Raw genomic sequence first — 144179 nt, 5'->3', positions numbered from 1 at the left:
TTGACATCAAATCTATATGTTTAAATGAGTTGGACCCAAGGTACCTAAAACCCAAATATGACAATGATCAGATGAGTAGTTCCTGAGTTATTGATTTTTGACCATTTTCGCTTTTTTTTCTACCTCATTAGCATATCTATGGGACTAAAAAGTTCATTTTAACAACGGCACATCTACATCATATATGGCATCACTACACCAAAAATCAGCTCAATACGTGCAGCGGTTTTTGAGTTTTTGCGTTGGACGGACAGACATCCATACATACATACATACATACATACATACATACATACAGACAGACATCTCACATACAGACTTTTTTCAACCATATAACCTCCCAATTGCCATATATGTATGGCAAATGGGAGGTAATAATACCAGGGACAACTTACCCTGCTGTAGAGAACCGTCTTGCCAGCATCACAAAGTCCTACCAGTAAAACACTTCTACGTGTATTCTTCCTGCCACTGATGAACTTCAAAATTACTGTAATCAAACGGAAATATTGGTAAAAATCATCTTTGTCTGAAGTTTCATCCCCTGGACAACCATACTGCAGGGGTCATGATCAAAGTATCATTACATATGTGAAAAACATCCGCTTGTTTCGTCACAGAACAATATTAATATATTATAATGCACAACGGTGTTAATTTCCAATTAATTCAACGATTTCAAACCATAATTATTTTTTCTGGTCGAATTTAGAGGGTTTTTACTAGTTCTGTAGATGAAACGATCGGAAATAGCAGGGTATCTTGGCAATGGCACAACGTCTACGCTATCGTTTAGCTGCAATAATTGTACAGTTGCAGCCCGCGCCAGGCCTCGGGTAAGCCTAATTCCGAACGTAATAACGTCAGTTGCAGCGGCGTCATGGATTGACTGTACCTTTGTCATTACTGTTGAAGTACACCTGTTATTGCTATAAGCATCGCAGACTTCATGAAATGTTGTTTCTCAGTGTACTGGTCTCACCGTTATATTCAGTTACGTATAATCTGTTGTTTGCATGTGAACTTATTGGCCTGTTTACAACCTCCTGTGCACACTAATTGTGACCGTAATTTACACAGACATAAACATTCGATCCCGCCCGTGAATGTCAAAGGTGAACGGGATTAACTTGATCCCGGTGCCGTGCCGAATTTATCCCTTGCCGATTTCGTCCCCGCACATGCGTAGACTATCCAACATGGTTTCTCTTCATGAAACGGCCCCAGACATGTAGCCTGAATCTAAAACCCGGGATCTAAAGCCACTTTCTTCTATCATATGTCAGCCGTTTCGACTTTTGTTGAGAAGCATTCTTATCATAGCCTGTCAAATCGTATACTTGTACCGAAATTCCTGCTGATGAAACAGTGTTGTCGATAATGGGGTGCAAACTGGCAAGATCGTGTATGCATCCGAGATTGTACGAAAGAAATTTTAGCGTGAACTTGGATTTTGAGTCGAGGGTCGGGGTCGAAATCGGCAACTGCAGAACTGAAATCGGCAGCTATAGCAGTTCTATGTTCCAAGTAAATTACACCGATTGATGCACTTCCCCAAACTTATAATACATTTTCACATAATTGAGACACTCAAAAGTGACCAACGGGTAGATTATACGAAATAAAGTTTAGCGTGAACTTTAATTTTGCGTCGAGGGTCGAAATCGGCAACAGAACCGAAATCGGCAGCTACAGCTGCCGATCTTATCCAAGTGAAGCACTGTTGGATAGTCAGCGCATGCGCGGGGGACGAAATTGGCAAGGATTAAATCGGCACTGCACCGGGTATCAAGTCCTGGTTGTCACCATCCATCTATTATCAATTGCTACAACAATTCTCTCCAAAAACAACAGTGGCTTGAACCTCTGTGGCCACCTGCAAAATTCTTGGCACAGCCAACAGGCTACAATTATTGTGGCTGATAAAATTTCCTGCTGTAAAGGACACGAGAAGACCCTGTCCAAGCAAACAAGGATGACAGGCTGTGGAAATAGGAGGCATAAGCTGGCGAGTCGTGGGGGTTGGGGTGACACTGACAGACGGAGGCAAGACCAGAGTTAGGGATTTTAGGTCACGTGACAATTGTGTTGAACGTACGCGTTCGATGCAGGTATAGTCCGAACTTTCGCGTTAATTCTTAAATAGACCAAATAATCAGAGAAAATGAAACTGTAGTGTTGAAGATTATTATTTTAACTTCATTTTGGGAAATTTTCACTTTTGTACTACGATAAATGGCAAAGCAGCACGACTACAAACTCACGCGTACCGGCGATTTTGGCGTCCATTATGAGCGTTGTGCCGTGACCTCGAATGTCCCGCAAAGGAGATCGAACATATACCTCTTTGATAGGCTCTCCGCATGACTTATTCTGATCGCATCACTATTTTTTTGGATTGGTACGAAAGTAGAGATCATGGGCTTCATTTTGAGGGGGCAAACGTTAAAATCGGCCGAGAAAAAACTCAATCTGTGATCAAACTTTGTGTTTCGTTTGTGTTTTTTTGAAAGAAAATCTTGATTTCCTTAAACGTTCGGCCCCAAAATTAATTTTATGATAAATATTAATTGTAATTCTGCAATAATTACGAGTCTGACGATGCGAAAAAGATGCTTAAGGCCCTTTTTAGCGAGTATGGTTTCACCCCAACTTTACATCCGGGCACTCCCAGGAATCACATACAAGTAATCGGCGCTTCGCCGCATAGTGTTCTGTGTCAGGTCTAAGCTGAGTTCCGACGTTCATGATTTTGCAGCTAGATTTGTCTGATTTCTTATCTAACGAAAGGAACTAGAGAAATATACTTTACCCTTTCAAACGTTATCTTGTTCGAAGTAGTTTGACTTCCGGGTGATATTTTTCGATAGACACTTAGTGAGAAGTTGTCAAGCCAGCACTGCACTGCAGTGTAGGCATACGAACGAGCACCACACTTTGCCGATACTATACTGAAATTTTAGTTTCTATCTTTAGTTCCCGAGAAGGGGACTATTTTGGTTCTCTCTGGAGAACAAGGCCATAGATTATTAATTTGTTCTTTCCTCATTGATGGTGTCCCGGACTTTGAAAAAGTTGTATTTATACTGGTTTGTATTTCGGACCGCTGACTTCGACATGTTCAAGGGTCTATGTTATTTCCGGGGCAGCTTAACTTTGCATCCAGTTTAATGCAGTTGTTCATTCTATAAATGCGTGTTGCTGTTTTACGGCATTGACAAAGGGTTGAGAACGAAGTTTTTTTGACTTTTTGGAAAAGTTCTTTGTTTTAACTTAAAATCGACATTAATCAGACATATTTCATAATCATTTAATAAAAGTTGTAATCACACAAAAAATTTTTAAAAAAATTCGAAGTTCAAATTAAAAAAAATCTAAAAAAATATTTTGTTAAATTTAAATCAAGTTCTAAAATGTCACAGGTATCATTTGATTGATAACAGGTATTGTTGTTTATTTGTTTACCTTGTAAATATAAATCTAAACTTTTTTCACATATGCAAAGTAAATATGATGGAATATGATTATCATATTTCTGTAGATGTTCACGATACATAATGCATACAGCGATCAATGTCACAGGTATCATTTGATTTTTTACAGGTATTGTTTTTTGTTTACCTTGTAAACAGCATTATAAATAACCTTTTTCACTTATAAAAATTAAAAACCATTGAACATTTCGTCAGCAGCAATATCCACAAAAAATTTCATCAATTTTCAATAAGAAATGCTTGAGTTATTGCAAAAAGCACAAGAAATTGCAATTCTAGTTTCCTTAAACAATGTTCAAAATGGGGTCACCTGGTGGTTATGATAACTACAGGTGTCTACCATGGCATAATTTCTAAACAGGAGAAAGTTTTTTTCAAATTCAACAGGACATATCTCTGCATGTACTGAACCGATTTTCATCAAACAAAATGCAATCAATTGGTCTTGAAGAGAGCTTTCTTTTGATATATAATTTATTATTATTGTAGCTGTCTATCAATTTCATGTTAAATCCCTACTAGAGTAAAAAATAGCGGACACGGAAATCATTTAACATTTGTCACAAGCGACAGATGGAGTCATTAGGATAAGGGATGTGGAAAGGGTAAAAAGCCGAAGACTCTAAAGGAACCTGTTAAAACTTCGTAACCACAAACGTTTGTGTCCAGTTGCCTTGACGCGGACCCAGATGGAGTACACTGATGGACGAATCCCAGCTCCACTAGTTTGTAATGAAAGGTACAAAAAGTTCTCTTTGAAGTTTTTGTAAAATGCATTTCACTAGTGTTTTAGTTAGTCAACTGGTGCTTTTAGCGTTTGTGTTCGTTTATCTTCAGTTTTCCCCGTTCTTTCAAATTCATGAAAGGAAACAGACTGTCCGTTACTGCAAGTCTATCTGCGAAATAGAATAACATCGTGCGATGCACATAAAGTGAAATGAACGGGCATACAGCCATGTGTTCACCTCTGTTTGACTGCGGTCGACCATATGCTTCAGATTGACCTGTGTTATATTGACTCAAAACATTATCCTGGAACTCTTTACTTACGGATAGTTAAAATGACAACAACTACGGCGACTCCTACTCCTAGAATCAGTGGATCTTGTGTAGCAAGCTCCTCTTTTATCAAATTTACGTACTGGTCGAGCCCGTCTGCTCTCCTTGTCGCCATGTTTGACACCGGAAGTATTTAGACGGCAGCCCGCCCTCTTGAGCGCTTTGGTAATTATTCTTTTGTTATGCCAAGAGATCATACCCCAACATGCTTGCGAAGTTGCGTTCGCATTTTTTTTATATACATCAACGCATATCGGATAAAACCGTAAAATGACAAATATTACATTTTTGTCTTTTATAACATGATAATATAACTGAAATATAATTCGATATACCGAAATACATAAAGCAGTCTAAAACAAGAACTAAAAGTTGCAGCTGTAAGTAACTTAATTTTTTGTAGAAGCAACACAAGACTTCTCTTCAAGAAATGATGTGTAAACGCTTGAAGAATATGAATTTGCTCGTCGAAAGGTATTATTTTGATAAGTTATACCAAAATTGTTAAATACACAGTGAAGCAACCGGATGATTGTTCTTCATATGCAATACTTTAAGGGAGTCAAGTTTTCATTTTTGGCAAATAAATCAAAAGTCAAAATGTCTGCCAATGGGTAGCACAACTTCAATTCAGATCACTTGATCTGTTGAAAAGGTATAAAACTATCTTTCCAGTAAAAGTTTGTATAGATGAGGTGATATTTAGAAATATCCAAAAGATGGAATACGTGAACAAATAAGAGTAAAGTTGATGAACAATAAATTCAAACTCCACAGGACACAGAGTGAGTGTATAATACTATTCACCCCTTTCACATTTTTGGTACGGCCCAAACCCATTGTTTTCAATGATGAGTGTGGACCTATTCATTAACAATTAGGGGAAAAGGTAAAATAACATGGAATAAAACTACTCATGAGAATATGCTATAGTTTAAATATTGTTTTTTATTAAATTTCCATCCCATTTTCTAGGACTAAAATTATTACATTAGAGAAACAAAATCTAGAGATAGTAAGTACATAAAACCTTAAACATGAGTTGCCAGAAATTCAAAAATATAAAAGTTGGGAACACCATTTTCGGCAAGAGGACTTTTTGAAAGTCTTATACGGTTGGTGGATCAAAAAAACATGACATGTGACGTTACATCCATGAGTTCTAAAATGCACATCTGTACAAAGACTTGACATTTTAATGCCTTCAAAAGAATAATAGAGATTTTGATTGTCATGTTTAATTAAACTGTGTATTTTACACATCTCCTGGTAAAACCCTATTCTATCTTTAGTAACTCTGCAAAAATATACAAACAGATAAACTATACAAAACTATTAGCATTAGAGTAAATATGGACAAGCAAATACAAATGAGTAAATACAAAAAAGAATGTAATGACAAAATCAACCAAGGAAGACATCTCATTTGATTCAAACTGGTAAATATGGTACACCGCTATAAGAGATAAATGACAAGGTACAGGTGGGTACAAGAATTCAAATGCTTTATAGCTTTCTTGGAACATCCCTGTTTTTCCAATCAGGTCTGATGACCATCCACCAGCGTGTCATTCTTGTCTGACTTAATGACTTGAAGGCAAGATTTGAAGGCAGCATCAACTTCTGACATGTCCTGTGTTTTCATCATAGAAGAATCAGAGAAAATCAATGCTATGCGGGACAATTCACTGGTACTTCATTCAAATCCAAAGCATTGTCCGTCAAAGATGCCAATCTTGTATGATAGTTGATAACTGAATCAAAGGGCTACATTATTCCACTCAGACTACAAAATAAAGGTCGAAATTTTGTTTTAATACTACAGAAACATATTGCAGGCTGCCATCTAGACATGCTTTGAACAGCTGTTTGAACGGTGAGCTGCAATAATATCTGTAGTATACATAACTGTTAGTTGGTCCTTTGGCACAGCTGAAGAATGTTGGACTGCAAATGGTTAAACACTTTCATTCCATTCCTAAATCCTTAGATAAACTTTGTATTGTAATACAGCTCACACGGAATGCAGTCACTCAGCAACTAAGGAATGCTCCTTTCAAAAGGTGACTGTGCATGATTCAAGGACCAGCTTTCTTCAAAACATTGAATGAACTGTAGGAAGCATAGCATGCTAATCAACTGGAAAATACATACATCAGTTTGTCATAAAGAAAATTCTCTTTCATTGAGAAGAAAATAGACATCTTATATTTACACATTTCACATTTGTAAAGTAGTGAATTCTCATATCCTTAAGACTTCTCTTCTTTCATCTCTGTGTAATCTCTTGTAATCTATTAAAATATTCTAAATTTGTTTAATTTTTGCAAGTATTTGGGTCAAACTACCTTGCCTCACACAAAATAAATGTTCATCTCTCGCTCTAGAAAGTTAAAATACAACATCTTGAATGTTATTCTGGTCAATGGTACATCTCATTAAAAATGAAAGCTATTTACAAACCATTTCTCATAATGCTTCCTGAAACATACAGAAAACTTTTGGACATTATTATAAACGTTCTTTCTTGAAAAATATAATCACGGCAAAATGCACAATGAATTCTCTTAAGCCTGCAACTGGTCATACTTGCATGACCCCTCTGTGACCTGTAACATCCTGGCATTTTCGTTGGCATGTAGTAAGTTTCATTTAAAATTCTACAACATTCAACTTTATCATCCATTTTTGTTGACTGTTGACTCTACATTGTTACTTTAACCCTTTCGCTATAATGGTTTTGTCCAATTCTATTGTTTACTACTACAAAGTAGGACCTCTACACAGGAAAATGGGGTGGGTAGGTTAACTAATCTTATGACAAAAATAGCAAATTGAGGAGTAATGTTGAATTCATATGACAACACGCTAATTAAAATCCATCATATAAATTTTTTATGTAGCAAAGTCAGTATATCGCGATCATTGTAATTTCATTGTACCAATGAATTTTCATTGTATTTAAAATTGCGATATCTCTAATGATTGATGAAAAATAATCACATTTACTAATGCTCTCCTATATTCTGAAGCAAATGTTTGGCTGCTTTTTCTCTTTTTTCGATATAAAATCTTTCTTTCTTGTCAAGCTGTTGATTTAATTTCTCATCAAGCCAGCTGTCTGGTTTTCCCGGTGAGTGAACGGCATGTTTGTATTCAATGAGTTCATCTACTAATGCTTGTTCCTCCTCTGAGATCTCTGGAAGTTCAAATGCCTGGAGAGAGAAATCATTGAAAAACGACGATAAATAAAGATTTGTGTGATAACACAAATCTAGTCTAAATCCAGAGAGCTAGGTCCCTTTGCAGGACGTAGCTGTCCCTAAGCCACTTACACAATACTGACATACACATCTTGGTAATGCTTTATCTATTTACCCATCTTTCTATTACACACAACACTTGACATCACCAAGCCTTGTTTCAGGCCCCTTGTCCAGGTTCATACATTCTGGGCCATCCAGACTTTTTTTCGGCACTGCGCTTTTTGGTAGTAAGGTTATTATTGCTAGTTTAATTCCCTATGATTGTTCATTTGCTTTGCTCCTTTTTCTGTTGCATATTAAATATTCTCTTGACTCTACATCCTGCATAGCAGCACCCTAAGTACTTTAACAAACAGATAAAATACCGTCAAGGACACTATGTGCTCACATTCAGTTTGAATTGGTCCATTCGAGAAATATTTAAACCAGGAAAAACAAGAATGACAAAAGCAAATAAGGTCTCCAACTTAGGTACTGGAGGTCATCTTTAGGAACATGCATATCAACTTCTATAGCAATGGGAGAAGCAGATCCTAAATACATAAGCAAATGTCAACAACAAAAAACAGAGAAGGCTTGATAAAAAGAAAAGGTGGGAGTGGGCAAAAAATGCACAAGGGATCTGGTAAAAAAGTAATGCTACATCATTGATCTTCTAAACCCTACCCCCTCCTGCATATCAATGTTCCACCCCTTGGTATTACATAAGACCAAATGACAGGAAGTACATTTACAACCTTGGAGATTTTTAATTAATGCCATGAGTGTTATCATTCTAATGTAAACATCACTTAAGTTAGTTACAGATTGTGAAATGCCTTCCACTGTGGGTGATGATTACAACATCTGGAATTATCCTGGATCCAAATTTCTCATCAGTTTTTGTATTCTTACATAGAAAAGTTGCAAAAATTGGTCCAAAATGAAAAAAATCACCTCAGCTTTGTTTTCTGGATCAAATTTTCCCACAGATTGGTATCAAATATGACAAAATTATGTTCACAGCCTTCAAAATTTTTAAATTGTCTCACAACATATCCTGGGTTAGTATAGGTCATTTAAGGTCACAAACTGAGAAAAGTATACCTAAATATACAAATTTTGGGGTTTCCCAACACTTTGAGCAGAAAATTTATCTAATAACATCTTTCGGGACTTTATACCAAATTACAAAGCTATCAAACAAGGGACTTTATACCAAATTACAAAGCTATCAAACAAGTAATGTTGAGATAAGTTTTCTTCACCAAAAATGACAATATTGTCTTAAAAATACAATTTTTATATTTCAGGACAATTTCCACATATCTAACTATTGTCATCTCTGTACGTCTGTGTACGAAATATGAAAGCTGTCTGTCCAGGGGTTTTAAAAAGGAAACACTGTCTAAGATTTTTTGAAAAAAATGACAAAATTTCACAAAAATAGTAATTTTCCCAATTTGTCATAATTTCAACAAATTAGAAGAGTAACACCCTTGCAAAGAGACAACCCAAATTTGAGAGCGATTGGGCCGGCGGTTTCAGAGAAGAAGAATTTTTACTGAAAATGAGAAAAATCACCAACAAATTCAGCAAAAATACAAAATTAAGGATATCTTCACAATATTCATAAAACTGTATAAGGTTAACCTAAGGTACTCGCACACAAATTTTCAAAGCAATCAAAAAAGCGGTTCTTGAGTTATTAATTCGTAACCATTTTCACATTTTGTAAGCTCATTTGCATAATTTTGGCAATGCAGACTTCATTTGAACAAAATCCCATCTATAGCCCAGGATGCATCCACACACCAAATACCAAGCTGAAACGTGCAGCGGTTTGCGTGTTTTTGATGTTGACGGACATACTGTACATACATACATACATACATACATACATACATACATACATACATACATACATACACACATACATACAGACGCCATCGACTTCAGCCTATATGATAAACTCACATTGGTAAAACCAAACGTGAGCTAAAAACGGAAGAGGTGGGAGTGTGAGGGGGTGGGAGCTCAGGCTTAGTATGGCTGAGGGGCAAGTCAGTTTGGTAAGCCGTGGAATCAGCATCAAGGCAAATCCAACATTTTCTGACCTATTCCAGTTGGTCCTCTAACCTAGTGTAAAAGCGTTAATTTATCTGTATTATTTTAACTACTTTGCTGACAGATGAAATCTGCTATGTGAAACCTGGTGAAAATGTTAAGATTCTATTTTCTTACTTGAAAAAACCTGTAAATTTAGATCTAAGTGACAATCCCTCAAGCAACAAAATTGTGAAATTAAACCCCATGAAAATTAGTGATTTTAGTTGTATTTTGGTCAGCCCTTGCAATCTATTCCTGTTGGTCCAGTAGAATGGTATTTACTTCAATTGAAATATCAACCACTGTTCAGGGGCGCGTTCGATTCACACGATCATGATTATGATATATGTGACATCATTTTCGAAATTGAGGTAGTAAACAAAACTGGATGATCAAGTTTCAGCTGACATGGCTGCCCTCAATGTTGACGCATTTCTGCAGTGTGGCGGCGTAAATGGCCATGCCTATAAGTTTATAGGTAAACATTTCCATGAAATCTTCCTCATGTGGAATAGTTTATTGTACCTTCTGCATTCACTTCTGCATTCGCTCCTATACTTAGTGGTGCGCCTGACCACATGGGGCAAATAAACAAACATTTTTTTCAAATTTTGTTGTAAATCAAGGTATTTTATTTTGAACATTACAGACGCGATTAAACCAACAATTTGTGAGTAAATCCACTCAAAAATATTGCTTTAAAATTTCTGAAACTTTAAAATTACCGCCTGTTTGTGTTTTCAGCACCAACACTGAGCTGTGTTGTCCGCCATCTTGTAATCACACCAATCACGCCCTTGGGCATGATTGCTGTGATTGTCAATCATGATTGTTATTGGGCGTATTCGAACGCATGATCACAGTCATGATTGGCCAATCACGATCATGATTGTATCAATCAAACACGCCAGATCTCCTGAAATTCTGATATTGAAAATTAATGCACTGATCTCAGAAAGCTTGGATCTTGGTGCTTTTGAACTCAAAATTCTGCCTCTGCACACTTCCAAGTACAAATATGTTATAGTAAAATGATTGTTTTAGGTCATTAGCAGTTGGGTAAACATAGAGTGAAAAAGTGGTGAGATGAAGAACTGACCACATGGGGCAAGATTTAGTGATGGAGAATGGTATGATCATTTGAGGAAAGATGAATTGGTAAGCAAATGATTTGGTGACTGAGGAGCAAAGATAAAGAGATAGACAGTACAGAGGGGGTGATAAGAGGGGAGGGAGGGAGAGTGAAGTGTTGATAAGAAATGAATGAGGTTGGAATGAGGTATGGAGGATCAATGGAATTCAATACAGGGATGGGTGGGACATTTAAGTCCATCAGGATGCTTAGTAAAATAATTTTTGTAGGATGCACTACGAGACTTCACTTGTTGAGTGATAGATTGTCACTGGATTATGTATGGGTGTGTGCTTTTTGTGAAAATTATTTCTACTCTTTAATAGACACCACTTCCTGATCAGATTAAGTTTCAGATTCTGTTGGAAGTAGATGTTGCAGGTTGAAGAACTCACCTCTCTGAGAGCCTTGGCTTTGGCAATTCTCTCAGTCTCCCCAACTTTGACGGCAAATGTATACCTAGCATTGGGTACAGCACTGCTTGGTGGTCTTGCTGAGTGTGGAATGATACCTGTGGTGAGTGACAAAATGAAATTGCTGACTTTGTAAGGAATACATCATGCCTTTAAAGGCAGGGGGAGCCTATAAATACCCCCTATCTCCCTGGGTACTCATAATCCAACATGAGTGGCACATGATAACACATCGTCAACGAATGCTCCTGAAAATCTGGAGCTTTCAACAACCATGGCGGAAATTAAAGCATTGTTCAAACATATATTACGTTTTGTGAATACTTGTGGCATCACCTTGTTGGCGAAATTCTTTCATTTTGTCCATTTTAAGTTGATTCTTGATGCCAAAACTGCTTCGATGCTGTGTTCGAAGCGTCCAACAAACAATAGATGAAAGCATTCAAACAGCTGCCAATCACGAGGGGACGCGCAAAGGTGCAAAACGATCAAACATTGTTGTGTTGTGTCAACAATGAATAAACGATTCTTACAACTGAGCAAAATACTTGACCAACGGTTACTGAACACGAGTCTCAGATGAGTTCAGACACAAACGGACTATTTCATGGTTTCAAGCAGATTGCCTCTCCCTGTTTGTTTGTTGATCTGTGTACCTCTAGGCCTATGAATGGGTGATGTGTATGTTGACCTGCAGTACGATATTTTACGATAGATCTCTTTTGGAAGTATGTTGTCGCCTAGCCCTGCGTACGATGCCGTGTGTTCCCGGCGTTATACGGCCTCCCACCACAGCTCTGCTGATTGCCATGGACAAAACCGGCAACATGCGGATCCAATTCGGACGGAACACGAAAAACTACTTTTCGAACTGTTTTCGGCCGAAATCAACTCGATTCCGATCTATGCAGCCAACCCAAATCACTCAACCGCTCACAGACTGCGGAAAAATGCTCTCGTGACGTCCAAAACCGTTGTTTGCTGGCGATGCACGGTCAATGGCCCATGCAGTGGACGGCCATTGGATACGTTCACGCCACGATTATACAGGTGCCCATGAGCTGCATTATTTTCTGTCGGGTCGGGGCGATGAAACTAAATCGCGATTGCTTCATCTCTGTAAGATGACATAGATTATAGCATCAAATGTTGACCGTTCAGACTGAAACATGATAAAAGGTTTGAAGATCGCCGTGATGTCGTTCTTCTCTATACGTTTTTCTGAGCTTGTTTTTTACTAAATTGCTCTAATATTATCTGACGTTTTTTTGAAATCTTAATCAACTTTTCTTTCCCAACCAGGACACAACATTACCTTTTTACTTTCATAGTAACTTAGGATTCATTTAATTCGCAGATTAATAGACTCTTATGGTCTTCCTCGATTGTCTGTGACTGATTTTGTTATCCCGATACCGATATTGCGTTCAGGTGTCTTGAAACTTACGTCATTCACTGAAATATTTTTCGGACAAACTCAAGAAATTTGACAACTACTAACGAATATTCGGCAAAATTTACAGAGACTAGCAATAATAATTATGGTCATTTTACCGTCTTTAGCTAAGCGGACTCGCTTGGCGGAAGCAGTATTAACGTTGTGAGTTCACATTTTTACCCTACCGTGTGAGTGTAGTATTCGAACGGGTGAGATCATAATCTTACGCTGTTCCGAGTGGCCTGGAGATTTTTTATAATATACAATAAATTGACCTTATCAAAATTACTGTTTAACAGTGCTTGGATATTGATATTTTTCTACTCTTTTACTTTTGATTTGAAGGCTTTTGATTCTCCATTGGCGGCAGCACATGTACGGTTACAACCGTCATGTGATGACCGGAGTGTGCTTGTAAAGTTGTCGGCAAGTTGTCAGGAAGTTGTATTTAGAGGCTGTAGTTCGGGACTTTCAAGATGAACAACACATTATACATTTCCTACATCTTTGAAACGGGGATTACGGTAATCTTTCATGTGATGAACTTTTTTTGAACATCTTTGCAATGTTTTCCCACGATGAGTGTGAGCTGATTCTTTGTTTGTAAAAATCGTCAGAAATGGTCCAGTGACCGTGTTAAAATAGACACAGATGTAAAACCATTGCGAGGAAAATAGTAAGAAATTCACATAGCAATATTTGCTGTCGTATTTCTCAGCAGTTGGGTAAACATAGAGTCAATGCTTCTATCATAATGATCTTGATCGCATCTGTTTGGCGAGAAGACAGCAGGTAATTATAATCTCGCAAAATTATTGATATCATGTCTTTGTATAGAAAATTTTCGATCGGAGGCAGCTCAAATCAACAGCCATGGTATATATTGGGAATAGTGTGCTCACTGGACACCGAACTACCTGCTATCAACAGAACGTTATGTACCATCGGCGGTAACACATTGGTCGTAATCTTGTCTAATTCTGCCCCGCCTTTTGTACCGTCAAGAAATTTCAAATCTAGATTTTATTTCCCGGACATATAATACAGCGACCTTGCACACTAATGATCATTCCACTGTTTCTGTTGGGATTTGTTGGTTTTTTAATTTGTTCCGTTGCCCCAGTAAGATTTTTTCAATACGATACACAGTTTGAATTTTTTTCAAGATAAATTTAGTATATTCCCAGTTTGTGGGGTAAAGTTGTCTGGAGTGAAAGTTTGAGTTAACGCTGATAGAGTAGACGTCGAGCCCGGCACAGTTGACTGAGATCCGGTCGGTTTGGGGTCATTTAGTCCAGAAAGTAACCTGCAGAGTTCTGTATGATCACCGTTTGGCATTTGGGTGATTTTTTTTGGTCAAAGTAATTCAGTAACAATATACGCCAGATTCCTTGTGTTGTTTTTGTCACTGTCATACGCGTATACGGACGGTTTTCGATTAAAAACGGTAAAAATATCCAGTGCTCGTAAATGCGTGCAAAATTTATACAGTGACAGTTTACGCAGCAGTCGTAAATACCACGTAACAACTGTAAACACCGCATCAACAGTCAATACGAAAATTTTGTGCTGAATCGAGGGAGATAACAATTGCGGTAGGAAAGGTCAGTCCACCATATGTCAAAGTTGTTGATCGGAAAAATCTTCACTGTTCACAAACTACATGAGTGGCTTTTATAGTTGTACACGTAGTTCCAAGGGCTTTCCACAGTCCCTGTTACGAGCTATGTTCAAAGTGCGTCAAGCTATGAATACTTTCATGTATGGAGTTACAGACATCGGTGAAGTACCGGCTACATTTTGTTCAAAACCCCTGTCTGTTTGTTCCTCGTATTGTTTTTTGTGTCCCTAACGTCGACTGGCTCTATGTACGTACAAACATAGCAGTCAGGATTAAGATTTCCTGGATAAATAGATACACTCATCGTTTATTCTGCCTCTGACGCAAAGATACACACTGTTTTACATGTGCCACTCCTAGGCCCTGGGATCGATTTCCATACCTTTAATTGTAAGGCATATCCCGTACATGATATTTCACAAGATTAAGTATCTTATAACAATATCATATGAAATAAAACAAAATGTAATATCTACATTCTACTAAAAATCTAGAGATGGCAGTCACATTAAAATGTATTAATTTGTGATTAATCTATAATGTATCTGTATCTTACATGTAACTTTGATTCGAATTCTTCTTGAGAACACACAGACATATACAAACCAACTAGTCTCTTATTCTCTTTCCAGTATGTAATTATTCATAAGTTGTGAGATAAATTTAATAATTTCGCTAAAAAAAGCCTGACTTGTGCTGATAGGCAGATTTAGTGTCAAAGGTAAAGGGTCATTACCTCTAAATATGGCAACTCTTCCATATTTGGGTTTGACAGCACAGAAAGGTTCAAACTGCTCATTTCCTTCGCCGAGTTTCTCGTACAGGCGGATGATTCTCAATTTTGTTGAAGTACACCGTTTCTCCGTAATTGTTGGTCTTCCAGTCTGGATTCATGTACATCAAGAATGTGTATTCATACTGAAATAACAATAAGAACAATGACGAGAATGAATAAAATCTACTTGTATAAGACATTCTACATTACCTTTGTTTAATACCTGTCCTTTCACGTGACACATAACCATTAGATTTGTGATTAGGTCAAGAATAAGAAATCATTTGTTTCCGATCCTTGATATTTATCAAAAGTGAAACGCTGTGTTATTTTCCTTTCTTTCCTAAAAAAAAAATTGGTATGATATAACATAGGGTCTATGGATATAACCACAGCAGTTATTTTATACAGATTTCAAAATAGTTTCTCGTCCTTTTAAGCATTATATGAGTGTAAAGGTAAGTCAGATTACCACATAATTCATTGAGTCTAAGGTAGAACGCGCCTCGGGGACAGATAGTCGGACTCTCAAATTTCTACAGTTCTTTTCTGATCTACCACTTGTGAGGGCTCGTTGTAAAGCTCTTGGAGAAAGAAAATTTATACTGGCTTAGTTTTTTTTAAAATCCAAAATTTGATTTTCCCCTCATAGAGCTAACACAAGAATGGTGGCCATAATTTTGAATTTTAAATATCGCAAAATGTTGGGTAATTCGTTTCGCTAGTTTCAAACTTTGCCCAATGACCCCCGATTTTTATTATATTACCATGCCCTGCTGCATGCCCGTCGCATTTTGATTGGTCGAGCTGAACCACGTGACTGACCACATATACACAGTAATGGTTTGTTTACATGCCCGTGAATATGAATAATAAGATACACAACTCAAAGTATCGTAACTTTACAGCTTAAACGTAAATCATAATCAATCACAAAATAAAATGGAGCACTTGTAGGTAAAGTTGAGATACTTTTTTCTGAAACATCTCCGGATTTGCCAATTTTTTACAGCGCGCGTGACAGTGCGTCACATGTTGCTCAGTTTCTGGGGCCCAGTTGTCGTTCACTCCTGAAATTTTCGGAAATTTTGACGGTTTTCTTGGGCTCGAGGAAAGCCAAATTAACGGGCTAGGCAAGCCTCGCCTGTTAATTTTTGGCTTTCCCTTCACCCTTGCCGACAAATCAACGTTAATGGTCAGCACGTCGCCCGTTATTTCTATATTGTTTATTTGGTAAGAGAATGGTTGAAAGTTTCATTCAGGAAAGTTTGAGCAAACGTTTCTAGTCTTTCACTTTCGAGGCGCACACTGCCTTAACCCTTTGAGCGCGAAAGTCAATTTTTGTCACATTTACAAAATATATCCCAGTCAAATTTTTTCCGATTTTTGCCAAAATTTTATATAAAAAACTGTAGCCAATGAAATGTTGTGTCCACTTTGTTCAAAATTATCGAAAAAATTGCAGAAAAATTCATAAAAAATGGTAAAATGTTGCACTAAAATTTTGGTGCGAAAAATTACGGCACTCTAAAGATTAATATTTCTAATATTATGCTGTGAATAGTTTAAGATATTAGGATTAGGATTTTCTTGGACACTCTGCATTAACAATGAGCAGAAACAACAGTTTATGCTCTTTTGATTGTCCTAGTTTGTGTAATTTTAGGAGAAATTATCTTTCATCACACTCAGCTTGCTTGGTGCAATTGCCTGTTAGTTCATTTTTTGCAAAGTTTAAAATACTAAACCTAGTTTGAAAGTCTATGCACTATAAAAGCAGTTTCCATAAGTTACATTTTCCTGCAAAAATATTTTTCATTCATACACTGTAAATTGTACTCTAATTGTTAAATTTTTTACCTAAACAATTCATGATGTTCAGCTACTTTAACACATGTACCATATTGAAACTATGTTGAACTTTGAAGTGAACTGTAATGTACATATACCATCCATGAAGACTAGCATATAACTAGGTGTATTACTGGACAATTATTCTATGCATGTGTTTTTGTTTGTATCATGATCACATTATATAGTCTTACAGGTATACTGTTACCTGTTCCAATTTTGCCACAGTAACCATAGAAAGAGAAAATCTAACAAATCCCAGATTTTAAGTGGGTGGCTGCTTTTTAAAAACAGCGCCCTCACATGGGCATTTTGAATACCAAGGAACGTCCCTTTGACCATATATGGGCATATTGAGATTACAGGTGACTGTATACCTTTATATCCCGTGAACACTGCAGTAGCATTGCACGCAGACATATTCATTTTCATTGTGCCACTTACTTCAAAAGCCCCGCAGTCTTCATGGATGCGAGTGTGATCGCCGGCTCTGATAACGTTCAACGACACATCATACGGATACCATCCTTCTTTGCCCCCGCTGACGTGCTTGGCGACTTGAAACACAACGTCCCAGACATTACTCTTCACAAATGAATCACACTGTAAAGAGTGACACAATGATGTACAAAATCATATCGAACACAGATGTCAATTGTTTTGATAATTGCACCTGACAATGATAGATAAACAGCAATGTGAGCCTAGACCATATTGTTAAAAATATTTCACTTACTGTAGCCCTGAGCAGGATTCCCGGGATTGAAAATTCCATTATGAAATCAAGAGATATGTAAATTGTAACCAAGCAACTCGGTTATTTCCTAAGGCATATTATCAATTAATATCTAAACCTGTCTTTGTATTGAATACATTTTTGGTGAAAAAGGTAAATTTCCATATAATCACAGAGATAATAGGGTAAGATGTGGGCAACCAATCGGATTAAAATCAGATGTAGAGATGTGCTTGATCACTGAACTTTACTGCTGTCCTTGCCTCTCTACTGGTGACAATGAACGAAAGATGAATACAAAAGATAAAATATGGACAGAAAATTAGTCATAAACATTTGATTTTTTAATCAAATTGGTTGACAATATTATATCCATACTCCTTGAAGCTCAGGTGTTCCAGAGATGTCCCACTCTGAGAAGTTTCCTAATGAAAAAATATCTATATTGATTGACAACTTGAAGTTTGGTAAAAATTTAATAGCATTAGATCTATCCCATAATTCCTCGCAATACATGTACCCTATAGACACTATTACATTATAGCTTTGTCAATATAAGTGAAATTTTGTGACATCATACCCTAAGATTATTGCTGATAAATATGTGTCCCATGCCCCAGATGTTTTCTATATCTACAAATTCACTGGTGTTGCCAAAACTATATTGAATAATAGCAACAATTTACCCCCTCCTAGTCCATCAAGGATTCAATTAAACATATATTTTGCTTTTGTCCCCTGTGGACAGGAAGGGATTCATTATCACAAGTCATGGATGTCACGTACTGGAAAACCTTTAATCCATGCAACGTTGTCATTGTCTTCTTGGGCCCCTGTGTCTGCATCACCAAAGAAGAAATTGTCCTCCACTGATGACAGGTATGCATGGAGGACGTCTAGCTGCTCCTTGGTGAAAAGGTCATCATATATTGCAACAATCCTGTAATCAGAGTCACAAGCAGAAATCTCAAGTCAAAGTCTGTATGGCTGACATTGTGTACTGGTGTCAGATTACTAAAACTTCCTGCTCTGAAACCAAAGTGCAGTTTCTACACACTTTCCCTTTTATATGACATCATTCCATTTTTCTCTCAATTCCTCTCAGTTACACCATACCATTATACAAGCTGTATTGGTGATGGCAAGGTTAGTCTACCAGCTGGATACAGTGTCCTTGGCAATGGTATGTCCACCACACACTGACTAAATCATAGAAATCACTGTAGAAATTGAAATATTTTTACTGCTATTTGAACGATGCTTTCATTACTTCTCAAAGGTCTGTGCTTAAATAAAAAGTACTGCCATTGGTTATTCTGATTTTCATCATTTCAAACATTCTACCTACATTCCATTGGCATCATAAAATTTTCGCTTGACATGCTCATCTAGGTTGTATTTCGGTATTTTTCCAGGAACGTTGGAAAGCTGTTCTTGGTGACACGTTCCAGTTTCTGTTTCTCTTCCAAGGCATTCTAAGGTAAAGAGAGACAAGATAACAGATGTTAAAAAGTTGAGGGGAACATCAAAGGTTCAATGAAATGGTTACATAACAGTGGAGCTGCTGATATTTTCAGTATTCTTTTGTTTCTCTATTGCTTTGTTTGGATTGTAGATATCAACAAAATTCTGTCAATGATGGTGACAACTAGCTTCTCTGTCGCAAATTGTGACTTTTTTAGTTCAATTTCAAGCTTTTTTCCCCAAAATTATTGCAGCCCTGTCATTGATGTAGAACACACCTAACAAAGCGCTGTCTTTCCATTTATCAATAATTTGCATAAACTGTAACATTCCATACATAATCTTTTGACTGAAAAATAAAGCAGCAGAAAAGTTGCTGTGAAATCATTAATATTTAACCAACTTTGGAAAAAAACTATTGTTGACTGAAACTCATAATTACAGGTTATTAGTACTTTTGTTTGAAATTTGAGGAATTCCAATAGCGTTTATTGTCAGTGTCAACATAAAGCTTTTCACATTAAAATGACATTGTAAAGATAACAATATTATCAGTGTTGAAAGTGAATTTGAGTATTGTATTCCAACTGAATTCTATTTCCATACTGTGATAAAATGCTGATTACTTAGCACTTTGTTATCGTATCCTGATTTGATGTGTCTAAACAATCTGTCGAAACATATGGTTTTTCTGTTGAAACTGTTGCTACAGAATGGTTTCATTTGAAAATGGCAAACAGTTCTCAACAGTCTTTTCTCAAAGGTATTTATGCTGGACAATAATCTACACACTTGCTGACAATTTTTCGGGTAAATGTGTCTTTCTGAAAAAATGCTGCTGCATTTTATTTCAGAATTTAATTATTTTAGTATTTGAAATATTTTGAATATCATTTTTGAAAAAAATTTCAATGAAGAGAATAACTACTGGCATCTGAAATAGTAGGTTCAGATGGCAACAAACAGAATGATAATATTTGTAAATATTTAAGGACGACAGAGTATGAACAATCATGGGGCTTTTCAGATTTCATTATTATAATCATGTTAATCAGCAGTCACACAATATGTAATAAGTTACAACAAAGCTGTCAGGAAAATGTATTATACTGTATTACTATTACTATTAGCAAAACTGAAGGACAACTGGTTCAAGCTGAGCAATTTTAAAATTTACAGCTTTCCTAGGGAGTCATCATTGCATACTTTTTGTAAAAGACCTCCATGCTAGCCTGATTGTGTTTGCTGATTTCTTGAGTGTCTTCAACAAATATATGCAATCTTAAAAAGTATACCATACCATAGCTATAACTGTTGATAATATTTTCACTTTTTCATTAAAAACACAAATAAACTTTCCTTGTTTCCCCTATAGCATGTTGACACATAAAGAGGCGGCCTTGTTACCAGAAAGGGTTGTGAGCAATTTGCAATGTTAAATGTTCAGAAATTAATTCTAGTCCTGAAGGAGATGTATTTCACAAACAATACAAAAATACTAAAAAGTTTCAGCCAATGGAATTTTCTCCAACATTTTACTGTTCTGTCTTTATTGCAAAAGCCATTTTCATTCACCTTGTGGAAAAGCTTCAATGCATCTTCATATCTGCCTTTCAAATGAGTTGCCTTGATGGTGATGATGTACCCTGCCTTGACGTAGTTCATTGATGGTGGATGATAAAGATGGGAGAGACCACCTTTCCAGAAAACAATGCGGCCATGTCTTGGATGCGCTGTCATGACGATAGAGTGAGTCCCATTCCTGTTGGGAGCGTACAGGGACAAATGTCCATAGTCATTTTTCTTGATACGTCTTGTAAGAAAAAGTAAGATTTGATAATCGTCTGGGTCTCTTGTTCAAGGGTTATTGAATCAAAGCGTCTTTGGAGATAGCACGTCACTGAGTATGGATACAGTTCACCAGACTTATAAGTGACATGAGAAATTGATTTGCGTAAAAATTTTCCAGACATGAGTGTTTTCAAAAAATTCAGGTGATAAATCGCTCTTCCATGGAATGTTATTCTCCTCTTGGGCAAATTTAATGTCATCTTGGAAATCCCAAGATGTGAATAAATAGCCTTTGATGATCAAATTCTTCAATGATTCTTCGGGTAGGACATCATCCAAGATGGCTGCCTGGTGACCATCCTCTGATTGGTAGATTTGAGTCAGGTGTTCTGTGACATCATCATTTGTCTCCTTGGCACTAACTGCACTGTAATTTATGAGAAGGAATAGAACCAGGAGAAAAACACCTAGACCTCCAAAATCATCAGCCATGATCACCAATTTCTTCCATCTTCTGGCAATCTATAACAAATACAGAAAAAATGTATGAATGGTTTTTTGTCATATATGGTCAAAGTAATTCAATTCTTTGTTTTGTTTCCACTCAAAATTCCCTTTTTGACGTTTGACACCAGAATTTCAATTTTATATTTTGATAGTCATGCCAGCGGCTAACTGACTACGCATAAGCAGGTTCAATATACTATGCAAGTGACCTGATTTCTTTTTAAAGGCGGAGCATCCCTCTAAAAGGGCGCGAATCTATGGTGGCGTTCATTGTGTAAGAGGACACCAAACAGGCAACACGCGGGCGCACACTCCAGAAAATGCAACTTTTTTAGTTTTTTCGGGCGGCAAAAACGCAGACAAACTGCCTAGTGGTCAACGCGAAGCTGCTGCCGATCGAACTCTGTGGTTATATTTAAATTCTAACGCGACTGGAAGACAATTTTTTTAGGAAATTCGAGTGTTTGAACCAACCATCAATCAAACGCTTGTACAAACTCTGGTTGCAGGATTAGCAAAAGGTGCCAAAAGGTTGAGATCAGTTTGTGCAATTAGTGTTATAGAAATCAAACATCATCCAGGCTAAGTGTTTGACTGGGAGGAGAACTCCACTTATGCGAAAACCTGGGATAACAAATTGCGGCTTTAACTCTGCATTAATCAGACAGAGCGTGTGTGAACTGTGCAAATCAGTGGGTGACCAAGTAAACTGGGTGTTTGAATTTATTGTTTACGCAATGCACAGTGGTCCTGCTAATGTATATAGCAAGTACCATGGTAACAATTAATTCTATTTGAATCTTTCTTATTGCTAATCATGAATATTGACCATGTACATGTCAACTGTGCATCTTTAGATGAAAATGAAATTCCAAATCTTAACCTCTGGTGCGACACCAATGGCTGAGCCCTATAATAACAATAAACCACCTCAGCAATGGAGATACCACTCGATTTTGACCAGTTCACTCCATATGCACTCGCTATCTCTTAAGCTCATATGATGTGAACTCAGTCTTAATCTTGTGGTACACTGTTGCTGAGTGTGCTTATTTGCTTAAAATTAATATCGCAAGCTAATGTAGCATACATTTAGAGGTGAGATGCACACGCTCATTTTCAATCTAAACACTCTCCAAAAAGGGAGTAACCATGGGAATAATCATCCTGTGTGAAGGTCATGCACAGATGTTTAACAGAAAAGTTCATGTATCTTTTGGGCCGTCGATAATAAAAGCTGACGCAAAAGAAACGTAATTCCTTTGTTTTACTTGAAACCCCCTCCCTCCCCCTTCAAAACGAAAGTTATGCGAAAATCAATTTCGTATTATGATGCCGTTTCTGACAAACCCACACGCACCTCTCCGATCCGCATGCACATGAAAAAAAACCGGAAGAACATTTTAATGTATTTCGTATGTAGGAAAATGTTTTCACATACACGTTGAAAAAGTATACAAGTTTTTATTTCACATCCATGTCTTTTCGTTGTCTTTTCTGTCTCCGTATTTTGTGATCATTCTGTTCTCGGTGAACGTGAAGGTAGTTTTGCGTTCTCGCTGCAAAGTTGCACTTCTAAAGCAATAGAAAATCCTTATGCAATTTTGATGCACACAAAACGAAATGAGCTTTTACCCCCTCCCCCCCTAAACGAAAGAATTACGTTTGTCGTGCGTCAGCTTTTATTATCGACGGCCCCTTAACTCACAAAGATAAACTACCTCTTATGAAATTTCTGTCTTGTACTTTAGTTCTCCCGCCTGCAGCAGCCTCATCAATTGTTTGTTGAAGGTTGCATCTTTGAGTTTTGTAATTTTTGCCTTACCGCACTCCCTGAGTTTGTTGTTGAGCAATAAAGTAAAGGTATTAAGCTAATATTGACTGTGATCATTGTGTTCAGTACTCTTCAGCATGTTGAGTTTATCATGCTTTTGTTAAACAATTCCATGAATGGAGGGAACCCAATTAAATGCCTAAGATTGAGTGCTACATTCACGATAAGCATGATAAGGCTAAATTATCCAGTTCCGATCATCGCTTCTAGCTGGTCAAAGTGGACTTTATACTGGACGTACATGTCTGCTCAATTCAATACTACTGGATGGTCTGGTATTTCAGTTAGTGTTTTCCCGGCCAACACGGTAACTTCATTGTGCAGAGACCATGTGTCCCGCGGGAGAGGTACTTCTGATATTTTTAACAGGTTGTGCTGCCCAAGTCGAAAACATCTACCCAAGTAAATTCCAAAAATATTACTCATTATAATATGCTTAGCTGGAATCTGGCAATCTGATTGGCTGGAGCCAGGGTTTATATTCTCAACAAGAAGACCTGCCCGCTGCGTAACATTTTTAAGCTCATGCAAATTTCGAACTCCAGCTTGAGAGCTAAACGTGCCAAAATGTCAAACAAGTGTATGGCTTGAGATTGATTTTGATAGTTGAATTTTAGTGTGGTGCAGCTCGATGAACCCACAAATGAAGAGTTTGTATAAGCAGCGACGGTGATGTAACAACAATATAATTTTTTACAAATATTTTTGAGTGGTTTTTCAAGTAAAATTCAAGTTCGATGTGTAATGGCAATATTGATATGTTGTGTTACCGCATTGTATGGAATGAACTGTGCACACATTCACGTTCTAAAACGTTCTTTTTTTTAAAGTTTGTGTTGAGAGGCTGGGCGCCTAAACGCTCGTTCCAACTTCGGTCTTAACAACATTGTTCACTTGTATTTAACTTAAGCAAATTATAATGAGGTTATAAATGGTGTACTTGGGTATTTGGTTGCGAATATAAGACCTCTGGGGTGAAAATTAACATATTTGGGTGAAATAATCACCTCGCTTCGCTTGGTTATTATTTCCCACCAAACATGCTAATTTTCACCCCACAGGTCTTATATTCACAACCAAATACCCTTGCTTTCCATTTATAACCCCTAATTGTGTTAGGGATTTGCTCAACAAATTTGGGGAATTTTCACCTTTATTCTGTGGCACGTGAAGGTTCTCCCTGGCTTTAGCCAAAGCAAATATTGACATGGTTTCAGGGTTTCTCTCGACTGCGCGATTGCGCAAATTGCGCATTTCGAGTCATTGTCTGCCCTGAAAAAGTCACTGACTGCGCGAAAATCGCGCACAGAACACAGCGAGCAAAGACTTCCACATATACTGACATATGAGGGTGACCAAAGCACAGAGTACAGCGAACTGTGTGTATCAATGATGGAAGTTGGGAAAATTCGAGCTTTAGCATTGTGTATAGGCACGTGTAATGCAACACCATCGTTTGATCGGCGCATGGGGATCGGTGCATATTTTCAAGGATTTAAGCCCCAAAGTTCGGACCGAATCGTATCTGAGGGAACATATATGTCAAATTCTGAGTCGGGGAAACTTGTAGGTGACAATTAGACAGAAGATAGACAGCGGCCGAGCACATCAAATGCTGACAAATATCATCATGTTGATGTTTACCCTATGCATATGTGCTGCATACGACAAATACGACACAACTGAACTGGGTGACGATCGCAATGATATTGAAGAAGCGTTTGCTATAGGAAGGCAAAATTCACATCAAAAGTGACTGCCCCTTTAAATGTGAAGTCTGCCCCCCAATTTTGATGAATGGGGCAGAAAGTGCCCCTTTCAATGAACATGCAGAGAAAACAATGTGGTTTTAAGACACTGTCACTAATTGGTTAACTCCTTATATGAGATTTTTGCCCAAGAGAAAATATCCAAACAAAGTGGCTCTACTACTAGTATTTATCATGACAGGTTGACCATGGCCACATGAGCTAGTAGTGCATAACAGACGAACAGCGAGGCTTCTTGTGGTTTGGAATTAAAAAAAAAACCAGTCAGGCTGTAACTGCAGATAACTGATAAATTTGGTGAGGGTGAAAGATATTTTCTTTCAGCCAAATTTTGTAGTATTTCCAGAAATTTTCTGTGGGTCCATAGCTGTGGTGGTTACGACGGAATTCATGCCTTTTAAGGGGTGGTTTTGACTTTTACGAGTTTCAGCCCCGCCACCATTAAAAGTTGTAAAACTCAAAACCAGCCCGTAAAAGGCAGGAATCCCGTCTGTAACCACCACAGCTATGGACCCATAGCTTGGCTTGGCAACAACAACATAGTCGTAAATTTTGGTAGGCAAATGCTTGTGTTTTACCCTATAACGTTTTGCAAATATTGACACAATGACTTTTGACCTGGGTCAAAGGTCACAAAGGTCTAAATTGGGGTCATAAAATAACGAGATTTCGGGTCTAAAATGGGCCCTGGGTTTTTTTACGTTCGACCGCACACCCCTACCACTTCTCTGAGCAAATCTTTGTTTTGTATCTGTATGCACATACTAGGTTCTACTGTCTATGGTTTGAATGGGATTTTACCAAGTAGCTTTTCAAAATGAAGAAAAAATATATTTGGACTCAGTAAATTTGTTGTTGTTATTATTATTATTATTATTGTTGTTGTTGTTGTTGTTGAGAGTATTTGCAGAAAAGAACAAAGTATGCGCTGCAAAATTCATCTTACTTTGTTCTTTTCTGCAAATACTATCAACAACAACAACAATAACAACAACAACAAATTTACTGAGTCCAAATATATTTTTATTTTTCTTCATTTTTTAAATATTTAATCATCATCATCATGATCACCATCATCATCATCGGAGACTGAGGCCCCTATGGTCCCAGTTTGGGGTTTGAGCTATACCTCAAAGCATGGGACATTTGCTTTGTTATCGACCCATGCTTTGAATAGGTTTTTTCCGAACGAAAAATCGACCTATATTTAGGGATTGTTTTCGTGAAAAAGTGGCCCATTCGGGCGACACACACACCCGTATACCTTTCTATTGGAGTACCTCAAGGCCATTTGTGTACGATGTATTGTGTGCGCTAGGTACTTGATGTGATGGATGGCAACTTTAAGTTTTAACGAGCCAGACATGAATAAACAGATATAAAAGTGAGTTAGAGGGTGTATACGAAACTTTCAAACGAACAAGACATGAATTAACAAGTATATAGACAACATTGATAGGCACCAAAAACATAATGAGTTTGATCAGCAACTTAATGCCGGTGCAAATCGCAGCTCCCATCCTGCCTTGAACCACAGGTTATCGTAATGTGCTTGGATAGTCGTTCGAGGCGGGCGGCGCAGGTCGCCGTTTACTTGGAAAAATAGACGGCGACCTGCGGCCGCCCGCCTCGAACGACTATCCAAGCAACATTACGATAACTGTGTCTTGAACCACGGTCCCGGACGTACCTTCCGTGCTTGATTGAACCACGGTTCCTCGACCGTGATTGAACTTACAAGTAAGGTGCATGGATTATTGTACTCACCGAGCGAGAGAGTTGTCCCTGGTCTAACGCTATGTTACAAGCGGACATTTGCCTTAAAATACCCATGGCCTTAGCTGTGCCTGCTATCGGAAGAACAGTGGACAAAAAAGGCGCATTAATTGGAATTGAAATAGCCGAAAAATGCAAATAACAAGGGACCGGTCGAAGTTGTGTCGCGTCTAGCGTCTGCAATCACCAATTGACCCTGTTGACCTCCTACCAGGTTCTCTCATCCGGGTACTTGATACAAGTTTCTGAACTTTCCCGGTTGGCTTACGCTTGCTGACGTAAGCGAGCTACATGTAAAAGCTTATCCGGGTCATTTTAGGACCGCTTTCAACAACGGTATGTCGCAACAGTCAGATCTCAGGCTGTTTGTTTGGGTGCAAAGCCTAGTCAAAACCAGTTTGAACATTTTGAGTTACGTATAGAAAATTCTACAAATGGCAAGATGAGCTTTTTGGAAAACGTTGAAAATGTATAAGCTTATGTACTAAATATAAGCTTACTAGTGCATAACCCAGTAACTTTCTGGGAAACTTGCCAAGCGAGTAAGTGACGCTTGTAGAATGCCTTGAAAGGAAAGAAGAAAAGAAGGAAGGGAAAAATAAACAAAGCATGAGGAAAACCAACCTAACAAACACAAAATATAACAAGTAAATAAATAAATAAATAAATAGATAGACATAAATTAATTAATTAATAAATAAATAAAATTGGGGCCCAATACAAATCTTCTTCGCATTCTATAATTCACACCATAGCAAAAGCAAAGTTTCGAAATTAAGGCTATATACATTCGGATTACAAGCAACATTTCAGAGAGGGAATTGTATGGAGTTACCGTAAGGAAAGGAAGGTTACGATATCTCATTTACTGGGCATTATTACAATGCCTCAGTTGTAATGTTTTTATGTACGATGCATTTTCAATGAAATCATGCATGTCAATATATAATCAATATTTGTTTATTTTCTCGAGAGACGAATTACCTTGGTCGCTAATTGATTTTGTTAAATCGCGGGTAAATATCCGATATATATATCGGAGATTTCACCACCTACGGGTCTTGTGAAACCGTACCCGACTTTCAAGGATTGACTCTAACCTCGATTGGCCTACTAGACGATACAAAATTTTGTCAAATCGCGGATAAATATCCGATATATATCGGAGATTTGACCACTTTACAGGTCTTGTCAAATCCGACTCCCAAGAACTGACTCTAACTTCGACACTAGACGATACTAGATTTTGTCCAATAGCGGGTAAATATCCGATATATATCAGAGATTTTACCACCTTATATTACTGGTATTGTCAAACCCGACTTCCAAGGACTGGCTCTAACTTCGATACTAGACTATACTATAGATTGTGTCAAATCGCGGGTACATATCCGATATATATCGGAGATTTCAGCACTTTACAGTTCAGGTCAAACCCGACTTCCAAGAACTGACTCTAACTTCGATACTAGACGATACTAGATTTTGTCAAATCGCGGGTAAATATCAGATATATATCGGAGATTCCACCACTTTACAGGTCTTGTCAAACCCGACTTCCAAGAACTGACTCTAACTTCGATTAGACGATACTAGATTTTGTCAAATCGCGGGTAAATATCCGATATATATCGGAGATTTCAGCACTTTACAGTACAGTCAAACCCGACTTGCAAGGACTGACTCTAACTTCGATACCAGACGATACTAGATTTTATCAAATCGCGGGTAAATTTCCGATATATATCGAAGATTTCAGCACTTTACAGGTCTTGTCAAACCCGACTTCAAAGGACTGACTCTAACTTCGATACCAGACGATACTAGATTTTGTCAAATCGCGGGTAAATATCCGACATATATCGGAGATTTCACCACCTTATAGATCTATCCAAGCCAATCTAACTTCGATGTTGTATAGTCTAGTAGCCGTAAATATCGGATTCATATAAAAGTGCAATGTCGCGGTGTCCTCACAAGGTCAAGACGATGGCGACGACTCTGAACTCGGTACAGGAAGGAGAGTTTTTATAACGTACACTAACGCCTTGCTCAAATCTATGTACTAAACGACTCTACGCAAATGTCAAAATTAAGGAAGTTATTTTAAAGAAATGACAGTACTTTGACTTTTGTAGACCAAACATCCTTAACTGTAGGTGCCAGTATAGCTAAAATGAATAATTAAGGAAAAGCAATTATGCTGTTCTATATTGCAAATTATCGAACAATTAATCTCTAGGGCTCAGATCAGTTATACAAGAAAATATGTTAGTATAACTAAAATAAGTAATCATGCAAATAATCCTTATAACTATGGAAGTCACAGCCACAAACCATTGTTAAGTTTTCTATGCTTCATAAATTCAAGAGTCTACATCTGTTTATATATACTTTTTGTAAACATTAACGTTGTACGGGATTTTATCATTAACATTTCTTTTCTTTTTTTTTCAAAATTTAAATAGGGATTGATGATGCACCAGCTGGTTTTTACTCTGATAAAGAAGAATATGTCAACAATTTGCATCCCGATGAGCAGATTGTGTCAGGCAGGCCCTAAATGTTGTTTTTTCATCCGTAACGCTTATATTTAAAAAAAATATAGAATTCTTGTGAAGATGGTTGAGTGGAACAATTATTTCTGTTCAAGGTATTGCATTCAATAGACCCTTGTAAGATAAGTTTGCTTTGTTTTGAAGTTTACCCTTCTGTCTCTTTGTCTGATATCTCAAGAACAGCTGATAAATTTAAAATGAAAGTTGGTACACAGTTGCACACGGGAAATTGCTAGAACTGAAAAGTAGATATAACTGGTTTTATTGGTGATGATTTGCATAATTTGTGATTTTTTGAGTATGTTTACACTTCATTTCACATCGCCACATAGCTTGAAATACCATGTACTCACTGATAAATTCATTCTCAAACAATCGCTGTCAGTGTTGGCTGTTTTTCTGTATTTTTGTTTTGTGTTACAAATGGTAGGTTCTTGTTCTGCTTTCGTCAGCTTGGTATAATCTTCAGAATTAATCTTATCAACATAGCTGAGAATTTTTACAGTCAGCATTGTTGATTGAATGCAAGTTTGGACTGGAATTCATTTGTTAATAATAACAACGGCTCTACACATATAGAGAGTATGTTGCAAAGCCGAATATTTGTATTCTTGCATACTGTGTTGAGTAGGACATGAAACCATGGTTGACACACACACAAAAAAAATACTGAAAAAATTGTCAGAAATGCCAAAGTTACAGCTATAAATGTCCCTTAACACAACAGTAGAAAACTTTGTTCTTCATAAATCTTTATATTTAATATGTATGTATACTCTCATTTATAATAATTTTTATTCTTATGCAGAATGTACTTGGCCCTTGAGGAAAAGCTGTGCGCAAGAACAAACTGGAAATGGTAAAAGCTTGGTTTTGAAAATTTTAATCACATGGTTTTAATGAGAAAATATTTTGAACACAACTAGTAGATTAAGGGATGAGCACAGCCAGTGGTCTTATGTCCTGGACCAACAATTTTTTGCCCACGATTCGATCTCACTTGTTTTTATGTCAGTGGTCAGATGTACCAGTGGACTATGGATAAAATAATGAAACAATGATTGGGAATGAAAGCGGGACCACCTGAAAAAGTTGCAGGATTACTGGATTAATTTTGTTACTTGGCCTTTGACTATCAGAATCAAAATGGATTTGCTCACCCCAGAGATTTAATGTCTATTGTATTGCGTTTGTGAATGGTTTAATCACAATTTTATTTGTGTTTTGGACATTTGTATGGAATGTCATCATAAACTATGATAATAATCGTAAATTGGAGTTAGGTCATTGCTTTTTATGATGTGTTTAGGAATTTAAATCCCTAGATTAACTTTGCATTGTGATACGGCTCATATTTACTACGTTCAGACAGGAAAAAATTTGAAACGTTCCTGTGACACTGTCTGTGATTTGCAAACACAGGGATTAATAGTTTGAGTCCACTTGTGTCCACAAGCGCAAAATTAAGTCTTTGTTTTGGTGTTTAAGCCGTCTTAATGCGCCCTCTCGAATTCAAAAGATATGACAAAGCATACCGAATTATGTAACAAGATGCATGGCTGGCATGAACAATGTGGTACCATGGAGGTACCTCCATGGTTGTACTGTCGCTCCGCCTATTGCTGTCAACAACTTATTTGTTTCAGTGTCTTCATCTTGTGGTGGCACTGATCAACTATGTGGTTAAACCCTTTTGTAGAGCACTTTTGGCAATTTTTTTTTTGTAAACGAGGCTGTCTCTACAGGTTCCGTTCAGCATTCTTTGTATACTTTCGTCCGCCCAGACTGAGGTAAGCAGACTGATCTCACCATCAGATCAATTATCGCCACGAGATGTAGTGCTCTGTTCATTCGGTAGCCATTACGAAAGGAATTGAATTGAAATGTTGGTTGTTGTTTGATATATGTTACAAATACCTGTCGAGTGAGGGCGTTTAAGACGGCTCTGAAGTGGCTCAGTCTGTCTACACAGCGAGTTGCCAATAGAGTTTTATTTATTTATTTATTTATTAAACCTTGTTTAACGAGGGTAGCCTGGTAAGCTTCGATAAATATGCTTATCTTCCCCAGGGCCCTCAGATGAACCTACAAACTTATACAAAGCAGAACAACATGAAACATGACTAACAAAGCTAGAACAATACAATGCACAGAAACAAGTGGCCAGGAGTCACCACCTGCACACAGGAGAACAAAAAATGCACAATCACACTAGATAACAAAAACAAATTTGACAAGAAAACTAAAACTCACAAACACAAAAAATACCGCAATTATACGGTGTCGCTCAAATTTGATCAGAATTGGTATATCAGTATGGGTACCAAAGATCAACAATAAATGTTGTTTCTATCTGTTCAGTGGAGGAAAATTCTATGTTGATGTTGTGACAATGATTTCTGCACAGTACAACCAGAAAAACAAGAAATATTTAAACCAGAAAAACAGGAATGACAAAAGTAATTAAGGTCTGAAACTTTAGGTACTGGAGGTCAACTTTAGCAACATGCATAGCAGAAGCAAGCCCCTCTTAGTTTGAGTATAGACGGTCTTCGCCCCCTCTACTGTCTATGGTTTCATCAGGTCTGTTAATATGTAACAGTTCATAAACAATGACAGGAAATGATTCAAGATCAGTGGAGTTGGCCTGTTTCTTACTGGCCTGCACATTTGCAGGATTTCACTTTTTCTTACCTCATTTGCACATTTTTGACACTGATGTGTTCATTTGAACAAATTCACATCTCAACCCCTACATCTACCTGTACACCAAATACTGAGACGGTAGCTTTGGCGGTATGGGAGCCTTTGTGTGTGACGGACATACATCCGCACATACCCACAAATATACAGACATGCAAATCAGATGCAAATGAACTGATTCAGCTTATACGATAACCTCACATTGGTACACCAAATGTGAGCTAAAAATTATACCAATAAGCTTTCAGGTAAGCAGTTTCAAAACTGCTCAATGAGTTACTAGATCTTATATTTAAATCAACATTCCACTGATTGGCATGGCACTATTTACAGTAAACCCTTTTTCGATAAAAATCCTTATTTGTTGCAGGAACCACTAACAATTTTTGCATCTTGGATCTTGTAACTCTTTTATATCAATTTCGGTAAAAAGACTTGTCAAATATTGCTGTGCAAGATTATTTAAACATTTAAAAACCATACAAACATTCTTATAAATTATTCTATCTGGTAATGGCATTATATGCATCGTTTTAAATAAATGCTCGGTCGAAGCATTATACCTTGCATCACACATCACTCTGATAGCACGTTTCTGAATCTTATGCAACCCTTTCATAAACGGTGATGCTCCCCATAAATGACAACAGTAATCAAAGTGTGGTAAAATATAGCTATTATAAAAAAGTTTTCTAGTTAATCCCTACACTGGGTCAGGTCTGGTCAGCTAAACCATCTCAAATTTGAAACGTTTCAGAACCACTTGGTAGCGTCCACACGTAACTTTTTAAGACAGTGTTGGACCAGTGCCGTTTCAGAGGCGTTTTAATGGCCTGTGTATGAACGGTACTATTGAACCACCTTTTCAACAGGTAAGCCATTGTTTGCACACGGAATGCAGTCACTCAGCAACTAAGGAATGCTCCTTTCAAAAGGTGACTGTGCATGATTCAAGGACCAGCTTTCTTCAAAACATTGAATGAACTGTAGGAAGCATAGTATGCTAATCAACAGGAAAATACATACATCAGTTTGTCATAAAGAAAACTTTCTTTCATTGAGAAGAAAATAGACATCTTATATTTACACATTTCACATTTGTAAAGCATGAATTCTCACATTCTCTTCTTTCATCTCTGTGAAATCTCTTGTAATCTATTAAAATATTCTGAGTTTAATTTTTACAAGTATTTGGACCAAACTACCTTGCCTCACATAAAAATAAATGTTCATCTCTCGCTCTAGAAAGTTAAAATACAACATCTTGAATGTTATTCTGGTCAACAGTACAGCTCATTAAAATGAAAGCTATTTACTAACATTTCTTGTAGTGCTTCCTGAAACATACAGAAAATTTTTGGACATTATTATAAACGTTCTTTCTTTAAAAATATAATCACGGCAAAATGTACGATGTATTCTCTGAAGCTTGTAACTGGTCATACTTGCATGACCCCTCTGTGACCTGTAACATCCTGGCATTTTCACTTTAATCCTTTCACTATAATGGTTTTGTCCAATTCTATTGTTTACTACTACAAAGTAGGACCTCTACACACAAAAATGGGGTGGATAGATTAACTAATCTTATGACAAAAATAGCAAATTGAGGAGTAATGTTGAATTCATATGACAACATGCTAATTAAAATCCATCATATGAATTTTTTATAGCAAAGTCAGTATATTGCAATCATTGTAATTTCATTGTACCAATGAATTTTCATTGTATTTAAAATCGCGATATCTCTAATGATTGATGAAAAAAATCACATTTACTAATGCTCTCCTATATTCTGAAGCAAATGTTTGGCGGCTTTTTCTCTTTGTTCAATATAAAATCTTTCTTTCTTGTCAAGCTGCTGGTTTAATTTCTCATCAAGCCAGCTGTCCGGTTTTCCTGGTGAGTGAACGGCATGTTTGTATTCAATGAGTTCATCTACTAATGCTTGTTCCTCCTCTGAGATCTCTGGAAGTTCAAATGCCTGGAGAAAGAAAGAAATTGAAAAACGACGATAAATAAAGATTTGTGTGATAACACAAATCTAGTCTAAGTCCAGAGAGCTAGGTCCCTTTGCAGGACGTAGCTGTCCCTAAGCCACTTACACAATACTGACATAGACATCTTGGTAATGCTTTATCTATTTACCCATCTTTCTATTGCACACAACACTTGACATCACCAAGCCTTGTTTCAGGCCCCTTGTCCAGGTTCATACATTCTGGGCCATCCAGACTCTTTTTCGGCATTGCGCTTTTGTAGTAAGGTTATTATTGCTAGTTTAATTCCCTATGATTTGTTCATTTGCTTTGCTCCTTTTTCTGTTGCATATTAAATATTCTCTTGACTCTACATCCTGCATAGCAGCAAGTACTTTAACAAACAGATAAAAATACCGTCAAGGACACTATGTGCTCACATTCAGTTTGAATTGGTCCATTCGAGAAATATTTAAACCAGGAAAAACAAGAATGACAAAAGCAAATAAGGTCTCCAACTTAGGTACTGGAGGTCATCTTTAGGAACATGCATATCAATTTCTATAGCAATGGGAGAAGCAGATCCTAAATACACAAGCAAATGTCAACAACAAAAAACAGAGAAGGCTTGATAAAAAGAAAAGGTGGGAGTTGGCAAAAAATGCACAAGGGATCTGGTAAAAAAGTAATGCTACATCATTGATCTTCTAAACCCTACCCCCTCCTGCATATCAAATGTTCCACCCCTTGGTATTACATAAGACCAAATGACAGGAAGTACATTTACAACCTTGGAGATTTTTAATTAATGCCATGAGTGTTATCATTCTAATGTAAACATCACTTAAGTTAGTTACAGATTGTGAAATGCCTTCCACTGTGGGTGATGATTACAACATCTGGAATTATCCTGGATCCAAATTTCTCATCAGTTTTTGTATCTCTTACATAGAAAGTTGCAAAAATTGGTCCAAATGAAAAAAATCACCTCAGCTTTGTTTTCTGGATCAAATTTTCTACAGATTGGTATCAAATATGACAAAATTATGTTCACAGCCTTCAAAATTTTTAAATTGTCTCACAACATATCCTGGGTTAGTATAGGTCATTTAAGGTCACAAACTGAGAAAAGTACCTAAAATATACAAATTTTGGGGTTTCCCAACACTTTGAGCAGAAAATTTATCTAATAACATCTTTCGGGACTTTATACAAATTACAAAGCTATCAAACAAGGGACTTTATACCAAATTACAAAGCTATCAAACAAGTAATGTTGAGATAAGTTTTCTTCACCAAAAATGACAATATTGTCTTAAAAATACAATTTTTTATATTTCAGGACAATTTCCACATATCTAACTATTGTCATCTCTGTACGTTTGTGTACGAAATATGAAAGCTGTCTGTCCAGGGGTTTTAAAAAGGAAACACTGTCTAAGATTTTTGACCAAAAATGACAAAATTGCACAAAAATAGTAATTTTCCCAATTTTGTCATAATTTCAACAAATTAGAAGAATAACACCCTTGCAAAGAGACAACCCAAATTTGAGAGCGATTGGGCGGCGGTTTCAGAAAAGAAGAATTTTTACTGAAAATGAGAAAAATCACCAAAAAATTCAGCAAAAATACAAAATTAAGGATATCTTCACAATATTCATAAAACTGTATGAGATTAAGCTAAGGTACTTGCACACAAATTTTCAAAGCAATCAAAAAAGCGGTTCTTGAGTTATTAATTCTTAACCATTTTCACATTTTGTAAGCTCATTTGCATAATTTTGGCAATGCAGACTTCATTTGAACAAAATCCCATCTATAGCCCAGGATGCATCCACACATCAAATACCAAGCTGAAACGTGCAGCGGTTTGCGTGTTTTTGATGTTGACGGACATACTGTACGTACATACATACATACATACATACATACATACATACATACATACATACATACACACATACATACAGACGCCATCGACTTCAGCCTATACGATAAACTCACATTGGTAAAACCAAATGTGAGCTAAAAACGGAAGAGGTGAAAGTGTGAGGGGGAGGGAGCTCAGGCTATGGCTGAGGGGCAAGTCAGTTTGGTAAGCCGTGGGATCAGCATAAAGGCCAATCCAAAAATTCTCTGACCTATTCCAGTTGGTCCTCTAACCTAGTGTAAAAGCGTTAATTTATCTGTATTATTTTAACTACTTTGCTGACAGATGAAATCTGCTATGTGAAACCTGGTGAAAATGTTAAGATTCTATTTTCTTACTTGAAAAAACCTGTAAATTTAGATCTAAGTGACAATCCCTCAAGCAACAAAATTGTGAAATTAAACCCATGAAAATTAGTGTTAGTTGTAAATTGGTCAGTCCTTGCAATCTATTGCTGTTGGTCTAGTAGAATGGTATTTACTTCAATTGAAATATCAACCACTGTTCAGGGGCGCGTTCCATTCACACGATCATGATTGTGATATATGTGACATCATTTTCAAATTGAGGTAGTAACAAAACTGGATGATCAAGTTTCAGCTGACATGGCTGCCCTCAATGTTGACGCATTTCTGCAGTGTGGCTGCGTAAATGGCGTGGCTATAAGTTTATAGGTAAACGTTTCCATGAAATCTTCCTCATGTGGAATAGTTTATTGTACCTTCTGCATTCACTTCTGCATTCGCTCCTGTACTCGGTGGTGTGCCTGACCACATGGGCAAATAAACAAACATTTTTTTCAAATTTTGTTGTAAATCAAGGTATTTTATTTTGAATATAACAGATGCGATTAAACCAGCATCTTGTGAGTAACACTAAAAAATATTGCTTTAAGTGTTGACATTTCTGAAACTTCAAAATTACCGCCTGTTTGTGTTTTCAGCATCAACAGCTGTGTTGTCCGCCATCTTGTATTCACACCAATCACGTTCTTGGGCATGATTGCTGTGATTGTCAATCATGATTGTTATTGGGCGTATTTGAACGCATGATCACTGTGCAGTCATGATTGGCCAATCACGATCATGATCGTATTAATCGAACGCGCCCCAGATCTCCTGAAATTCTGCTATTGAAAATTAATGCACTGATTTCAGAAAGCTTGGATCTTGGTGCTTTTGAACACAAAATTCTGCCTCTACACACTTCCAGTACAAATATGTTATAGTAAAAAGATTACTTTAGGGCATTAGCAGTTGACATAGAGTGAAAAACGTGGTGATCGAGATGAAGAACTAACCACTTGGGGCGAGATTTAGTGATGGAGAATGGTATGATCATTTGAGGATAAGATGAATTGGTTAGCAAATGATTTGGTGACTGAGGAACAAAGACAAAGAGATAGACAGTACAGAGGGGGTGATAAGAGGGGAGGAAGAGAGAGTGAAGTGTTGATAAGAAATGAATAAAAGGTTAGAATGAGGTATGAAGGATCCATGGAATTCAATACAGGGATGGATGGGACATTTCCATCAGGATGTTCAGTAAAATAATTTTTGTAGGAATCTCAGATGCACTACGAGACTTCACTTGTTGAGTATGGGTGTGTGCTTTTTTATGAAAATTATTTCTACTCTTCAATAGACACCACTTCCTGATCGGATTAAGTTTCAGATTCTGTTGGAAGTACATGTTGCAGGTTGAAGAACTCACCTCTCTGAGAGCCTTGGCTTTGGCAATTCTTTCAGTCTCCCCAACTTTGACGGCAAATGTATACCTAGCATTGGGTACAGCACTGCTTGGTGGTCTTGCTGAGTGTGGAATGATACCTGTGGTGAGTGACAAAATGAAATTGCTGACTTTCTATGGAATACATCATGCCTTTAATTGTAAGGCATATCCCATACATGATATATCATAAGATTAAGTATCTTATAACAATATCATATGAAATAAAACAAAATGTAATATCTACATTCTACTAAAAATCTAGAGACTGCAGTGACATTAAAATGTATTAATTTGTGATTAATTTATAATGTATCTGTATCTTACATGTACCTTTGATTCATAATTCTTCTTGAGAACACACAGGCATATACAAACCAAATAGTCTCTTGTTCTCTTTCCAGTATGTAATTATTCAAATGTTGTGAGATAAATTTAATAATTTCGATAAAAAAAGCCTGACTTGTGCTGATATGCAGATTTAGTGTCAAAGGTAAAGGGTCATTACCTCTAAATATGGCAACTCTTCCATATTTGGGTTTGACAGCACAGAAAGGTTCAAACTGCTCATTTCCTTCGCCGAGTTTCTCATACAGTGGATGATTCTCAATTTTGTTGAAGTACACCGTTTCTCCGTAATTGTTGGTCTTCCAGTCTGGATTCATGTACATCAAGAATGTGTATTCATACTGAAATAACAATAAGAACAATGACGAGAATGAATAAAATCTACTTGTATAAGACATTCTACACTACCTTTGTTTAATACCTGTCCTTTCTCGTGAAACATAACCATTAGATTTGTGATTAGGTCAAGAATAAGAAATCATTTGTTTCCGATCCTTGAAATTTATCAAAAGTGAAACACTGATGAGATATTTTCCTTTCTTTCCTTAAAAAAACTGGTATGATATAACCACAACAGTTGTTTTATACAGATTGCAAAATACTTTCTCGTCCTTTACAGCATTATATGAGTGTAAAGGTAAGTCAAATTACCACATAATTCATTGAGTCTAAGGTAGAACACGCCTCGGGGACAGATATAGTCGGACACACAAATTTCTACAGTTCTTTTCTGATCTACCACTCGTGGGGGCTTGTTAGAAAGCTCTTGGGGAAAGAAAAACTGGCTTAGTTTTTTTAAAATCCAAAATTTGATTTTCCCCCCATAGAGTTAACACAGGAATTGCGGCCATTTTGAATTTTAAATATCGCAAAATGTTGGGTAATTCTTTTCGCTAGTTTCAAACTTTGCCCAATGACCCCCGATTTTTATTATATTACCATGCCCTGCCCGTCGCATTTTGATTGGTCGAGCTGAACAACGTGACTGACCACAAATACACAGTAATGGTTTGTTTACATGCCCGTGAATATGAATAATAAGATACACAACTCAAAGTATCGTAACTTTACAGCTTAAACGTAAATCATAATCAATCACAAAATAAAATGGAGCACTTGTAGGTCAAGTTGAGATTAATAGAATCTCACACCCCCAAGGACCTGGGATCAGATTTCTCACACGAGTTGGGGATATTTTGTCTCACACGAGCCGCAGGCGAGTGTGAGACAAAATATCCCCAACGAGTGTGAGAAATCTGATCCCAGGTCCTTGGTGTGTGAGATTCTTTTTCTCACATGACCACAAAATGCGCTAAATTCATATTGGACAGGTACAATATTATCAAAAATTGTGACAACTCTGTCGTCTGGCCACTGTACTTTGACCTGCTTACTTTGTAGTTCTAGTCCGTGTGTTACTCGTCGTGCCATTGGATAACATTTTGCGCGTGGAACAAAACAGACTACTTGTCATCCAATCAGAGGTCGTGTAATATTTACTGCAGAGTGTGGGACGGTTTCTGAGAGTGTGGGATCGATTTATCCCACACTCTCGATCCCGCACTCCCAGTAGCCAGGAATGTGAGAAACTTTTTTCTGAAACATCTCCGGATTTGCCAATTTTTTACAGCGGGTGTGACAGTGCGTCGCATATTGCTCAGTTTCTGGGGCCCAGTTGTTGTTCGCTCCTGAAATTTTCGGAAATTTTGACGGTTTTCTTGGGTTCGCTGTTAATATAATGGAAATAACAGACTCCGCCCTGACCATTAACGTTTATTTGTGGGCGTGGGCTCGAGGAAAGCCAAATTAACGGGCGAGGCTTTTAATTTTTGGCTTTCCCCTCGCCCTTGCCCACAAATCAACATTAATGGTCAGCGCATCGCCCGTTATTTCTATATTGTTTATTTGGTAAGAGAATGGTTGAAAGTTTCATTCAGGAAAGTTTGAGCAAATGTTTCTAGTCTTTCACTTTCGAGGCGCACACTGCCTTAACCCTTTGAGCGCGAAAGTCAATTTTTGTCACCTTTACAAAATATACCCCAGTCAAATTTTTTCCGATTTTTGCCAAAATTTTGATAAAAAACTGTAGCCAATGAAATGTGGTGTCCATTTTGTTCAAAATTATTGAAAAAATTACAGAAAAATTCATAAAAAATGGTAAAATGTTGCACTAAAATTTTGGTGGGAAAAATTACGGCACTCAAAGGCTTAATATTTCTAATATGATGCTGTGAATAGTTTAAGATATTAGGATTAGGATTTTCTTGGACACTCTGCATTAACAATGAGCAGAAACAATAGTTTAAGCTCTTTTGATTGTCCTAGTTTGTATAATTTTAGGAGAAATTATCTTTCATCACACTCAAGCTTGCTTGGTCCGTGCCTGTTAGTTCATTTTTTGCAAAGTTTAAAATACTAAACCTAGTTTTAAAGTCTATGCACTATAAAAGCAGTTTTCATAAGTTACATTTTCCTACAAAAATATTTTTTCATTCACACACTGTAAATTGTACTGTAATTGTTAACTTTTTTATTCTAAACAATTCATGATGTTCAGCTACTTTAACACATGTACGAAATTGAAACTATGTTGAACTTTGAAGTGAACTGTAATGTACATATACCATCCATGAAGACGAGCATATAACTTAGTGTATTTCTGGACAATTATTCTATGCATATGTTTTTGTTTGTATCATGATCACATTACATAGTCTCACAGGTATACTGTCACCTGTTCCAATTTTGCCACAGTTAGGGACCGGACACAAATTACAGGGGGGGGGCGGTGTTTGTTGGGGGTGGGTCGCCATTTTTCACGCAAGCATTTTTGAAGGGTCATAAAATTTTGTGCAAGCCTATGGGGGAGGGTCACCTTTTTTATGCATCAAAGCTGAAATTGCATATGCACGTATTAAAGAATATGGAATACTGAAAAAAGAAAAAATACCTCCTGGCACTTTCATTTTCTGTCATTTCCATTTTCAGCACGCCCTTCGGGCGCAAGTTTTAGGGTATAATAAACAATGTATTGATGATCCAAGCAGCCACATTGATTTAAGTTGTCATGATTTCTACTCATCCAACTCCTCTATTGTACATATACACTGTCCCCTATAATGATGCTTTCAATAAAAATTTGGGAGATCACTTATTAGATATCATTCTCCCATTGACAATACATTAGGTATGGATCGGTGTCACATGTTCATGAAGCTGTATGTACATTTTTCATTTTTTTAGGACATTGACAGAATACAAACTGTTCAGAATAGTGCAAAATGTCATCAATAACAACTGGAAGCTTCAGGTCGAACAACTTTTGAATAACAATTTAGGATCAGATAACCTATGAGTTATTTGTAGTTTCCTCATAGCCTACAATGTACCCTATAATGAATCAACATTCGGTGAAATTCCAAAATCAAATTTCTTGCACAACCATTGACTTGAAACCACTCTAGTCTAATCATGAACATTAATACTAATAATTAGGTGTACATAAATGCACAGATTTACCTAGCTTTGTATTGGAAAAAAAATATTCATAGTTTCATCATAGGATGCCATGCATTGTGAATGGACATTTCAGTGAAATTCCAAAATCAAATTTCTTGCACAGCCATGGACTTGAAACCACTGTAGTCTAGTCATGAACATTAATACTAATAATTGGCAGTACATAAATGCACAAATTTAGCTAGTTTTGTATTGGAAAAAAAATATTCATAGTTTCATCATAGGCTGCCATGCATAGTGAATGGACATTTCAGTGAAATTCCAAAATCAAATTTCTTGCACAACCATTGACTTGAAACCACTGTAGTCTAATCATGAACATTAATACTAATAATTAGGTGTACATAAATGCACAGATTTAGCTAGTTTTGTATTGGGAAAAAAATATTCATAGTTTCATCATAGGCTGCCATGCATTGTGATGGACATTTTAGTGAAATTCCAAAATCAAATTTTTTTTGCATAACCATTGACTTGAAACCACTGTAGTCTAGTCATGAACATTAATACTAATAATTAGGTGTACATAAATGCACAGATTTAGCTAGTTTTGTATTGGGAAAAAAATATTCATAGTTTCATCATAGGCTGCCATGCATAGTGAATGGACATTTCAGTGAAATTCCAAAATCAAATTTTTTTTGCATAACCATTGACTTGAAACCAGTGTAGTCTAATCATGAACATTAATACTAATAATTAGTGTACATAAATGCACAGATTTAGCTAGTTTTGTATTGGAAAAAAAATATTCATAGTTTCATCATAGGCTGCCATGCATAGTGAATGGACATTTCAGTGAAATTCCAAAATCAAATTTCTTGCACAACCATTGACTTGAAACCACTCTAGTCTAATCATGAACATTAATACTAATAATTAGGTGTACATAAATGCACAGATTAACCTAGTTTTGTATTGGAAAAAAATATTCATAGTTTCATCATAGGCTGCCATGCAGAGTGAATGGACATTTCAGTGAAATTCCAAAATCAAATTTCTTGCACAACCATTGACTTGAAACCACTCTAGTCTAATCATGAACATTAATACTAATAATTAGGTGTACATAAATGCACAGATTTACCTAGTTTTGTATTGGGAAAAAAATATTCATAGTTTCATCATAGGCTGCCATGCATTGTGAATGGACATTTCAGTGAAATTCCAAAATCAAATTTCTTGCACAACCATAGACTTGAAACCACTCTAGTCTAGTCATGAACATTAATACTAATAATTAGGTGTACATAAATGCACAGATTTACCTAGTTTTGTATTGGAAAAAAATATTCATAGTTTCATCATAGGCTGCCATGCATTGTGAATGGACATTTCAGTGAAATTCCAAAATCAAATTTCTTGCACAACCATTGACTTGAAACCACTGTAGTCTAGTCATGAACATTAATACTAATAATTAGGTGTACATAAATGCACAGATTTACCTAGTTTTGTATTGGAAAAAAATATTCATAGTTTCATCATAGGCTGCCATGCATAGTGAATCAACATTATTGATGAAATCAAAAAATTACATTTTTTGTACATGCATGCACTTTTTACCTGCCACTTCAAGCAAAGTACATTTACATGAATTATCACACACATATGATTTGATATTTGTTGGACAAAGCGTTATATCGGCCGCATTTTGCCTTCCTTTTGGGAGGGGACTTCAAAAGTATAGCAAGTCAGAAGGAGGTCTTGAACACATTGCGGGTTTGTTGGGGGGAGGGGAGGGTCACTTATTTTCATGCACGGATAAGGGGGAGGGTCACTAATTTTTGTGCATGAACTTTTGAAGGGTCACTATTTTTGATGCAGCGGTGTTTCGAAAAACAACGGCCCACCCCCTGTAATTTATGTCCAGTCCCTTACCATGGAAAGAGAAAATCTAACAAATCCCAGATTTTAAGTGGGTGTCTGCTTTTCAAAAACAGCGCCCTCACATGGGTATTTTGAATACCAAGGAACGCCCCTTTGACCATATATGGGCATATTTAGATTACAGGTGACTGTATACCTTTAAGTCCCATGAACACTGCAGTAGCATTGCATGCAGACATATTCATTTTCATTGCGTCACTTACTTCAAAAGCCCCGCAGTCTTCATGGATGCGAGTGTGATCGCCGGCTCTGATAACGTTCAACGACACATCATACGGATACCATCCTTCTTTGCCCCCGCTGACGTGCTTGGCGACTTGAAACACAACGTCCCAGACATTACTCTTCACAAATGAATCACACTGTAAAGAGTGACACAATGATGTACAAAATCATATCGAAAACAAATCTCAATTGTTTTGATAATTGCACCTGACAATGACAGATAAACAGCAATGTGAGCCTAGAACATACTGTTAAAAATATTTCACTTAGCCCTGTGCAGGATTCCCTGGATTGAAAATTCCATGAAGAAATCAAGAGATATGACAGTGTAAATTGTAACCAAGCAACTCGGTTATTTCCTAAGGCATATTATCAATTAATATCTAAACCTGTCTTTGTATTGAATACATTTTTGGTGATATTTCAAATAACCATATGAAAAAGGTTAATTTCCATATAACCACAGAGATAATAGGGTCAGATGTGGGCAACCAATCGGATTTAAATCAGATGTAGAGATGTGCTTGATCACTGAACTTTACTGCTGTCCTCACCTCTCTACCCTACTGGTGACAATGAACAAAAGATGAATACAAAAGATAAAATATGGACAGAAAATTAGTCATAAACATTTGATTTTTTAATCAAATTGGTTGACAATATTATATCCATACTCCTTGAAGCTCAGGTGTTCCTGAGATGTCCCATCCTGAGAAGTTTCCTAATGAAAAAATATCTATATTGATTGACAACTTGAAGTTTGGTAAAAATTTAATAGCATTAGATCAATCCAATAATTCCTTGCAATACATGTACCCTATAGACACTATTATACTATAGCTTTGTCAATACAAGTTAAATTTTGTGACGTCATACCCTAAGATTATTGCTGATAATGTGTCCCATTATCCAGTGTTGTGGCCCCAGATGTTTTCTACATCTACAAATTCACTGGTGTTGCCAAAACTATATAATAATAGCAACAATTTACCCCCTCCTAGTCCATCAAGGATTCAAATAAAAAATAAATTTTGCTTTTGTCCCCCGTGGACAGGAAGGGATTCATTATCACAAGTCATGGATGTCACGTACTGGAAAACCTTTAATCCATGCAACGTTGTCACTGTCTTCTTGGGCCCCTGTGTCTGCATCACCAAAGAAGAAATTGTCCTCCACTGATGACAGGTACGCATGGAGGGCATCAAGCTGCTCCTTGGTGAATAAATCATCATATATTGCAACAACCCTGCAATCAGAGTCACAAGCAGATATCTCAAGTCAAAGTCCGTATGGTAGACATTGTGTGCTGGTGGCAGATTACTAAAACTTCCTGCTCTGAAACCAATTAGTGCAGTTTCTACACACTTTCCCGTTTACATGATATCTTTCAATTTTTCTCTCAATGCCTCACTGTTACACCATACCGTTATACAAGCTGTTTTGGTGATGGCAAGGTTAGTCTACCAGCTGGATACAGTATCCTTGGCAATGGTATGTCCACCACACACTGACCAATTTTTACTGCTATTTGAACGATGCTTTCATTATTTCTCAAAGGTCTGTGCTTGAATGGAAGTACTGCCATTGGTTATTCTGATTTTCATCATTTCTAATATTCTACCTACATTCCATTGGCATCATAAAATTTTCGCTTGACATGCTCATCCATGTTGTATTTGGGTATTTTTCCAGGAACGTTCGGAAAGCTGTTCTTGGTGACGCGTTCCAGTTTCTGTTTCTCTTCCAAGGCATTCTAAGGAAAAAGAGACACGTTAACAGATGTTAAAAAGTTGAGGGAAACATCAAAGGTTCAATGAAATGGTTACATAACAGTGGAGCTGCTGATATTTTCAGTACTGTTTTGTTTCTCTATTGCTTTGTTTGGATTGTAGATATCAACAAAATTCTGTCAATGATGGTGACAACTAGCTACTCTGTCGCAAATTGTGACTTTTTTAGTTCAATTTCAAGCTTTTTTCCAAAAATTATTGCAGCCCTGTCATTGATGTAGAACACACCTAACAAAGTGGTCAGTCTTTCCATTTATCAATAATTTGCATAAACTGTCACATTCCAAACATAATTTTTTGACTGAAAAATAAAGCAGCTGAAAGGTTGCTGTGAAATCATTAATAGTTAACCAACTTTGGAAAAAAAACTCTTGTTGACTGAATCTCATAATTACAGGTTATTGGTACTTTTTGTTTGAAATTTGAGGAATTCCAATAGCCAAAAGCTTTTCACATTAAAATGACATTGTAAAGATAACAATGTTATCAGTGTTGAAAGTGAATTTGAGTATTGTATCCAACTGAATCCTCTATTTCCACATTGTGATAACTATGCTGATCATTTAGCACTTTGTCATCTTATTCTGATTTGATATGTCTAAACAATCTGTCAAAACATATGGTTTTTGTGTTGAAACTGTTCCTACAGGATGGTTTCATTGGTAAATGGCAAAAAGTTCTCAATGTCTTTTCTCAAAGGTATTTATGCTGGACAATAATCTACACACTTGCTGACAATTTTTCGGGTAAATGTGTCTTTCTGAAAAAATGCTGCTGCATTTTATTTCAGAATTTAATTATTTTAGTATTTGAAATATTTTGAATATCATTTTTGAAAAAAATTTCAATGAAGAGAATAACTACTGGCATCTGAAATAGTAGGTTCAGATGGCAACAAACAGAATGATAATATTTGTAAAATATGTTGTCAAGGACGACAGAGTATGAACAAACTGACCTTAAATTATCAGATCATGGGGCTTTTCAGATTTCATTATTATAATAATGTTAATCAGCAGTCACACAATATGTAATGAGTTACAACAAAGCTGTCAGGAAAATATTGTTATACCGTATTACTATTAGCAAAACTGAAGGAAAATTGGGTCAAGCTGAGCCATTTTAAAATTTACAGCTTTCCTAGGGAGTCATCATTGCATACTTTTTGTAGAAGACCCTCCATGCTAGCCTGATTGTGTTTGCTGATTTCTTTAGTATCTTCAACAAATATATGCAATCTTAAAAAGTATACCATACAATAGCTGTAACTGTTGATAATGTTTTTCACTATTTTCATTTAAAAACACAAGTAAACTTTCCTTTTTGCCTTATAGCATGTTGACACATAAAGAGGCGGCCTTGTTACCAGAAAGGGTTGTGAGCAATTTGCAATATTAGGGAGCGTTCAGTTATTATGGCCGGGGATGGGCCGGCAAATTCTTCCTGTGCATCAATCAAAATAAGTGAACCCCCCTACCCATTGCACCAAAAAATTGATGACCCCCCTTTTAAGATGACAAAAATTTCATGACCCCCCCCACATTGCTTGAGTAAAGCTGCACACACATACACCTTGGAGGGATAGAATCAAAAAAAAGATTCTCAGATATTTTCAAATGACCTTCCTTACAAACTCACAAAGTGTTAATGTTCAAATTCCCCTTCTGACTTGCTATAATTTTGAAATTATCCCTTAAAGGGATTAGACAGAAATTACACGTAGATCGCAATATTTTTGCGGAAGCGTGTGTGTAAAAAATTTTGATATTTGAATTTAATTGATGATCAGCTGTTGATAATGTTGATTCACTATACATGATAGTGTATGAGAAAACTATTTAATACTTTTTTAATACAAAACTATATCTATGCATTTATAGATGTTTGATATTTGACATAAATGTACTTACAACTGGTATGTGAACAAAAAATTTGACTTTAAAATTTCACCAAAAATGTTCATCCTATATAGGAGTCTATGATAAAATTGTGAACAATTTTTTTTCGAATGAAAAACTTGCTATATATACATGAACATATACAGACGTTGAATAATTAACATTATTGTACTTGATTAGAATATGATGGTTAAAGGTGCATATTATGTGTACAAGAAATCTGATTTTGAAATATCACTGAAAGTGTTCATCCACTATACATGGGAGTCTATGAGGAGACTATAAATAATTTTTTTCCAATACAAAATAGGTAAATCTGTGTATTTATGTACTCCCGATTATTAACATCAATGAACTTGATTAGACTAGGGTGGTAACAAATGGATGTGTTTGCCAAAATTGGCTTTTGGAATTTCACCAAAATGTAGATTCACTGTACATGGGAGTCTATGAGGAAACTATGAACAATTTTTTTCCAATACAAAAATAGGTAAATCTGTGTACTTATGTACTCCTGATTATTAATATGAATGTATTTGATTAGACTAGGGTGGTAACAAATGGATGTGTTTGCCAAAAATTGGATTTTGGAATTTCACCGAAATGTAGATTCACTGTACATGGGAGTCTATGAGGAAACTATGAATAATTTTTTTCGGATACAATAATAGGTAAATCTGTGTATTTATGTACTCTTGATTATTAATATTAATGTACTTGATTAGACTAGGGTGGTTACAAATGGATATGTGCGCAGGAAATTGGATTTTAGAATTTCACCTAAAAGAATTATTTAACTTTTCATGGTACTCTTAGTCTACAGGTAACTGTTTAAAACTTGCCATATCTCTAATATGTAAGTAATAGGAATTGTTCATTGCCCTCAGTGAGCTCCATTGACAATAAGACATGCCTCAGAGTTGCCAAGTCAAGATGTTCATGCAATAGATAATTATACTTTGTTCAGATTTACAGTTAAATGACTTCAGAGCATGAAATCATGCAGCAAATCATTTTTATCTCCCAGAATATTTCTGAACACTGAAACTGCTTTTTGACGGGACAGATGCTTATGAAAATTAAGTGACCCCCCCCTCTGAGCTGTTTGAAAAGTACATGACCCCCCTTTGCAGTTTTCAAATTTGAGGTGACCCCCCCCCCCTGGATTTTGCCGGCCCACCCCCGGCTGTAAAAACTGAATGCTCCCTTAAATGTTCAGAAATTAATTCTAGTCCTGACTGGAATTAATTTTCAATAATAACCTTGGATATTTTACAGGCTTAGGCTTATTTGATGAGTTAACAGTATTTCAATATGATGAGAAAGAAGATGTATTTTACAAACAATACAAAAATACTAAAAAGTTTCAGCCAATGGAATTTTCTCCAACATTTTACTGTGCTGTCTTTATTGCAAAAGCCATTTTCATTCACCTTGTGGAAAAGCTTCAATGCATCTTCATATCTGCCTTTCAAATGAGTTGCCTTGATGGTGATGATGTACCCTGCCTTGACGTAGTTCATTGATGGTGGATGATAAAGATGGGAGAGACCACCTTTCCAGAAAACAATGCGGCCATGTCTTGGATGCGCTGTCATGACGATAGAGTGATCAGTCTCATTCCTGTAGGGAGCGTACAGGGACAAATGCCCATAGTCATTTTTCTTGACACGTTTGGTAAGAAAAAGTAAGATTTGATAATCATCTGGGTCCCTTGTTTCAAGGGTTATTGAATCAAAGCGTCTTTGGAGATAGCACGTCACTGAGTATGGATACAGTTCACCAGACTTAGTGACATGAGAAATTGATTTGCGTAAAATTTTCCAGACATGAGTGTTTTCAAAAAATTCAGGTGATAAATCGCTCTTCCATGGAATGTTATTCTCCTCTTGGGCAAATTTAATGTCATCTTGGAAATCCCAAGATGTGAATAAATAGCCTTTGATGATCAAATTCTTCAGTGATTCTTCGGGTAGGACATCATCCAAGATGGCTGCCTGGTGACCATCCTCTGATTGGTAGATTTGAGTCAGGTGTTCTGTGACATCATCATTTGTCTCCTTGGCACTAACTGCACTGTAATTATTGAGAAGGAATAGAACCAGGAGAAAAACACCTAGACCTCCAAAATCATCAGCCATGATCACCAATTTCTTCCATCTTCTGGCAATCTATAACAAATACAGAAAAAATGTATGAATGGTTTTTTGTCATATATGGTCAAAGTAATTCAATTCTTTGTTTTGTTTCCACTCAAAATTCCCTTTTTGACGTTTGACACCAGAATTTCAATTTTATATTTTGATAGTCATGCCAGCGGCTAACTGACTACGCATAAGCAGGTTCAATATACTATGCAAGTGACCTGATTTCTTTTTAAAAGCGGAGCATCCCTCTACATGTCTGCTCAATTCAATACTACTGGATGGTCTGGTATTTCAGTTAGTGTTTTCCCGGCCAACACGGTAACTTCATTGTGCAGAGACCATGTGTCCCGCGGGAGAGGTACTTCTGATATTTTCAAAGCAGGTTGTGCTGCCCAAGTCGAAAACATCTACCCAAGTAAATTCCAAAAATATTACTCATTATAATATGCTCATAGCTGGAATCTGGCAATCTGATTGGCTGGAGCATATTCTCAACAAGAAGACCTGCCCGCTGCGTAACATTTTTAAGCTCATGCAAATTTCGAACTCAAGCTTGAGAGCTAAACGTGCCAAAATGTCAAACAAGTGTATGGCTTGAGATTGATTTTGATAGTTGAATTTTAGTGTGGTTCAGCTCGATGAACCCACAAATGAAGAGTTTGTATAAGTAGCGACGGTGATGTAACAACAATATAATTTTTACAAATATTTTGGAGTGTTTTTTCAAGTAAAATTAAAGTTTGATGTGTAATGGCAATATTGATACGTTGTGTTACCGCATTGTATGGAATGAACTGTGCACTCACTCACATTCTAAAACGTTCTTTTTTTTAAGTTTGTGTTGAGAGGCTGGGCGCCTGAACCCTCGTTCCAACTTCAGTCTTAAATAACAACATTGTTCACTTGTATTTAACTTAAGCAAATTATAATGAGGTTGTAAACGGTGTGTGCTTGGGTATTTGGTTGCGAAATATATGACCTCTGGGGTGAAAATTAATATATTTGGGTGAAATAATCACCTCACTTCGCTCGGTTATTATTTCCCACCAAATATGCTAATTTTCACCCCACAGGTCTTATATTCACAACCATATACCCTTACTTTCCGTTTATAACCCCTAATTGTGTTAGGGAGTTGCTTGACAAATTTGGGGAATTTTCACCTTTATTCTGTGGCATGTGAAGGTTCCCCTGGCTTTAGCCAAAGCAAATATTGACATGTTTTAAGACACCGTCACTATTGGTTAACTCCTTATATGAGATTTTAGCCAAACAGAAAATATCCAAACAAAGTGGCTCTACTACTAGTACAGGTTGACCATGGCCACATTAGAGACAACGGCAAGGCTTCTTGTGGTTCGGAATTTTAAAAAAACACCAGTCAGACTATAACTGCAGATAACTGATAATTTCAGAATCTGGACCGAAATTTGGTAATTTTGTAGTATTTCCAGAAATGTTCTTTGGATATCATTGAATGGCCTGGCTGTGGGTCCATAGCTGTGGTGTACGATGGAATTCATGCCTTTTAAGGGTGGTTTTGACTTTTATGAGTTTCAGCCCCGCCACCATTAAAAGTAAGGGGTGGACCATTTGATATCCTGGGGGGGGGGGGGGCTTGGAAGATTGGTGGAGAGCCATTATTTTTTTTCCACGTGCTTCACCATGAATTATTTTTTTCTACAGGGCATATGCTGGCAACTTTTTTTTTCACTTTCCTTCTTCGAGATATATTTTTTTTTACCAAATTTCGGTGCAATGTTTGTTTGCTTGGTTTTTCACAGCCAGTAACAAGATGCTGTTCTATTGCACACAGACTATATTCAAGAAAGTAAATAAAGATATGTAAATACATGTACATTTTTGATTCACTTTACAAAAACATATTTGTAAAATCATGTACATTTATGGCATTTACTTGTTATTGTTGTCCTTACATTGAAAGTAGCCGGGTAATTTAAGAAAGTAGCCGGGTGGACTGCGAGGGAGCGAAGCGACTGAGTGGCGAGTGAGCGTAGCGAACGAGGGGGGGAGAGCGCGAAAGGGGGGTGTCCCCCCTCTCGCAAGGCGAAAAATGAAATTTTGGAGTGGAAATGGTTTTCTCTGGTGGCATCTGAGGTGACATTTACTGACTGAAACTGTACTTTTGTTGTGTGTCTTAGACGTGGCTCACATACAACAAAACAAACAAACATGATTTTGTTTTGTTTGTATTATTTATGACACACTTATGGTTTATTTGCAGTGAAGATGTAACATTTAATCTTAAATCACCTGCTGTCTGCTCATTTCATTGCCCATTTCCATTCTTCATTACCACATAGTAGTTTCCCCAAAACCATCAAACTCATTCAATTCTAATCAAAACACATTCGCTTTTGTTAAGAAAAACATTGGTAAGATAATTCACTATAACAGTGTTCGCATTTACGAATAAAACATGCGTACATAGAAAAACTCATAACAATGAAAAAATGTGTAGAGAGTCGATCCAATGCGTAATAATATTACGCATTGGATTGAGTCTCTACGCATTTTTTCATTGTTATGAGTTTTCTATGCGCAAACGATAATAGTAAAATGTTTGCAGGCTGTCTCTCTTCTTGTGGTATTTTGACAAAATCCTTACATTCAGATTTACACATTTCTGGAAAACACTGGTGAGCAATTTCAATTTCAGCATACTTCCTCTAATCAGAAGGTCATGTATACTGTACAATTGTTCATATTCAGTTATTGTTCCTCAAGCTTGAAACGGTTTATGCTTTATAAAACTCTAGAGCTACTGCTTGATTTTTATTGATGCTGCAGTGTGCATCGAACAATTGCCAAGATTTTTTTTTCCGAGTCGCAATGGTCCATAATTTTTTTTCCATCAGCCACCTAAAGCCAGATTTTTTTTTCGAGCAACTCCACCTGGCATCTTTTTTTTTCCCCAAATCTTCCAAGCCCCCCCAGGATATCAAATGGTCCACCCCTAACATAAAAATCAAAACCAGCCTGTAAAAGGCAGGATTCCCGTCTGTAACCACCACAGCTATGGACCCATAGCTTGGCTTGGCCAACAACAACATAGTCGTAAATTTTGGTAGGCAAATGCTTGTGTTTTACCCTATAACGTTTTGCAAATATTGACACTATGACTTTTGACCTGGGTCAAAGGTCACAAAGGTCTGAAACATGGGTCATAAAATAACGAGATTTTAGGTCTAAAATGGACCCTGTTTTTTTTACGTGGGACCGCACACCCCTACCACTTTTCTGAGCAAATCTTTGTTTTGCATCTGTATGCACATACTAAGGTTCTACTGTCTATGGTTTGAATGGGATTTTACCGAGAAGCTCTTCTGCCTACAACTCTTCGTTTTCAAACTTTCATATCTTGTAGTATAACTTATGATTATCACGATGAAAGGAAGTTTCTGATGATTTTTGTACAGACACTTCCCTATGTTGTTACATGGAAATAATCACGAGAATATAACTTGTTTAATTTTCTTGTATGTGTTTAGTACTGCCATGGAGGTAGTAGACTACTACCTCCATGGTACTGCCTTCCCGCTCATGTTTTCAAACGTTTGAGTGGCCATAAAACAAAGAATTTTTACTTTGGCCTAACTGTGATGTACACAATCTTAGCAATAGTACGTCCTGTGCTATGGTGTGTGTGGAAATCTTATTGATAGAGAGACCGTGTACTGATGAAAAAGGGAGATGAAAATAACTGTGCAAGACTACATCAAGGCATACAAACATTAAACAAAAACTTGCTGTAATTCATAGAATTGCATTTCATTTGAAGTATGGGTGATATCTTAATTTGGACTTAGCTTTCTTTCTGAACAGATCAACAAAAATAGGGGATAGGCAACCATCAGTGATTAGGTCTGCAACAATAGAAGTGCATGTACAGCAGAATCATTTCATTGTTATGCGAGGGAATTAACATAAATGAGGTGATAACATTTTAAGACAAAGGGTTTTGAATATACAAATTAACAAGTCAACAACATGCACTGCATCAAAACTTCATTGACAGCTAGTAGCTATTTAGCATATGCTGTTTTAGTGTTTTCTATTTCAGTCTATGTCTGCACATGTCCATAGACCTTCGAGGGTCTATGTCTGTCATAGCTCTATGGAACCACGAGTCCCAGAATTGAAATGAGACCCTGCACTGTCCTAGAATGAAACTGGGAGATGTTAGCTTTTCCATACAAATTTACACAATGTTCACAACTGCACAGGGAACATGAACGAAACAAGTGCATACTATTGCTACAAAAAGCATATAGTGCGCTAGGAAACCTCTTTCCCATTATTATTATGGTTATTAAAGTTAACTTCACCTCTGCGGCCAGTCCAAGAGTTGAACTGGGACCGGTCCTTGAAGTAGACTGGGACTGGTCCTGGAGGCCAACTGGGACTGGTCCCAGAGCGTATTTTAGCTGGGAGTCCCGCCTCAGTCTCCAATGATGATGATGGTGATGATGATGATGATGATTAAATACTAAAAAATGAAGGAAAATAAAAATAATATATTGGACTCAGTAAATTTGTTGTTTTTGTTGTTATTATTGTTGTTGTTGTTGTTGATTATATTTGCAGAAAAGAACAAAGTATGCGCTGCAAAGTTAGGCTGTATTGAATTTTGCAGTGCATACTTTGTTCTTTTCTGCAAATACTATCAACAACAAAAACAATAACAACAACAACAACAACAATGACAAATTTACTGAGTCCAAACTGATTTTTATTTTCTTCATTTTTTAAATATTTAATCATCATCATCATCATCACCATCATCATCATCGGAGACTGAGGCCCCCATGGTCCCGGTTTGGGGTTTGAGCTACCCTTACATACCTCAAAGCATGGGACATTTGCTTTGTTATCGACCCATGCTTTGAATAGTTTTTTTTTCCGAACGAAAAATCGACCTATATTAAGGGATTGTTTTCGTGAAAAAGTGATCCATTCGGGCGACACACACACCCGTATACCTTTCTATTGGAGTACCTCAAGGCCATTTGTGTACGATGTATTGTGTGCGCTAGGTACTTGATGTGATGGATGGCAACTTTAAGTTTTAAAGAGCCAGACATGAATAAACAGATATAAAAACTGAGTTAGAGGGTGTATACGAAACATTCAAACGAACAAGACATGAATTAACAAGTATATAGACAACATTGATAGGCACCAAAAACATAATGAGTTTGATCAGCAACTTAATGCCGGTGCAAATCGCAGCTCCCATCCTGCCTTGAACCACGGTCCCGGACGTACCTTCCGTGCTTGATTGAACCACGGTTCCTCGACCGTGATTGAACTTACAAGTAAGGTGCATGAATTATTGTACTCACCGAGCGATAGCTGTGATATCGCAGCGGGACTTGTGGCGTGTATTGAACGCGCTCGGGTCATTGGGGGCTGTGGGCGGTGACCCCAATGACCCGAGCGCGGTCAATACACGCCACAAGTCCCGCTGCGATATCACAGCTAACCGAGCGAGAGAGTTGTCCCTGGTCTAACGCTATGTTACAAGCGGACATTTGCCTTAAAATACCCATGGCCTTAGCTGTGCCTGCTATCGGAAGAACAGTGGACAAAAAAGGCGCATTAATTGGAACTGAAATAGCCGAAAAATGCAAATAACAAGGGACCGGTCGAAGTTGTGTCAAGTCTAGCGTCTGCAATCGCCAATTGACCCTGTTGACCTCTACCAGGTTCTCTCATCCGGGTACTTGATACAAGTTTCTGAACTTTTCCGGTTGGCTAAGGGACCGTCTCAGATTGTCGCAGAAGTTCAAGAAACGAAATTTCTTCGTTTAGATCAAAACCCCTCCCCCCTCCCCTAAACGAAACTTCAAAGTGCGAAATGTTCATGTCTGCCTGAGAGTACAATTTTGCATTTTGCTATAGCTACTAAAGACGTATATCCCTTGCCACATTACAATTAAAGTAATCGATCAGATTTGAGTACTAACAGGGCATTTTACCGCATAAAAATTTAATTTATTTTACTTTCCCTTTTTGCATCTCTTGTGCTGTTCTTTGTCTTTGTGAACACGCAATTTGTACTTGGTAGGGGCGGTAAATAAGCGAGAAACTTTGACAAGGGGGCCCAGGCATGTTCAATCATATTCAAAACGACTATGACCAGGTGCATAACAAGTGAGAATAAAGACATCTAGTGGTTAGAGCAGACGCTTATAAATAGCACATTTAAAAGAAAAATGATACTTTTTGTCTTTGTATAATTTGATGAATGAAATGTTTAGGATACAATGTTCCTATCGGTAAATTGTGTTTGGGGCACAAACGAGATGGAAACAGTGACAAATTTGTTGGCACGAGTGTGCAGTTTTTCTTTAATTTAAAATAAACACACGAAAACTTGTGATCACAAAATAAAAGTGCGAAAGTGAAGTTCACTAATTGAATGGAGGTCAAACCCCCTCCCCCCCCCCCCCTAAACGAATAAATTTCGCTTTTTGAACTTCTGCGACAATCTGAGACGGTCCCTAATACGCTTGCTGAGGTAAGCGAGCTACATGTATAAGCTTATCCGGGTCATTTTAGGACCGCTTTCAACAACGGTATGTCGCAACAGTCAGATCTCAGGCTGTTTGTTTGGGTGCAAAGCCTAGTCAAAACCAATTTGAACATTTGAGTTACGTATAGAAAATTCTACAAATGGCAAGATGAGCTTTTGGAAAACGTTGAAAATGTATATGCACTAAATATACAAGTGCATAACCCAGTAACTTTCTGGGAAACTTGCCAAGCGAGTAAGTGACGCTTGTAGAATGCCTTGGAAAGAAGGAAGAAAAGAAGGAAGGGAAAAATAAACAAAGCATGAGGAAAACCAACCTAACAAACACAAAATATAACAAATAAATAAATGAATGAATCGATACATAGGCCTAAATTAATTAATTAATTAATAAATAAATAAAATTGGGGCCCAATACAAATCTTCTTCGCATTCTATAATTCACATCATAGCAAAAGCAAAGTTTCGACATTAAGGCTATATACATTCGGATTACAAGCAACATTTTAGAGAGGGAATTGTATGGAGTGACCGTAAGGAAAGGAAGGTTACGATATCTCATTTACTGGGCATTATTACAATGCCTCAGTTGTAATGTTTTTATGTACGATGCATTTTCAATGAAATCATGCATATCAATATATAATCAATATTTGTTTATTTTCTCGAGAGACGAATTACCTCGGTCGCAAATTGATTTTGTTAAATCGTGGGTAAATATCCGATATATATATCGGAGATTTAACCACCTACGGGTCTTGTGAAACCCGACTTCCAAGGATTGACTCTAACCTCGATAGGCCTACTAGACGATACAAAATTTTGTCAAATCGCGGATAAATATCCAATATATATTGGAGATTTGACCACTTAACAGGTCTTGTCAAACCCGACTCCCGAGAACTGACTCTAACTTCGATACTAGACGATACTAGATTTTGTCAAATAGCGGGTAAATATCCGATATAAGCTTATATCAGAGATTTCACCACCTTACGGGTCTAGTCAAACCCGACTTCCAAGGACTGACTCTAACTTCGATACTAGACGATACTAGATTGTGTCAAATCGCGGGTAAATATCCGATATATATCGGAGATTTCAGCACTTTACAGTTCAGGTCAAACCCGACTTCCAAGAACTGACTCTAACTTCGATACCAGACGATACTAGATTTTGTCAAATCGCGGGTAAATATCAGATATATATCGGAGATTCCACCACTTTACAGGTCTTGTCAAACCCGACTTCCAAGAACTGACTCTAACTTCGATACTAGACGATACTAGATTGTGTCAAATCGCGGGTAAATTTCCGATATATATCGGAGATTTCAGCACTTTACAGTTCAGGTCAAACCTGACTTCCAAGGACTGACTCTAACTTCGATACCAGACGATACTAGATTTTATCAAATCGCGGGTAAATTTCCGATATATATCGGAGATTTCAGCACTTTACAGGTCTTGTCAAACCCGACTTCCAAGGACTGACTCTAACTTCGATACCAGACGATACTAGATTTTGTCAAATCGCGGGTAAATATCCGACATATATCGGAGATTTCACCACCTTATAGATCTATCCAAGCCAATCTAACTTCGATGTTGTATAGTCTAGTAGCCGTACATATCGGATTCATATAAAAGTGCAATGTCGCGGTGTCCTCACAAGGTCAAGACGATGGCGACGACTCTGAACTCAGTACAGGAAGGAGAGTTTTTATAACGTACACTAACGCCTTGCTCAAATCTATGTACTAAACGACTCTACGCAAATGTCAAAATTAAGGATGTTATTTCAGAGAAATGACAATAGTTTCACTTTTGCAGACCAAACATGCCTAACTGGAGGGGGCAATGTGGCTTAAATAAATAAACAAATAAAAAAAAAATATATTGTTCTGTATTATAAATTATCGAACAATTCCTTGGGGCTAACATCGGTTACATAATAAAAATATATTTGTATTTTCTAAAATTAGTAATCATTCGAATAATCCTTATAACTATGGAAGTCACAGCCACAAACCATTGTTAAGTTTTCTATGCTTCATAATTTCAAGGATGTACCAATTGAATACAGTTTATATATACTTTTTGTAAACATTAACGTTGTACGGGATTTTATCATTAACATTAATTTTCTTTTCTTTTCTTTTTTTTTCAAAATTTAAATAGGGATTGATGATGCACCAGCTGGTTTTTAAAGAAGAAGATGTCAACAATTTGCATCCCGATGAGCAGATTGTGTCAGGTAAATGTTGTGTTTTCATCCGTATCGCCTATATTTAAAAAAATATAGAATTCTTGTGAAGATGGTTGAGTGGAACAATTATTTCTGTTCATAGGTATTGCATTCAATATACCCTAGTAACATGAGTTTTTTTTGTCTTGAAATTCACCCTTCTGTCTCTTGGTCTGATATCTCAAGAAGATAAATTTAAAATGAAAGTTGGTACACAGTTGCACACGGAAAATTGCTAGAACTGAAAAGTAGATATAACTGGTTTTATTGGTGATGATTTGCATAATTTGTGATTTTTTTGAGTATGTTCACAGTTAATTTCACATCGCCACATAGCTTGAAATACCATGTACTCACTGATAAATTCATTCTCAAACAATCGCTGTGAGTGTTGGCTGTTTTTCTGTATTTTTGTTTTGTGTTACAAATGGTAGGTTCTTGTTCTGCTTTCGTCAGCTTGGTATAATCTTCAGAATTAATCTTATCAACATAGCTGAGAATTTTTACAGTCAGCATTGTTGATTGAATGCAAATTCGGACTAGAATTCATTTGTTAAAAAAAACAATATGATTCTACACATATAGAGTATGTTGCAAACAGTGTGCGAAATTAACGTCGGTCCGACGGTCCGAGACCGACAGATTTCTCGTCGGGTCGAAAGTTTTTAGCAACATGTCGGTCCTTATGACCGACTGGAATTTGGAATAGATGATGAAAATTTCTCCGTCAAGACCTGTAACAGATCCAGATAATGACTAATTTGAATCATATTGATTCAGACTTAAATGTCATGCACCTATCAATGTTTTCCACCGTGGGAGTGCGGGGCAACAGGGGATATTGATCGCACTTCGTGTCCTGGTAGACGCGTTCAAAACATAAACGGTTCATAGAAGAGTTTGAGACAAAAACCTCTTACGAGTACAGTGCTGTTGCCTAAACATATTTGGTTTTGAACATGGAGGTATTTTTTTACCTCCATGGTTTTGAACTACGCCCAATACAAGGATAAGATGTTACACGACAGCCCAATAGTGCTACCTGCAGTCGACAGTCAAGTTCACGTTTCGCTACGTTTGTTTCTGGACCACTAGTACATCTTGCTTGCTCTTTGGTCTTCAACCAAAGTTCACAAAACCGCGACTGTTAGCACTATATATATCGACGTGATAACAAGTGTACATTTTATAAAACATAGCGGCCTTATCATAACAGTTTTGTCGAGTTGCACGATCCGTCGTGTATACTCTCAGAAGCCGAGAGTAGGGCTTCAAATGTTTCCATGTATACCGTTTACGACAGGCATGCAAAACTCACCGTCATCCTGGGCTGTACGCCTAAATATCGCAAAAAATTACGTCTTTTAAGATTTTACGGTATCATTAACTGATCGTGTCGCGATCATTTCCAGCAGTATAGAGTGTCTGTCAAACTTTTAAGAATCATTTTAAAAGGCGATGAGACCCAGCAATCGCTCAGTCAAACTTTTCAATCAGAAAATATGCATTCATTTCCGCGAGTGGCGACGTGTGCCATTCATGTTGTCTGCAATTTCTATAATCGAGAAAAAAGTTACGATACTTGTCCTTTTAATTAAAAGTATAACTTCACCTGTTTCTTCATGAATGCAACAGAGGCCACATTTAAGCAAATTTATTTTTTGAAAAATTTTGAAAGTAAGCCATACGTCATATCAAAATACATACCAAGTATTTTCTTCCTTCTGCTTTACAATTAAAAAAGACGTAGTGATCAATGTTTGCATAAAAAAAAATTATTCACACACTCCCCTTACTCATGACCGTTTTCAGGGTACTAAGGTATTCACTCACTTCTCTACCACTCACGATTTTCAGCTCGCCAACCATATTCAAATCACAATATCACATGCCCTGGTGTAGTGTACAATTTTACACAGCCATTTAGAGAACATCATCTCCCATAGACTGTCATGAGAGACAAACTGTCTCACTTTCATCACCCACACGTAGTCAGTGCATGAGCCTGTATTCGCCGGCCCCTGGGTGTTTGACATCATGTTATGGTCCGAATGTGGGGGATTTGACATGGCTAGAAATAAAAAAGTCAAATTCTCTTGTTAGTCCCATAGCCCCCCCCCCCCGTGGTGGAAAACATTGATAAATGTGTGCGCATGGCAGTGAGGAAGATGAGGGCTGTGATCTTTTTCAGATTCCATATCATGTAGCTGAATGATGCATTCACTTACACTATTCTGCAATCTATGTGAACAATAGTCATTTTGTATTGAAAAAAGGATATGAAAAATTAAATATTACAACATTCAAAAGCATAGTATTAGTCGAGAGAGTGTTTACTTTAATGGTCGTTAACAACTGCATTTATTGAGGACCGGCAGTTTTCTGTAAGGACCTGAAGCTTTGGCTTGGTGCAGGCCCTTATGACCTGAAGCTATTTTCTCTTAATTTCGCACACTGGTTGCAAAGCAGAATATTTGTATTCTTGCATGCTGTGTTGAGTAGGACATGAAACCATGGTTGACACACACACAAAAAAAATACTGAAAAAATTGTCAGAAATGCCAAAGTTACAGCTATAAATGTCCCTTAACACAACAGTAGAAAACTTTGTTCTTCATAAATCTTTATATTTAATATGTATGTATACTCTCATTTACAATAATTTTTATTCTTATGCAGAATGTACTTGGCCCTTGAAGAAAAGTTGTGCGGAAGAACAAACTGGAAATGGTAAAAGCTTGTTTTTGAAAATTTTAATCACATGGTTTTAATGAGAAAATATTTTGAAGACAACTAGTAGATTAAGGGATGAGCACAGCCAGTGGTCTTATGTCCTGGACCAACAATTTTTTTCCCACGATCTCACTTGTTTTTATGTCAGTGGTCAGATGTACCAGTGGACTATGGATAAAATAATGAAACAATGATTGGGAATGAAAGCAGGACCACCTGAAAAAGTTGCAGGATTACTGGATTAATTTTGATACTTGGCCTTGGACCATCAGAATCAAAATTGATTTGCTCACCCCTGAGATTTAATGTCTATTGTATCGTGTTTATGAATGCTTTTATCACAATTTTATTTGTGTTTTAGACATTCGTATGGTATTCCATAAATTATGATAATTATCATAAATTGGAGTTAGGTCATTGCTTTTTTATGATGTGTTTATGAATTTAAAAAAGATTCCAGAGAAATATACAGTAGATCGATTTCAAACACTTTATGGAGTTTGCCATTCAAAGAATTGGTAATTTCCTTGACCAGCCATTGAATATGTAATTTTCTTTACTACATTAAAATACTAGTATTCATTGTAGATGCCAAACCAGGAAATCTAGTGGACAGACAGGGATACAAACAACCCCTGATATTGTCTCCTATTCAGCATTTTTCTCAGAATAAAAAAGAGCACATTGATTTACAAAGTATTCATTTCAAAATTCTTTAAAGTGATACATCAAGTCAATAACTGTGCCAGCAGTCCACAGGAAAAACCCAGTGACGAAATTGAACAAAGACCAGGTCCAAGCTCTTTCAGGATATTAAAAACCTGTTAATCTATTTCCTCTGATTGCTGTTCTGGCATTTTAGCTAGTTTTGACATTCATCCATTTATTCACTCATTTACTCATTCGTTCATCAATTATTATTCCTTTCATTCATTCATTGACATAGTATTTTTTTCTAAAAAGTACCATTTTAGCACATGCCTCATTGCTGTTATATTTTTTATGTAGACAAAAGATACAAGTAAGCCATCCAGCATTTAAAGCTATTTCAATGTTTAATATTTTTATCTGGTCAAAAAACCTAACACGTAGTCTTGAAAAACTTAAGGCAGATGAAAGTTTTAAGTTAAGTACGTTCCTTTTGAGCCTATTACAAATTGTTCATTTTGTGCTGGGATAAATTTTTATTCCCAATCACTATTTTCCATTGTTCATGACAATATTTTTCCATATCCTTACAAATATATACAAAAAATGCCTGAATAGATTTTGCTCATATATGATGCATTTTTCTAGTTTTTCTTAATTTTCTGCACTTCAGGAATGTAGAAAATATCAGTTTAGGTTGGAAACTTTGGTGCCATATGCAGAAAACGGATTTGAAAACTCACTGTAATACATATAGAATGTAGTGTTACATTTTTCAAAAATAAAACCTTGCATACTTACCCTGGATATAGCAAGAATTCACAGCCAATCATTTACTGCCTTCATCCCATCACCGTTGTAGTTGTTGTTAGTATTATTATTATTGTTAATGTTGTTTCTGCTACCACCACAACCACCACAACTACCACTACCACTACCATTACTTTTACTACTACTACTACTACTACTACTACTACCAATACCAACATTAATACACCAGAATTTATTTTTGCTGATAAAGATGTTGTTTCACTAGCTCTGATATTATTACTTTCATTCATTTTAATTGTGATGTACTACATAAGTAGTAAAGTAATCAAATTTAACTAGATATAGATTGTGCAAATATGAAGGTCATTTGACCTGCAGTTTTTAAGAATTTGAAAATGAAGAGTTATGTATTTGCTTCTGATATTTCATTTCCTTAAGAGTTGGGCACAATGTTATTAATTACTGAAAAAAAAAATTGCAGCTGCTTCAAAAAAGAAAATTAATACAAAAAACTGTATAGAAATACGTTTATTATTTTTTTTTATTTCGTGGGGCACCAAAGTGTGTGCTTGTATTATAAAAGAAAGTTCGAACCTTGCCCGGGCACAGCTGTTCTCTAGTATGTGTATGAACGCCAACTAAATTTTAGCGTTTTTTGAATGAAAGACCAAGCCCGGGCAAGAGTCGACCATGGTCATTCTTGTCTGACTCAATGCTGGGCTGCGATAATATCTGTAGTCTATATAAGTGCTAGTTGGTCCTTTGGTACACCTGAAGAATGTTGGACTGCAAATGGTCAAACCCTTTCATTCCATTCCTAAATCCCCAGATTAACTTTGCATTGTAATACGGCTCATATTTACTACGTTCAGACAGGAAAAAATTTGAAACGTTCCTGTGACACTGTTTGTGATTTGGGATTAATAGTTTGAGTCCGCTTGTGTCCGCACGCGCAAAATTAAGTCTTCGTTTTGGTGTTTAAGCCGTCTTAATGCGCCCTCTCGAATTCAAAAGATATGATAAAGCATACCGCATTGTAACAAGATGCATGGCTGGCATGAACAATGTGGTACCATGGAGGTACCTCCATGGTTGTACTGTCGCTCTGCCTATTGCTGTCAACAACTTATTTGTTTCAGTGTCTTCATCTTGCGGTGGCACTGATCAACTATCTGGTTAAACCCTTTTGTAGAGCACTTTTGGCATTTTTTTTTTGTAAACGAGGCTGTCTCTACAGGTTCCATTCAGCATTCTCTGTTTACTTTCGTCCGCCCAGACTGAGATAAGCAGACTGATCTCACCATCAGATCAATTATTGCCACGAGATGTAGTGCTCTGTTCATTCGGTAGCCATTACGAAAGGAATTGAATTGAATGTTGGTTGTTGTTTGATATATGTTACAAATACCTGTCGAGTGAGGGCGTTTAAGACGTAACTTTTAAAGACAGTATTGGACCAGTGCCGTTTCAGAGGCGTTTTAATGGCCTGTGTATGAATGGCACTATTGAACCACCTTTTCAACAGGTAAGGCATTGTTTGCACATGGAATGCAGTCACTCAGCAACTAAGGAATGCTCCTTTCAAAAGGTGACTGTGCATGATTCAAGGACCAGCTTTCTTCAAAACATTGAAGGAACTGTAGTTAGCATAGTATGCTAATCAACAGGCAAATACATACACCAGTTTGTCATAAAGAAAATTCTCTTTCATTGAGAAGAAAATAGACATCTTATATTTACACATTTCACATTTGTAAAGCATGAATTCTCATATCCTTAAGACTTCTCTTCTTTCATCTCTGTGTAATCTCTTGTAATCTATTAAAATATTCTAAATTTGTTAAATTTTTACAAGTATTTGGGTCAAACTACCTTGCCTCACGCAAAATAAATGTTAATCTCTTGCTCTAGAAAGTTAAAATACAACATCTTGAATGTTATTTTGGTCAACAGTACAGCTCATTAAAAATGAAAGCTATTTACTAACCATCTCTTGTAGTGCTTCCTGAAACATACAGAAAATTTTTGGACATTATTATAAACCTTTTTTGAAAAATATAATCACTGCATGATGTGCAATGAGTTCTCTGAAGCTTGTAACTGGCTATACTTGCATGACCCCTCTGTGACCTGCAACATCCTGGTATTTTCGTTGGCATGTAGCAAGTTTAATTTAAAATTCTACAACATTCAACTGTGCCATCCATTTTTGTTGACTGATTTGTTACTTCACTCCTCACACTGTAATGGTTTAGTCTAATTCTATTGTTTACTATTACAAAGTAGGACATCTACACATGTAAATGGGGAGGGTAGGTTAACTTATCTTATGGTAAAAACTGCAAATTGAGCAGTAATGTTAAATTCAAATGACAAGCTAATTAAAACTCATCATATGAATTTTTTATAGCAAAGTCAGTATATTGCAATCATTGTAATTTCATTGTACCAATGAATTTTCATTTTTATTTAAAATTGCTATATCTCTAATGATTGATGAAAACAATCACATTTACTAATGCTCTCCTATATTCTGAAGCAAATGTTTGGCGGCTTTTTCTCTTTGTTCAATATAAAATCTTTCTTTCTTGTCAAGCTGCTGGTTTAATTTCTCATCAAGCCAGCTGTCCGGTTTTCCTGGTGAGTGAACGGCATGTTTGTATTCAATGAGTTCATCTACTAATGCTTGTTCCTCCTCTGAGATCTCTGGAAGTTCAAATGCCTGGAGAGAGAAATCACGGAAAGATGTCAGTGATATCCAGTAAGGATGGGAGACATAGTGGTGTATGGTTAGTGGGTGAGAGGAGGAGGGAGGGGTTAGGAGCAAGTGAATTTGATCCTGTGTTGAGATCTTGGAAGTTCAAATGCCAGGAGAAAGAAATCATGGAAAGATGATGATAAATAAAGATTTGTGAGAGCACACAAATCTAGTTTGTAAGTCCACAGAGCTAGGCCCCTTGCAGGACGTAGCTGTCCCTAAGCCACTTACACAATACTGACATAGACATCTTGGTATGCGTTATCTATTTACCCATCTTTCTATTGCACATGACACTTGACGTCACCAAGCCTGGTTTCAGGCCCCTTGTCCAGGTTCATACATTCTGGGCCATCCAGACTCTTTTTCGGCATTGCACTTTTTGGTAGTAAGGTTATTATTGCTAGTTTAATTCCCTGTGATTTGTTCATTTGCTTTGCTCCTTTTTCTGTTGCATATTAAATATTCTCTTGACTCTACATCCTGTATAGCGGTGTGCACTTACAAACAGATAGAAACAGAAGAGGTGAAAGTGTGAGGGGGAGGGAGACCGGGGAGGGAGAGGGGAGGCTATGGTTAAGGGGCAAGTCAGTTTGGTAATCCTTGCGATTAGTATAAAGGCAAATCATAAAATTCTCTGACCTATTCCAGTTGGTCCTCTAAACTACTGTTAACGCATTAATTTATCCGGATTATTTCAACTACTTTGCTGACAGATGAAATACGCTATGTGAAATCCTGGTGTAAATGTTAACATTCTATTGTCTTACTTGTAAAACCTGTGAATTTAAATTCAAGTGAAAATATCTCACACAACAAAATTGTGAAATTAAACCCTGGTGACTGAGGAGCAAAGATGAAGAGATAGACAGTAAAGAGGGGTGATAAGAGGGGAGGGAGGGAGGGTGAAGTGTTGATAAGAAATGAATAAAAGGTTAGAATGAGGTATGAAGGATCAATGGAATTCAATACAGGGATGGGTGGGACATATACGGTAAGTCCATCAGGATGTTCAGTAAAATAATTTTTGTAGGAATCTCAGATGCACTACGAAACTTCACTTGTTGAGTGATAGATTGTCACTGGATTATGTACGGGTGTGTGCTTTTTTGTGAAAATTATTGCTACTCTTCAATAGACACCACTTCTTGATCAGATTAAGTTTCAGATTCTGTTGGAAGTAGATGTTGCAGGTTGAAGAACTCACCTCTCTGAGAGCCTTGGCCTTGGCAATTCTCTCAGTCTCCCCAACTTTGACGGCAAATGTATACCTAGCATTGGGTACAGCACTGCTTGGTGGTCTTGCCGAGTGTGGAATGATACCTGTGGTGAGTGGCAAAATGAAATTGCTGACTTTGTATGGAATACATCATATCTGTAATTGTAATACATGGTGATATCAAAGGACAAAGTATCTTATTATAAAATCATACGAAATGAAAAAAAAATATTAACATATCTACATTATTCTACTTTTAAAATCTAGAGACTGCAATCACATTAAAATGTATTACTTTGTGATAAAATGTATTAATTTGTGATAAAATGTATTAATTTGTAATATAATGTATCTGTGTTTTACATGTAGCTTTGATTCATAATTTTTCTTGAGAACACACAGACATAAAACCAAACAGTCTCTTATTCTCTTTCCTGTATGTAATTATTCAAATGTTGCGAGATAAATTTAATAATTTTGATAAAAAAAGCCTGACTTGTGCTGATATGCAGATTTAGTGTAAAAGGTAAAGGGTCATTACCTCTAAATATGGCAACTCTTCCATATTTGGGTTTGACAGCACAGAAAGGTTCAAACTGTTCATTTCCTTCGCCGAGTTTCTTGTACAGCGGATGACTCTCAATTCTGTTGAAGTACGCTGTTTCTCCGTAATTGTTGGCCTGCCAGTCTGGATTCATGTACATCAAGAATGTGTATTCATACTGAAATAACAATAAGAACATTGATGAGAATGAATAAAGTGTCTTTGTATGTTACATTCTACATTACCTTTACTGTTTAACACCTGTTCTTTCATGTAAAACATAACCATTTGATTTGTGATTAGGTCAAGAAAAAGAAATCATTTGTTTTCAATCTTTGACAGTTAGCAAAAGTGAAACACTGTTGTGATATTTTCCTTTCTTTCCTAAAAAAACCTGGTATGATATAACCACAACAGTTGTTTTATACAGATTTCAAAATACTTTCTTGTCCTTTTAAGCATTATATGAGTGTAAAGGTAAGTCAGATTACCACATAATTCATTGAGTCTGTTAAAGTAGAACACGCCTCGGGGACAGATAGTCAGACTTTCAAATTTCTACAATTCTTTTCTGATCTACCACTTGTGGGGGCTCGTTTTAAGCTGTTCACCCCTGATTCCCTGTAAACAGGTCCACACTCACCATTGATAAAAATGGATTTGGGTCAAACCATGGTGGTGAAAGGGTTAAAGCTTTTGGAGAAAGAAAAATGTTCATGGGCTTAGTTTTTCGAAAATCCAAAATTTAATTTTTCCCTCATACATAAAACAGGAATGGCGGCCATTTTGAATTTTAAATATCGCAAAATGTTGGGTAATTTGTTTCGCTAGTTTCAAACTTTGCAAGGTGACCCCAGATTTTTATTGTTGGTTTGGTAAGGGAATGATTGAAAGTTTCATTCAGGAAAGTTTGAGCAAAAGTTTAAGTCTTTCACTTTTGAGGTGCACACTACCTTAATATTTCTAGTATGATGCTGTGAATAGTTTATTATATTAGGATTAGGATTTTCTTGAACACTCTGAATTAACGATGACCAGAAACAATTCTAATTTTCTGGATTCTGATATAGCAGTACGCTGATCAAAATGAAGATGATTCCAATAATTGCATGAAAACTTTTAAAAGACAAATTGAATGGTTTATGCTCTTTTGATTGTCCTAGTTTGTGTAATTTTTTAAGAGACATTATCTTTCATCTCTCTCAGCTTGCTTGGTCCATGCCTGTTAGTTCACTTTTTGCAAAGTTTGAGCACCAACGTCAATTTTTCTCACCTTTATAAAATATACCACAGTCAATTTATCTCAGATTTTTCCAAAAATTTTGATAAAAAACTGTAGCCAATAAAACATGATGTCCATTTGGTCTAAAATTATCAACAAATTTCAGAAAAATTCATAAAAGATTGGTAGAATGTGGCAGTAAAATTTTGGTGGGAAAAATTACAGCACTCAAAAGGTTAAAATACTAAACCTAGGATTCTAAACAATTCACGATGTTCAGCTACTTCAACACATGTACCATATTGAAACTATGTTGAATTTTGAAGTGAACTCTAATGTAAATATACCATCCATGAAGATGAGCATACCCTCCCTAATATGCGTATTACTGAACAATTATTCTATGCATGTGTTTTTGTTTATATCATGATCACATTACTAAGTTTTTGTCTGAAGTCCCCTGAGCACTGCAGTAGCATTGCACGCAGACATATTCATTTTCATTGCGCCACTTACTTCAAAAGCCTCGCAGTCTTCATGGATGCGAGTGTGATCGCCGGCTCTGATAACGTTCAACGACACATCATATGGATACCACCCTTCTTTGCCCCCGCTGACGTGCTTGGCGACTTGAAACACAACATCCCAGACATTACTCTTCACAAATGAATCCAACTGCAAAGAGGGACACCATGATGTACAAAATCAAATTGAAAACAAATCTCAATTGTTTTGATAATTGCATCTGACACCGATACATAAACAGTTGTGTGAGCTACAGCCCAGAATGTGTTACTTAAAATATTTCATTTAATTAGCCTGGAGCAGGATACCCAGGATTGAAAATTCCTTGATGAAATCATAGTCCGGAGGGACGGTGATGAAATCAAGAGATATGTAACCCAGCAACTCGGTTATTTCCTGAGGCATATTATCAATTAATATCTAAACCTGTCTTTGTATTGAAATCATTTTTGGTGATATTTCAAAAACCTTATGAAAAAAGGTAAATTTTCAGCTAACCACAGATAATAGGGTGAGATGTCGGCAACGAATTAGATTAAAATCAGATGTAGAGATATGCTTGATTATCAAATTTTATGGTTTTCACTGTTGCTGTCCTTGCCTTTTACTGGTAACCATAAATACAAAAGATGAAATGTTGACAGAAAATGAGTTGTAAACATTTGATTTTAATCAAATTGGTTGATAATATTACATATGTATATCCTCTCCCTGAAGCTCGGGTTCCTGATATATCATACCCTGAGAGAGGTCTTTGAAAGGCGGAGCCTCTCTTTAAAAGGACGCGATGCTATGGCGGCGTTTATTGTGTAAGTGGACATCAAACAGGCAGCACGCAGGCACACGCTCCAGAAAATGCCACTTTTTATTTTTTCCCGCTGCAAAAATGCAGACAGACTGCCAAGCGGTCAGCGTGAAGCTGCTGCTGACCAAACTTTGTGGTTATATTCAAATTCTAATGCGACTGGAAGACAATTTTGTACGAAATTCGAGCGTTGGTGGTGGGGCATCAATGACTGTGTATAAACTCTGTTTGCAGGATTAGCAAAAGGTGACAAAAGGTTGAGATCATTGTGTAATTAATGTTATAAAAATCAAACATCGTACTGGCCAAGTGTTTGACTGGGAGAACTCCACCAATGCAAGAACCTGGGATTAAAAATTGCGGCTTTAATGAAAACAGTATCTATACTGACAACTTGAAGTTTGGTAAAAAATTGAATAGCTATAGATCTATCCCATAATTCATTACTATACAATAGGTACCCTATAGACACTATTATATTATAGCTTTGTCAATATTTTGTCAATACCAGCGGATTTTGTGACGTCATACCCTCAAATTATTACTGATAATCCAATGACGATTAACGAAAATTGTGGCCAAAGATGTTTTCTACATCTACAACTTTACTATCGTAGCCAAAACTATAAATTAATAGTAATAATGTACCCCCTCCTGGTCCATCAAGGATTCAAATAAAAATAAATTTTGTTTTTGTCCCCTATAGGATAGGAAGGGATTCATTATTGCTTAAAAGTCATGGATGTCATGTCACCTACTGAAAACGCTTTAATCCATGCAACGTTGTCACTGTCTTCTCGGACCTCAGTGTCTGCATCACCAAAGAAGAAATTGTCCTCCACTGATGACAGGTATGCATGGAGGACATCTAGCTGCTCCTTGGTGAATAAATCATCATATATTGCAACAATCCTGCAATTAAGAGTTACAAGCAGATATCTCAAGTCAAAGTCCGTATGGTAGACATTGTGTGCTGGTGGCAGATTACTAGAACATGCTCTAAAACCAAGATGCTGTTTTATACACTTCCCCTTTACAGGATACAGTTCCAGTTTTTTTCTCAATTCCTCTCAGTTACACCATACCATTGTACAAGCTGTATTGATGATGGCAAGGTTACCCTGAGTGGGATACAGTATCCTTGGCAATGGTATGTCCACCACATACTGACCAAATCACATAAAAACCACTGTGTAAATTGAAATATTTTTACTGCTATTTGAACATTGCTTTCATTACTTCTCACTAGAACTAACAAAATTGCTTTCTATGAGCTATGAGCTGCACACTGTCTGCAGTGCTGTATATGAATAGAAAACGGCTATTTTATCGTATCAATTTTTAATTATTTCCTCTGGACATGAATGTAATTACCAAAATTTTAAAGAAAGATTTTCATTGGCATCCACAACTCTGGTGCATTAATCACATAAATTTACTTGCACAAATTCACTTGCACATTTCTCATAAAAGTCTATACATGAAACCAGATCTCGACACACAACTCTCAGTGAATACATAAATGTGACATAACTTGAGTTTGAAAAGATAAAAACAATGAGAAAAGATGAAGCCATTGAGGCTTTAATGCCTGCTGGGATAAATTAATGCACTCTTTTACCCAACTCGGGTCAAAGGCTAAACTGACCTATAATTCAACCTTTGACCCCACTCAGATCAAAGTTTAATGTGACCTTTGAATGTGGTTTTTGAAATCATATGAGCAAGAAAGGTCTGTGCTTGAATGAAAGTACTGCCATTGGTTATTCTGATTTTCATCATTTCAAACATTCTACCTACATTCCATTGGCATCATAAAATTTTCGCTTGACATGCTCATCCATGTTGTATGTGGGTATTTTTCCAGGAACGTTGGGAAAGCTGTCCTTGTTGACCCGTTCTAGTTTCTGTTTCTCTTCCAAAGCATTCTAAGGTAAAGAGAGACAAGATAACAGATGTTAAAAAGTTGAGGGGAACATCAAAGGTTCAATGAAATGGTTACATAACAGTAGAGCTGCTGATATTTTCAGTACTCTTTTGTTTCTCAGATTGCTTTGTTTGGATTGCAGATATCAACAAAATTCTGTCAATGATGGTGACAACTAGCTACTCTGTCGCAAATTGTGACTTTTTCAAACTTTTTTCCCCAAAATTATTGCAGCCCTGTCATTGATGTAGAACACACCTAACAAAGCGCTCAGTCTTTCCATTTATCAATAATTTGCATAAACTGTAAAATTCCAAACATAATTTTTTGACTACAAAATAAACCAGCATGAAATAATGAAAGGTTGCTGTGAAATCATTAATGTTAAACAACTTAGGTAAAAAAGTCTTGCTGACTAAAACAGATCATTACAAGTTATTAGTACCTTTTGTTTGAAATTTGAAGAATTCTAACAGCCTTGATTATCAGTGTCAACACAAAAGCTTTACACATTTAAATGACATTGTAAAGATAACAATGCTTTCAGTAATGAAATTAAATGCTATCAGTATTGAAAGTGAATTTGAGCATTGTATTCCAACTGAATTCTATTTCCATACTGTGATAAAAATGCTGATTATTTAGCACTTGGTTATCGTATCCTGATTTGATGTGTCTAAACAATCTGTCGAAACATGGTTTTTCTGTTGAAACTGTTGCTACAGAATGGTTTCATTTGAAAATGGCAAACAGTTATCAACAGTCTTTTCTCAAAGGTTCATTAATTCTGGACAATAATCTACACACTTGCTGACAATTTTTCGGGTAAATGTATCTTTCTGAAAAATACTGCTGCATTTAAATATTTCAGAATTTAAATATTTAAGTATTTGAAATTTTTTGAATATTATTTTTGAAAATATTTTCAATAAATAGCACAACTACTGGTGTTTGAAACAGCAGGGTAAGATGGCAACAGACGGAATGATGATATTGGTACCATATGTTGTCAAAGACGACAGAGTATGATCAAACAGTGACCTTAAATTATCAGATCATGGGGCTTTTCAGATTTCATTATTATAATAATGTTAATCAGCAGTCGCACAATATGTAATGAGTTACAACAAAGCTGTCAGGAAAATGTATTATACCATATTACTATTAGCAAAACTGAAGGACAACTGGTTCAAGCTGAGCCATTTTAAAATTTACAGCTTTCCTAGGGAGTCATCATTGCATACTTTTTGTAGAAGACCCTCCATGCAAGCCTGATTGTGTTTGTTGATTTCTTGAGTGTCTTCAACAAATATATGCAATCTTAAAAATTATACCATACCATAGCTATAACTGTTGATAATGTTTTTCACTATTTTCATTTAAAAACAAACTTTCCTTTTTTCCCCTATAGCATGTTGACATACAAAGAGGAAGTCTTATTACCAGAATGAGTTGTGAGTAATTTGCAATATTAAATGTTCAGGAATTAATTCTAGTCGTGACTAGAATTAAGTTTCCAACAATGACCTTGGATTTTTTACAGGTTTAGGCTTATTTGATGAGTTAACAGAATTTCAACGTGATTCTATGAGAACAAGAAGATGAATTTTACAAACAATACAAAAATACTAAGAAATACATCAACAGTTTCAGCTAATGGAATTTTCTCCAACATGTCACTGTCTTGTCTTTATTGTAAAAGCCGTTTCTGTTTTTCATTCACCTTATTGAAAACCATCAATGCATCTTCATATCTGCCCGTCAAATGAGTTGCCTTGATGGTGATGATGTACCCTGCCTTGACGTAGTTCATTGATGGTGGATGATAAAGATGGGAGAGACCACCTTTCCAGAAAACAATGCGGCCATGTCTTGGATGTGCCGTCATGACGATAGAGTGAGTCCCATTTCTGTAGGGGGCGTACAGGGACAAATGGCCATAGTCATTTTTCTTGACACGTCTTGTAAGAAACAGTAAGATTTGATAATCATCTGGGTCTCTTGTTTCAAGGGTTATTGAATCAAAGCGTCTTTGGAGATAGCACGTCACTGAGTATGGATACAGTTCACCAGACTTAGTGACATGAGAAATTGACTCGCGTAAAATTTTCCAGACATGAGTGTTTTCAAAAAATTCAGGTGATAAATCGCTCTTCCATGGAATGTTATTCTCCTCTGTGGCAATTTTAATGTCATCTTGGAAATGCCATGATGTGAAGAAATAGCCTTTGATGATCAAATTCTTCAGTGATTCTTCGGGTAGGACATCATCCAAGATGGCTGCCTGGTGACCATCCTCTGATTGGTAGATTTGAGTCAGGTGTTCTGTGACATCATCATTTGTCTCCTGGGCACTCACTGCACTGTAATTATTGAGAAGGAATAGAGCCAGGAGAAAGACACCTAGACCTCCAAAATCATCAGCCATGATCACCAATCTCTTCCATCTTCTGGCAATCTATAACAAATACAGAAAAAAATCTATATAATTTGTTTGTATACAATTTGCATATAATTTGCATATAATTTGTTTGTCATATAAGGTCACAAGTAATTTAATTCTTTTGATTGTTTTGCGTCCACTCAAAATTTTGAAGGGTAACAGATTAAACAATTAATTCTATTTCATTCTTTCTTATTGCTTATCATGAATCATTACTTGCATGTACACGTTGAGACAGAAATGAAAATTCTAATCTTCACCTCTGGCGCGACTCCAACAGCTGAGCCCTATAATAGAAATAAACCACTTCAGCAACAGGTACACCACTTAATTTTGACCGGTTCACTCCATATATGCACTCGCTATCTCTTAAGCTCATATGATGTGAACTGGTTTTAATCTTGTGGTATACTGTTGCTGAGTGTGGTTTATTGCTTAAAAGGACAAGGTCGGCCATTTTTCATGAATTTTGTTCGATACGAGATACTACTTGTATTGTGTGACATGTTGAAAGATACCGAATGAATGGGTGACCATGCATATATTCAACTCCGATTTTAGACACGATACATGAAACCATGGCGAAAATGAATTAATGGTCATGACCATTAATTCATTTTCGCCATGGTTTCATTTATAAATTATTCTGTCTAAAACCAGGGTCAAATATATGCATTGTCACCCATTCATTATCTTTCAACATGTCAAACAATATAATCATTGTGTTCAGTGCATCTTCAGCATGTTGAGTTTAGCGTGCTTTTGTTAAACAATACATGATCGATGAACAGAGGCAACCCCAATTATATGCCTCTGAATACACTAATATCGAGTGCTATATACACGATAAGGCAAAAATAGTAAATTGTGCTGCTCCGATAAAATGGTTTTCAAAAATAGGGTAGGTAGGTCGGCAGGAATTTTTTTCGAAAATATTTTTATTTTTAAATATGCATTTTTCAGGGGTTCAGGGTGGTCAAACACTGGCCACAACATTTCCAGAAATATGTATCATACATAAGAACGTAAAAGACATCCTCGTTAACGGAAAAATCAAATGCCAAGTAACGAACGCCTGATTTTACGGGTTTTTTCCTTTTTTTTGAATTCCATGTTTACGTAGCTCTAAAAAGTTTAGGGTCGGCAGGTAAAAAATAGGGTCAGTCGGGTTATCGAGACAGCACTGTTTTCTTTGTTTGGCCTAAGGCTAAATCACAGTCCCTCCATCCATGGCTAAATTATCAAGTTCTGATCATCGCTTCTGGCTGGTCAAAGTGGACTTAAATACTGGACATACATGCTCAATTCAATATTATTGGATGGTCTGGTATTTCAGTACAGTGTTTTCCTGGCCAACACAGTATTCAACTCCATTGTGCAGTGACTGTGTGTCCCATGGGAGAAGTACTCCTGATATTTTCATAGCAGGTTGTGCTGCCCAAATCGAAAACATCTACCCAAGTAAATTCCAAAAATATTACTCATTATAATATGCTTAGCTGGAATCCGGCAATCTGATTGGCTGGAGCCAGGGTTTATATTCTCAACAAGAAGACCTGCGCGATGCGTAACATTTTTAAGCTCACGCAAATTTCAAACTCAAGCTTGAGAGCTAAACGCACCAAAATGCCAACGAGGGTACGGCTTGAGATTGATTTTGATAGTTGAATTTTAGTGTGGTGCAGCTCGATGAACCCACAAATGAAGACTTTATATAAGCAGTGACGGCGATGTAACAATAGCATAATTTTTTACACATTTTTTGAGCGTTTTTGCAAGTAAAATTCAAGTTCGATGTGTAATGGCGATATCAATACGTTGTGTTACCGCTCTGTATGGAATTAACTGTGCATGTGTGCACGTTCTAAAACCATTCTTTTTTAGAGTTTGTGTTGAAAGCGCCTGAACCCTCGTTCCAAATTCTGTCTTAAATAACGACACTCTTCACTTGTATTTAACTTAAGTAAATTATAATGAGATTATAAACGGTGTGTGCTTGGGTATTTGGTTGCGAATATAAGACCTCTGGGGTGAAAATTAGCATATTTGGGTGAAATAATCACCTCGCTTTCCTTGGTTATTATTTCCCGCCAAATATGCTAATTTTCACCCAAGAGATCTTATATTTGCAACCAAATACCCAAGCACACTGTTTTATAACCTCTAATTGTGTTAGGGATTTGCTTGACAAATTTGGGGAATTTTCACCTTTATTCTGTGGCATATGAAGGTTCTCCCTGGCTTTAGCCAAAGTAAATATCGACATGATTTTGAAACACCGTCACTAATTGGTCAGAACTCCTTATAATATGAAAGAATTTTGCCCAACAGAAAATATACAAACAAAGTGGCTTATCCTGGCTGGTCGACCATGGCCACATGAACTACCAGTGCTAGTTATTAGATAACTGATAATTTTCAGAAGCTGGACCAAAATTTGGTAAGGTGAAAGATATCTTCTTCCACCCAAATTTTGTAGTATTCCCAGAAATGTTTTTCGGATATCAATTGGTTGGCCTAGCTGTGGCCACGTGGGTCCATAGCTGTGGTGGTTACGATGGAATTCATGTCTTTTACAGGGCGGTTTTGACTTTTACTAGCCCGGCCACCATTAAAAGTCGTAAAAGTCAAAACCAGCCCGTAAAAGACAGGAATCCCGTCTGTAACCACCACAGCTATGAACCCATAGCTAGGCTTGGCCAGCAACAATGTAAATTGTAGTAGGCAAATGCTTGCTTTTACCTTAGGGACCGTCTCAGATTGTCGCAGAAGTTCAAGAAACGAAATTTCTTCGTTTAGATCAAAACCCCCTCCCCCCTCCCTCTAAACGAAACTTCAAAAGTGCGAAATGTTCATGTCTGCCTGAGAGTACAATGTTGCATTTTGCTATAGCTACTAAAGACGTATTCCCCTTGCCACATTACAATTAAAGTAAACGATCAGATTTGAGTACTAACAGGCATTTTACCGCATAAAAGTTTCATTTTATTTTACTTTCCCTTTTTGCATCTCTTGTGCTGTTCTTTGTCTTTGTGAACACGCAATTTGTACTTGGTAAGGGCAGTAAATAAGCGAAAAACTTTGACAAGGGGGCCCAGGCATGTTCAATCATATTAAAACGACTATGACCAGGTGCATAACAAGTGAGAATAAAGACATCTAGTGGTTAGAGCAGACGCTTATAAATAGCACATTTTTAAAAAAATGATACTTTTTGTCTTTGTATAATTTGATGAATGAAATGTTTAGGATACAATGTTCCTATCGGTAAATTGTGTTTGGGGCACAAACGAGATGGAATAAGTTACAATTTGTTGGCACAAGTGTGCAGTTTTTCTTTAATTTAAAATAAACACATGAAAACTTGTGATCACAAAATAAAAGTGCGAAAGTGAAGTTCACTAATTGAATGGAGGTCAAACCCCTCCCCCCCTAAACGAATAAATTTCGCTTTTTGAACTACTGCGACAATCTGAGACGGTCCCTTATATCGTTTTGCAAATTTTGACACCATGACTTTTGACCTGGCTCAAAGGTCTTAAAGGTCTAAAATGGGGTCCTAAAATTACGAGATTTGAGGTCTACGTGCGGCAGCACACCCCTTCCACTTCTGTGAGCAATTAATGCCCCCCTCCCGCGGGGGGGGGGTCCTAAAGCATGGGACATTTGTTATCGACCCCTGCTTAACGTTTTTTTCGGAATGAAAAATTGACCTATATTTACGCATTGTTTTCGTGTAAAAGTGACCCATTCGGGCGATATACACACCCGTATACCTTTCATTGGACTTGGAGTACCTCAAGGTCATTTCTGTACGATGTTATTGTGTGCGCTAGCTACTTGACGTGGTGGATGGCAATTAAGTTTTACTGCTCAAGTTTTAACGAGTCAGACATGAATAAACAGGTCAGATATACGAAACTTTCAAACGAACAAGACACGAATTATTAGAGTATAGACAACATTGAAACTTAAGGCACCCAAATGAGTTCGAGCAGAAACTATAATGCCGGTGCAAATCGTAGCTCCTATCTTGAACCACGGTCCCGACGTCCCTCCGTGCTTAGTTGAACCATAAGACCCTCGAGAAAAACATAGATTCTCGAAGGTCTATGGTTGAACTTACTTGCGATGTATTAAACGTGCATGGATTATTGGCGATACTCACCGAGCGAGAGAGCTGTCCCTGGTCTAACGCTATGTTGCAAGCGGACATTTGCCTTAAAATACCCATGGCCTTAGCTCTGCGAGCTATCCAAAGAACAGTGGACACAAAAGGCACATTAATTGGAACTGAAATAGCCGAAAAAATGCAAATAACAAGGGACCGGTCGAAGTTGTGTCGCGTCTAGCGTCTGCAACAAGTCTGTTGACTTCCTTCCTGATTCTCTCATCCGGGTACTTGATACAAGTTTCTGAACTTTTCCGGTTGGCTTGTTTACGTAAGCGAGCTATATCCGGGTCATTCGAGGACCGCTTATTGACAACGGCATGCCGCAACAACAGTAAGATCTCAGGCTATTTGTTTGGGTGCAAAGCCTAGTCAAAACCAGTTTGAACATTTTGAGTTACGTATTGAAAATTCCACGAATGGCAAGATGAGCTTTTAGGAAAACGATGAAAATGTGTATGTAGGCCTACTAAATATATAAGTACATAACCCAGTAACTTTATAAGAAACTTGCCAAGCGAGTAAGTGACGCTTGTAGAATGCCTTGGAAGAAAGAAAAGTAGGAAGGGAGAAATAAACAATGAGGAAAACCAACTTAACAAACACAAAACATAACAAATAAATAAATAAATAAATAAATAAATAAATAAATAAATTTAGGGTCAATACAAATCTTCGCATTTCTATAATTCACACCATAGCAAAAGCAAAGTTTCGAAATTAAGGCCTAACTACATTCGGATTACAAGCAACATTTTAGAGAGGGAATTGTAGGGAGTTACCGTAAGGAAAGGAGAGTTACGATATCTCATTTATTTGGCATTATTACTAAGGCTCATGGGACAATTATCGTCTTCAAACTTATATTGAAATCAATATTTGTGAGCAATGCATTTTCAATGAAATAGGGCCTAATGTCAATATTTAATAATCAATATTTGTTTATTTTCTCGAGAGATGAATTACCCTGGTCGCAAATTGATTATGTTAACATAGCATTTATAGCACAAGTCAAAACCTCAGTGTACTCTCGCAGGTGCGTATATACGTACCAGCCCTTACGGCACTTGTAAAATGGCGCATTTTCTTTCTGATGGCTACATTACACCAAAAGTACTGTGAATTTAAACATGGCTGCTAAAGAAACATCAGCCACATTCTGAACTTCAAAGGTCAGTTTTTTCGTTACTTTTATTCAATTATCACAAAGAGGAAAGTTGAACGCCTTTTTTGGGGGGGCGTCATTATTTACGGCCTGGAGGGTCGGAGGAATGTGGAGAGGAAGAAGGGGTTACTCAATTTTTTGCGAAATAAATTGAAAACTTTCCCCCTCAGGCGCTCGTGTGTTCTCACCCAGTACTTTCAAATTCTGCCCAGGCAGATATCCTAGTGAAAACCCTGTCATGATACCCATCTGAATTAAATAATATACTATATGGTTAGATACTGGTTATAGCGTGAGCTTTTATATCTGTATTTTGTTGTGACTTTTGAATTTCATTTAGTTGCGATGGTTTCACCTTTTTTCAACCATCATGAGATAACCGATGATAATCTAGCAGGGTACATCAGGATTTGAAAGGTCTTTTCTACAGCTCTATTTATGAAAATTTTACAATTATATGTATCGGTATTGACTTTTCAAAGTAGGGGAGGGGGGGTCAGTCAAAATTTCTGAGTTAGAGAGGTGGGTTACTCAAATTCATCATATTTAGAGGGGGTACTCGAAATTTCGGAGTTTCCGATGAAATTCCTCCAACCCCCCCCCGGCCGTAAATAATGACGGCTGCCTAATGCACTGTCCCTCCAAAAAGTAAAGTACCTGCACCATTTTATGAGAGAATAAATGTTGAAATGTTCGTAAAACCCCCCAGATGAGAATGATTAACTACTGGCCTGAACAATTTACCCCAAATTTGAAGTTGCCTACATCCATAAAATTATGGTACAGCAGTATCAGTTTTTTGGGAGAATTTCAGGCTGTCCAGGAAGCTTTAGATTTCGCTGCTACCGTTAAAAGTGTACTTGAATGTGGAAAAGTCATCTACTGGCCCAGTTCCAAAACAAAATATTCATTTAATGCAAACTGTATTAATGATTATTGTCCGAGTGTGCAAATCGACTGATAGAAGAGTGATTGTCAGCGGAGGGTATTCAATTGGTCTAAAATTGTGCATTATTTTTATCTATATTGTCGCGCCTCGTAATTGAAAGACATAAACTTTTGCCCAAAATTTCCACAAGGAAACTTTGATTCATTCCCTTCCGAAATAAAAAATAAAAAATGAAAATGAAGGGAAACTTTGTTACTGGAGAAACAAATTACCCAATATTTACCACAAATTTAAAATGACCGCCAAGCCTGTGTTAACTCTATAGAAAAATTAATTTTTCGATTTTCACAAAACTAAGCGGTTTAGAATTTCAGTCACTCCACGAGCTTCAAAATGAGCCCCCACAATTGGTAGGCCGAGACCAAAATAGAATTTTAAAAGTATTAGAGTTCAAATATCTGTCTCCGAGGAGAGTTCTACCGTTAACATACGATAATGGTGAATGATCTTGGAATCATGCAACTTTTGTTTATTTTGTGTCACCCATCATTGCCCATATTATAATGTTGACACCGTTTTCAGTGGAAGATACAGCAGAAGTGACTGGTTAATTTCTAGAGAGTATAGTTGATTGTCATTGGCGCATTGATGAAACTGAAGACTAGTGTATGGTGCGGATAAGCTGTCCAAGTTGTGAAATTATTTTTTTTTCAAATTATCATCGGATGCCATTTAAAAATTGTTCAATAGACCTTATCCAGGTTATCCCACAATACATTGCTGTGACTCTGTCAAACACCGCATACACACTCAAAACAAAAACAAAACATAAACAAAAAACAAAAACACACTGATTATGTGTTGTGCAATAGATTGTTATCCAAGAATGACACAAATTTGCAATGCCAAAAAAATGCCTCGTGTATTTGGTATCCATCGGCGACAAAAATATAGGTCTGCTGTGTATAACATACCCTGCACATACCCTATGGTAGACTCTCCACAGCCGCTGTGCCTTGTTTTGTGCGCGCCCACGACGGGACTCCATTCGAAGGCCACGCGCTGCCAGACACAGCGACTGTCGGTTTTTGCAAGTACATGAATATTCATAAGGGTTGTGACTTCAAAAGAAACACCTATCTAACCGGGCGGAGAGAATATATACTAGTAGCTAGTAAACCTATATACGCGGTATGGTTTTATTTTTCATTTTTCATTTTATTTGGCTAAGCTACTTGTCATTTTTGTTTTTATTAACGGGTGTGTGGAGTTCTATAAAGTACCCGGATCAGGCAGAAATCCGACCGGTCGCTTGCAAGAACGTCCAGACCCTGGGATTCGCGTCGCGTCTCTGAAGGGCGCGCGCGTGTTCCAACAGCATGAACAGGGAAGAACGCGAATCGCAGGGTCTCTGCCAGACTAACCCTATGGCTAAAAAATTCTATGATTAACGTACGCGCTTTGTTACCCGAGCGCGCACTGCATCATGGAACCGGTAAAGAACTATACTCATCTAAATAATGTAGTTTATACTCATTGAAGTTACTCGTAAGTAAATCAAAACAAGTTGTCGTTTAAGACACCAGTTTACAGCAGTCTTTTCAACGTTCTAACTTTGAAGCTTGCAGCCGTATTATATCTGATCCCTGAACAAAAATCCATCTTTTCATTTCAGTGTGAAACGCATGTTGTTTATCTGGAGTCTTTGCCCGAACATTAAAACAAATGCATAGAAAGCGAAAATATCAACATTTGAAATTGCTCAAGCAAAACGTCAAATACCTTTGTCGAGAGACGTTATTTCTGTGTTGTTCATGAGAAAGTTTACAATTATTGCCCTTCCGATTATTCGATTATTCACCTCTGCATTGAGTCTCGTCCATGTCATTCACTAAATTAAGGAATGGTGCTCTCGAAATGAAAATTCAAAACTTTCACCGACAGTTTAGTCAATAAAACTTTAACTTCTGTTTCACCATCAAAACCTAAAGAGGGAGAATGGTGCAAAATTTGGAATAATACAATTTTTTAAATAAATCCCCAAATGTTCACTAACATTTGTAATTCAAAATGGTCTTTATTCTAAATCTCTGCTAGAACTCGATGTGACTGATTCACTGCAGGGAAAAGGAAAACAGTGCTTAATGAAGTATTGCTGAGCAGTATATAAATAAAAACAAAAATTCATAAAGTACGCAGAATGAACATGAGTCGGGTTTCACGCATACAAGCCACCATTTGCAGCGAATTTGCACCTTCCTAATCTACTGCTCACAATAGTTCTGCCCGTCCTATAAATGTATTCTTAAAACAAAGTCGACATACAGTGTCCGTTTGGTCCGTTTGTACACTCCTTGAGATAACAAACACTAAACCAATATATTATATATATATATATATATATATATATATATATATATATATATATATATATATATATATATATTAATAATTTTTTGATATATAAACCCATGTAAAATCATAAAAACAAATTTTATTTACAAATCCTGCCGTACAAATCTTACAATAAATAGTGTCAACATATTTATAACTAATTTGGTAATATTAATACTATCCAATCATTATTAAATTCAAATATGTAAAAAAAATCTGAAAAATTAAATTTTAATATTTACTGGTGTCATATTTCAAATTCATGGCTGCAAATATACAATTTTTATATTCTTTGGAGAAAATATTAACTAAGGGAGTTATCCTGAAAATTTGAACTAAATATCTTGATTCTAACACTTGAAACTTGACATTAACTCTGAGAAAAGAATTGGTGCAAAAATAGCCTTTCCAACCACCTTAACATACTTGGACCTAGTTTTATCCCATATTGTGACATTATACAACAGCAATAGGTTTTTACAATTTCAGTACTGCAACACACACATATACACAGACACACACGCGTATATACGTATGTATATAAACGTATAATTTATCAGCGTTTATGCACATATGTATGTCTGTACGCACGTAAAACCTATGTACTTTTACACAAACAAGTGCATAAGTCATTGATGCAACGTCCAGTATGGCAGTAACAGGGAAAGTATGGTGTCTGATACATCAATATGTATCAGGCACTATAACAGCAACAAGGATGCATATCCTTACCCAGCACAGCACGTCATCATTTTACCAGCCAGAGGGTGATCCATAACACCTAAGTCATATGTCATGCATTGAGATTAACAAGCTGCCTTCTTAAGACAGGGGCGCAGAGTGCATAACACCACGGAAAAGTGTGATACAGGCTGATGTAATATGTACCACTACCTCAAATAATCGATGTATACTGAACTTCAAAAGCAATTTTGCTCGGAAATATAACCCGTAATCCATATGGTCAGATCCCCACCCTTTATACATTGTGCAAAATTCTTGATCATTATATATTCAAAGAGACACCGATTTAGAGATTCACACATATGGATACAGACATATACATGTACAAATTAAACCAAATATATAAACGTCTTGCGCATACAAACCTCTTATAAATACAGTGCAGCTGTAAAACATTTAAATATCAAGCTTGGAAAATCTAAAACTACGAAAATCTAACATTTTTTCTTTAAATAAAGCTAAAATGGCACCACTTATGCTAGATAAAGACATGTTGCCATACGCAAATACAGACGTGCCATGGCATAGCCGTGACAAGGGTTTGACACATTAACCAGATAGTTCAAAGTTTATGATACGTGGCATTTTTACGCGTTAAGGGCATCATAACTAAACATACAATATGCATTATTATTTTATTCAGGGCGATACCATTCGATTGTGGGTATGAGAAGCTGCTTTCCAGCTTGCCTATACTTGGTTTCTAAAATTTAAAATTGGTCACAAATTATGGATTTTTGAATTAAAATTGCTATGTTTCATAATGCTGTTTTGATTTTATACTACACTAATTAATATTTTTAAATTCATAGATTTAATTTCAATTGCGTTTGTTTACAAATTATCACACATGGCGTTTCCTGAACGGAGTTCGTTACGCCCTCTGGAGGTGGATATACACATGGACGAACAGAAGGCATATGGATGGATAGATGACTGACAACAATGAAGTGTTGATGGCTTTACGGGCGGACGGAAAGGGAGGAGGGGTGGACGGGGGATGGAGGATAAAAAGCAGGACCGACGATTGAATTATGGATCAATGGATTGGCTGACAGACAAAGAGATGAAAAGAAGAATGTTAGTGTTTTTGGCTTATGGATTGATATTGTGGATTGAATGTTTTAGAAATTTAAAACATGGATTATCGCGAATTTTCACACGCAATATGGACAATCCCCGGGACAGCAGTCTGTTGTCACTTTAGAAAGGTAGTATATGATGAACGATCGTTTTAGAGCAGAACGACTTTTTTCCGTGTTTAAAATAAAGTCTTGTGATTTAGAAAGCTTTATACTAATATTTCATTTCCTTAGTAATTTATCACTACGCATCTGAACGACCGTTGCTTGCGAACATTTTTTAATCCGCACACCATTGAAATGTTTGTGATGAAATAAACTCTTTTATAGCTGTGTACACGTATGACGTAGTAATGGCCAATAACTTTTACGTAAGAGAAATCTGTAATAATAATTTTTTGACTATGCGCTCTTACTATGCTTGAAATTGTTCGTGGTGGGGGGGGGGGTTTAAATATCAGCACTTCGTCCGATTATGCGTTCTAGGTAAAAGTTCAAATTTTACATGTCAAAGGTTTACAGCTTATTCTTATCGAGGACACATACACTTTGCGTCGCAGGGGAGAGATTACTTGGTCCCACCCCACGGCTTAATGGTTTAGACCTATGTCAACTGTCGTGTATTTCCATTGAATCGTGTGAAAATATTGTTTAGCAGACTGTTTACACGGTTTGAGACACAACATGCACGTTATTGCTGACAGACCTAACTAATTTTATTTTTGAGTTGGAAAATCGAGTTTGTAGACATCGTTTCTCGAAAATCGTGTGTGCCCATCGCCTCTGATATCATGGCATCTTGGAGCTGGGTTACCTATGCCTTGTGCTTGATAGTGGCATTTTTGTGCGTGCCGACAAACTCCGACGAGAAGGGCGACCCGTTTTTCGACCTGTCCGAGGGTCGTCCTTACAAGACTTATGAGTTCACCGTTATCGTGAACGCCAGACGTCAGGAGTGCTTTCACCAGTACGTGAGAGCTGATTCGAAATTCAATGTCGATTTTGAGGTAAGAGACACATACTACTACGACTACTATATACCACTGATGTGAAATCAACCGGCTGGCGACGTATTTCATGATAGCGAACACGTGTGTGAGTTACAGTTAGAACATTTTGTACAGTAATTGAGGCAGCCATCATTATTTTAAAATATCGTCTTTTTGGTGTATTTGCATTAAAATATACCCCAGGTGATATACATGTAGAATTACGGCTTTTTAATTGTCTAAGCGCACGCGACCGGCATTAGGAGGTTGCGACCGGTGTGCAAGCACAAATAGATATCACTGTGAGGAAATTTCGTTCCGTGCGTAATTTAATCGTCATAAACGGTCATTTCAGCTATCGTATGGTTACCGTTGATGAATTTAATAAAGCTGATGATATAAAGAGAACATGTAATGTATACAGCGAGTGTTACTGCAGCTGTTGGTTCATGAATATGCTATGCCCACTGGTCACGTTGTATATGTCACCCATCGCCCCACTGTTATTTTCTGCAGGACAGAAACACTCGTAGCTGTCTGCAAGAACACCGTTTTTAGCAGACGAGACAAGTTATGATTTAAATTTTCATTAAGGTCATTAAGCAGTCCTAGTTAATTATTCTGACCATACGAACATTTGCGCTTTCACTTTGAACGTGTAATTATCGAAGCATTTCATAGTTTCGGCAACGAAAGAAAGATGTATTGTGTCAGAAACTAATGACTGATGACATTTGGTATTTTTTAAAATATTTATGGCATAATTTAGTATTTTTTACATCACACATACGTAGACTCAACAGCTGACTGTGTGTTTAATATTAAGCCATCACAGACTTGCCATTGTCATATTTACTCATTATCAAGTTGAAATTAAAAAATTCCTGGGGCGACTCCAACACTTATCATAAACGTAAACTATAATTAACAAAGTATGTTAATGCACATGTGTAACGTCAGATACTGTCGACATAGGCGATAACATATCGACTGTCATCAAAAGAACACGCCAGCTGGTGATGAAGATTAATTCATCTAGGTAAAGAGCGAGGCAGGCGTTAATCGAGCATGCTCGAAGGGGTTGCGGGAACATTTGCCAACTGCTCGCTTCACATCAGCTGACCGTGCAAGTTATAACAGCATATCTTGTAAATATACCCGGGGCGAATTTCAACTCAATAGTACATGGATTAATTCCTGCTCGGATATCCACGTGATAATTATGGTAGTAGCAATTGTCAACAGATGGTCGTTCTCAGTTGTAATTAGAGATATCATCAGCACAGAAAACACCTATAAAACAATCATTTAATGACATGGTTATTCATACATTGGGAGAGAAGCATGCGTTTGAGGTTAATATTTAGAACCAAATGACCCGATCAACGTAATCGAGGGTGTTCATATTTCCTTCATTACTTAGTATGATGGGCTATTTCCGTGACCCCTAACTGTCTACCGTATTATATATTTTACGGTATGTCTTTTTCTTACTTTCTACTCTACATTGGTTTGAAAAGTGCAATGAATACAAAAAGAGGCGTTTTTTTCGCATAGAAATTATAATCTAGCAAACGCTTTTGATGTAAGTTTAGATGAACTTCATTGCCATTGAAACATAGCCATCAAACACACATTGTATGATCTTATTGTATGTATATATTTCCCGTGCCCCACCATTCTATGAAACTGCCAACATCTCGTCGTGCTGGGTGAATAAAACGAGACAGGTCTACTTCCGCCGGGACAATGGTTTGAAGGACTTAGTAACATATTTACACAATATATCGTGCTTGACTAGCTCTGTAACTAGTAGCCACAGGAATCTTCATGTAATTTTATATAAATATATGACGTGCTAGCCCGATGGAACGCTGTTATCGCATTGATTTGACAGCCCTCCGTTTCATAGGCTTTAGAAAACACTTATTTTATTCTGTTTCTCGCCGTATGTTTTTAGAAAGGAATATAATTGCTTCTCCTATTTTCACTAAAAGCCCACAATATGGAATGAAAGCACCACTGAGCCTTTCTGTTTGACAGAATACACTTCAACGCATTTCTTTTACGAAATAATGGCACTTTCTCCTCGCCTCACATTCTTCAGAAAATGAATTAGAAATTTAAATTTGGTTGACGTTTTCATAGCATTTGCAGAAATTCCGAAATGAAGTTTCATCACAAATTATCAAGAATTTGTTCAGGCCAGCGTAAAACGAACGTCTTTATTTATAAATTCCAATCATGATATTTTCGTCCATGTTTCACCCAGACAATACGTATGTGTCCTGTTTTGGCTGCAGGTGATATTCGTGTGTATAAATACAAATAATCTGCCTGAGGCTCCTATTTAAGCTGGTACCGGTACCAGTATTGGTACAATTTTTGCACGAAGAGCCACCATTGAAAAAGATCCTGACCAAAATAACACAAAGTAAACAGCCGTTACCCTACGAAAATAACAATCAACTACGAAAACAACAATTTTATCGACCAAGTGACCTTACAATAAAGGAACTTGTTATTTCATGTATCGCTAATGGTTGAAATGTGTGCTTTTGTGTTTTATCGCTTAGGAGTTGGTTTTAGCCGTAAAAACTGTCTTCGAAATCTGGGTATTGCATTAGCACCTTGAATTTATTTATGATACACATTATTTATTTATTTGTTTATTCATTTGTTTGTCGGTTGTCTATCTATCTATCTATCTATCTATCTATCTATCTATATCTATTAACATCAGATACAACGTGACAAATTTCTAATGCATCTGATTTAAACTGTCATGCGGACAAGTTCATTGTATGATCAGACACCGTGCCAAATCGCTGAAACGCGGTCTTACGTATGCGTGTTGTGAACGAGCACGCAAGCACGCAAACGGGTATAAAGATATACACGAATGGAACGGCCAAAGCGGGCTCATCAAATATGTGCATCGTGCGCATGCGAGCGAAAAAGAAAGAGTTAGTAATTGAAGATGGAGCGCCCTCACTTGTTTTACAATCCACGATAGCACAGAACCAACACTGTGTACTTCCATAATTACCACAACACTCCTAAAATTTTCAGATTATCATGAACTATATGAATAGATCAAATGATAAACTCGTAGATAATTATTGGGCAAAATCATCCACGATCTGCTATATGCTCGGATTTATTCGATCAAGTCGCGACCGGGACTCGGAGATTTCCTTTTGGATGATATCGTTTAAGTTTTGTTCCAAGTAATCACATATCTTTAACCGCTGGCTTTGATGTGTCTTTTTCTGGGCGCAGCTAGGGCTAAGGTAGAACAGTCCGGTCAGTCGACTTCAGCCTAAAGGCCCACCAAAATATTCCCGGGAAATAATTACCTGTTAGCATCTTGACGATGATAATTTTTGTTCTCAGAAAGTAGCGAACAGCTCTTTCGTAAACATCTTCACGAACAAAATGCACTCTCCATGGGAATTAAGAAAGTGATTTTACAAATTACAGATGTGCATTAGTTGTTGCCAGACCGTCACACTTGCAAGTCGCTCGTACGGTTTTCTGTATAGTAGGTTTGTGACACTAACCAACTTGAGACAGTTCTCAGTAACTACTAAATTGCAACTGACTCGGTTGTCATTGACGACATCGCTGTTCATACTTATGCTAAATGAGATGATTCCTGTAATATGGCAACGAAAAAAACACCAAAAAACGAAAAAAGTCGTTTGATTTTGCTCATATCTTCCGCCCATTAGGCCAACCCAAAGTGAACAAAGAAAACGATCAATTCTCGCTTTGTTTTAAAAATACGAGAAGTTTGGATCGAGGTAAAACAGAGGAAGTCAGACTAGCGGATACACTTTTTTCTGAAATTTATCACAGAAAAATTTCCCTGGGGCTGTGACAAGAATAGAATTATCGAATTGAAGGTGATACATAGAACTTCATGGCATGGGTAACTTGCGACTTTCAAAATGAAAACAACAGTAGAGAGCCCATTTGCCCCACTCCATACATGTACATCGTCCGCTCGCACGGGTCAGTTACTTCCCACTTCTCATTTCGGGGAGTATCCAGCTGCCCGGACAAGAGACCTTGGCAAGCGAAGATGACTCCGTTACTGATCTAATAGCTGCCGGATTACACTGACCATCATGATATCTGTCTTTTTATAAACACTATGACGACATCTTCTCATACAGAATTGCGAAATTGTATGCAATTCAATTTGAATAAAAAAACTGTTTAATTCTTACTACCTTACTGTAAATGATTTTCTTACTACCTTACTGTAAAGTTAATCATATATGTACCTGCAGTTGACACGTTGCTGATCATATACACTTTCTTCTTCAGGTGTTAGAATCAGCTGCAAAGTCGTACACCATTGATATCTCTGTCAGATCCTCTGAAGGTCAAATGTTATATTCCAAACCTGGCCAAGATGAGGGCGCCTTCAATACGTTTATACAAAAGGAAGGTAAGCAAAGCGTTTTTTCCATTACGGACTGTACTGCCAGAAAATGTGAGCTTAAAAAAGTCTTGAAAGAGCGCCAAGAACGTCAGCGAAGAGAAATTCGATGCAGACAATACCAGTGTGTATACAAGACGCTAAACTGGAAATGAGTAGGTCAGTGTTGGTGAAATTAAAGGAACATACTCGTGGCAAGTTTATCAGTATTCTGCTTCTGTATATCAACTACCGTGTCTGACCCTAATCCGTTTGTCATGCTGAAATTTCGAGTATTATTTTTGTCAAAACAGTGTGTAGTTATCATTGTTTATTGTTTACAAATAAATTCTATTCCGGACTTGAATACTATTTTCAACAATTATTGTGTTGATATGCTAAATACTTGGCATTAAAGTACAGTTTAGGAATTCAATGCAGAAAGTGTAGGGAAACTACAAAACAAAAGTTCTGAAAAAATAGCCAAAAGATACAGCTTATGGAGCTTTAATTCACTAGCAGGAAAAATATGGTTTTCAATCGATACCGTCCCTATACTGCAGAGTTGTCGAGATATGGAATTAAAACCAACACGCGTAATCGTAGAGTGCGTTTTAGGGAATTTCTGAATCCTATGGAAACTGGATATCAATGCACTTAATAACATAGACTATATGGTTTATAATTTTCCTAAAATTGATGAAAGCGCAATAAAAATTACTGAAACACTTCACAGTAGCAGTCCCTTTACCGAGGGACTGTGATACAGTACCCCTTGTGGAGCCACCTACTCGCCGACCGTTGACCTCGAAGGAAAAGCCGTTGCACAGTAACGGATGTATGTGGTATAATCCTGCTTGCACGACTTCAATCCCACCACCAACTTTTGGAAATTTTGACGGCTTTCCGCAGGTCACAATTCGAGACTTGACCCCACTCCCCCACCCACACATTTTTTTCTGCGTTTTTGAATATAATCCAGTGTGTTCTGCTTCTTGACATCCGAAAGAAATTATTGGATCTCTGACCTTTAATGGTATATTTAGTACACAGTCTATGTCCATTTTAATATCATTTGCGACATTCTAATCATACCATGCGATTCTCAATTCCGTAAGCACTAGCCACTTACTAATTATAGCGCCATCACAATTTGTAGCATCATAGCTCTACAGGACACTGACGTGGATTCGTCGTCGTATTGACATTATCAATTCGCAAAGCCTAGCTTTTAATGAACTCTCGACTAAATTAAATCACATTCCCAAGAAGAAAAAAAGAATCGATTCGGAAGAAAAGTTTCTCTCTGACCATAGAACGGTGTGTGAACAGTAAACCTTTTGCCCAGTCATATATGGGTAACTATGATATTTATTGAATATTAGTTGCAAACATCACTTGATTTGGTATAAATAGCTTAAGTTATTATCTCGTTCGTGTCCATTGCTATATTTAAAGACAGCTATAATTGCCATATTATTCCACGTACAGTGGATAATGAACGTAAAATTCATCGGATGATGATAACTCCCTCGGTTTATTCTATGTCATTGTTCTGCCCTTGCATGGCCAATAGTGTCCCACTATTTTTCGATGTAGTGGTCACCCAGACAATCTGGAAAACACGATGTCCTTCCAATTCAATTATTATAGTGTCCGAATGTAAGTCGACAGCGTCAAAATCCACAAGTCGACGGACGCTGGGTCTGTAGCTTAATTCGACCTCTGGAGTGACAAATTGCACATTTTACTGTGCTTTGCTGATCGTCCCAAACGATCTGAACCATAAAATTATCATAACCTGACTTAAAAGCCAAAGAGAATGGAAAATTCTTACCGTAACGATGAAAAAGAACGTTTACCTGGCTGCACGATCGATCATAACATCACAACATTGCCCTAAGCCTGTAAAGTTTAGATAATTTTGATTTTGCCAATCCAAGCATTCAGTATGATAAACTCCCTTGCTGTTTCTGAGTACGTGCGTGCGAGTATGTCAGCACACATTTCAAGTACGACGTTCAAATGATTGAGACGTAATTCAAGATTAGCTGTATAGGTTTTTTGTGAAAGAAAGTCGTTCGCACTTTGTACAGGCGGTGTGCATGTGCACCAGCCTACACCCCACACACGTTTCACCATTAAACACGAACATAACCACAACCGATCGAGAACGTTATCCTTTCTCGTTTCATATTTTCACTTACATCATTAAAAAACAAACAAACAAAAGCCAACAACCCCCTAGTCTGGTTCCCTGCCTCCTTTCTACCGCTGGCTGCGCAACACTCACGAAAGTGTAGCGTAGCCAGCGGTAGAAAGGGGACAGGGAACCAGACTAACAACCCTCCCCCAATCATACACACAAAACAACCTTAAATTCACCTTACACTTTAACATTGTGTTCTATGAAGAGTGGTTGTTTGAAAAGGTGTGGGAATGCCAAAAAGCATAAGTCGTGTCAACAATGCCTTCGAAAAAATCATCTTGACCGAAGTAAACTTAAGAACGCCCAGTGGGCTCGTGCCAGCCTTCAAATTCTATCAAATGAGTATTTATGAAACATTAATTATTAAAGAATAATATTTACATTCACGTCCAGTGATCCAGAATTGGATACTGTAGAATAATTCATCATTCTCTGTTGCTTGCCACAGGTGTATACACAATATGTCTCGACAACATGTCCAGTAGATTCACGGCCAAGAAGGTTTACTTGGAAATATCTGTGTTTCAACGAAGTGAATGGAAACGTTACGTCCAAGAAAAGGCAAGGCAGGACAAGGATATAGAAACAGCTGACAACGTGACAGTAAGCCATAAATATAATTTTGCTATCGTATTTCGTATCTCCAAAATAGGCCATTTTCATGAACCAAAGATATGACTTAACATGCCAGTCTGTTCCGCATTTCACTGCGAGGATAGTAAGTTACATTGAGAAATCCATAGAGAATCCGTTAAAGTAGTATGGGCCTAGAAAGTCAAAGACTTAAACTTTTGCTCAAACTTTCCTTAAGGAACCTTTCAACCACCCACTTTCAAAATCAAGAATAAAACTCGGGGGTCGGTACTAGAGAAACAAATAACCCAAGATTTACCAATATTTGAAATTCAAAATGGCTGCTATCCATGTGTTAACGCTACGGAGAGAAAATAAAATTTTCCTCAAGGAGTTTCCTTTGCATCAAGTTTCTGCTGTTGACAAAACACCACCCTTAAAACAGCATAACATTCCGGAGGAAAAGGTCCCTCAACACATCTTATAAATATTCTTTCTTCTTGTTGTTTCTCACAGGAAGCCATGCTGGAGAAATTGGACTATATTTCCGAAAACCTAGACGACGCTTTGACAAAGCAGACATTCAGTCGCAGGATAGCGATACGTGACTGGTATCTCTCGCAGTCAAACAATATGTACGTGCAAAGATGGTCTATAGCACAGTGTGTCGTCATCATCACAGCTTCCTTCTGTCAGGTTTATTTTCTCAGGCGAATGTTTAATGTCCGGAATGTGACGCCGACGCAAAAGCCGAGAGCGTGATCGAAAATCTATCCATTGCGTGGTTGCATGATATCACTTGTTACCTTTTAAAGTATTTTCTAATGGACTGTTTTACTTCTAAATTGTGCCTTCTACAAAATGTTGGATTTCGATTCAGTTTTAGACAGTGAGGATCACTTGGAGCACTTCCAAGAAAAGAATATTCAATATGACACGTAGGAACCTACAGATTATCAGTTTGCCTAAGCATCATCACGTCCTCATGTCTGTCACAGCCTCTGTGTTACAACATACCAACGCCATCATCTTCTGCATGCTTCCAGGGCTGTCTCGACATGGATGGGTATTTATAAAGAATAGCACAGAATAACAGTAAATAATTGTAAAGACTCAATGCTATTCGAACATTGAAATAAGGTTATTATTAAACATAAAGCCACTGTGCACAGGGGGTTTGCTCATCTTCGCTTGCCAAGGTCCGGGCAGCTGGATGCTTCCCGTGAGTAACTGACCCGTGCCATCGGACGATGGGTTCGCCTCGATTACCCAGACTGTTCTGCGAGGCTCTCATCCGTAGGGGCAGCCGGATGAGAGACAAGAAGAGTGGGTAACCGAGACTAGATAACGATATGCATGTCTCTAAGACGTCGTGCTCTCTGATGAAACGAATCGAAAAAAAAAATGAGGGGTGGGATGGGGTGGGATAATGAACAATCTACGGGCGTAAAAGTTAGTAGCAAGTAACTTAGGAGTAATTCTATCATGATGTTTTTAGGGTTTAGATAGACCAAATCTTAAAGACATATTACCCTGTCGACTACATTTTAAGGCAAGAGTGAAATTTAACGGCTGGGACTTTGCCCAAAAGAGCCACAGAGAATATCTAAGGTGAAGCTTAAATACTTCGAGAATAAACAATATTCGATGTAGGATTTTAACGGTTCATAAGTATGTCAAATTGAATATAAAGATATTTTATCGAAAAAAACCCGGTATCTTGTGTAGTTTTATTTCACGAATTGCATATTATAGGGCCTCCACGAAACTCAGAGATTTTTTCGTTGTGTGTATGAGTGTGTGTGTGTGTGTGTGTGTGTGTGTGTGTGTGTGTGTGTGCGTGTGCTTTGATGTCAATGATATGAATGGTTCTGAAAATTACAAACGCAAGCAGCATTTCTTCCCTCATTGATGTTTTCTATCGTCACCGAGAAGCGGTCACGTGCGAATAATTTACTGGTAATACACAATAAATTGGCTTTGTCTTCTGTGATCCCGAGTAAATGTTCAGAATGTGTTCTTCTTTAATAAAAGTTGACTCTTGCATCATGATTGCATCTGAAAAGCTAATTGAATATTTAGTATTTTACCTCAACGTAGCGCAGCAGGCGGTCAAAAAGTACAGTTTTCTCCGATTGTTTGCTATGAAGGTCGGTACAGTTTATGAGGAGGTTGGTCAGAGGACGGTTGTGGCCCATCATGGAAAATATGACCTTCTCCCGTATCAGAATTGAAAGTTAAAAATTCGAGTACGGCTTTGAAAGAACTGCTGACTTTGTTAGAATATGTACCTGTATTCATATACGCGTAACGGTCTACAATACAGACAAACGTTTATTTGATTGAGTATTGCGTTTGTGTGAAACTTTGGAAATAACCCAGAACACGATTGGGAGAATTGGTTCAAAATTAGGTGCCCTATAGCTGAAAGTTCCACTATAATAAATTACCCATAAAAACATGTATATTGCAAAAAAGAAAAAACAACAACAAAAAGCAACCAACCAAACACAAACAAAAAACCCAGATAAGATTACATTTGCAGATTATATCAACATTTCTACACTATCCAATCATCCCAAATTTGTTCAAATCGTGTTCAAGACATATTTTTCTCTTTGGCTATCCGTCTTCCTATCGATCTATCTGCCAGTCTGTCCGTCTATCTATCTATCTCTCTATCTATCTATCTATCTATCTATCTATCTATCTATCTATCTATCTATCTATCTATCTATCTATCTATCTATCTATTATTTTCAATATTATCTTTTGCGAGCCAATGGCAGAACTGGCCGCTTTACACTTTTTAGATTCTCGAGAGCCTGTTGCCCAAAAAACTTGCCGCAACGGAATCATATCTGCGATAGCTTTTGTGATCAGTAAGTGTCAAATTTTGACCTGATGGTGGTCTTATAGAAAGTTTACATAATCACACATGTCCCTGTCTTGAGTCGTGATGTGGTTGTGTCCGGATATTTGTTTGAAGAGTTACTCTGCTGGTTTTACCCTGACTATACGGTGTTTTCAATTGGGTTAGATAAGTGAGACGCCTCTGGTTTTATAAACCCGCTATAGTCCGATGTTCTCAGAACGTTTTTTTCATAACATGCACAGACTTCAAGTGACCATAACGACGCGACGATAAACCTGTCAGTCAAAATCACGTCAAAGCCTAGTCGAAGAAACCCGACAACGATGTAACTTTACTTTACGCATATTCTATATTTTACCAGTATTCTATATTTCGTTTTTAGCAAAATAATTAGAAGAAAAAATAAATTTCTTTTTAGCCCATTCTTCATGATGTTCTGTCTGAGGTGGCACTTGGATTGCCACCACTGTACGGCGAGAAATGGTACAACATCAAAAGCTAGTACATCGTGCGTCAAAGTTGATCGAAATGCTTGTAAAATCTGTCTGGAGACGCAAATAGCCAGCTGGAGTGGATTTTCCCGTGTGAACAGATTATAACATAGGTTTAAACAACGGTGTCATTCTTAGAAACCGTGAAAAAGACTAATTGATATGCCCCGGGCAGTTACCGGGTAGTAAATAGTAGGCCTCGTTTGTGTACGTTGCAGGCAGACTCTGTTTTTACGTAGGCCTACCGCGTTTTGATTTGTCCCAAATTTACTAGTATTAAGCGTAAACAGGCCATAGCTTATGCTCTCTGGAACCCTGGGAGCATTGCATATCTTTTCTTTACAATACAAGGCGTAAAATGTTGAAAGTTAGTATTTCTGAAATAACCGTGGCATTGGCACTCGAAGACATTGATTTGGTTGACAAAATGTAACATAAAGCCAATTGAAGTTTTTCATACATAAACCAAATGTATTGTTGGAATCAAGTATACCTATGAACGGGCTTTCTTTGGGAATAAATATTCCATCGGCAAGGTGCCAGTGGCCGACACCACACCGTTAAAGATGACCTAAGATGACCTTCATACTAATCAAACCAATCACGCTGCTCGTAACAAAGGCAACACCATAGGCGCGTCCATCAGCCAATCACACTATTTAACAAGTAAACGATCGGACTCAAAAAGCCACAAATGGGTATTTAGAAACTGTTTTATGTTTGTACAGTTCCAAGTGGGTAAAAAGGTAGCGAAACTGTTAATGGTACGTTTGCCGTCTCAGAGCTGGCAGTGCGATCCCGAAATTAATAGGTCTATAAAAATAATCTAATTACGTTAAAAGTAGCCGGGAAAATGCAAAACAGGAGGGTTAATTTACCCGGCATCCGACTTAATAGGACAACACTGGCTGTGTACGATAACGTGTGTTCCCGGCGTTAAACGGCCTTCATGTGGAAGGAGGCCGTATAATTAAAGCACTAGACACTCGAAACAAATATTTTCGAGTGCCTATATGCCCAGGGAAAAGAAAAGAAAAAACAGTGTTATTATATTTTTCCTTTTCATGAGTACATGACTTCAAATAATTTGAATCTCTTTCAGTGTAAGTATGCGTGTTCTATCTAAAGTAAATGAAATGTTCGCCCATATCCAACAATGTAACAATAAACCGCAAAATTCGAACTTGTTATATTTGTCCAAATCTTTCGCATCAGTTTTGTTACGCAGACATTTTGCTATTTATTGAGCTCCCGCCAAATAAAAAAACAAAAACAAAACATGCATATAGGTTTCAGCAGATTTTAAAATGTCACGTGGTAAGATGGATGGGGTTGACCTACACAGCTAGTTGTTTGCGGAAGTGTCTAGCATTCACTAGCACTCGAGACAAAGTCAAGAATATTTCTACAAGATCGATTCCACGACATTTGTCAACGCGTCGGTCTCTGTTGGCGCAGTGCATCGCTTTGGGGTAAACGTTCTCCGAGACCATACCTTATGAAACGAAATGACAACGGAAATTAATTATTTGTTACTCATCCGTGCGAAAGGTTGTTTTTAGGTTTTTAACTCTTTTAGCGCCGCAATTTTTCCCACCAAAATTTTAATTCAACATTTTACCAATTTTTATTAATTTTTATGTAATTTTTTGATAATTTTGAACAAAATGGACATCACGTTTCATCAGTTACAGCTTTTTATCAAAAGTTTGGAAAAAATCTGAAAAAAGTTGACTTGGGAATATTTTTAAAGGTGATGGAATTTTCAAAGCTTTCATTTGAATAGCAGTAGCTTTTTTGAGTTTTTAATTTTTTTATTCAGTCAACAAACAGTTTCCAAAACAAAAATACAAAATTGCTGCATGGAAGCACTATAAGCTTATAGTTAGTTAACTATTACAATACATTTACTCTGTGTCAAAAACCTGTAAAAAAGGCCTCTCATGCCTTTTTGAGGAAGAAACGCTTTTTAAACACTGAATTTTTTTTATAAAACTTGTGAAGTAACAGTGCACGTGCAGTCAGACAGCAAAGCCCTCACTTGCATCATGCATGTGATTAAACATGATTTCATTGCAAGGCAGCGGAGCTAGGGCCGCGGTGGGCGGGGATATATTAGATGTGGGTCCGTTGCTGTGGTGTAGACGGGATTCCTGCCTTTTACGGGCTGGTTTTGACATTTACGATTTTAACCCCGCCATCACAATATAAATATAAAATATAAAACATAACAATATCTGTGCATTTATAGACATTTGATAATTGATATATACACTTTGCCATCTGTCCCATATGTTTCGTCTCTTGTCTTTCATCAGTTTGAACTGTTCAAGGTGTAATAATGTAGGATACCACTGCATCTTCTTTGCGTGTGATGCCTGTCGATAATGTAAAAGAATCAACATAGTTTGTTGGCAATATCCTATTCAGAAAATATCAATGGACATGTATTCAAAAGTTTGGAAAAAATCTGAAAAAAATTGACTTGGGAATATTTTTAAAGGTGATGGAATTTTCAAAGCTTTCATTTGAATAGCAGTAGCTTTTTTGAGTTTTTAATTTTTTTATTCAGTCAACAAACAGTTTCCAAAACAAAAATACAAAATTGCTGCATGGAAGCACTATATAGTTAATTAACTATTACAATACATTTACTCTGTGTCAAAAACCTCTAAAAAGGCCTCTCATGCCTTTTTGAGGAAGAAACGCTTTTTAAACACTGAAAATTTTCTATAAAACTTGTGAAGCAACAGTGCACGTGCAGTCAGACAGCAAAGCCCTCACTTGCATCATGCATGTGATTAAACATGATTTTCATTGCAAGGCAGCCGAGCTAGGGCCGCGATGGGGCGGGATACATTAGATGTGGGTCCGTAGCTGTGGTGTAGACGGGATTCCTGCCTTTTACGGGCTGGTTTTGACTTTTACGATTTTAACCCGCCACCACAATATAAATATAAAAGATAAAACATAAAGATATAAAACATAACAATATCTGTGCATTTATAGACATTTGATAATTGATATATACACTTTGCCATCTGTCCCATGTGTTTTGTCTCTTGTCTATCATCAGTTTGAACTGTTCAAGGTGTAATAATGTAGGATACCACTGCATCTTCTTTGCATGTGATGCTTGTCGATAATGTAAAAGAATCAACATAGTTTGTTGGCAATTTCCTATTCGGGAAATATCAAATGGACATGTATTCAAAGGTTTGAATTAGCCGTTTAAAATCATCTTCTGTCAAAAGTGACCCTCCCCCTAAGGTAAGTTTTTTTTTTAATAAAAAGTGACCCTCCCCCTTGGACAGTTTTCTAAAAGTGACACCCCAATGCCCCCGGCCCATTCCCCCGTAATTACCGAAGGCTTTCTGAGTGAGACAAAAATTCGCAACTCGAACGAAAACTGTCACAGTCGAGACAGTGATGATGACGTCTGACCCGAGCGCGATCGATACAAGCACTGTTGGTCACACAGGCGTGATGTTTTCTGGGTAGTTTCCAGAAATTATATTTTATACGTTTCGACGTTCTCTTCCGTAGCCTAATCACCGTGATGATTAGGCTACGGAAGAGAACGTCAAAACGTATAAACTACACTTATAGAAACTACCCGGAAAACATCACGCCTGTGGTTGGTCACGCCTACCTACTAGCAGACAATCTGCGACCCTGGTTATAATATTATGGAAGCTCTATTTGCCATTTAGCCATCACGCGGTAGAAAATATTGACGTAAAATTACGACCCAAAAATGCTAATTTTTGAGTAACCGAGAAAATGTATTGTTTGTGCTCTGTACAGTAGTGATTTCGCTCCTATGTTTCGTCCTAAATTTAACAATACTGGCACATTTTAATACAATACCGAAATGTCCGAGTCAAAAGTACATTAGCTGACGTTGGGGGCGCCACAACATCCTCAGCATATTATTCAAAATGGCGCTCTGAAGGGAAGGAGTCATCGTTCATTCGGTGGAAAAATACAGTCAGATTTATTCAGAAAATATATTTTTCGCTGTTATTTCGTATGAGATGTAAGACGAATAGGAAAAACAATGTCAAGCGAGCGCTTGAGATTGAAAGATAGGATCTTGGATCGAATATCTCGAGCCATAAAAGAGGTAAGGATTTTACTCCGAAATCTTACATTCATCATTTGGCTGTAGACTTGGGACCGTCAACCGGTATGTATGTCATTGTATATCTGTTTACAATATTATATGTAAGGAATTGACATATCAAGTATCACATGCCGGCCATGTGAATGTCAATGATCATACTGCTGCAGGGAGCTACGCTTGTTCTCGAAACGTACAGGTTTGCCCCCAAGATGTATACAAGAAATACACCTGTATATTGCTATTGAGATGCGCTGTTCAATTCGTTTCCCCTATATTTCAGGGAGTCATCGTACCTAATTTCCTAAACCATTCACAGAAAAACGTTCAGAGTATGCGCGATTATTTTCGCGTGAAATAAATCTGACCAAAACACAGAAAAGTAATAGCTGGAATGACAGTCTAGATCTGTGGTCGATCTCGTCCATCGCATTTCTCTTGTGTTTTCTTCCCCTCTTGTTACCATGATGGAAGCTGAACATTTTGTAGGTATCGAGAACTTGTTTTGTCATACGTCAAGCTGCTGTACAAACCATAGCTTACGGAAAGTGGAGCCCAGTTAAACAACTGGAGGTCAAAATTACTGTTATTGTATTAACTACGAAGCGAAGAAAATATTTCTCATTAGATACCCTGGCCCTGTAGACATAGATCTAGGTAGAGCCCAATATTTTTTTGGATATATAAATGAATTTCCTAATCCATGTTCTGATAGAGGAGATGTGCCAAATGTTAGTTATTTCACAAATTTAATGGTCAAAAGTAAATATTATTAATCATAATCATCATTTTGCTGAAGTTTGATAAGTATCAGATTGATTGAAATTCATTCATACATGATTAATTGAGATAACAAGAGAAAATATATCATTAATGGATAACTCCAGGTATATCGTGTGTATGATTCAATGATTTATTGATTTGTGACCGTGAAAGTAGGCTAAATAATGTCCATACCACTCAGTCATGTGACTGATATTTATATCCATACATTCATTCATGTACCAGTGCAGTCTAAGTCTGCTTCTATTATTATAAAACTGTTAGTAAACAATGTTGCTTTGCATTCATGTGTGATTTCTCCTTCCTCTGTTGGAATGGTAATTTTCTAAAGAAAGGAAAGGACTCACAGTTGTCTTTTGACATGCAGTCACCAGGTTGTTTTTGTCTTATGTGAAATACCAAACACATGTTGATCAGTGGTGTAGACACCTGAAGACCAGAGCCATCTTTCAGCAGATAGACGACTCCAAAATGAAAGCGTCAAGCAAGCAACAACTGTACAATGTAATGAAAGTGAAAGAATGACTACAAATACGTGTTAAGAATCAAAGAATAGAGGAATATAAATGTGTTAAAAAAGAAGCCTCAAGTGAAGAATATAACTATTATAAATGTGTGAAAGTGAAAATAAAGTGCCTTATTAGATATGCATCTTGCAAAGACTATACAATGGCATTCAGGAAACTGACAGTTAGTCACAGTCTGCGTGGATATGACAGAATATCAGGTGCCTTGGTTCAGTGCTGTTGATTGTTGACAGGGTCAAAATGTGTTTACTTGCTGTCTCAAGGTTCTACTGTATCGAATTTATCCCATTTCCGTAGTCATGCCCCTCTCGTTTGCAGTCCCACCAACTCTTGGTCCAGATTTTGACAGTATGATCTTTGGCATAGTGGTTTCAAACATGCTAGAGTTATAGTGGGTATAGTTTGAGAATGTTTTATACTGATTAGATGAGCCTTGGAAATATATTTGTGAACAAAAAGGTGCTATTTTGAAACCTAGGTTCCCTTCCATGAACTGCCAAACTGAAAGTTTAGACAATTTGGCAAGTCCATGGTTGTTGTTGGCATATTTGTGACTTTTGGCATTCTGTGACCAAAAATAACCTACAGCAACTAGCTATTTATAGAAGGTATACAGACCACAGTGGACATTATATAATGTGAAAAAACGATGCCATTATTCACAATGTACAGAACCATTCGTTGAACTTCAAGCATTTTGATTTACTTTGAACATCATTCTAATGGAGTAAATAGGCTTCAAAAAGCTGAAACAGAAATTCCTAAATATCATGTGTGCTAAAGTATCTCATGTAGACTGCTGTGAATACCCTTTGCACTATGCAGCCACACTTTATTGCCATCAAAGGTAGTATGCATTTTGAAAGTGAAAGACTGAAACATTTGAAACGTTCAACCCTTTTCTTACCAAATCACAAACAAGAGTAAGGATCATCATGAAAATTTTAATGCCAGAGAATCAAATTACCTAACATTTTACTGATATTTGAAATTCAAAATATCTGCCATCCCAGTGTTTGCTCTGTGGGGTAAAATAAAGTTTTTTGATTTTCAAAATGACAAGAAAATGACAAGTCTTTGCCCTGAAATATGTCTGAAATGATAAAACAAAATGGAAGGTTTCCAGTGTTTGGGTAGTATCCTAACTGCTCATATAAACTGATTTAGAAAGTGCATTGTATTCAAATAGTTACCAGTTGAATGACCTGTGTTTTCTCTCTCATATTTGTGTGACCGTATAGATAAACCACGTAAATGTTGCCTTTCAGTTTTAATTCAAGTGCGTAATTACAACCTAGTGAAGTAACTGTTCTGCCATGTTTCGATTAAAATTGTACAAAGAATGTGTAGACTGACCTATAATATTTCATACACAAAGGTCAGCGTGTATGACATACACAAATATTTACAAAAGAATTTCACATTTCTCCCTGCCATTTTGACATCTATGTTCCAGTCATACTTTTCACAACTTATTGTAAAATTGTCATGAATACAAAATGGAGGACTTATGTAAAATACGACATGTTTCATAAAAAATGCTAGTATTTAAAAAATATGACAACAAGAAAACGCTGACATACTCCCAAGCAGTCTGAAGAAGAACAAATTCAAACACTACACAAGTTAGCAAGGGTCAATGAACTTTCACTAGCCTTGTTCTCTGCTTGGCTTATTTCATGAATACATGTACAATGATGGTACTTATCAACAGTTCTGAAGGACGATGCGTTTATTATGTGTGTCACACACAGTGTGTGGCTATTTTTGTTTCTTGAAAGGTTATGATGAGTCAGTATTATCATGGTGTTTGTAAAATGCTGTTGATAAACCTTGGCTTTGCACAAGCTTGGCTTTGTATTCCTCTAATACTAGTGTAGTACACTATAGTTCAGTGTTTGATCCAGGATGGCATCAACAGGGAGGATTTTCCCCTTTACCAGAAAATTTAGGGGGATTTCACCAGTTCATGTGTTCTACTTGTATCTCTAAGGTGTGACTGTCCCCCTTGACAAATTACTAGGGGTTGCCAACATGTCAGCAGAGGGGGAATCCCTGTGTCTAGATGAAACACTGCAAGTTTTCAGAAAATACATGTAATCTACCAGTGCCTTGGCAGATTACATTTTGGACAGACCTATGAATTGACAGTAGGTTTAATTTCACTGTTCTAAGATTAGTGCATATTTTGTAAAATGTTCTCAGCTTTGTTCCAAGGGAGACACATAAGGAATCAAAAATCCAAGACAACCCTATGGGACTGCTGTCACAGTTGTAGTTGTATGGATATTGAGATGCCCAATGTCTAACAATAGTGTTGATTTATTGCTTGTAGATAACTCAATGTATTTAGGGATGGACCATTAGACCTTGGGAGGGGGGGGTGTGGTCACAATGAAATTGTGAAAATTTTTTTTTTACTATTGTAAATTTCTGAAATTTTTTTTTTCCAATTGAGATTAGCTGTGCAAATTTTTTTTTTCAGAGTAAATTTTCAGATTTATAATTTTTTTTTAGTTAGTCGTTGTCTGAACATAAAGAGGGCAAAGATGTGGTGCCAAGCACCACAAGCGGCCACGCAAGCGGTCACGGAGGGGGGGGGGAGGTCAGGAGAGAGGTGTCCCCCTGCTGCTGTTGGAGTTTTTGAAAAATAGAGATTAAAATGGTGTTATTTGGTGGCACTTGGGGAGTATTTTTGCGGGGGGAGGTCAGGAGGGGGTGTCCCCCTCCTGCCGTTGGGGCTTTTGAAAAATAGAGATTAAAATGGTGTTATTTGGTGGCACTTGGGGAGTATTTTTGCGGGGGGTGGTCAGGAGGGGGTGTCCCCCTCCTGCCGTTGGAGCTTTTGAAAAATAGAGATTAAAATGGTGTTATTTGGTGGCACTTGGGGAGTATTTTTGGGGGGGTGGTCAGGAGGGGGTGACCCCCTCCTGCCGTTGGAGCTTTTGAAAAATAGAGATTAAAATGGTGTTATTTGGTGGCACTTTGGGAGTATTTTTGCGGGGGGAGGTCAGGAGGGGGGTGTCCCCCCTCCTGCTATTGGAGCTTTTGAAAAATAGAGATAAAAATGGTGTTATTTGGTGGCACTTTGGAAGCATTTTTTTCGGATTACACATCTTCCTCTGAAACATGGTCTTCTTGCTCCTCAGTAGCTTCCTATAGTTTTGAAATTGACTATTTTGGTTTCCTGGCTTCCCTTTCTACTGCGTGGTGAAATGCCTACATTCACTCCACCAAACATCATGCATATCTCATGATTTACAATTGATTTTGACAAGCTGAGAAGCTAAAATAAGCTAAATAATATAGTTAAATTTGCATATTTGTGTTTTTAGAGCAATTGTTGCCCTTTTTTGATCAAAACATCTATTTCTCTGTAGCAGCATGTCCAAATTGATTGGATGTGTATAGATGTGTTGAAATTTCAATATTTGTCTTTTTAGGGCAATTTATGCCATTCATGGTCAAAAAATCTGTATTCTCTGAAAGGGCTTGTCCAATTTCTTTGAAATTTGCTACACAAAAACGATTATTCATGCAGAGTTATTCATTTTTTGTGTTTTTGTGTTGGGATTTGTTGGATAGATGGCATTCTACGTAGTGTATTGTTGAATGTTAAAACATGTGTTGCTGTTGTTTTTTGAGGCTGTTTTTTGAGAAAAAAGAATTGAAAATGCCTTTTTAAAAGCAAAATAATACATAATGACTTGATATGTTGTTTTATCATTATTGACGTGTTTCTACTTGTTCACCCATTCTTGCATTCATCATTGCAATAAAATGCTGTGAAAAAAATGAAACTGATGTGGCCTGCATCTGTTTACCTTGATTTTAAAAGGCAAATACAACTTTCTGTCTTGACAACCATACCATATTTCAATGTTTTACCTAGTGTACCTGCTTGGTTTATACGCAGGAAACAAGTAGAAAACAGGCTCTATAATTTCATAATTTTCAAGTGATCAGAATACAAAAGTCCTGAAAAGATAAGATAATCACAAATTCCAGTATAAGGGATACAGTCACTCTAAATGTATAAATTAAAATTAAAAATGTGCCGGGAGGATGTACTAAAAAATACAGAAAGTTGCTTTCTGTCGGTAAAATCTAAAAAAATTCAAAATTTTAAAGACTTTTGCAGATTTTTTTTTTTACGCCTTTGTCTTCTTATTTATTTTTTTTTTATTTTGCAAACTAGTTTGAAGATTTTTTTTTTCCTAACTTTCTGCTCTGAAAATTTTTTTTTTTCTGTTTTTGACCACCCCCCCTCCCAAGATCTAATGGTCCGTCCCTTAACAGTTTAGATCCAGTACAATGCTATTGCTGGGCATAAGGGACTTGGAATTCTGCTTGTCACAATTTTTTAATATCATTTATTGGAACTTATTCTATACTTCCTGCCAAGTTCGTATGTCGACCTTTAGGTCAAGAGGGTGAAGTACAACATGTCCAATATGGCGCATTTTATCAAAACATTGAACATTTGAAGGCTCTAAAAACAGATACTGTACACTGATTTTTACTGACAAAAGCTGCTATAGCAGATGAAGCCAAGTGGATGAAAATGTATTTGGCCTGCTGACTTGGCAGATGGGGAAGTGATACTGTCTGGGAGGAAATAGGGTTAAATCTTATTATTCCTCTTTATCCCAAGTTGTATTTATTTCTATGGTTTGCCTGTGGAGCCTGGTAGAGGATTATATGCTGTTAAAATTTACACTTTATCTATGGTAGAACAGATAACTACAGCCAGTATGTCACAACTGTGGCCTCTTAATGTACTATTTATGAATGTAGAGCAGTAGTTGTGATTTTATTGCATTGGGGTGGAAGGAAATACCATAAGGACACTCCAGCAAGAGTTGAAAAATATGAGTCTTGTCATACTGGTTGAAGTTTAACCCTTTCACGACCATGGTTTGTCTCAAATCCATCGTTTTCTATGGTAAAGTTGGACCTGTACACATTGAACTGGGGGTGAAAGGGTTAAGCAACTCCATATAGTGCCTGCAGCACAAAACTACTACCTCCTTAACTAGAGTTGGCAATGAAATAGCATTTAAGACTTCTGCATACTGTAAACTCTGTTGGCCATAATACATTGCAAGCAGCATGCAGTCTTGGTCTAAGCTAGACTGAGCCTCCACTGACTAAAGAATGCTCTCTTTAAAAAATTACACATATTAACTGTACTGGTATGCAGCCAATGCAAACAAATATCTTGAAATACCAAAGTTGGCTGAAAGAGAACAGAAATATTAGCAGTCAGAGGGCGTAGTGATTGTGAGATTTTACAGATAGGCTGTGGGAATAATGAAATGTAGAATTGTCAGGTAAAGGATACCAGCAGTGATTTTGTTAAGGTAGTTTGCGCCTTGAAAATGAAAGACTTAATTAAAACTTTTTGCTCAAACCTTCAAGCAAACTTTTAACCATTTTCTTTTAAAAGTAGGAATAAAAATGGGGGTGGGGGTGTCATAGTACAAATTTGGTACTAGAGAAACAAATTACCTGATATTTACCGATATTTGAAATTCAAAATGGCTGCCATTCCTATGCTATATCTATGTGGAAAAATAAAAATTCCTGATTTTCACAAAACTAAGCCAGTGAAAACCTAAGTTACTCCATGAACTTCACAATGAGCTTTCACATGTGGTGGGCCAAAAGAATATTGCAAAAGTTTGAGAGTCCAAATATCTGTCCCTGAGGTGAATTCTACTTTTAGACTGGTACCTCAGTAAATTTTACCTGGTTTCATCAGTTACGTTACCGGGTCCCCAGTGAAATGGTACTGGGCTTCCAGCACAAATAACGTATCTTCCCGAGCCTTAAAAACACCAGTAATGAACAAGTTTGATTGATGAACCATTAATGTCTTTCAACAGGTATTCAGTTCTTATCTTATTGTTTACATAATGTAGCAATGCTGCAAATTTTGACCTTGGTAAAATCTTGTTTTCATTTACAATATTTTCTACTAGTCTTTTGGCCAGTATCTGAAATAGTGAACTCCCAGACCCCAGATTACAATATCTTATCAGTGGTGAAAATGTGTACCCTAATCATTTCCTCAAAATGGGCCATGCAGTTCAGGTATAAAAGTGTACTTGGAAATCACGTATTGAAACGGGAAGTTGCTGACTTCTCACAGTGCTTCAGTAATAGTTTCCAATGCTGAAGTTGAAGTGAAATTTTATGCCACTTCATCAATCAATTCAAAATATTATCAGATTCAAAAGGTAGTATTTTAAGGGGGAGACAACTTGCCCACACACTGTATACGATGTCAAGACTGAAATGATTTCAGCGGTTTCACAAAATACCACTGTCTGTGTCTTCAAAATCAATCAATATATGAGAAAGAAAATAATGGAAGCTTTAATTCTAACATGTGAAGTTGAGTTGTAAACCAGAAAACTGTCAGTGGTTGACATCCAACAATGTTGAGTAAATGTCAAGTGACATCGATGAAGCTTTAAGGTAGTATACACCTCGAAAGTGAAAGACTTAAATTTTTTGCTGAAATTTTCCTCAAGGAATCATCAACCATTCTCTTTCAAAATCAAAAATAAAAATTGGGGGTCACTGTGCAAATTTTGGTACTAGAGAAACAAATTACCCAAGATTTACCAAAATTTTAAATTCAAAATGGCCGCAATTGCTGTGTTAACTCTATGGAGAAGGTTCGATTTCCAAAAAAAAGTAAGTCAGTGAACCATTTTCTTACTTGAAGAGCTTTAAAATGAGCCCCCACAAGTGATAGATCAGAAAAGAATTTAAAAAGTTTGACAGTCCAAATATCTGTCCTCGAGGCACATTCTACCTTAACATATAATGCGCCAGTAATGTTCATCACACTGTCAGAACCACAGTTATAACTCAGTAAGGTGTTTAGATCTGTAGAATTGTGAGGCACAGTACAATATGGTAGAAGGCATTAGTATGTTCTGAAAGTATCACTCACTGTGGCATAAATACAAATATTTAAGTGTACCCAGTAGTTGTTACGGTAGAGGTCAAAGGTAAAAGCTGGTGTACCATACGAGGACAGTCCCAGTTTACTAGGAGGTGTGTCAATGAACCATCTGTGATCATTACCTTGTGACTGAGCACATGATATGTCAGTGACTAAAGTTCTAATCACACGTAGAATCTATGTGTACCATTAATAATACAATTTGCAAGTAAACAGTAGCTGTATTGCAGGGTTCCTGTGGAAATACATGACAGTTCATATTTCATTGTTGGACAGAGTCAGTTTTGCTAGCTGTTTGATGTAATGTAACCAGATTTAAATCAGTGATATAGTTGAAAGTCTGCAATAAATATAAGATAAGATAATTTTATTGAGTCCCATTATGGGTAATTAAGATGTCTGCTGACATACAAACACAGAACACTACAACAATAACAGCAAACATCTCATCGAGATCTGTTAAAAGCCCTATTAAAATTCACAATTGCACGGGGAATGAACGAATTTGAATAACGGTGGGTTCTAGAAGCCGGCAGTCTCAATCTGCCGCTTCTGTCAATACGTAAAGTGTCAAATTCCTGTCGAAGAGGATGTGAACTGTCTGCCAGAATACGCGACAGTTTGTCCTGAATTCGCCCTTGATAATGCGAGTCTACCGTCCGTTGTTTCTTACCGATAATCATCTCTGCCTTCTTGATCATTTTATCTAGCTTCCCTTTCTCATGTTGTGGAATGTTCCCACCCCAGCAAACAATACAGTAGTTGAAAACACTGGTTATCACAGCTCCATAAAAAGACGAGAGAATGTCATTGTTGACGTTAAAAGAACGCAATTTTCTTAAACAATATAACCTGGAATTAAGTTTCTTAATGATAAAATCAATGTGATGTAGCCATTTATGTTTCAAATCATTGTATCTTGAGGAAGGAAAATAAAAACCCAACCAAACAAAATACTGATAGACCAACAAATGAATAAATGAAAGTAGCAAGCTTACAAAAACAAACAAACAAACAAACATACCGGTATATAATGCAATTTACAAGCGGTATACAGTAAAGTTACAAAAGAAATTAAAACAATTCACTATTTGTGCAATAAAAATGTGTTAATATGAAAAGTACCGTTCCGAATCTTCTTTGGTGTAAGGTTTTTCTTTTATGATTTTATATATTCAAAGAATATTGGCAAGAACATATTTATCACCAAATAAGCATGATGTCCCAAGTTGATGTGCTTGCTGTTTTTTAATGGTAAGATTAAAATTATGTGTTTTTATTTCAACATTTCCATTTCTGTTCAGATCCAGGGTCTTCAGCTAGGTGCTAGCAATGAAACCGTGGTGCTGAACCATGACGTGAGGCCAGTACAGAAACTTATTGAACATTTAGACCATGCTCTGTTACATGGGTAAGTAGGAGACTGGTTTCTATTTCACTGTTACTACTGTTATGACTGTCTAAAAATAACTGATACATTATCTTGATACTGATGATGTCAGTAACATGGTATTTGAGATATCATATATCACAGCAAGTAGAATCTGTCTATGTACAACATATGATGTCAATATTTATTAGTTTGTGGAATTACTATTATAGTCAAGATTACATTTTTTCAATCATTATACTATGATTTATTGAGAAAATTAATGATAAACTACCAAAAATGTAAAATTTAAGACCTATATGAAAACATGACTTTGGCTGTGGACAGTCATGCACGTATATTCCAGACTGCTGTTCATTACATGTTCAGGGCTAAGCAAGAATTTGCTGACCGGCAAATAATTTGAAGGCCAGACATTGTCAAAACCATACACTGTGGAGTGAAATTCTTCATCGAAACATTACTGTTGTAAGACCTATAAAACATTCAAAATGAATTACTTCTTGTCGTCTCTTGCCAATATGTAGTATTTCTCAGCAAAATCTCATGGTTGACTATCTTCCCAACTGGAAGATAAATATAGGTGTAATTTATTCAAATTTGGCGGTTGGAGTTTGAAAGGGATAATGCTCAACTTTTCAAATTTGCAATAAAACACACTAATAATTATAAGAATCCAGAAATGGTTCATCGCCATACTTACTGAGAATCTACCGTATTTGTTGTATGTTCAGCAGATGATGCAATTGATGATCAATCAAAATGACAAAAATGTAATTATCCAATGATCATGCATTTATAATAGAATTACATTAAATTGTATTGAAATTTATGGTAAATTATACCTTAAACTGTGTTACTTTGGTATTGATAGCTCAGGGTTTTCTTTGTACAAGCACAATGATCAGCTGGGGAAATATACAAATAGATGAACTAGTGTAGGGTGTAACAGTACACAGTCCCCTTCCTCCATCAGATGTAGTTTTATAGGTTGTCAGTGTGAACTGACATATTGCTGATGACAAAATATCCAGTGTGATGGTGTGGCATGAAACAGGTGTTTATGTAAAAAATCAAGGAACAGTGATGAAAGAGATTAAAAAACTGCAAAGATTGATGAAAGCAATAGCTCATTAAATATGCAGGGTGAGTGAATAATAAACGGCATCAGGAAAATTGACAGCTATTTGCAGAGTTCAACCCCTTCCACCCCTTGAAAGCAAAGTAAAAGGTGATCTTTTGTTCCCAAGTGTGGATCCCTTCAATATTTAGTTGCTTTGCAGCATTATGTAAATTTCTTGACACCACTTCATGTCAGTATTTGCTTGTTTTAGACACTAATGCAACAGGTTTTCTCCTTGATAATATCTGATTTTTGACAAGTTGCACTTTAATGGCCTCTTGCCAATTAAAATGATCGATAGGTAATGACCTTAAATTATATCCGTTTTCAAGGTTTCATGTACGGTATAGCAGTATAAATGTTAATATGTGCTCTCAAATACTTGCATTATCGTTTGTCTATCATTTCTGTGTACCGGTAGTACTGAATTTCATTTTTTTTCAGTGATTTGACCTAAATTTGCTGTAGTTGACAGCAAACGATGTTGTTAATGAAAGAAAATATGCAGTATCTCCTCAATAAATGACTATAGCTGCTGATTAATGGTGTTATTAAAATAGCAATAAACTGATTCTAATTATAGAAATAATGTGAGACAAATGCTTTAATGCCAGTTTATTGTTTTCAGGCCAATTAAAATTACAATAATATGATGAGAAAGTTTCCCATTTATCTGAAAGCTTTGTGCTATTGTATGCTTTCAATTAGCCTACCCTATAATGCAGTCTGTGTTTCTCAACTTTCAGCTCAAAAACACATTTTCCAAGGAGTTTTCCTTATTGTACTGTGCTCCAACCAACTGCCATTTGTGACAATGGCATTAGGGTCTTACTATATGTTTATATGTTTATATTTTCAGGTTGCGTCATGTCACGTCTGGCTACTGGGTACTTGTGCCGCAGTTCACCAGAAAAGATATCATTAGACAGATTTCAATTTTGCCCAATATAACAACCGACCTAGGCAGAGGTAGGCACAAATACATTATTTTCAGGCACATGGTTTGGTTTTGATTCTTTGATCCCTTTCCCAGTGTGGAAAGGACTATCTCCCAATCTCTCTGCCTGCCTATCTTTCCATTGCTCTATCATTGTAAACATCTATTGATCTCCAAACCCCCTACCCAACACTCTGTCCATCTACTTGACAGAGTCTATCAACCCTGCCAGTGTACAAGTGTGTCCCTGGTCTTTGTTCTTAGTCTCAATCCAGCCTAAATGTCTGATATCATATATGCAACTCTCTGTTTCTTGTAAGCCATTCACCAGGACAAGCGGTTTGACCTCAAAATAAACTCTTAGCATGTCAATTGAATAGGGTTTTGGTTTTGTGAATGTCTGAATAATTTCTGTTACTGACTTCCCAGTTTTGTTTCTCCTCCAAGTGTTGACTGTCACTCTCTTTTGAGAAAGGCTCTTTTACTTTCAATTTATTATTTCTTTCCTTGAGCAAGTCTTGCTCCTTTCAGTATCACTGTCAACGTTAGTCCTGTCAATTCAGTGAAATCTTTTTTCCTTCAGGTCTTGTGGTTTTATGTTGCCTTGAATTAAAAGTCTTGTGGAAAGGCTTGCCAATTGTTTGCTGTTTCTTTTTCTCCACTAGGTCGCGCATGGTTGTATATCGCCTTGAATGAAAGCCTTGTGGAAAGCCAGGCTTGTCAATTGTTTGTTATTTGTTTTCTCCTCTAGGTCGTGCATGGTTGTATATTGCCTTGAATGAAAGCCTTGTGGAAAGTTATTTTAGATGTTTTCTAGAAAACAAGAAGATGATGAGAAAGTATTATGTTGAGTGAGTGCCTTTTATAATCAATTATTGTCAATCTCTCTGACTTGTCAGAATCTTGCCCTTGTTGAAGTTATAGCAAATTTCAAGGTTGCTTACTGGTATACTTTAAATAACAAAATTAAGCGCAATATTTGATTGATTTGTCGGACTGCATAGAGAAAGGGGATGGAAATTGGTGATAAACAATATGTGAGTTCTTTATAAAGATATGAAGTAGTGATTGTGAAAGATCTATGAAAACAGGCTTCACTGAGCTCAAATTCATGGCAGGAGGGATCACATTGCATAACCAATCAGAGGCTGTGACAGAATCTTAGCCACTCATGAATTTGTAGTCTTCATTGGCTTTTTGTTTCTTCCATTTGCATTTCATTGTTGTGTTCTTTTCCAGGCATGCCATAATGCGAGATGTCCAGAGGCTCATGGTTCTGCAGACCTTGACAGCTGGTCTGGATTTTGTGACCTTTGACCTAGACCTGGTAAGGATTCTCCGGGGTAAAGAGTGGATTCACATATGTATTACCGAAGTAGAAAAAATATGACAATAAAACTTGTGCAAACATTTCAAGACAGGTTTTCTCCATTTGCACTGGCATACATGTATGTGCATTGGAAAACCCTATTTTTAACAGTGAACCTTAATCTGAGGTAGTGTCATGGTGTGGTCCTGAGGTGCTTCTTGGCACTCTCAATCAGCTGCACAGTTATTGAAAAAATAGTCTTGTAGTTGTATTGATCTAAAAGACTCAATGTCATAGTTTATTGATCCCTGTCAGTTCATTCACCTTTCATTACTACATTTGACCTTTCATGTTTGAGAAACCTGGAAACGTAATCTTTCTTCACAAACAAACCAAAAAGGCTTTCAAATAGTAGATTGTAGTGCCCTTGATGTTGACTGCTTTGAATTTTACCGTTCTCGGAAAATTATACATTTTACGCTCCCATATATGCATATGTATATATGCAAATGGGAGGTATTCGTATAAGGTGGCAAAATGGCGTCTGTGTGTATGTATGTAAGTATGTATGTATGTCTGTTAGTCCGTCCGGATCAAAAACTCCTAAACCGTAGCACCTACTGTCTTAGTATTTGGTGTACAGGTGCACCTAGGGGTGGAGATGTGAATTTGTTCAAATGAACATGTCAGTGCCAAAAATATGCAAATGAGGGGCAAAAAGGAAAAATCCTGCAAGTGGCTAAAACTCAGTAAGCACTGGTCAGATTTGGTTGAAACTTAGTATGCAGAGTTCTTTAGGTATTCTAAATTATATGTGCAAAAATTGGGATGAAATTTGCATGTTTGTATTTTTAGGGTATTTTTCCGTTTTTAGTCAAAAAATCTTGTTCTCTGAAATCGCTCGTCTGATTGCTATGAAACTTAATATTCATGTTCCTCAGAATGACCTCAGTCATGCTTGTACAAATTGTATTGATATTGTCATATTTGTAATTTTTGGGCAATTTTCCCAATTTTTGATAAAAAATTTTTAATCCAAAAACTGCTCATTTAATAGCTATGATACATGCATTTGGTATACAGGTATCTAAGATTAATCTCAATATAATGTATGAAGGTATGTTGAAACTGGCAATTTTTTTTTTATTTTTGGAGCAATTTTTGCCTTTTTTGGTCAAAAATTTTTCTCCTAAAACTTCTGATCTGGTAGCTTTGATATCTAGTGTACAGGTTCCTAGGGTTTATGTAAATTAGATATATTTAAAATTAGGATGAAATCTGCAATTTTGTATTTTGGGGGCAATTTTTCTCATTTTTGGTCAAAAAATTTGTTTCTCAAAATTTACCAGTCTGATTGCTTTGATATTTAGTAAACCGGTCCTTAGGGTTTTTGTTAATAAGATATATTGAAATAAGTGGAAATCCGGAATTTTGAATTTTTGGGCAACTTTGCGAAACTTTCAGTTTTACTGGGATATCTTTCATTATGTATTTCTAAGATTTTTTTTTTGTAATTTTATACCTACTGGAACTAAGAGTATATAATGTGGTGATTTTGGTGTTGAAATGCAGTAAAAAAATCCTGGCAGATTTTGAAAAAATTCCAAACAAATGCCAATAAAAAATTCAGCCAGAGAAGGTTTGACAAAAAGAAAAGGTGGGAGAGTGGGGAAAAAAGAATGTACAATGGATCGGATAAAAAAGATAATGTACCTCATTGATCTTCCAGACACCATCCCTTATCAAATGGTCCACCCCGATGTATTTTTGTGCACAATTAACCATGCAGTGTATTTTAGTTTAAGATGTCAAGTTAGGTAAGGATTTGAAAGGAATAGTCAAGTTCACCACAGTTTAACTTTATCTCTTGTGTCATCATCCTTGTGTAATTGGTTAAGTTTGTAAGTTGTTCCAGATGTGGATGTACCAGCTGTTCTCGAAGAAAACAATGTTTACTTTTTCCTGTAGGGTTTCTGAGTTGATGATTGTATGTTGAAATTTCTCCATGTATCTGGTGTATGGGCAAAGTGTAAACATTGGTTGCATGTTATGTATTTCAGTCTATGTCAAATATTGTAAATGAAAAATCAAGAACAGTTTACTGTGTGCTTGTAAAAGATAACATATTTGTCAATACATAACTGCCTTGCCGATTGATTGTCTTTAATATTATCACAGAAGTAGAAAAGGAAAAGAAACTAATCAAATTGCTGTAACATATTCACTCTCAGTGCCTGTATAGGCCTATACTTAACTATTTTATCATTACATTCAGCTGTTTGTTATATCTTTATCACTCTCCATGGGCCAAGGCACACTTGGGGTCAATGTCATCACTCTGTGCCAGTCTGTGTATGTCAGTCTGTCTGTATATGTATGTCCATGTTTCATACAATTGTTGGCTTGTTTTGATAACAATATGGGAGCGAACAGTGATGTTGTCACTATTTTTTTACTTTTCACAAATTCTTTATTCAGTATGGTCAGACAAATAAAATGCTGTTTTCTTGTAGACAAGGCGAATCGTGCAAGAAATCAATAAAAAGTAATTTCATGGAAATCAGTGTGTTTCATATCACACAACTGATCTGTTTTGTATTTGTTCCATTTGTTTTGTAGAATGTTCCGTATTTGGACTTGGCTAGTTACTTGCCGCCGAATAAAAAGCCGGAACCTGAGGATGACTATGACAAGATCTCACACCACAGCATGGATACGGAGTCCGTCAGTTCATTCACCAGTGGTGTACAAGATGATATCAGTTCTCAGTTCAGTGAGAGCATTGCTGTCACACCCAGTGATGATACCTCATCATTTGTTTCAAAAGATTTCGACGGTATGTCATCTGATTTTGGGTTTCACAGCGTGACTAGCAATGATCCGGTTTTCAACCGAGAGGATAGTGTAGACTCCTCAGTTTCTGCCTCAAAAGACATCATAGACCCCCTAGTGGAGGAAGGAAAAGTCGCAGAAGAGGCAGATCAGTTTGAAGCTTTAGAAAAGGAATATAAGCCAGACAGGCCCACATCACTTGGACACATATTTCGTAGCAACCGCATTGAAAGTCTGAGTGAAGTGATGGATGGACAAGGTAGCCTGGAGGTCATTCACCTTAATGGAAAGAAAGTAAAGAAAGTGAAGAAGAAACGAAAATCACCTTCTGGAAAAGTGAGTCAAAACATGTATGATGAGTGTCCATCACCGAGCAATGACTTGAAAGTAGTCGTTGAAGAGGCAGTAGTTTGGGGTGAGTGTACCAGCTTAAGCTCCCTTCAAAGCAAGGGTGGGCTATCTGCCAATGAAAAAGACAGGAAGGGCACATTGGCCAATCAGAAGACAGGAGAAATTCTCAAAGAGAAGATAATTGGAGTATCAGCCAATCAGGAGGATTTATTAACTGTCACTCACATTGGCTTAGCCAATCAAATTGGAGATGAAAACAAGCTAACCGATAGCCAAGAGGAAGTAGATTTATCAAGTCTTGATGCACATGTAATGCATGTAAACAAAAACTGGCCAACCAAGCGGCTAAACTTCATTATGATCTTGCGAAGGACTTAGATGAAAAAGAAAGAGACTTGTCAGAGAATCAAGGAAAAGAATTTTTGCACCAAACACTTAATGATGTAGACCAGAACAAATTATCAGATAGTATATGTAAGAATGATGATAGGGACAGTAACAGTGTAGATCTTCAGAAGTCATCAAATGTTTTGGAATCAAGAAGTGCCCATCAGCTCGGTGAAACCAATGCTAAAGATATTTCAAGAGTTCCTGATTCCCACACAACCAAAGAAGATGTCAGCGGTGCCACAGGAAAAGAGAAAGTAGAGACAAATGAAAATTTACAAAGTGCAACTCAAGAAACTGGCTTGGAAGAAGCGGAGAGGTCTGACAGCGAGGAAAAGAAGAAAGATATTGAGAAAGATGTGGTAGACGTGAAAAATGACAATCCGGAAAGTGACGAGTGGAAGACGGACGTCAACTTGGAAGAAGATGCCAAGTGTGAGGGACAGAACTTTGTACATGAGGCTGATATGAAGTAAGGAGTGCATTTGTCTCACTTTGTGGAATATAACACCTGTCTTTGATATATATAATCACATGACTTGACAAGACTGCTGTGCTGTTTTGAGATTGTGTGTGAAACTGACAAATAAGAGTACATGACTGTATGCTATGTTGGCTATTGTGTTGTGACAAAGTGATGTCTTTCATAGCATGGTAGTCAGTGATGTTCTGTGAAATGGTGTATTTGGACATGACTTTCATGTTTTATTACATGCCTCGTATATCGAACCTTGTGTGCTCCATAGGTTTCAATGGTAACTTGATGACGTCGTGGGCCACATAGTCATCATTTGACTGAAAGTAAACCAGAATTATTTTCAACTTGACAACTTGGGATTAAAAATGATAAAATTACATGTGTTACACAGGAATAACTGTCTTTACTAAACTGTCCGCAAAAAATTCTTTGAAAATCGTTCTATTTTTCTCAACAGATTTTTCATTTGTATATAAACTCTAAAATTCCAAATGGAATTCATGTAAGAGAGGCATGTAATAAAAACATAGCCCAAAGATGGGACTGTAACCTCGAGGCAAGTGACGATTTGCCCTTGGGCACATAGTCCCATGTTTGGGCTGTAATATATAATGGTACAGATGGGAGAATTATATATCATGTGCTGTTGAGTTTTTCTGCGGTGGCCTTATTTTTGTGGAGTGATGTAGAATCAGTGTTGTGTGTTGCATTATTCTTTGTCTGATGATGTGTGGTAGCAGGTTGATGTGTGCTAGCATAGTTTTCTTTGCTGTCAGAAAATTTCGCATCCCTGTTTGTTCAGAAGTATATATTGTAATGTCAGCAGTGCCTCATTATGAAGTATTTAGTAATTTTAAAGTTTAGAAGTATTTCTTTCTAATGCTTTCCAAGTCACCGTCTAGTTACTTCCCCAATGTGAACTATTCTTACTGTATGGTAGTATGCACCTCAAAACTGAAACACTTTAAGTTTTGCTCAGATTTTTTTCAAAGAAACATTAAACCAGTCCCTTCCATAATCAAAAAGAAATATTATGGTACAAAAGAAACAAACAACCAAAACTTTACTGATATTTGAAATTCAAAAATGGCTGCCATCCCTATGTTAACTGTTGTAAAACTTTCAGTGTTTGATTTTCACAAAAAACAACATAGTGCAAACTTCATCAACTCAACAGCCTTCAAAGTGAGTCTATACAAGCAGCAGACCAACGTAGTATTGTATAAGTTTGAAAGTGGATATCTGTCTGCGATGTGCATTCTGGCATAGGTGAAACTGCCCCTATCATGTGATAACAGTGTTTTCTGTCTTTCTGTAGGATTGATAACAACACAAAGTTACATCTGATGTTAGAAATCTTTAAAAATGAAAGTGAAGAATTCCAAAATGTGAGTACCATTCTCTGAACCAAACCATACTGAACAATCTGTTGTGTACTATGTCACTGCATAAGGTGGTAGTGTATTGAATTTGTTGTCGTCCTCATGGGGCTTTCATTTATCTATTGTCTTCAGACAGGAACAGCATATTTGTTTTAAAGACTGAATGATGAACATACAGCTAAAGTACAGCAAACATAGAAGGATAAAAAGCAAGTTTCAGACCTTGTTCGATCATGGGTGATCGTACAGAACTTCCTGTTTGCTACTGCATACCAGTACAGCTTCAGAGAAACATACTACCAAGGCATTAGAGTACAAAGTCATTGGGTGATTAATTGCAGAGATGGAGTGAACAATACAAACTATGAGCTTACTGTAATTTTTATAATGTTATTTAGTTATTTTATCATTGATTATTATATTATTACCAGTTGATCCGTATGAGTACTGGACATATGGAAGGTGAAGTAGAAGCTGTATTTATTCTGTTGACTGACCAGTCCATGTATCTACTTAGGAGAGGTATGTGTCATGAATTTGAGAATTGTATTTTCTCATTCCGTTTCAATGTATGGTACGTAGAATCGTGGATCAAACAATGAGTGATGCAAAGTTCCCTTGACTGTCAGTCTTATTCTGAACACAGAAATTGTTGGTGAAAACGTCAATGCTTACACTCACTGCACTGTATCTATAAACTGCCTAACTGTCTATTACCCACCTTGAAAGTGAAAGACTTAAACTTTTGCCCAAACTTTCCTCAGTGAAACTTTCAACCTTTCTCTCGCTAAATCAAGAGTGAAATTCAGGAGTCACCCTGCAAAGGTTGCCGGTAGAGAAAAAAATTACATTTAGCCATATGTGAAATTCAAAATGGCTGCCATCCCTGTGTCAACTCTATGGAGAAAAACAAAAATTTTCTAACTTCGAAAAACTAAGATAGTGAAAATGTATTTACTCCAAGAGCTTTAAAATGAACTGCCACAAGTGGTAGATCAGAAAAGATGCAAACATTTGAGATTCAGAAAATCTGTCACCAAAAAGCATTCTACCTGAAAATAGAATACCTCTTGCCGACAGATATTCAGACTCTCAAATTTTTGAAACATCTATCTAGTCTATTGCCTGTATGTGCTCCCATTTAGTGTTTAGAGTAACTGAAGTTTTCACTGTTTAGTGTCTATGAAATTGGAAAATTCAATTTTCCGAGTAGAGTTAACACAAGGTATGGCAACCATTTTGAATTTCAAACATTAGGATGCAAATATTGTTTAATTTTTGGTAATTTGTATCTCTAATCATAAACTTTGCATGGTAAGTCCTGATAACTTCTGATTTGAAAGAGAATGGTTTAAAATTTCCTTCAAGCAAATTCAAGTGAAAGATTAAAACTGTTTTGAGGCTACACTCTAAAATCATAATTTTTGTGCAGATTTAATTTGACTACTTTGATGTTTGGGACATTGTCACTGGTATTTAACCCTTTGAGCACTGTAATTTTTCCCACCAAAATTTTATTGCAACATTTTACCAATTTCATGAATTTTTTGAATTTTTTTGATAATTTTTTACCAAATGGACATCACATTTCATTGGCTACAGTGTTTTATCAAAATTTTTGCAAAAATCTGAAAAAAATTGACTAGGTATATTTTATAAAGGTGACAAAAATTGACTTTGGCGCTCAGAGGGTTAACTCAGCAAATTTTATCCATGAGTGAAAGTAGTGAAATTAAATCCCAGTGAATAATTGATGCTTTACAGTATAAGCTTCAAGAGCTGCCAGCGATATCACTGAATGTAAAATTTTCACTTTATTTTCAGGTGGTGGTGATGCAACGTTCCATACAGATGCAGTTGTACCTTACAATGAACTGGATTACCTATCGGTAAGTACCATTTTATTACAAGAGACTTCCTGTTTTACCACAATGCATCATTTATGCACTGAATGACAACTGGTGTGCTCAGTCTGTTTTGTTGAGGGCAGAACCATAGTAAATTTTGTGGTAAGTTCCCCAAGCATGGTACCAGGGTTCCCTCTTGGTGTACAGCACACCAGTGACATTCGCAGACAACGGAAGCGGTACCTGGGTTCCTAGACATACACCTTTTTATAAAATACATTGTATATTGAATGAAACCAGAACTTTAAGGTAGTATGCACCTTGAAAGTGAAAGACATAAACATTCGCTCAAACTTTCCTCAATGGAACTTGTAAAGATTCTCTCACCAAATCAAGAATAAAAAAGCAGGAGTCACTGTGCAATGTTTGGTGCCTGGGAAACAAATTGCCTAATATTTCCCCATATTTGAAATTCAAAATGGCTGCCATCCCTGTGTTAACTCTATAGGGGGAAAATTAAATTTTGCGATTTTTGAATAACTGAGGTGGAGATGTTTTCCTTACACCAAGAGCTTTAAAATGAGCCCTCACAAGTGGTAGACCAGAAAAGCATTGAAAAATTTGAGAGCCTAAATATTTGTCCCTGAGGCGCATTCTACCTTAAGGTAATATGCACCTCGAAAGTGAAAGACTTAAACTTTTGCTCTAACTTTCCTCAAGGGATCTTTCAATCATTCTCTTTCAAAATCAAGAATAAAAATAGGGGGTCACCGTGCAAATTTTGGTACTAGAGAAACAAATTACCAAAGATTTACCAATATTAGAAATTCAAAATGGCCGCCATCCCAGGAGAAAAATAAAAATTTTCGAATTTTGAAAAACTAAGCCGGTGAAAAGTTTTCTTTCACCAAGAGCTTTAAAATGAACCCCCACATGTGGTATATCAGAAGAGACTTGTAAAAGTTTGAGAGTCCGAATGTCTGTCCCCAAGGTGCGTTCTACCTTAATAAAACATTTTGTTACTAACGTCACTGTGAAAAGCAGTCTTCCATCTTTGAAAAGAAGAACCGAAATGATTCTCATTGATATGCTCAGGTTGGTGTGAACTATCAAAGTATCACATTAGTTTGTACAAACAGAAGAAACCAGTATTGGCTAACAACTGGAGATGAACAGCTGACAAGGTGAGATTTTTTAGTCCCCACGGACACCGTCCGGGGGGACTTATAGGTTTGGTCATGTCCGTGCGTGCGTGCGTGCGTGCGTGCGTGCGTGCGTGCGTGCGTGCGTGTGTGCGTGCGTGCGTCCGTTCACACAGATATCTCAGAGATGCAAGAAGCGATTTCATTCAAACTTGGTACAAGGATTACTTCATATGTCATACAGATGCACGTCGATTTGTTTTGGGATACGATCCAATATGGCCGCCAGGCGGCCATTTTATTACGATTTTTTCATGTACAGAGCCATAACTCAGACATGTTTCAACCAATTTTATTCAAAGTTGGTACAAGGACATTGACCAATGTCATAGATATGCACGTCAATTTTCTTTGTGATACGATCCAATATGGCCGCCAGGCGGCCATTTTATTACGATTTTTTCATGTACAGAGCCATAACTCAGACATGTTTCAACTGATTTTATTCAAAGTTGGTACAAAGACATTGACCAATGTCATAGATATGCACGTCAATTTTTTTTTGTGATACGATCCAATATGGCCGCCAGGCGGCCATTTTATTATGATTTTTTCATGTACAGAGCCACAACTCAGACATGTTTCAACCGATTTTATTCAACATTGCTACAAGGACATTGACCAATTTCATAGATATGCACGTCGATTTGTTTTGTGATACAATCCAATATGGCCGCTAGGCGGCCATTTTATTACAATTTTTTCATATACAGAGGCATAACTCAGGCATATCTCAACCGATTTTATTCAAAGTTGGTACAAGGACATTGACCAATGTCATAGATATGCACGTCGATTTGTTTTGTGATACAATCCAATATGGCTGCTGTGTGGTCATTTTGTTAAGATTTTTTTATATACAGAGGCATAACTCAGGCATATCTCAACTGATTTTATTCAAAGTTGGTACAAGGACATTGACCTATGTCATACATATGTACGTTGATTTTTTATGTGATACGATCCAATATGGTTGCTAGGCAGCCATTTATTACGATGTTTTCATGTACAGAGCCATAACTCAGACATATTTCCACCAGTATCATTCAAAGTTGACATTGACCTATTTCATACATATGCTCGTCAATTTGTTTCACGTCATGTAGCAGTAACATGTCAATTATTGAAGTTTCGTAAGTAGGCTGATATGTCAAGAAATATGTACTGCATCAAATTCATGAAACTTTATACAGATGTTAACCGATGTTAAGCTCACATTGCTTTAACATTGAAAAAGACATTTATCAGTGTCATTTTAATTAATTTGTAATTGCATAAGTAATGAACTTTCCTAATTAGGGTGATATAGCCACAAATTAAATGTGATGAAACTTGTTGTTGATCTCATAGTGTTGTAAATACTGCATCAAACTTTATGAAATATGGTACCAGTGATAATCTGTTAAGTGTTAGAATTGTATGCAAAAATGTTTTGCAACATCCTGTTGATTAATTCCTAGTTGACTCATTTTAAACTTTAGGATGGTGGCCTACATTGGTTTTATGTTTTCATCACCATGGAACTCATTCTTGGCCATTGAGCGCCATCTGTATCAAAGTATTTTTATCACAGACCTAATTAATGAAGAGGACTCTATCCTCTCTGAGGACATGTAATCAAAGTACCCATTATTAACAAGTGGGGACTGTGTCATCAACGATGACTTGTCCCTCATACTCTCTGTAGTCATTACTGACAGTGTCATCTGTCAGAAATTGATCATTCACTCTAATGGCAGTTTGACCTCTGACCTGGCTCCTGACAGCTTTGTGTTTGGTGCTGATATCATGCTGTTAACCCTTTGAGTGCTGTAATTTTTTTCCACCAAAATTTAATGCAACATTTTACCAATATTTATGAATTTTTCCGTAAATTTTGTGATAATTTTGGATCAAATGGCCATCACATTTCATTGGCGACAGTTTCTTATCACAATATTGGCAAAAATCTGAAAAAAATTACCGGGGTACATTTTATACAGGTGGCACAGATTGACTTTGGCACTGAAAGGGTTAATCTTTATTGTTTGTTATAGTTATTTCTATGTATAACCTTGTGCTCTTCGCATGGGCAGCTGTTGACAGCAATTCAGCTGTTGTGCAATATTGCTTTGCGATTTGTATTATAACACTGATGGTGACAAAGTACTGATTTTTCCAGTCTTGTTAACATAATTTCTAGGAGTCATGTAAATATTTTAAACAAATACCTATTGTGCACATTGATGATAGGACTGTTATATCATTTTGACTCAACCCTAGTCAGAAATCATTCAAATGTAAACTTTTAGTGATGAGTCAATGGATATGCAAATGAATTGTGATCGACAAATGAAAAGTTATTGACGTACACGAAGGAGATTGCTGATTCATGCAATGTAGTTTGAAAGAAAATTTGTGCAAAAGGAGAGTTTTGAAAGACAAGCGCTGTGTAAGCAGGACCACCTAATACAGACAAGACCATTACAGCAAGCACTGTGAAAGCAGGCCCACCAAGTACAGACAAAACTACTACCACCATACCATTGTACATCAGCAGTGTGCCCACTAAGCCAATTTGATGCGTCTTGACACAGGGAAAACCCGCCTGACGCAATTGAAATTACAAGTAATCTGAAGCGTCACTGACGCAGCTGTAAAAAGCCTGCCAATGACTAGAATGCTCAGCAGATTCATAATTTACACAGATAACATGTTTCCCTGTAGTTCTGGGGTTAAAAAATATATGAATATGTCATTTCTATAAGTCTCTGCAGTGATACCATGTGCCAATAGTAAATTTATCTTGCCGATCGAGGAGGCAGCCATTATTCTTTTAATTGTCTTCTCACTGACTCACGTGAGAGTATCAGGAATCGAAAAAAACATACGACCATAGAGGGCGCTATACTTCCAACTGCTGACTTAGTTATAACCATTTTCATGCATGCGGTGACACACAGCAAGTCAAGTTTTCTTCAATTTGACTCAAAAAAATTTTTCACCTCCCCTTAGAGGGCACACTGTACATCAATATGGATTTGAAGAGAATTCTTGAATTTTATTGCCAAGTCAGTGCACCGTAAATGGATTTTCATGCACTGAATAAACATAATTATATTACCATGCCCTGCCCGTCGCATTTTGATTGGTCGAGCTGAACCACATGACTGACCACAAATACACAGTAATGTTTGTTACATGCCTGTGAATATGAATAATAAGATTAACAACTCAAAGTATCGTAACTTTACAGCTCAAACGCAAATCATAATCAATCACAAAATAAAATGGAGCACTCGTAGGTCAAGTTGAGATACTTTTTTCTGAAAACATCTCCGGTTTTGCCAATTTTTTACAGCGCGCGTGACAGTGCGTCGCGTATTGCTCAGTTTCTGGGGCCCGGTTGTCTTTCAATGCCGAAATTTTAGGAAATTTTGACAGTTTTCTTGGGTTCGCTGATAATATAATGGAAATAACAGACTCCGTTCTGACCACTAACGTTTATTTATGGGCGTGGGCTCAAGGAAAGCCAAATTAACGGGCTTGGCAAGCCTCGCCAGTTAATTTTTGGCTTTCCTTTCGCTCTTGCCCACAAATAAACGTTAATGGTCAGCGCGTAGCCCGTTATTTCTATAATATAGATATAATGAAATGATGGAAACAATAGATGTAAAATATATCAGGCCAACAAAAGTTAATAAAACAAAAAGGTAAAAGCATCATCAACATGCAAAAACAAAGCAAAAGATAAACTTGCTTTGAGTTTGTTTATAAAAATATGTACAATATAAAGACATGGATGGATGTATTGCATTAATAGAAAAAGTTGTATCTGAAAGGTCAAACACACTTCACTGTATGATTTCAGTCTTTTCATGTTTATTCCATCTACAGGTATTTTCTTGCTGTGCTGGTAAAAGTCATGGAGCAAGGTAGCCGTACAAGAGAACTTCCTAGTGTTCTGAGAGATGCAACCACTCAGTACATCGCTATCAGAAAATTCATCGCACAGGAACACAAATCAGAGGTAGGAAGTGCTTGCAGTTTAACCCTTTGAGTGCTGTATTTTTTCCCACCAAAATTTTAGGGCAACATTTTAACAATTTTTATGAATTTTTCTGTAATTTTTTTATTATTTTGGACCAAACGGACATCACATTTCATTAGCAACAGGTTTTCATCAAAATATTGGCAAAAATCTGAAAAAATTTGACTGGGGTACATTTTATAAAGGCGACAAAAGTTGACTTTGGCGCTCAAAGGGATATACCGGTACAAGTATTAAAGTAATAACATGGTGACTGAAAGCTTTATTAGTATTGACTTCTGATATTTTTGATCTGTTTATAAACCAGTTTCTGGTTTCATTCCAACAAAATGTTGAATTTGTAGAAGACTTAGAAGAATACAGATACAGAGTTTAAAACACAAAACAGACAAACATTAACAAATACAGAGAAAAACAAAAATTTTGAATATGTCTAGGATCATCTCAAGTGACAGAAAAAAGATCAATCTCACTGTAGTCATTCAAAAGCAAATTGTCTCAAAATTCTACTAAAAAGAGAGTCACGAACACGATGACTCTAAAAAGTTGCACATATGACTCTAAAAAGTTGCACATGAAACAAAGCAGTATGAAGAGTTAAAAACTTGGTATGTGAAGGCCAAAAAAAAGAAATTAAGGCTTTCACATTAAAATTTGCATTTATGTATTTGTATGAAAATATTTGTCAAAATAATCCTTTTAGTTTTTGATGACTGCAAGTCATAATTATTGCCCAGTAAGTTAATGTCATCACTGTCAAACCAGTAATTCTGTTGTGAAGAAATGTTAAACATTGATGCTGCACCCTTTCAATTCTATCAATTCTTGAAATAATGATAATGAAGAATATGCTAAAGTGTATCCATCAAGGCAGTTACTCAGAAACTGAACCTCACGAGTACATGGTAGATCTTGGTGATTGAATGATAATTACGATATGATGTTTATTTTATTGGATTGTAGGTATCAGACGTTAGCCTTCTACTCTACTCACTGGTTCATTGGGAAGATTTGAGTGATAAACCTAGTCATGATATCCCTAAGCCACATTCACCATACAGGGAAGGTGTAATGCTTTACAAAGCCTGGGATGGTAGCTATCTGTTTGGTGGCTATGCGTGGAAGCCAGGGTTTTTTCTTTTAAGGTGAGTGTCTACGTGTAAACAAGAACATCATGTATGACAGTGTGTATGTGAATAGTGTACAGATAAGTATGGCTTTCTCCTCCAAACTTCAACAACTTGTTGAGTGTGACAGTACGACAATACAGGGAAAATCTGCTGACTGCAAGACTTGATGCATGTACTTCAAAAAGAGTCAATTCATGTATACATACTTAATACATATATATGTCTCCATGTTTTATATAATAAAGTCATGATCCTCACTATGCTAAAAATAGAATGTGCCTTTGGTATAGTTTTTGTAGACAGTCAAATTTTTTTGTTTGCTGTGGTAAATTAAGTTTATTTACAGTCAGCACAGGGTATAACAGCCATTTACAATTTCAAAAAAAAGTATTAAAGTTTCAATTTAGGTAATTTAGTATTTCTCTAATCTCAAACTTTGCATATGGTGACCATGATTTTTATTCATGGTTTTAACTTGTGGTAGTATGCTCCTCGAAAGTGAAAGACTTAAACTCTTGCTCAAACTTTCCTCAAGGAATCTTTCGACTATTGTCTTTCAAAATCAAGAATAAAAATCGGGTGTCACCGTGCATATTTTGGTACCGGAGAAACTAATTACCCAAGATTTACCAATGTTTGAAATTCAAAATGGCCACCAGCCCTGTGTTAACCTTACAGAGAGAAATAAAATTTTTGATTTTGGAAAATGAAGACAGCAAAAAGATTTCTTACACCAAGAGCTTTACAATGAACCCCCACAAGTTGTAGATCAGAAAGGAATTGGAAAATTTTTAGGGTCCAAATATCTGTCCCAAAGATGCATTCTATCTGTCAGTTTTCTCCAACAAGGTATTGCAAAAATGTTGAAAACTTAGAGTTCAGAGGGTCTATTACAGTAAGTATGATTGGTGATTCCATGTGTCATGTTGAACCATCTTTTCTCAACATTTGATTCTCCTCCAGAATTCTGTCTTGTATTTTCAAAAACAGACAAACTGATCTAGCATGTTAATATTCTCTATATCTCCTGTAGGAATGGAATGTTTTACAGACTTCTACAGAGAAATGACGCAGTGCCTCAACTTGCCATCTCACTAAAGTAAGCTTCTCTCAATTTCTTATTCCAATAGACTGATCGCATTCATTCCAGTCTGTGTGAATCTGTGTCACAAAGGAATTGTTATTCATATTTGGCATTAGAATTTGTTAAGCATTTTTTCAGGTGACATCTTGAAAAGTGTGCTACTTTAAGTTTTATATTTCAAAAATAAACACCATATCACAACTATTGATATTTTCAGTAAATCAAATGATATATGTAGAGATAGCTTTGACCACGAATTAGGCATACTTTTAACTCAAGTCAACCAGGTCATTATGAACTGTAATGCCTATTGATGAAGGTATTAATTTGTTATGCTATGACAAGAAGCTGTGCAGTATGTTTCCTATCATGTCCTTTGCACAAACCCATGAAACATGTGATGAACTGTTGGCATATCCATGGTTTGAAGATTGACAAAAATAGCCAAAATGAATTTTTATATCTTCTATGTAGGAGTTGTGATTTCGGAGGATGTCGTCGCATTCGTGGCGGTGACAAGCCTTATTCATTTGAACTCATTCTTCCTGACAAATCATCGTTGGAACTGGCAGCCAATGACGACTATGAAGTCTCTGAGTGGTTGCATGCTATATGCTCAGCTGTCTCACTCGGAGTAAGTACATGTACAGTATAAGACTCAGTGCCATAAATCAAGTGTGAATTACCTGTTTATGTTTTTGAGTTATTCCTCATTACATTATGGCAAGTGAGTCAAGGCTCCTTTGTAAAATATATCAAAATGTCACATTAATTAGAATTTTTGTATCTTGACAGAATTTAGGCATAAAATGATACAGTGGACAATAATGTAGAAAATGGCCATGAGCCAGCAAAAAACAACTGACTGTCAGCTAATTTTGCCAGCTGTGAAATATATTAGTGTAGTGAAAGTTCAGGACATTTTACACACTCTTAATGTACCCACTTGTAACCACTTACACATATGTTTGCCTTATGTAACCAAAGTTTTCTACATGCCTGGTTTAGAGTTTACGAAAAACTGGAAGTCTATGTTTTGCCATGTGCACATGTATGTGCATGTTGAAAGTGTATCTAGGTATGGACAATTTCTGGAGATAGAGGTCTTGATTTTCAAAGAGCTAGATTTTCAAACAGTACTGGTCTGGAGGAACATGACTACTGCTGCTAATACAAAACCAGCTCACAGCATCACTGGATTTTCTTGACTTCTCTAGTGGACCATCCAAAAAATCAATTGTCTTATCCATATGCTATTGTGTGGGTATTTTTACATTTGCAGTCTTTGCTCTCATTGAAACTACCATATTGTTTAGTTGTATGTTTATCTTTCCAAGCACTGTACATCAAATCTTTCAACAATAATTATGTATTTTTCATTCAGATGGAGCAGCATTCACCCACCCCGTCTCCATGCCTACCTTGTTGTATGATATTAGACAAGAAGAAGCTGATCACATGCCATGAAGACATACAGACTGGTTTCTTCAGATGTCTTGGCAGTTGTAGAATTGAAGACATAGGTGGCATCAGTGTTGACCCAGACAATAAGTACTACTGTATTGTGGTATGTCAGGATTTTTAAACATAAATCTTATCTCTTTTTTGGCTCCAGCTGCTGCAGATGCATTTTTGTATCTCTACAATTTATCATTCTATAAAGAAACTGTTTTACCTATAAATACCATTGTTTGATCTCTTTATTGAATTCTATTGACTATTATATATACTTCTGTATCATGATATTGGTACATGTAACTTTTTCAAAAGCAGTATTCTAGTTATTTTAATTTCACTTGTGAATTTGGTCAAAACATAGGATTATTAAGTTATAGCTGGACTTAGTGAAAGAGATTTGGTTGAGAGAGTTTTATTTTTAAAAACAATATTTTATCTAAATGTTTCACTGTTTGCTGTATTGAAGCTTATGTAGGGAAAATGGATGCTCTATTCATAGTGATAGAAATAACTTTGCCCAGGATTTGACATGGTATGGTTGCCATCTTCAATGTCAAACACCAGAATGTTTTAGACGTCATGTTGCTTTAATATTTCCTCATTGCAGATGGTAAAACATGTAGTTGAAAGTCCTTTAAGCGAAGTATGAGTAGCAGTTTAAGACTTTCATGTTAGGTGCATACACAACACTGATAGTTACATTTTATTGATATACATAACATTGATAGTTACATTTGGTGTGATGCATGAAATTGACACGCTTTGGTGGCATACATGACATTGATAGTTACATTTTTGTGGCACACAGGACATTCGTGGTTACATTTGGGTGGCACACATGACATTAAACCCTTTGAGTGCCAAAATCTATTTTGTCCCATTCATAAAATAAATCCCCAGTCAATTTTTCTCAGATTTTTGCCAAAATTTTGAGAAAAAACTGTAACCTATGAAATGTGATGTCCATTTGGTACAAAATTATCAAAAGTTACAGAAAAACTCATAAAAATTGATAAATTTGTGCACTAAATTTTGGTGGGAGAAAATTGCAGTGCTCAAAGGATCAGTGGTACATTTGGGTGGCGCACATGGCATTAATGGTTATATTTTGTGATATACATGACATTAATGGTTACATTTTGGTTGCATGCACGACATTAATGGTTACAATTTGGCGGTGTACATGATGTTAATGGTAACTTTGTATTCATTTCAGGAGTTTGAAGCAGCTGAGATGACATCAGACCATGAACAACCATGGGTACTTTATTTCAATAGTCCAGTAGAAGAGGCAAAATTTGAAGCAGCATTGGCGATTGCATGGAAGGACATCTTTAAAGTAAGTCAAATGATGCTGTCACATACCCAATGTTAAACTGTACATTTGTCATTGAAAGCTATTGGCTAATCAACGACCAAAATGAAATTCTTTGCTATACGTCACTGGTGATGTATAAATGAACCAATCAGCAGTAGAATAAATCACGTCATATGGCAGAGTCGTTCTGCAGACCGTGTTTCACTACGTTTGGCCTCAAAACACGGCCAATTTCTTCAAGATGATGCAAGTAACATGTTCATCGGCGTGATTTTTGAGGAGATGGTTAAATTTCTGATCCAACGAGGTATATGGAAGTGTAGTTTTGAATGTTTTGTGTGCGCACGGCCAGTCAAAAACCCTGGGTCGTGTGCTTTTTGAGTGATTGTCTTTCATACCTGGGGAGTATTTAGGTTGCAGTGGCGGGCAGATCGAGTACGGGATCGATAGAGTGAGCAGAAAATTGATCCATCTAGCAGACCACCGTGCCCCCGAGTGCCTGTGACACTGACACATCCTCACTATGGGGTGTTGGCTTTGCATAGTACATGTACTTCTCGCAGAGAATGAAAAAATTTATTGTTTTATGGCCTAAAATAATGAAATTGTTATCAAAAAATACTGCTGTTGTCCCTTTTATACTTACAAAACATAAGACCTGGCACGAATTACCTGGTTGAATTTTTAGTGTAATCTCAGAGAAAGTTTTTTTTTAAGTTTTTTATTTATTTGTTCTATTTTACATTTTTGTCCTCCATTTGCAGGTTGACATGCCTGTGTTTGTGATTGACAACAAGACTATCAGAAGTCGATGCCGGGAACAGCAAAACTTGCTCCACTCAGCGTGGAAGAAGAGTGATATTGCAATGACGAGGAAAGAATTTGAAGAAATGTTACAGTAAGACACCCTCTGTGCCTGGACAGCATTATACATGATGTTACCTAATGACGCGATGTTATTTTGCAGTGAGCATGCCTACATGAGTACAACTGAAATGCAACAGTTAGCAACAGAGAAATTTCTGATGTATTACAGTGTGTATATATATATGTTATAGAATCTTACACTTTTTAAATCTGTTCGCATCTGGTTACTGTAAAATTGAGGTCCTTCTGATTGGACAATTTTCAGAATGGTCACACTTCTGGACAACAGTGTCGTACACAGGACAAACAAAACTACGAGCCAAGCGAAATGTATTGTCAAACTGTAGCAGTATGGTTATCTGTAATCACTTTTACTTGAAATGATGTTGCATGTTGAGACGTTTCAGTCGTGAAAAGTGCCAAAAGTAGTGCTGGGAATTGTCATAAAAACTGATTGTTATCCAATGTCCATTGTATAAGCATGTCTGCCTAACCATTAACCCTTTGAGTGCCAAAGTCAATTTTTGTCACCTTTACAAAATATACCCCAGTCAATTTTTTTTCAGATATTTGCTGAAATTTTGATAAAAAACTGTAGCCAATGAAATATGATGTCCATTTTGTTCAAAATTATCAAAAAATTACAGGAAAATTCATAAAAAATGGTAAAATGTTGCGCTACAATTTTGGTGGGAAAAAACTACGGCACTCAAGGGGTTAAAACTACCTGAGGCATTTCCTGACTCTATAACCATTCTGTAAAGGCTGATACTGAAATCACATTCAACCATTAACAGTTCATAATTTCTAAAATATGTGAACATAGGCAAGTTGTGTACCAACATACAAATTTATGCAAATTTCTAGTGTAGTATCTCCAAATCTATTGGTTTACACCCTGACTATAATAAATAAGGGCCAGATGATGGTTTTATAGATCTATCAAACGCTGAATCATGATTGCTGATGTCCTGAATGGTTTATGATAATTGATGTATGAATTACTGATCTTGCACTTAGCCAATCACTTTGCCCTACATGAACATTTTAAGCTGTATATATAAACATATGACACACCGAAAACATGTGTTACTTTTTTCTCTCCTATCATAAAATCTACATGTAATGCATTTTCCTTTGGCAAGTGAGTTGCCAGAGCGTGTTCCCATGACCTTTCACCCTGTCAAGGCATTACCAAGTTGGTATGACAGTGTTACCAAATGTGTTTTTCTTCTACTCCAGAGTTGCATAGATGAATGGTTTTCAAATGGAAATTGTCACAGAGGGTTTTTTGTAAGCATCTTAATTTTTCTTCAGTTGAATAACCATCTTTTAACGCTTACTGTGAGAGGTACAAGCATAGTGTTGTCCTTGGTGGAAGAATGGGATGGTTTCTGGTCGTCAGTGTTCTTACAAAGATGAAATAAATGAAATACTATTGGAATGTTTAAAGGCTATCCTTAATATCTTTGAAAGTTGCGGTACATTTTCCCTACGTGTTCACAAAGTTTATAACTCACATTTTTCATCACAATTGTGTATGCAGTGACCTACAGTGACTTTTGGATGATAAATGCAATTTCAGCTCTGTATTTCTTTTACCTCAAAAATTCTGAAACTTTACTTAAGGTAGTGTACGCCTCGAAAACGAAAGACTAACTTTTTCTCAAACTTTCCTCAATGAAAATTTCAACAGTTCTTTCAACCAACTCTTTCAAAATCAAGAATAAAAATCGGAGGGGTCACTGTGGATATCTTGGTACAAGGAAAAAATAACCTAAGATTTACAGATATTTGAAATTCAAAATGGCTGCCATCACTGTGTTAAGTCTATGGGCAAAAATATGTCTTTCAAAAATATATTTTAACTCTAGTGTGTTGAACCCAATATTGCTTTTTGCCACTTTGTTTGACCACCCTAAAGAAGTATGGATGCGAGTGTCACACTGGCATCTCAAATCATTTGAAGTACTTCTGCAGTCCGGAATCATGGATGCTTAATTTCTATGTAGCGTTATAATTTGTCTGAACTCTGTTTTATCAAAAGTTGGAGCACATTACTGTCGTTAATCCTTATTCTGCCAAGTTCATATGTCACAGTCAGGTCAAGATGGTTAAGAATGGTGAGGAATAACATGTCCCATATGTTGCAACTTGAAAACAAAGATTTGAATATCTGAAGACCCCTGAAAACAGATATTGTACATTTGATTTTTGCATACCAAAGCTGCCACGACATACCATGCCGAAAGGGTGAAAAAAGGTCGGCTCAATACTGCTTTTGAATGACTTCGCAGATGTAGAAATGGTAATATCTAGCAGGATTAGGGTTAAATCTTTAGAAAGAAAACAGTTAAAATGAACCACTTGTCAGAAAGACTTTCTCAAAGTTCCATTCTAGAATATTTTTGTTTGAGAATATATATTTTTAACGAACCATAACCTCTGAGATTGTCTTGAATTTTAATCCATTTCAATGAAATGAAGTCAAAGAGACCTTTAGGAAATCTTTTGTAATTATGATGGGTTGGGTTGCCATGTGTCACGTCCATGGGTATAAATTTACCAAATCTATGCCACCGTGTATGAAAATCAGTTTTGGTAGATTTTACATTGGTATTGATAAGCAGAACAAACTTAAATTATCTGAAATGAATTCATGTGTTGACACATTTTTGTGAACATTTTGTGCATTTCATGTCTTCCTTGTTCCTAACAAATCTGATTTTGATCTAGATTTTTTGTTCTTTGCTTGCAAGAAATATGTGGATATCCAGGAATGGTGAATTATTCAGAAATCAAGTGTTCATTTATTTAGCATAAATATACGTATCAATAATGTATAAGTATTGAGATGGTTTTATTCCACTGATCAAGGCTTGTGTTGCTGTCACTTTCAATGGATATTTCAGCACAGACATCTTCACTAGCATTAATTGCATTGACACATTTCTGAGAGGGAATGACTTATCATTTACTTTGGTTCACCATAATCATGTAAATGTTACAACGGTTTATTTCAGTATTTTTCCTGAAATGAATCAACTAAAAATATCATAAAAAGTCAGTGCTCTTATATCCATGAGCTTTTTATATGTCATGGTGAAATAAGATTTAGAATCTTCAGAACCTAGAGGGGACAACAAAGCAGATCAATGTAAACTAAGAGTATAGCTGCAAGCAGCAATGATGGGACCCAAGCAATCTGAGTGTGTTAAAGAAGTCAAATGTTATCATAAAGGTTAAAGGTCATCCAGTCATGTGACATTCTGGCAGAAAACTTTGCTTCAATAGTGATATCTGTCCTCCAAAGTTAGTTCTCTAGCTGTATTGCCTGCCCTCAAATTAGATACGCACAGACCTCTAGCTGCATTGGCAAGCCAGAAGTAGATATGTGCATCATTAATGAGGTGCAGGATGTGGCACCCTAAGGGCCCAATCCTATCAAATATGAAGGGTATGGGCCGGTATAGCACTTGTGGTTATTGATTTATAGGCCTATTTGTGAAATTGAGGTCAAAGGTCATTCTGGTCACATGACAGTTTGTCATGGTTGTACTTAATCATGTGCCTGTTATCACTGTACCGTTAGTTTTTTTGTCCTGCATGATCCTGTTTTCTGACAACATCTCAAGCTGTTTTACTGAATATACCGGTAATGAAGGTTTATTATAAATGATAATGTTACAAGTGTCATGAAATCACTCCTTGTCATCTTTATCTTTGGTGATAATTGATCTAGTTCATCAGGAATGGTCATTCAGTCAGTCAGTCAAGCAGTCATCAAGTCAATATGCAATACTGAGTAAGTTTCAGAGTCAGTCAACAGATATCACTGTAGTTATCTCATATCTTGGTTTCTTCTGGCTTTCAACCCTTCAAACACTAAATTTGGTGCAGTCGTATTGTCTTTGTAGACCTTTTCACAGCATTTCAGGGATGAAACTGTAAGAGTGTTCCCCTCGGCTCATAGCAGCAGTATTGATGAATGAGCAACTTTGTAGTTGCCCCAAAGGTTATAGCTGATTGGTTGGTTGTTATTATTTACAGCAACTTAAGGAGTCTGAAACTAAGGGTATATTGTGTAGCTGATTGGCTGTTTTGAAGTTATTCGTTAATGTCAAGGATATTCAGCCAACCACAACACTGTGAGCTTTCAAGATGCTGCACATTGCCACAAATGAATGGGAGTCAACTTTGTCTTTTGTCGTACGCAATAGAGCACCTACATTCATGTACATATGCATACGCTATTCCAAAAATAGTATCAGCGATCCTAGATTTTCATGCAGTATGCGCATTATCAGTATCATGTTATTTAATTTGGACAGAGAAAAAATTAGAAATATACCCATGATGTTTTCTATAAATTTTGTTTGTTTTCAAGCATTGCTGTTTTCTACAAAGGCCATCATTTACATGTCAGTGCTTGTACAAAGGCTGGATATTAACTTCTATATTAAATGCAGATAAATTTAATCAAAATTTATTGGAAATTGTGTTTCTGGAATTATCTTCCATTATTATTGGTGCAATTTTAATACTTAGTTTAGATTATATTTATTTACTGAAATATACTTTAATTTGTTGGAATAATGATCTTTTATTGGTGTGTGGAATAAGTTTGAAATTTTCTGCCTTTTCTTTGAGAATATTCACCACCCCACAGTGATGAGATTATTACAGACCCCCTGAACTTTTCGATCACTACTTCAGTCTAAATTCTGAATATGATTTTCTGCCTGAAAGTATTTTTTTGTTGTTTTTGTAACAAAAGAAGAACACTGATATTTTAGTTGAACACAGGAAATGATTGCATGTTATGAGAAATTTTGTTAATGTTACTTATTATATTTGTGTCATTTCCAATCTGTGTATTTGAATACCTATCATAATTGTTTAAAATAGTTTACCCTGTGCTCATAATTAGAATACTACAGTACATGACTGTTGGAGTGTTATTTTTATTTATTTCATGGGAGTGAATAAAACTGAGAAATATGTAAGGGGTAAAGATATTGCTGGAAGCTTTTCTGAGTTACGAGCTAACAGGAGGGTCTGAAGTTGAAATTCATTTAGCTACACATTGATGTCACACTTTTTGTGATAGCGAGCATGTGAGTACGAGTGCTTCATGAACTCTGCAGTGTGTGGAGGGGGTCGCAGTCAGAGTAATTGTGGCAACTTGGGTTGAACATTGAACGACTGATAGTGCTGATTTGACTGAGCAGTTTTGATTGTGATGTCTTCGCAAGGTGATTGGGTGCCGTATGTTATGAGTTCGAATCCATTCGAATATTAACTGAATTTGGCACTTTTGTACACACTGACGCATGTAAACGTTATGCCAAATTATAACTTTTAACGACTGCAAATATTTGTAAGTATGCTGAACGAATTAAACATTGAATGACTGGCATAGCAGTGCAGTAAGTGTATGTTTCATAGATACACTCTTCAATGTGGTCAATTTTATTTTTGGTGTCCCCATTCCTGATTGGACATGTTGAGCCTACAAACATTGTTGATTTGTCCAAGGGAAATGTTGGAACGATATTCAAAATCTCAGTTGATGTCTTAGATGACCTTTGACATGTATTCAATCTCACTGATTTCTGTATTTTACTGAGTGTGTCCACATCCTTGAGGAAAAGAATTTGTGAACAGCCTACCTTTCATCTGTTATGCAAGTTATGATAGCTGATAACAATAGAAATAATTCCATGTCATGATTTTAACAAGAAATTGATTTTTGTTGTAATTTTTCCTTGCAATTTAGAAGTTTGCAATTTTTGTATAGTATGTGTATATATTGAAAAAAGTTTTTCCTTGTCTGTTTTTTGCTTTCATTTACATTTTTTAGCAAGTAGGTTTTGAAGAGGAACAGTTTCGCCTGCATCTGCTGTAGCTTCTAGGATGCAGGGAATTGCTTCCTGTACAAATGCTACTTACTCTGTGAATGCCTTTGGGTATTTAATTCACAAAGACTGTGTTACAGCCAAACAGAGCATAGACACACTTCAAATTTGACGATTCACAACCCTGATATCTCTTCTGGTCAAATAACTTTCACGACTTTGTGTTCTAATTATGCACAGTGGTGGTGTCCACTTCTGGAAACAATGACAAGATTACAACACCAGATGAACAGTCAGACATGCTATCACCAATAACATATTAACTGTGCAATTCCTCTTGTCTGTGACATATATGGTAGTTGTATATTTCAGTCCTAATCTCAAACAAAGAAAATGGACACCCAAGTTTACAAAGTTTGTATTCTGTCGCATGTTATAGACACAGCAAACACTGTATGGTGCAAATGCCTCTTTTGCATATTTTTTGTGTGTAAATTCAGCATCTATGTAAACTGATGGTAGATTAAGTAAAGTATACACTTTGCAACAATAAGTATTCTGGTTTGTTTTACTCTGTTCTGTTGTTTCTATAAGTGTGCTGAGCTGTACCTGGATATTCAGTTCGCTAATTTTCTGTTATGCTGGGAATTTTTTTCTTCACGTTGCCTTCAAATATGATGTTAAAATAGAACGCGCCTCGGGGACAGATATTCAGACTCTCAAACTTTCACAATTCTTTCAATGATCTACCACTTGAAGGGGTTCATTTTCAAGCTCTTGCTGTTCCTTGATATGACCCGTTGTTAGGGATTTGCTTGACAATTTCAGGAATTGTCTTTATCCTGTTGCGCGTGAAGGTTTTCCTTATGCAAGGAGCATTTGCGTAGGGTCGGAAAATTGGCCCATGTTTTGGGATTTTCAGTAAAAGGGTGACCCATTTGGGAGGCACATACCTCTATGGGAGTACCCCCGGGTTTTTAATACCATTTGTAGACCTTAGCCCTGCTGATCATGAAAACGACGGTTGTCAACTCATTCTTTGCCTCTTCACACTCAGTCGAGAAAATATTATTTCGATATTTTATCTCCCATCTCTGCACTGTCATGAACGTACGTCACTTCATGTCAAAACCAGTAATTCGTTGACTTTTTACTGCAAACTGTCTAAGACTGTTAGGAGAGAAACTGCACTCAGTCCAACTACAAAGAGGATGCACCAGTTTAGAGACATGGACTTGAAATAGGGTATCTTGAGTTTGGTAAAGGAGACAAGTCCGGTAGTCTACGGTTAAGCCTTTATTAAAATACCAACGTTTCGACCACACACAGGAGGTCTTCTTCAGGGTCTAAAATAATAACATGAACGGATAAAAAGGATTAAAAATAAAAAACCAACAACGATATAACACAGTAAAATGAAAAGAGAGATATTGCGTACAAGAGATGTAAAAGTAAAACTGGGCTTTGCGCGTATAATAGGAAATGTAAAATCAATAAAACAAGTGTAAAAAATATGTAAAGTCAAAAGCGGGATTCAAACATGTAATAAAAAGTGAAGGCAAAACGAGGTATTGACAGCAAACTGGTGTCTGGAAAGCAATATGAACGAAGAAATAACTTACAATACTGGAGAGCTGTAAAAACCGATCGCACTATGATGGTGAGAAAAGGCGAATGACAAGGCCTTACAAAGTACTCCCTAGACTGGAGAAAATGATACATGAAAAAGTGGCTCCATAGGTAAGTTAACAGAGATAAAGAGATAAATGTCTAAGACATTATTCTCAAGAGCGTACTGGCATAGGAGGGACTGTGGTATGTGTCAGCTGGTAAGAAAGGTCCAAAACAAAGGTGATCACTGGGGGTCAATATCAGAAGTGGAAATGTTAACCAGTACCGACATCCTTTGATGCAATCTGAGAGTGACTTTCATCAATATAATATTCTGAGAAACACAGACAAGTACTTTCTGCGGAAAAGTACGAGAGGGGGGTAAGCCCCATCGTACGACAACTTTAAAAACTTGAAAGGGAGGGTGGAAAATTGGAAACGAAGTTGAAAAGGAAAATTACCAACTTTCTGATTCGAAAATGCGAAATGTCTTTCACTAGAACAACGAACGTCATTTTTCTCATTAATATACATAGCGAGTTTCCTCAACTTTTGGCAAGTCTTTCCAGTTAATTTCGCTAATTATGAAAGTTCATGAAATAATCATAGTTGAATTGCTAAATGGTTTTCACGACTGTTATATATCAGTATAATATATATCTGGCAAATGTCATCAGCTTTTGTTGGGTGAGTCCAATTCGCTGCGCCGAAGTGGAAAACTTCATTAAATATGCATATTGGTAATTCGCTAATGTGTACATGACTTTCCTTGAGGCAGTGTGCGCCTCGGAAGCGAAAGACTAAAACTTTTGCTAAAACTTTTGTGAATGAAACTTTCAACCATTCGCTTAGCAAATCAACACTAAAAATTGTGGTCACAGTGCATAGTTTGGAACTAGCAAAACAAATTACCCAACATCGTGCGATATTTTAAATTCAAAATGGCCGCCATTCATGCGTTAACTTTACGGGGAAAAATTAATTTTTGGACTTTCAAAAAAACTAAGACGGTGGTAGTTTTTCGTTGTGCAAGACTTTTAAGCTTAAAATGAGTTCCGACAAGTAGTAGATCAGAAAAGAATTGTAGAAATTTTAGAGTCCAACTATATGTCCAGAGGGGCGTTCTACCTTAATGGTGTATCATAGTATCTGCAATGTACACAGGCAGTTTCATGGACACTGCTCATGTTAATCAAGACATATATTCTTAATTAGGAAAGATCTTTAAATAAGCGAATGAGTGGTACCATTGTCCTAAAACTTCTACGTGACCTTGAAATCTACCATATCTGTCTAGATAATCATCTGTGAAAAGATTCATAAAATATGATAATGTACGTAATTTTGAGCATGTTTGATTTCTGAATAAATAAAACGAAAGTTGGTATCAATTATCTTTTCTTGCTATGCCGAAACAGAATCTATGTACCATGTTTGATTCCAATCCGATAAAGCGTTGTGGAGATATTGCACAAACAGACTGACAAACAAACTGAGAGATACCAAACAGACATACATTGGAACAACAATAAACACGATAGGAACTAATTTGGGATAATAGGATGGTGAAGTAATGTCGATTTAATCTACAAATGTTATCTCATCTGCTTTTCTTTTTATATTACACACTTTTTTCATGAGTAATTTGCGATATTGCAACATTCACCTATATGGCACCTAATGCATTTGAGAAATTTGCAAAATATGAAAATCCAATTATCCCAAATCAGTTCCAGTCGTGTTAATAGCTAATGTGTGTGAACATATGAAGTAAAAAGTGAACTGACAGCATTTAGGGAGGAAGAAGATTAAACCCTCTTCCTCTGTCCCTAAATGCTGTCAGTTTCGTCTGTCATGCGCGGAAATCAATTATGCAAGACCGCAAAGGAAGACAGTGAAGAGATTTGATAATTTTCATTTCACCACGCAGCCAGAGGCGAAGACGATGGTGGCCGCTTTCCTGATATTCACAGTGTTCCTTGTCATCGAACACTGTGGTGAGTATCTGTTCTTATATTGAAAAGAAGCCTCTCAAAATTTCCTATTTAAGAAACGGAGTACGAGATCGGAAAATCTGGCTGTAAATGAATAATCATTTCTTCTGTACATATAAGACCAATGGCCTTTTGAATACAGAACGAAATACAGTTATGCATTTACCATCTTGGTATTCGAGCAGTAATCTATCTATGGGTTTGTAACAGATTCTCCCTTTTTTGAAAATCAAAATAATATATTCCTATTCACCCAGCTGACTCAGTAAATAAACGTCTTTTTTTGAAATAAGTTGTATTCAAGGGAGGAGGGGGTCAAGGAAATAACCAGGGATGAATTTAGCTCGCAATTCTCTATATACAGGACAGATAAGGTACATGTGGTATTCGTCCTCGACTTGGCCGCAATTACATACTAAGCATTTTCTTTCGGTTCTTGGGGGTTTTATCCTTTCCCATCTGCATTGTTCAATGCGCAACACATGACTGGATAGTCTAAAGCGAGTAAAAGTAATTCTGTAAATCTTCTTCGCTATAATACACAGAAATGTTTTTCGAAGTTTGGGCAAGATTTAAAACAACAATATGTACTCAACTTCCTAATAGATTTAAAGTCAGACATGAAATTTTGCATCTGTACATCTTGACAACGCTCTTTTAAATGTTTGTAAAAAGTTCTCATTTGAAACACCTTGTAGCAACCAAATGACTGCAAAACCCAGGTTGCATAACTTAAAGTGCCCGACACTGTATTCTCTTCTGCCGTACGGTTTAGTGTTGTAGTTTGTAGCAAACACGATTGGAACTAATTTTGGATAATTGGATGGTGAAGTAATGTCGATTTAATGAAAAACTTTAGAGAAATATGCGAAACACGAAAATCCAATTATCCCAAATCAGTTCCAATCGTGTTGGCATATCATCCCCCTCTACTGTCTATGCTTATAGCAAACTCTCAGAATGACTATGTTATAACGCAGTCCGACTGTCAAATTTCTACTTTCTTTTCTGATCTACCACACTTGTTGGGGCTCATTTTAAAGCTCTTGGAAAACCTTCCACTGTCTAAGTTTTACAAAAATCCAAAATTGAATTTTCCCCATAGAGCTAACACAGGGATGGCGGCGATTTTGAATTTCAAATATCGTAAAATGTTGGGTAATTTGTTTCGCTAGTTCCAAACTTTGCACGGTAACCCCCGATCGTTTTTTTGATATGGTAAGAATAGTTGAAAGTTTCATTCGTGAAGTTTGAGCAAAAGTTTAAGTCTTTCAAATTTATGGCGCGTACGTATACTACCTTAAAAGAATGATGCATTATTGCAAGCCTTGTACCCTTACCAGTATCCCCATTCTGTTCTTTACATTCCCATAGTGAAGTTATATTCGAATACCAACTGGCTATAGACAGAAATCACTAATGTGAAATGCTTTTGAAAAGTGAACTTATGTCCGTACGTATTGGGAATATTTCCTCACAGCGATTTCACAAATCTCGTAATGAGACGCGCTGTTTATTGACGTTTCCTGTCGCTCGACTGTTTGACTTTACATCCTGTAAAGCAAACTTTGAGGTTCTTTTTTAACTTGGAGAATAATTTGAAACAAAACATGAATTAATAATTTTAAACTTTAAAGAAAAGGATCAGAGTCTCAATCCGTACGACGCATTCTCGGAGTCAAAGAAATCCGGCAAAAAGTTAGGGTAAGATATTTGAGTTCACTTTTCAATTTCCCCGGAATCAGGAAAACTCGTGTTGTAAGGGAAATGGACACATTGTATATTTGTATCAAGTTATAGTCTCTGAACCAACCTGAAATCGGTTCTGTTGATGAAACACTATCTACAGGAAATTTTACGTGATACGAATGTTGTACGGAACGATGTACGAAACGTTGGTATAACAGCTAGTCTGAGAGTAAAAACTGATTTTTGATAGACTTTCAGGATACTCGGTTGTTTGCGAAGAAGAGTTTCTGGATCCTCTGTAAATGTTTCCTTCCCTATAATCTAGCCATTCTCGATATTTCTACAAGCAATTAACAAAATTATTCTTTCCTCAACTATGACGCTTTAACCAATATAGCAATTGTCTGATAATCTTAAACAGGTGCATTTTGCCCAGCTATTATGAACGATATAGATTGGACTTTATCTTACGGCGAAGACTCTGTAGCCGGGGATCACAACGATATAGACTTCCTCATGGACTGTTCCTTCCAAGTCTATGGCAAAGCTGTTGCCTGGGAGTTTCGGCAGAGTTCATCTGGGTCGTTCTTTGTAAGTGTCTGGCGCTACGCTCATCTTCATCCGTCGACGTATGACTGCGTCGGTGAGGTGGAAGTGTCAACAAATAAAAGCGTCGCTCTCGATGGCTCCAGTATCTTCATCAACTCACAAGCCTCTGAGGTAGATGTAAAAGAAGGTGATATTATCGGATTGAGATCACACCAGTCTATACTACTCTACAGCATCGGTGGACTACAGGTTAAAACTGTGCACGTGCCACGTCCTCCTACATCAAGCCAAAATACTACTGCTGGGATTCAGGTCTACGTACCCGGCGGTTCTATTATCGATAGAAAAGGGCGGTTTTACCCATTAAGCGTGCTAACAACAGGTATTCTTTAGAAACTTGTACATCAAACATATTTAGTCATAGCCAGTTTACTTGTATCTCCACTCAAAGCCAAAGTAGACCATCAAACCTTCTTTTCCAAGGTTGTATCCCTCAGTAGCTTATAGAAATCTAATTGTTTTTGTAAACTTTCAGCGTGTCTCCTTCCGCATGGTTTCGCATGACTGAATGTCCTTCATTGTGTTTGTATGTCCAGTCAAAGCTGTCACCGTCGATCTGTCTTTCTGTGTGTCTGTTTCTCCTGATCAATTTCGTCTCAATCTCTGTCTTCCTACACCATCTTCCTCGCACCTTTATCGCATCGTCTGATAAGTCTTTACGTTATCTGATGTCACCTATCTTTTTAGATTCGGGATGTCTCGGTTGGCAAGTTATGACACAGTTCACATCTCCGTTTA

The 144179-nt window shown here is 36.8% G+C and overlaps 6 protein-coding genes across 8 annotated transcripts in view; 2 read left to right on the top strand and 4 right to left on the bottom strand.

Moving 5' to 3' along the window:
* Window positions 1-4678, bottom strand: part of LOC139137554 (signal recognition particle receptor subunit beta-like) — a 9602-nt gene extending 4924 nt beyond the window's left edge. The window contains exons 1-2 of the mRNA XM_070705719.1: window positions 4545-4678; window positions 396-490 (exon numbers count right to left, since the gene is read on the bottom strand). Of these exons, the coding sequence (XP_070561820.1) occupies window positions 396-490; window positions 4545-4668 (219 nt within the window). The 5' untranslated portion in view covers window positions 4669-4678. The remainder of the gene's footprint in view (window positions 1-395; window positions 491-4544) is intronic.
* An 803-nt stretch (window positions 4679-5481) lies between these two features.
* LOC139137553 (uncharacterized) lies at window positions 5482-27248 on the bottom strand. 2 transcript variants are annotated; one of them, XM_070705717.1, is made up of 10 exons: window positions 27006-27248; window positions 20913-21650; window positions 19222-19348; window positions 18660-18813; window positions 17582-17740; window positions 15248-15429; window positions 11435-11550; window positions 6954-7768; window positions 6574-6732; window positions 5482-6081 (listed from the first exon to the last, which is right to left on the bottom strand). In XM_070705717.1, coding segments are annotated over exons 3-6 (438 nt in total). In that variant the 5' UTR covers window positions 19224-19348; window positions 20913-21650; window positions 27006-27248; the 3' UTR covers window positions 5482-6081; window positions 6574-6732; window positions 6954-7768; window positions 11435-11550; window positions 15248-15306. The 2 variants fall into 2 exon arrangements, with proteins under 2 accessions (XP_070561818.1, XP_070561819.1); XM_070705718.1 differs by having other exon boundaries at window positions 5482-7768; window positions 27006-27221.
* Window positions 27249-33920: 6672 nt separating this feature from the next.
* Window positions 33921-55433, bottom strand: LOC139137552 (uncharacterized). The gene is made up of 8 exons (XM_070705716.1): window positions 55239-55433; window positions 49018-49755; window positions 45522-45649; window positions 44989-45142; window positions 43875-44033; window positions 38423-38603; window positions 37900-38015; window positions 33921-34259 (listed from the first exon to the last, which is right to left on the bottom strand). Exons 1-8 carry the CDS (start codon window positions 55302-55304, stop codon window positions 34053-34055), a joined length of 1749 nt encoding a protein of 582 aa, XP_070561817.1. The 5' UTR covers window positions 55305-55433; the 3' UTR covers window positions 33921-34052.
* Window positions 55434-64373: 8940 nt separating this feature from the next.
* Window positions 64374-78539, bottom strand: LOC139137551 (uncharacterized). Its single transcript, XM_070705715.1, has 8 exons — window positions 78301-78539; window positions 73413-74147; window positions 71563-71690; window positions 70521-70674; window positions 68949-69107; window positions 67208-67388; window positions 66655-66770; window positions 64374-65411 (listed from the first exon to the last, which is right to left on the bottom strand). Exons 1-8 carry the CDS (start codon window positions 78364-78366, stop codon window positions 65205-65207), a joined length of 1746 nt encoding a protein of 581 aa, XP_070561816.1. The 5' UTR covers window positions 78367-78539; the 3' UTR covers window positions 64374-65204.
* Window positions 78540-85203: 6664 nt separating this feature from the next.
* On the top strand, window positions 85204-94481 carry LOC139137550 (transmembrane emp24 domain-containing protein 6-like). Its single transcript, XM_070705713.1, has 4 exons — window positions 85204-85584; window positions 89902-90025; window positions 92653-92807; window positions 93294-94481. The coding sequence occupies exons 1-4, from the start codon at window positions 85369-85371 to the stop codon at window positions 93537-93539; spliced, it is 741 nt and encodes a 246-aa protein (XP_070561814.1). The 5' UTR covers window positions 85204-85368; the 3' UTR covers window positions 93540-94481.
* A 5582-nt stretch (window positions 94482-100063) lies between these two features.
* LOC139137549 (pleckstrin homology domain-containing family M member 2-like) lies at window positions 100064-131850 on the top strand. 2 transcript variants are annotated; one of them, XR_011553407.1, is made up of 14 exons: window positions 100064-100269; window positions 109860-109966; window positions 111928-112037; window positions 112757-112856; window positions 113245-113332; window positions 115934-117356; window positions 118681-118750; window positions 119176-119266; window positions 120569-120633; window positions 121687-121775; window positions 125670-125802; window positions 126787-126968; window positions 127987-128052; window positions 128512-128671. XR_011553407.1 is itself a non-coding variant. In XM_070705712.1 (12 exons), the coding sequence occupies exons 1-12, from the start codon at window positions 117352-117354 to the stop codon at window positions 131713-131715; spliced, it is 1305 nt and encodes a 434-aa protein (XP_070561813.1). In that variant the 5' UTR covers window positions 116788-117351; the 3' UTR covers window positions 131716-131850. The 2 variants fall into 2 exon arrangements, 1 of the variants encoding a protein (XP_070561813.1); XM_070705712.1 differs by lacking the exons at window positions 100064-100269; window positions 109860-109966; window positions 111928-112037; window positions 112757-112856; window positions 113245-113332 and adding exons at window positions 129422-129604; window positions 130712-130834; window positions 131578-131850 and having other exon boundaries at window positions 116788-117356.
* Window positions 131851-144179: the final 12329 nt, after the last annotated feature.

The sequence above is a fragment of the Ptychodera flava genome, chromosome 7 (genome assembly GCF_041260155.1).
Source record: "Ptychodera flava strain L36383 chromosome 7, AS_Pfla_20210202, whole genome shotgun sequence".
Taxonomy (NCBI): Eukaryota; Metazoa; Hemichordata; class Enteropneusta; family Ptychoderidae; genus Ptychodera; species Ptychodera flava.
This window is presented reverse-complemented; position numbering and strand designations above follow the sequence as displayed.

Bases quoted from the DNA above. Each gene is read 5' to 3' on its own strand.
- LOC139137553 (XM_070705717.1), bottom strand. The intron at 17,741-18,659 runs GTACGTGACATC...CACTCTTTACAG, and splicing joins CATGGATTAAAGGTTTTCCA to TGTGATTCATTTGTGAAGAG. The intron at 15,430-17,581 runs GTAAGTGGCACA...TTGTTATTTCAG, and splicing joins AAGACTGCGGGGCTTTTGAA to TATGAATACACATTCTTGAT.
- LOC139137552 (XM_070705716.1), bottom strand. From the start codon at position 55,304: ATGGGTATTTTAAGGCAAATGTCCGCTTGTAACATAGCGTTAGACCAG. The intron at 45,143-45,521 runs GTAGGTAGAATA...CTCTGATTGCAG, and splicing joins TTTTATGATGCCAATGGAAT to GGTTGTTGCAATATATGATG. The intron at 38,016-38,422 runs GTAATGACCCTT...CACTCACCACAG, and splicing joins AAGAGTTGCCATATTTAGAG to GTATCATTCCACACTCAGCA.
- LOC139137551 (XM_070705715.1), bottom strand. From the start codon at position 78,366: ATGGGTATTTTAAGGCAAATGTCCGCTTGCAACATAGCGTTAGACCAG. The intron at 74,148-78,300 runs GTGAGTATCGCC...TATTTGTTATAG, and splicing joins AGGGACAGCTCTCTCGCTCG to ATTGCCAGAAGATGGAAGAG. The intron at 69,108-70,520 runs GTAGGTGACATG...CCCTCTTTGCAG, and splicing joins CATGGATTAAAGCGTTTTCA to TTGGATTCATTTGTGAAGAG.
- LOC139137550 (XM_070705713.1), top strand. From the start codon at position 85,369: ATGGCATCTTGGAGCTGGGTTACCTATGCCTTGTGCTTGATAGTGGCA. The intron at 85,585-89,901 runs GTAAGAGACACA...TTTCTTCTTCAG, and splicing joins AATTCAATGTCGATTTTGAG to GTGTTAGAATCAGCTGCAAA. The intron at 90,026-92,652 runs GTAAGCAAAGCG...TGCTTGCCACAG, and splicing joins TACGTTTATACAAAAGGAAG to GTGTATACACAATATGTCTC.
- LOC139137549 (XM_070705712.1), top strand. The intron at 126,969-127,986 runs GTGAGTGTCTAC...TATCTCCTGTAG, and splicing joins CCAGGGTTTTTTCTTTTAAG to GAATGGAATGTTTTACAGAC. The intron at 129,605-130,711 runs GTATGTCAGGAT...TATTCATTTCAG, and splicing joins ATAAGTACTACTGTATTGTG to GAGTTTGAAGCAGCTGAGAT.